We start from the raw sequence: 144,179 nt of genomic DNA on the forward strand, positions 1-144,179 counted from the left end.
GAACTTTAATTGTATTCCCTTGTTCTCCAGGTGGGCTCCTGATTGACCAAACTTGAACTGTATTCCCTTGTTCTCGAGGTGGGTGCCAAAACTTGAACTGTATTCCCTTGTTCTCCATGTGGGAACCTGATTACTAAAACCTTAATAATTGTACTCCCTTATTCTCCAGGTGGGCACCGAATTGCCAATACTTAAACTATAGTCCCTTGTTCTCCAGGTGGGCGTCTAATTGCCAATAATTGAATTGTATTCCCTTGTTCTCCAAGTGGGCGTCTGATTGCCAAAAACTTGATCTGTATTCCCTTGTTCTCCAGGTGGGCACCTGATTGCCAAAACTTGAATCGTATTCCCTCGCTCTCTAGGTGGGTGTCTGATTGCCAAAACATGAACTGTATTCCCTTGTTCTCCAGGTAAGCGCCTGATTGTCAAAATTTGAATTGTATTCCCTTGTTCTCCAAGTGTGTGAGTGATTACAAAAACTTGAATTGTATCCCCTTGTTCTCTAGGTGGGCACCTAATTGCCCAAACTTGAACTATATTCCTTTGTTCTCTAGGTGGGAGCCTGATTGTCAAAACTTGAATTGTATTCCCTTGTTCTCCAGGTGGGCACCTGATTGCCAAAACTTGAATTGTATTCCCTTAATCTCCAAGTGAACACCTAATTGCTAAAACTTGAACTGTATTCCCCTTTTCTCCAGGTGGGTGCCTTATTGCCAAAGCTTGAACTGTATTCCCTTGTTCTCTAGGTAAGCGCCTAATTGCCAAAGCTTGAACTATATTCCCTTGATCTCTAGGTGGGCGCCTGATTGCCAAAACTTGAACTGTGTTCCCTTGCTCTCCAGGTGGGTGCCTGATTGCCAAAACTTGAATTGTATTCCCTTGTTCATCTGGTGAGCGCCTGATTGCCAAAAACTTGAACTGTATTCCCTTGTTCTCCAGTGGGTGCCTGATTTCCAAAACATGAACTGTATTCCCTTGTTCTCCAGGTGGTCGCCTGATTGCCAAAACATGAATTGTAGTTCCTAGTTCTGTAGATGGGTGCCTAATTACTAGAACTTGAATTGTATTCCACTGTTCTCCAGGTGGGTGCCTGATTGCCAAAACATGAATTATATTCCCTTATTCTCCAGGTGGGCGCCTAATTGCCTAAACTTGAAGTGTATTCCCTCGTTCACCAGGTGGGAGCCTGAATGCCAAAACTTGAATTGTATTCCCTTGTTCTCCAGGTGGGCGCTTGATTTCCAAAAACTTGAACTGTGTTCCCTTATTCTCTAGGTGGGCACCTGATTGCCTGAACTTGAACTGTATTCCCTCGTTCTCCAGGTGGGCACCTAATTACCTAAACATAAAGTGTATTCCATCATTCACCCGGTGGGCGCCTGATTGCCAAAACATGAATTGTATTCCGTTGTTCTCCAAGTGGGCGCCTGATTGCCAAAGCTTGAACTTTATTCTCTTATTCTCCAGGTGGGTGCCTGATTGCCAAAACTTGAATTGTCTTCCCTTGTTCTCCAGTTGGGCGCCTGATTGCTAAAACTTGAACTGTATTCCCTTGTTCTCCAGGTGGGAGCCTGATAACCAAAACATGAACTGTATTCCCTTGTTCTCCAGGTGGATGCCCGATTACCAAAACATGAATTGTAGTCCCTTGTTCTCCAGGTAGGTGCCTAATTACCAGAACTTGAACTGTATTCCCTTGTTCTCCATGTGGGCGCCTGATTCCCAAAAACTTGAACTGTATTCCCTTATTCTCCAGGTGGGCACTTGATTGCCAGAACTTGAACTGTATTCTCTTATTCTCTATGTGGGTTCCTGATTGCCAAAATATGAACTGTATTCCCTTGTTCTCCAGGTGGGTGCCTGATTGCTAAAACTTGAACTGCATTCCCTTATTCTCCACGTGGGCGCCTGATTGCCTTCCCTTGTTCTCTAGGTGGGCGCCTGATTGCCAAAACTTGAATTGTATTCCTTTGTTCTCCAAGTGGGCGCCTGGTTCCCTAAACTTGAAGTGTATTCCGTTGTTCTCCAAATGAGCGCCTAATTACCAAAAACTTGAACTGTATTCCCTTATTCTCCAGGTGGGAGCCTGATTGCCAAAACTTGAATTGTATTACCTTGTTCTCCAAGTGGGCGCCTGATTGCCAAAACATGAATTGTATTCCCTTGTTCTCCAGGTGGGCGCCTGATTGCCAAAAACTTGAACTAAATTCCCTTGTTCTCCAGGTGAGCACCTGATTGCCAGAACGTGAACTGTATTCCCTTGTTCTCTAGGTGGGTGCCTTATTACCAAACATGAATTGTATTCCCTTATTCTCCAGGTGGGCACCTAATTGCCAAAACTTGAACTGTATTTCACTTGTTCTCCAGGTGGGCGCCTGATTGCCGAAACTTGAATTGTATTTCCTTGTTCTCCAGGTGGGTGCCTGATTACCAGAACTTTAATTGTATTCCCTTGTTCTCCAGGTGGGCTCCTGATTGACCAAACTTGAACTGTATTCCCTTGTTCTCGAGGTGGGTGCCAAAACTTGAACTGTATTCCCTTGTTCTCCATGTGGGAACCTGATTACTAAAACCTTAATAATTGTACTCCCTTATTCTCCAGGTGGGCACCGAATTGCCAATACTTAAACTATAGTCCCTTGTTCTCCAGGTAGGCGTCTAATTGCCAATAATTGAATTGTATTCCCTTGTTCTCCAAGTGGGCGTCTGATTGCCAAAAACTTGATCTGTATTCCCTTGTTCTCCAGGTGGGCACCTGATTGCCAAAACTTGAATCGTATTCCCTCGCTCTCTAGGTGGGTGTCTGATTGCCAAAACATGAACTGTATTCCCTTGTTCTCCAGGTAAGCGCCTGATTGTCAAAATTTGAATTGTATTCCCTTGTTCTCCAAGTGTGTGAGTGATTACAAAAACTTGAATTGTATCCCCTTGTTCTCTAGGTGGGCACCTAATTGCCCAAACTTGAACTATATTCCTTTGTTCTCTAGGTGGGAGCCTGATTGTCAAAACTTGAATTGTATTCCCTTGTTCTCCAGGTGGGCACCTGATTGCCAAAACTTGAATTGTATTCCCTTAATCTCCAAGTGAACACCTAATTGCTAAAACTTGAACTGTATTCCCCTTTTCTCCAGGTGGGTGCCTTATTGCCAAAGCTTGAACTGTATTCCCTTGTTCTCTAGGTAAGCGCCTAATTGCCAAAGCTTGAACTATATTCCCTTGATCTCTAGGTGGGCGCCTGATTGCCAAAACTTGAACTGTGTTCCCTTGCTCTCCAGGTGGGTGCCTGATTGCCAAAACTTGAATTGTATTCCCTTGTTCATCTGGTGAGCGCCTGATTGCCAAAAACTTGAACTGTATTCCCTTGTTCTCCAGTGGGTGCCTGATTTCCAAAACATGAACTGTATTCCCTTGTTCTCCAGGTGGTCGCCTGATTGCCAAAACATGAATTGTAGTTCCTAGTTCTGTAGATGGGTGCCTAATTACTAGAACTTGAATTGTATTCCACTGTTCTCCAGGTGGGTGCCTGATTGCCAAAACATGAATTATATTCCCTTATTCTCCAGGTGGGCGCCTAATTGCCTAAACTTGAAGTGTATTCCCTCGTTCACCAGGTGGGAGCCTGAATGCCAAAACTTGAATTGTATTCCCTTGTTCTCCAGGTGGGCGCTTGATTGCCAAAAACTTGAACTGTGTTCCCTTATTCTCTAGGTGGGCACCTGATTGCCTGAACTTGAACTGTATTCCCTCGTTCTCTAGGTGGGCGCCTAATTACCTAAACATAAAGTGTATTCCATCATTCACCCGGTGGGCGCCTGATTGCCAAAATATGAATTGTATTCCGTTGTTCTCCAAGTGGGCGCCTGATTGCCAAAGCTTGAACTTTATTCTCTTATTCTTCAGGTGGGTGCCTGATTGCCAAAACTTGAATTGTCTTCCCTTGTTCTCCAGTTGGGCGCCTGATTGCTAAAACTTGAACTGTATTCCCTTGTTCTCCAGGTGGGAGCCTGATAACCAAAACATGAACTGTATTCCCTTGTTCTCCAGGTGGATGCCCGATTACCAAAACATGAATTGTAGTCCCTTGTTCTCCAGGTAGGTGCCTAATTACCAGAACTTGAACTGTATTCCCTTGTTCTCCATGTGGGCGCCTGATTTCCAAAAACTTGAACTGTATTCCCTTATTCTCCAGGTGGGCACTTGATTGTCAGAACTTGAACTGTATTCTCTTATTCTCTATGTGGGTTCCTGATTGCCAAAACATGAACTGTATTCCCTTGTTCTCCAGGTGGGTGCCTGATTGCCAAAACTTGAACTGCATTCCCTTGTTCTCCAGGTGGGCGCCTGATTGCCAAAACTTGAACTGTATTCCGTTGTTCTCTAAGTGGATGCCTGATTACCAAAACATCAATTGTAGTCGCGTGTTCTCCATATGTCATGTATCACCACACTCAAAATGGTGCTAATATTAACAGTAACTTGATGAAATAGGTATGTCAACAATTTAAGATTACGCATCGCAATTCCACCCCATATCGCCCCAAGCCGAATGGAGCAGTTGAGGCAGCCAACAAGAACATAAAGAAGATACTTCAGAAAATGGTGGAAGGTTCCAGGCAATGACATGAAAAGTTACCATTCGCATTGTTGGGTTATCGCACTAATGTTCGCACTTCAGTGGGTGCAACTCCTTACTTGTTGGTATATGGCACTGAAGTAGTGATACCTACGGAAGTTGAAATCTCGTCACTTCGGATTGTTGCTGAGGCCGAGATTGAGGATGATGAGTGGGTCAAAACCCGTTTGGAGCAGTTAAGTTTGATCGATGAGAAGAGATTGGCAGCAGTGTGTCATGGGCAGTTATATCAAAAGAGAGTGGCAAGAGCGTACAACAAAAAGGTTTGTCCCCAAAAGTTTGAAGTGGGTCAGCAAGTATTAAAGCGCATCCTTCCACACCAGGCCGAAGCGAAGGGCAAGTTCACCCCAAATTGGCAAGGGTCGTTCATTGTAACAAGAGTGTTGTCCAATGGTGCTTTGTATCTAACAGATATCGAAGGCAAATGTGTAGACAAGGCTATCAATTCTGATGCAGTCAAGAGATATTATGTATGATTTCTTTGGTTCAATTGTTGATTGTTTGTACTTGGCATTGTTTCAAAGATTGGAATGACAAAGGCAATTTGTTCTGCTATCTAAACACTCCACCCTTTATTTCCACTTTTGAGCCTTATTTATTTTATTTCATACCCCTCTTTTGGAATCAATAACGAAAAAGAGAGAAAAGAAAGAAAAGAAAAAGAAAAAAAAAGAAGCGAAAAGAGAAAGTACAAGAAAATAAAAAAATTTAGGTGTGAACTACGTTTGACCTGATTCCTGTTAAGGATACATAGGCAGCCTCACGGCTCGGTCATATCATATCAAAATAAAAATCAAAAATCCCAAGCAAGAAACTGGGGTAGAAGTTGTGATTGTGGTAAGAGATCAGATTCCAAAAGTTATAATTTTGACCCATTTAAGTTGCTTTGAGTCTTTTTGATACCCTTTTCTTTCCAAACATATCCAAAGAACCCACATTACCGTCCAAAGAAAGACCTCCCGATCAGTCTTCGAGAGATGTCAAGTCAAGCAAGTAAAGAGGATTCATATCAGGGGCAACACTCCGGTTTAAGCAAGAGTAATAAAAAAATGTGGGCCTTGTAATCTCATACTCTCACGAGTCTATACATAAAAAGAACACTATAATCGGAGTTCAATTGACCCCTCATATACCTATTTTAAAGACTTAATCTCAAGCCCTAATTACCCAGTTTGCTCTAATATTTCCCTAATGTTTCACCACTAATTAGACCTTTAATCACATATAAACTAGTTATGAAGTGAAAAATGTTACCTCCAAGTGATTCCCCTTTGGTTTCCTTAAAAATCTCCCTCAAAAGCTTCAATCCCGTTCAAAAATGGTGGAAAATGAAGAAGGGTCGCGGATTGGTTATTTAATATTGCCCAAGTATTCCTTCTTCGTGAATGTGGCCACTACCTCGCATCCATGAAGCACAAAATCACCAACCAATTTAAATCCTCTTTTGCGAACATGAACACCTCATCGCGAACGCGATGCTCATACTCTCCAAGCCTTCGCGAGCGCGATTCCACCTACTCAAACGCAAAGCACAAAGCTGCTGGGATCCCAGCTGCCCCAAATACTCTACGCGAATCTGAGATCGCGTTCGCGATGCACACTATGCCATACCCTTCGTGAACGCGGGAGCAGCGTCGCGAGTACTAAGGGCAAATTCTCTGCAACACAGAACTGAAGAATTCTGCAACTTTCAAAACAAGAATTTGGTCCGTTTAACCACTCGAAACTCATCCAAGGCTCTCGGGACCTCAACCAAACATGCCAACAAATCGCATAACATTATTCAAACTTGTTCCAACCATCGGAACACTCGGAACTACATCCAAATACCAATTTTTATATCATATTGAAGCCTAAGAATTCCAAAAACTCTCAAATTACGCTTTCGATCAAAAAGTCTATCAAACCTCGTCTGAATGACCTGAAATTTTGCACATATGTCACATCCAACACTATGAAGCTACTCCAACTTCTGGAATTCCATTCTGACCCTAAGATCAAAATCTCACTATCGAGCCGGAAATTTAAAAAATTCAAATTTCGTCATTTCAAGCCAAAATTATCTACGGACCTCCAAAACACAATTCGAACATGCCCATAAGCCCAAAATCACTAACGTAGCTAACGCAACCAACAGAATCCCATTCCAAGGCCGTCTTCACACTACTCCAACTACGGTCCAATTTTTAAAACTTTAACTCTCATTTAGGGACTAAGTGTCCCAAAACTTTCCGAAACTCAAAACAAAACATTCCGGCAAATAAAAGTAGCAGAAATAAACATGGGGAAAGCAGTTAATAGGGGATCGGGGCGTTAATTCTTAAAATGACCGGCCAGGTTGTTACATCCTCCCACATATAAACATTCGTTCGTCCTCGAACGAGCATAGAGACATACCTGAAGCAGTGAATAGATGAGGGTAACGGCTGTGCATATCTTTCTCGGTCTCCCAGGTCGCCTCCTCGACTAGTTGACCACGCCACTAAACCTTCACCGATGCAATGTTCTTTGACCTTAGCTTTTGAACATGCTTGTCCAATATTGCCACTGGCTCCTCAACATAAGATAGATCTTTGTCCAATTGAACTGGACTGAAATCTAACACGTGCGACGGATCACCGTGATACCTCCGGATCATCGAAACATGAAATACCGGATGAACTCCTACCAAGCTGGGAGGTAAGGCAAGATCATAAGCAACCTCCCCAACCCGCCTCAATATCTCAAAAGGTACAATAAACCTCGGACTCAACTTCCCCTTCTTCCCAAATCTCATAACGCCCTTCATAGGCAAAACTCGAAGGAGAACCCGCTCTCTAACAATATACGAAACATCACAAACCTGTCGGTCCGTGTAACTCTTCTGTCTGGACTGGGCTGTACAGAGTCTACCTTGTATCACCTTAACCTTCTCCAAAGCATCCGGAACCAAGTCGGTGCCCAGTAATCTAGCCTCACCCAGCTTAAACCAACCCGCTGGGGATCTACACTGCCTACTACATAAAACCTCATACGGTGCCATCTGAATGCTAGACTGATCGTTGTTGTTGTAGGCAAACTCCGCCAATGGAAAGAACTGATCACAAGACGCTCCAGTCTCAATTACACACGCATGGAGCATATCCTCAAGAATCTAAATAGTGCACTTGGATTGTCCATCCATCTGAGGGTGAAATGTTGTACTCAACTCTACCCGATTACACAACTCATGCTGAACGGCCCTCCAGAACCGTGATGTGAATTGAGTATCCCTATATGAAATGATAGAAACTAGGATACTGTGCAGATGAACAATCTCCCGGATATAAATCTCTGCCAATCACTCTGAAGAATAAGTAGTATACATAGGAATGAAGTGAGTGGACTTGGTCAGTCGATCCACAATCACCCAAATAGCATCGAAATTTCTCAAAGTCCATGGGAGCCCAATTACAAAGTTCATAATGATCCGTTCCCACTTCCACTCCGGAATCTCCATCTACTGAAGCAACCCACCCAGTCTCTTGTGCTCATACTTCACCTGCTGATATTTGATACACCGAGCTACAAATCCAACTATATCTTTCTTCATTCGCCTCCAACAATAGTGCTATCTCAATTCCTGATACATCTTCGCGGCACCCGAATGAATGGAATACCGCGAACTATAGGCCTCCTCTAGAATCAACTCCCAAAGTCCATTAACATTGGGTATACAAATACGACCTTGCATCCTCAATATGCCATCATCACCAATAGTAACATCTCTGGCATTACCATGCTGAACCTTGTCCTCGTGACAAGCAAATGAGGGTCATCATACTGATGCTCCCTGATACAATAAAATAAGGAGTACCGAGAAACCACGTAAGCTAGAACCCGACTGGGCTCCAAAAGATCCAATCTCACAAATTGGCTAGCTATAGTCCTTCAGCAACTCTAACCACCTTTTCTGGCACAAATTAAGGTCCTTTAGCTTGAACAGGTGCTGTAAGCTCCGATGATCAGTATAAATAACACAATGCACACCGTACAAATAATAACGCCAGATCTTTAAGGCGTGAACAATGGAAGCTAACTCAATGTCATGAACAAGATAATTCTTTTCGTGTACCTTCAATTATCTAGACGCATAGGAAATAACACTACTGTCCTGCATCAATACCGCTCCAAGGCCAATCCTCGAGGCATCACAATAGACGGTATAAGGCCTCGAACCTGTAGGTAATATAAAAATTGGGTCTATAGTCAAAGCTATCTTGAGCTTCTGAAAGCTTGCCTCACAATCTTCCATCCACTGTAACGGAGCACCCTTCAGGGTCAGCCTGATCATAGGGGCTACAATCGATGAAAACCCCGCCAGAAAACGACGGTAATAACCCGCCAAGCCAAGAAAACTGCAGATCTCAATAGCTGAGGATGGTTTGGGCCAATTCTGCACTGCCTCTACTTTCTTCGGATCCACCTGAATACCCTCACTCGATACCACGTGGCCTAAGAATTCCACGGAATCTAACCAAAACTCACATTTTGAGAACTTTGCATAAAACTTCTTTTCCCTCAGGGTCTGGAACATTGTCCTCAGGTGCTGCTCATGATCTTCCTAACTCTGAGAATACACCAGAATATCATCAATAAAGGCAATGACGAACGAGTCAAGATATAGTTGGAACACACTATGAATCAAATGTATAAAGGCTGCTAGGGCATTGGTCACAAATGACATAACAAGGAACTCTTAATGACCATACCGAGTCCTGAAAGCAGTCTTCGGGATATCTGGCTTCCGAATCTTCAACTGATGGTAACCTGAGTGCAAGTCAATCTTAGAAAACACTAGCGTGCCCTGAAGTTGGTCAAACAGATCATCAATACGAGGCAAAGGATAACAGTTCTTCACTGCAACTTTGTTCAACTGGCGATAATCAATACATATATGCATAGAACCATCCCTTTTTCTTAACAAAAAGGACAGGAGCACCCCAAGGTGATGCATTGGGCCTAATAAAACCCTTATCAAGCAATTCTTGTAACTGATCCTTCAACTCAAAAGGAGCCATACAATACGGAGGAATAGAAATGGGCTGAGCGCTTGGCAAAAGATCAATGCCAAAATCAATATCTCTATTGGGCGACATGCCCAGAAGATCAGCTGGGAACACATCAGGAGAATCCTGTACTACTGGGACTGAATCAACTATAGGGGTATGAATACCGACATCTCTTACATAAGATAGATACACGTCACACCCCTTCTCAACCATTCGTTGAGCTTTAAGGAATGAAATAACTCTACTGGGAGTATGATATAAAGTACCCCTCCACTCAACACGCGGTACACCTGGCTTAGATAGTGTCACGGTTTTGGCGTGACAATCAAAGATAGCATAATGGGGAGACAACCAGTCCATGCCCAAGATAATATCAAAATCTACCATGCTGATTAACAATAAATTAGCTCTGGTCTCAAAACCATGAAGAGCAACCAAACACGACCGATAAACGCACCCCACAACTAGGAAATCTCCTACAAGAGTAGAAACATAAACAGGGGAACTCAAAGAATCCCGAGATACATCCAAATGCGGAGAAAAATTAGAAGACACATAAGAATAAGTGGAGCCTAGATCGAATAGAACCGATGTATCTCTGTGACAAACCAGTATAATTCCTGTGATGATAGAATCGGAGGCAACAGCCTCGGTACGGAAAGGAAGGGCATAGTATCTGGCCTAGCCTCCCCCTCTAGGGCGACCTCTACCTCCCCGACCTTTACTTCTAGCTGGCTGAGCAGGTCGGGTAGAAACTGGATCTGTAACCATAGCTTAAGAGCTCTTCGGGGCACGCTATGGCTGAGAAGTCTGTGTAGGTGCACCCCTACAAAGTCTCAGGAAATCCCTCACCATATGGCATGTATCACCACACTCAAAACAAGCTCTGGGAGGATGTGGTGGCTATTACTAGCTCGGGCCAGATCTGCAGGACAGACCACTGAAAGTACCCCGCGCAGGAGGCGCACTAGATACTGGAGATGCATAATAAGGCTCTTGAGGCCTAGGAGAGCTAGAATACCACTAGCTGGTGGAAGAGTTGAATGAACAGGGTGACTCATATAACCCCTATCATGATGACCTACGGTTGGGCACCAACACCAAAATAATAGGCCGACTCTCGAGACCTCTTGGCCTCCCTCTCCTTTCTCTCCCTAGCATGTTTACCCTCAATCCTCCTACCAATGCTCACCACCTATAGATAAGAAATATCCATCTCCAACTCACGAGCCATGCAAGAGCTGATGCTGGGAATAAGCCCCTCAATAAATTGGCGAACCCTCTCACGAACAGTAGAAACCAAGGCTGGGGTATGTCTAGCCAAGCTGGTGTAACGGACAGCATACTCCGAGATAGTTATAGTACCCTAGTGCAAATTCTCAATCTCTGCGTGCCATGCGTCCTTAAGGCTTTAAGGAACAAACTCTCTCAGGAACATATATGAAAACTGGGTCCAAGTCAGTAAAGCAGCCTCGTCCGAATTGTCTAACTCATAGGTGCGCCACCATTCATAGTCAGCCCCTCGAAGCTAGAAGGCAGTGAAAGAAACCCCACTTGATCCTGATATACCCATAGTGCGGAGGATACGGTGACACTCCTCCAGAAATCCCAAGGATTCTTTTGATGCTAACCCATTGAATACAGGAGGATGATACATCTTGAACATCTCAAGTCTCCGCTGATTATCCTCTGAAGCCGCTGCTCTATCCTCGTGCTGACCTGGGGCTACAGGCTGTACAGGAATAATCTCTAGGACCTGATCAACATGCACTCGCTGCTCAAGAGTGCGGGCGGCGGGAGTCTATGCTTCTCTCCAGGCTTGAGATGTGGCTGCAGCTAGGGGAAGCAACCCTGCCTGAGCCAAAGTGGTGTACATGCTCATGAATTGCGCTAGAGTCTCCTGAAGAGCTAGAATAGTAGTAGTAGTAGGCGTATCAGGTGCTTGGACTACGGCTGGAACTGTTGGTGGTACCTCGGTGGCATCTCGCGTGGGTGCTTTGGCTGCACTGCCTACGCATCCTCTACCTCTACCTCGGCCCCGGCCTCTGACGGCTGTAGTATGGGGCGTGGGTGCCTGATCATCTCGGGTAGCACGTGTCCTTACCATCTATGAGAGAATAGAAGATAGAAGTTTATAATTGTGATATCAAAATCTAGCACGACAAGGAAATCAAATTAAGTGGAATTTTTTTAACAGTTACATAGCCTCTTGTAGATAAGTACAGACGTCTCTGTACCTTTCAACGAGACTCTAATAAATTGGCTTATGATTCATGACTCCTATGAACCTAGAACTCTGATACCAACTTGTCACGACCCCGGTTTGCCCTCCGGGAACCATCGTGACGGCACCTAGTTCCTATGACTAGGTAAGCCTAACAATGCAGAATATAAACAACAATTATGGAAGAAATAATTTAAATAAACTGAAATAATGAAATAAACCAGTGTTTAAAATGCCACTCGGCATACACAATAATAACTCTCGAAGCTAATAATACTTCCCAAAATCCGGAATCTCATGATCACAAGCCTTTGAATGTCTACAAGCATCTGACTCTATGTCTAACAAAGGAATGAAAGTATAGAAGAGCTAATACAAAAGGGAGAGTAGAATGGGACTCTTTGGTCTGCGGACGCGGTAGATATACCTCGGAGTCTCTACAAGAGCATCGTCTCAAGCGTGATAAGTCTTAGTGGAAGTACCTAGATCCGCACATGAAAATCATGTGCAGAAAAGGCATGAGTGCACTGGTCGTAGCCAACCCTGCACCACTACAAAGTAGCGTGAGTGGTCGAAGCAACTTTTTCCCGAAGAGGTGGGGATCAATTTCCATAGGGAGATAGAAATGGGAATCGGGTTTCTATCTAAATTAGAGATGCGTAATTGCTCTTAATTGCACTTCTAATCATATTTGGTTTTTTGATTTTACTTATAATTTTCTGCTAATAAGATGGTAAATTTAGCTAAGAGTGAAATGCTTGAAGGTTGTCTAAATAGTTAAGAAGGCACTAGGGAAGTGACTTTCTCCTAGGTGGATACTTGACGGGTTCTCGAGTCTAAGGCTAGGTTGTCATGTTGGGTATTACGATATAACTAATGCACTAAACTTCTCGCTCTATACCTGTCGGTTGTTTGAGTGATTTTGCCCTAATTGACTTTCTCAAGACCAATAGGGTATGATAATTTGTGCAAGCAATTTAGGTTCAAGTCGGGTATTACTATCTCTAGATTTAACCCTTTAATTTGGGCTATCAATCTCTTGAATACGTCCCAATTCCTTGTTGGACTAATTTTTTTAGACTCAAGTACTCTTTCTCAAAAAGAACCCATGTCAAATAGGCACAAATTAGTGTTTGCAACCACTAATTCAACATTGAAACCATAAATTAGTCCAAATATCAAACACCCATAGACATTCAAGCCTTAAAACACAAGACCCATCAAATACCCACAATAGGGTTGAGCGACAACCATAGCTAATGGATCCATCTACTCATGATAATATAAAAAAACTGATAAATAGATCAAGAAAAACCCATAATATTTAATTACAAGCTAATGTTTGAAGATTCAATAATAAAACTACTCTAAAATTACTCAAAATGGGTAAGAAACACTGTTCACGAGCGCAACTGGAAGTTAAAATACAACTGATGACCTAAAAATAGGAAAAGAAACTATTTACACTAGGCCGAATTTTCGGGACAAAATATCCCTACGGGGATTTTGCGGTCCGCACAAAATCGAGTGCGGTCGCGGTGAGCCTTTTGGCTTCAACTATCTGCTCTCTAAACTTGGCCACCGCTGGCCGTACAAAATGCACCACGACCGCGGTGGCTTCTATTTCAGTCCACACAAAAAGGACCGCGGATCGCATTGGCAGTGATTCCCCAATTGGCAACTCTCTCAACTCCGTCTTTGCGGACCGCACAATATCAAGTGCGGCCGCGGTGAGTCCATTGCGGTCCGCACAAATTGCTTTGCGGCCGCAATGCTTGAGTCTCCAAAATAGCACCTCTCTAAACCTCCTCACCGATGACCGCACTAAATGGAGTGCGGGCTCAGTGTACCTGTTGTACTGTGCCTGGACTTGCTCTTGGTATTTGTGCATGTTTTACTCCTTTTTGAGCTAGTTTTGACTAATTGTCACCTTTTTCACCAAACCCAGCAAACAAGTACAACATGTAAGCCTTTGGGACTATTTTGTACACATTTCTAATCAAAACTCAAGTAAGAAGGAGTGTAAAATGAACCATAATCCCTAGTTATCATACATCACAGCGGTACTCAGTAAGTGCTAAGCCTATCCTCGGTCGGGTAATGACGAGAAAGGTCAGGTCCCTAATAAGGTTAAATAAAATATAAGGATCAATAGTGTAGAACAAAACTGTATAAGTAAGTACAACAGTAAAAGTAACACTGGATATAAAAGACAGCAACAACTCTTACAGAGGCAAAGTAAACACAGAAATAAATATAGCTCAGCACGAGATAACAACCGGGGATATCCTAGGATACCGTCCTGTAGTCCCAAATGTAAATATCTAGTGGATCACTCTGGATACTGTCCAGTAGTCCAACTCATAGTGCGAGGAGATCTCGCGGAACACCGATATGTAGTCCCAAATGTAAATACTCAGTATAGGGGAAATCTACCGGGTGCAGTCCCATAGTTCCAATGTAAATTTGCAGGTGGATCTCCCGAAATACCATTCCGTAGTCCCAAAGTAAACATACAGGGAGATCTACCGGGATAACGTCCCGTAGTCCGAAAATAAACACACAACAACAACAAGAAAAATACACAGTGCAATTAAAGTTCAATATCAAGGTAAAACAGGTATTTGTAACCTAGCATGCTGGACGTAATCCAAAAAGGCAGTTTGAGCAACTAAGACAATTAAGTCAATTAGACATGCGTTTTTAAGCTAACAACAGGCTTAAATTGCAAGTAGTATAAACAGTAAAGAAACGTACTAGTAATTACTTAATGATTTTTTTTCAACAATTAGCACAAGTATGCACTCGTCACCTCACGTACAAGGTATTTCAATTAACAATAATACCAAAATCCTAAGGGGAAGGTCCCCCACACAAGGTTAGGCAAGCCACTTACCTTGAATCGGCTCGAAAATCAACCCGAAACCGCATTCTTGCCAAGAGTACTCGACTCCAAATGGCCCAAATTTATTTAATTCAATTGCATAATGTAAATAACACTTCAAGTAACTGATTCTACAAATAAATTATAATCTAATACGCGAAATTAGGTAAAATGACCAAAATGCCCCATGGGCCCACATCTCAGAATCGGGTAAAATTTACATTTTAAGAATCCTCATACTCTCACGAGTCTATACATAACAAGAACACTATAATCAGAGTTCAATTGATCCCTAAAATACCCATTTTAAAGTCTCTTAATCTCAAGCCCTAATTACCCATTTTGCACTGATTTTTCCCTAATGTTTCACCACTAATTAGACCTTTAATCACATATAAGCGAGTTATAAAGTCAAAATGTTACCTCCAAGTGATTCTCCTTTGGTTTCCTCAAAAATCTCCCTTAAAAGCTTCAATCCCGTTCAAAAATGATGGAAAAATGAAGAAGGGTCACAGATTGGCTATTTAAATACTGCCTAGTTATTCCTTCTACGCGAACACGGCCACTACCTCACATTCATGAAGCACAAAATAGCCAACCAATTCAACTCCTCTTTCGTGAACGCGAACACCTCCTCGCGAACGCGATGCTCAAACTCTCCAAGCCTTCGCGAGCGCGACTCCACCTACACAAACGCTAACCACAAAGCTTTTGGGATCCCAGCTGCCCCAAATACTCTACGCGAACGCCAAACCTAACTCGCGTTCGCGATACACACTATGCCATACCCTTCACAAATGCTTGAGCAGCGTTGCGAATGCTAAGGGCAAATTCTCTGCAACACAGAACTGAAGAATTCTGCAACTTTCAAAACAAGAATTTGGTCTATTTAACCACCCAAAACTCATCCGAGGCCCTCGGGACCTCAACCAAACATGCAAAAAAATCCCATAACATCATTCAAACTTGTTCCAACCATCGGAACACTCAGAACTACATCAAAATACCAATTTTTACATCGGATTCAAGCCTAAGAATACCAAAAACTCTCAAATTACGCTTTCGATCGAAAAGTCTATCAAATCTCGTCTGAATGACCTGAAATTTTGCACACATGTCACATCTAACACTACGGAGCTACTCAAACTTCCGGAATTCCATTATGTCCCTCAGATCAAAATCTCACAATCGAACCGGAAATTTCAAAAATTCAACTATCGGCATTTCAAGCCTAAATTAGCTATGGACCTCCAAAACACAATCAGAACATGCCCCTAAGCCCAAAATCACCAACGGAGTTAACGGAACCAATGGAATCCTATTCCATGGCCGTCTTCACAGTGCTCCATGTATGGTGCAATTTCTAAAACATTAACTCTCATTTAGGGACTAAGTGTCCCAAAACTCTCCGAAACTCAAAACCAAACATCCTGGAAAATCAAAATAGCAGAAATAAACACGGGGAAAGCAGTTAACAAGGGATTGGGGAGTTAATTCCTAAAATGACCGGCCAGGTTGTTACATCCTCCCATACATAAACATTTGTTCGTCCTCGAACGAGTATAGAAACATACCTGAAGTAGTGAAAAGATGAGGGTAAGGCTGCGCATATCTTTCTCGGTCTCCCAGGTCGCCTCCTCGACTGGCTGACCCCGCCACTGAACCTTCACCGATGCAATGTTCTTTGACCTTAACTTTCAAACATGCTTGTCCAATATCGCCACTGGCTACTCAACATAAGATAGATCTTTGTCCAACTGAACTGAACTGAAATCTAACACGTGCGACGGATCACTGTGATACCTCCGGAGCATCGAAACATGAAATACCAGATGAACTCCTGCCAAGATGGGAGGTAAGGCAAGATCATAAGAAACCTCCCCAACCAGCCTCAATATCTCAAAAGCGTCAATAAACCTCGGACTCAACTTCCCCTTCTTCCCAAATCTCATAACGTCCTTTATAAACGAAACCCGAAGTAGAACCCACTCTCTAACCATATACGAAACATCACAAACCTTCCGGTCCGCGTAACTCTTCTGTCTGGGCTGGGCTGTATGAAGTCTATCCTGAATCAACTTAACCTTATCCAAAGCATCCGGAACCAAGTCGCTGCCCAATAATCTAGCCTCACCCGGCTCAAACCAACCCACTGGGGATCTACACCGCCTACCATATAAAATCTCATACGGTGCCATCTTAATGCTAGACTGATAGTTGTTGTTGTAGGCAAACTCCGCCAATGGAAAGAACTGATCACAAGACCCTCCAATCTCAATCACACACGCACGGAGCATATCCTTAAGAACATGAATAGTGCGCTTGGACTATTTGTCCGTATGAGGGTGAAATATTGTACTCAACTCTACCCGAGTACCCAACTCATACTAAACGGCCCTCCAGAACTGTGATGTGAACTGAGTTCCCCTATTTCAAATGATAGAAACTAGGTTACCGTACAGACGAACAATCGCCCGAATATAAATCTCTGCCAACCGCTCCGAAGAATAAGTAGTATACACAAGAATGAAGTGAGCGGACTTGGTCAGTTGATCCATAATCACCCAAATAGCATCGAACTTTCTCGAAGTATGTGGGAGCCCAACTACAAATTCCATGGTGATCCGCTCCCACTTCCACTCTGGAATCTCTATCTGTTGAAGCAACCCACCCGGTCTTTGTTCATTCGCCTCCAACATTACTGCTATCTCAAATCCTGATACATCTTCGTGGCACCCAGATGAATAGAATACCGCGAACTGTGGGCCTCCTCTAGAATCAACTTGCGAAGCCCATCAACATTAGGTACACAAATACGACCCTGCATCCTCAATACCCTATCATCACCAATAGTCACATCTCTGGCATTACCATGCTGAACCTTGTCCTTGAGGACAAGCAAATGAGGGTCATCATACCGACGCTCCTTGATACGATCATATAAGGAAGACCGAGAAACCACATAAGCTAGAACCCGACTGGGCTCCGAAAGATCCAATCCCACAAACTGGCTAGCTAAGGTCTGAAAATCCATCGCCATAGGCCTCTCCGATACTCGTAAATAAGCCAATATCCCCAAACTCTCTGCTCGGCATCTCAAAGCATCGGCTACCACATTGCCTTGCCCGGGAGATACAAAATAGTGATATCATAGTCCTTCAGCAACTCTAACCACCTTTTCTGACACAAATTAAGGTCCTTTTTATTGAACAAGTGCTATAAGATCTGATGATCAGTATAAATCACATAATGCACACCGTATAAATAATGATGCCAGATCTTTAATGCTTGAACAATGGAAGCTAATTCAATGTCATGGACATGATAATTCTTCTCGTATACCTTCAACTGTCTGGACGCGTAGGTAATCACACTACTGTCCTGCATCAATACCGCTCCAAGGCCAATCCTCCAGGAATCATAATAGATGGTATAAGGCCTCGAACCTGTAGGCAATATTAAAACTAGGCGTGTGATCTTAAGTACCCCTCCACTCAACACGCGGTACACCTGGCACAGCCAGTGTCACGGTTTTGGCATGACAATCAAGGATAGCATAACGGGGAGACAACCATTCCAAGCCTATGATAATATCAAAATCTTACCATGCTAATTAACAATAAATTAGCTCTGGTCTCGAAACCACTAAGAGCAACCAAACACAACCGATAAATGCGGTCCACAACAAGAAAATCTCCTACAGGAGTAGAAACATAAATAAGGGAACTCAAAGAATCTCGAGATACATCCAAATACAGAGCAAAATAAGAAGACACATAAGAATAAGTGGATCCTAGATCAAATAAAACTGATGTATCTCTGTGACAAACCAGTATAATACTTGTGATGACAGAATCAGAGGCAACATCGTCGGTACGGAAAGGAAGGGCATAGTATCTGGCCTAGCCTCCCCCTCTAGGGCGACCCCTACCTCCCCAACCTTTAACTCTAGCTGGCTGAGCAGGTTAGGTAGAAACTGGATCTGTAACCTTAGCTTGAGAGCTATGCGGGGCACGCTATGGCTGTTAATTCTGTGTAGGTGTACCCCTTCAAAGTCTGGGGAAATCCCTCACCATGTGGCATGTATCAGCACACTCAAAACAAGATCTGGGAGGACGTGGTGGTTGTGACTGGCTCGGGCCAGATTTGTTGGACAGACCAGTAAAAGCACCCTGCGCAGGAGGCGCACTAGATACTAGAGGTGCATAATAAGGCTCCCGAGGCCTAGGAGGAGTTGGAATACCACTAGCTGGTGGAAGAGGTGAATGAACAGGGCGACTCATATAACCCCTATCATGACAAACTGCAAATGGTCACGAGCACCAAAATAATGGCCCGACTCTCAAGACCTCTTGGCCTCCCTCTCCTCTCTCTCCCTAGCGTGTATACCCTCAATCCTCCTAGAAATGCTCACAACCTACTGATAAGAAATATCCATCTCCAACTCACGAGCCATGCTAGAGCTGATGCTGGGAATAAGCTCCTCAATAAAATGGCGAACCCTCTCGCGAACAGTAGAAACCAAGGCTGGGGCATGTCTAGTCAAGCTGGTGTAACGGACAACATACTCTGAGATAGTCATAGTACCCAGGTTAAAATGCTCAATCTCTACATGCCATGCGTCCCTAAGGCTTTGAGGAACAAACTCTCTCAGGAACATATCTGGAAACTGGGTCCAAGTCAGTGAATCAGTCGTGTCCGAACTGTCTAACTCATAGGTGCGCCACCACTCATAGTCAGCCCCTCAAAGCTAGAAGGCAGTGAAAAGAAACCCCACTTGATCCTGATATACCCATAGGCCGGAGGATACTGTGACACTCCTCCAGAAATCCCAAGGAATCTTCTGATGCTAACCCACTGAATACAGGAGGATGATACATCTTGAACCTCTCAAGTCTCTGCTACTCATCCTCTGAAGTCGCTGCCCTGTCCTAGTGCTGACCTGGGGCTACAGGCTGTATAGGAATAATCTCTGGGACCTGATCAACATGCACTCACTGCTCAAGAGTGCGGGCGGCGGGAGTCTGTGCTCCTCCCCCGGCTTGAGATGTGGCTGCAGTAAGGGGAAGTAACCCTGTTTGAGCCAAAGTGGTGTACATGCTCATGAACTGCGCTAGCATCTCCTGAAGAGATGGAATAGTAGTAGCAGTAGGCGTATCAAGTGCTTGGACTCCAGCTGGAACTGTTGGTAGTACCTCGGTGGCATCTCGCGTGGGTTCTCTGGCTACACTGCCTGCGGATCCTCGACCTCTAGCCCGGCCCCGGCCTCTGACAGCTGCAGTAGGGGGCTCGGGTGCCTGATCATCTCGGGTAGCACGTGTCCTCACCATCTGTGAGAGAATAGAAGAAATAAGTTTAGAAATGTGATATCAAAATCTTGCACGATAAGGAAATCAAATTAAGTGGAATTTTACTAACAGTTACATAGCCTCTCGTAGATAAGTACAGACGTCTCCGTACCGATCAGCGAGACTCTAATAAATCGGCTTATGATTCATGACTCCTATGAACCTAGAACTCTGATACCAACTTGTCACGACCCCGGTTCACCCTTCGTGAACCGTTGTGATGGCACCTAGTCTCTACGACTAGGTAACCCTAACAATGCGGAATATAAACAACAATTATGGAAGAAATAATTTAAAAAAACCGAAATAATGAAATAAAATAGTGTTTAAAATGTCGCTCGGCATACACAATAATAACTCTCGATGTTATTAATATTTCCCAAAACCCGGAATCTCATAATCACAAGCCTTTGAATGCCTACAAGCAACTAACTCTAGAATGTCTAACAAAGGAATGAAAGTAAAGAAGCGCTAATACAAAAGGGAGAGTAGAAAGAGTCTCTTTGGTCTGCGGACGTGGAATATATACCTCGGAGTCTCTACAAGCGCATTGTCTCAAGCGTGATAAGTATGAGTGGAAGTACCTGGATCTGCACATGAAAATCATGGGCAGAAAGTGCATGAGTACACTGATCGGAGCCAACCCTGCACCACTACAAAGTAGCGTGAGTGGTCAAAGCAAATTTTTCCCAAAGAGGTGGGGATCAATTTCCACAGGGAGATAGAAATGGGAATCGGGTTTCTATCTAAATTAGAGATGCGTAATTGCTCTTAATTGCACTTCAAATCATATTTGGTTTTTTGATTTTACTTATAATTTTATGCTAATAAGATGCTAAATTAAGCTAAGAGTGAAATGCTTGAAGGTTGTCTAAATAGTTAAGAAGGCACTAGGGAAGTGACTTTCTCTTAGGTGGATACTTGATTGGTTCTCGAGTCTAAGGCTAGGTTGTCTTGTTGGGTATTATGATATAACTAATGCACTAAACTTCTCGCTCTATACCTCTCGGTAGTTTGAGTGATTTTGCCCTAATTGACGTTCTCAAGACCAATTGGGTATGATAATTTGTGCAATCAATTTAGGTTAAAGTCGGGTATTACTATCTCAATATTTAACCCTTTAATGGGCTATCAATCTCTTAAATACGCCCTAATTCCTTGTTGGACTAATTTGTTTAGACTCAAGTTCTCTTTCTCAAGAAGAACCCAAGTCAAATAGGCACAAATTAGTGTTTGCAACCACTAATTCAACATTGAATCCTTAAATTAGTCCAAATATCAAACACCCATAGACATTCAAGCATTAAAACACAAGACCATCAAATACCCACAATAAGGTTGAGAGACAACGGTAGCTAATGGGTCTAACTACTCATGATAATATAAGAAAACTGATAAATAGATGAAGAAAAACCCATAATATTTAATTACAAGCTAATACTTGAAGATTCAATGATAAAACTACTCTAAAATTACTCAAAATGGGTAAGAAACATTGTTCACGAGCGCAACTGGAAGTTAAAATACAACTGATGACCTAAAAATGGGAAAAGAAACTATTTATACTAGGCCAAATATTCTACAAAAAATATCCCTGCGGTGGTAGTGCGGTCCGCACAAAATTGAGTGCGGTCGTGGTGAGGCTTTTGGCTTAAAAAATTTGCTCTCTGAACTTGGCCACCACTGGCTTCTATTGTGGTCCGCACAAAAAGGACCGTGAACCGCATTGGCAGTGATTCCCCAAATTGGCAACTCTCTAAACTTCGTCTTTGCGGACCGCACAATATCAAGTGCGGCCGCGGTGAGTCCATTGCGGTCCGCACAAATTGCTTTGCGGTCGCAATGCTTGAGTCTCCGAAATAGCACTTCTCTGAACCTCCTTACCACGGACCGCACTAAATGGAGTGCGGATGCAGTGTACCTGTTGTACTGTGCCTGGACTTGTTCTTGGTACTTCTGCATGTTTTACTCCTTTTTGAGCTAGTTTTGACTAATTGCCACCTTTTTGACCAAACCCTGCAAACAAGTATGACATGTAAGCCTTTGAAACTATTTTGTACACATTTCTAGTTAAAACTCAACTAAGAAGGAGTGTAAAATGAACCATAATCCCTAGTTATCATACACCACAGCGGTACTCAGTAAGTGCCAAGCCTAACCTCGGTCGGGTAGTAACGAGGAAGATCAGGGCCCTAATAAGGTTAAATAAAATATAAGGTTCAATAGTGTAGAATAAAATAGTATAAGTAAGTACAACACTAAAAGTAACACAGGATATAAAAGACAGCAACAACACTTACAGAGGCAAAGTAAACACATAAAGAAATATAGCTCAACACAAGATAACAACCGGGGATCTCCCAGGATACCGTCCTATAGTCCCCAAATGTAAATATCTAGTGGATCACCCTGGATACCATCCCGTAGTCCAACTCATAGTGCGAGGGGATCTCCCGGAATACCGATATGTAGTACCAAATGTAAATACTCAGTATAAGGGGAATCTACCAGGTGCAGTCCCATAGTACCAATGTAAATGTGCAGGTGGATCTCCCGAAATACCGTTCCGTAGTCCCAAAGTAAACATACAAGGGGATCTCCGGGGATAACGTCCCGTAGTTCGAAAATAAACACACAACAACAACAAGAAGAATATACAGTGCAATTCAAGTTCCATATCAAGGTAAAACATGTTTTTCTAGACATGCTGCACGTAATACAAAAAGGCAGTTTGAGCAAGCAAGACAATTAAGTCAATTAGACATGCTTTCTTAAGCTAACAACAGGCTTAAAATGCAAGTTGTATAAACAGGAAAGAAACGTATTAGTAATTACTTATTGAAAACTGAATTTTTCAACGATTAGCACAAGTACGCACTCGTCACCACACATACAAGGCATTTCAATTATCAATAATACCAAATCTTAAGGGGAAGGTTACCCACACAAGGTTAGACAAGCCACTTATCTTGAACCAGCTCAAAAATCAACCAGAACCCACGTTCTTGCCACGAGTACTCGACTTCAAATGGCCCAAATCTATTCAATTCAATTGCATAATGTAAATAACACTTCAAGTAACTTATTCTAAAAATAAATTCTAAGCTAATACATGAAATTAGGTAAAATGACCAAAACGTCCCTCGAGCCCACATCTCGTAATCGGGTAAAATTTAAATTTTCAGAATCCTCATACTCTCACAAGTCTATACATACAAGAACACTGAAATCGAAGTTCAATTGACCCATCAAATACCCATTTTATGGTCTCTTAATCTCACGCCCTAATTACCCATTTTGCACTGATGTTTCTCTAATTTTTCACCACTAATTAGACATTTAATCACATATAAACGAGTTATGAAGTCAAAAATGTTACCTCCAAGAGATTCCCTTTTGGTTTCCTCAAAAATCTCCCTCAAAAGCTTCAATCCCGTTCAAAAATGGTGAAAAATGAAGAAGGGTCGCGGATTGGCTATTTAAATAATGCCTAGTTATTCGTTCTTCGCGAATGCGGCCACTACCTCGCGTTCGCGAAACACAAAATCACCGACCAATTCAACTCCTCTTTCACTGATGCAAACACCTCATCGCGAACGCGATCCTCAAAATCTCCAAGCCTTCGCGAATGCGACTCCACCTACGCGAACGCGAAGCACAAAGCTCCATCCTGACGAGCTGTTGACCCTGATAACCCGAGGAACTGCCTGTGGAAACTTGGGAAGATGAAGAAATGTAAGAAATCTTTGCTGCCAACGCACTGAATGATGACTGACATGAACGAGCACTGTATTACCCATGGCTAGTTGATGCACCACGATGAACTAGACGACACTTCTGAGCGGGGTTATAAGGGTGACCTCTACTGTGATGTGACTGTCCATCAGATGAGGCACTACTGAAAATACCTAAATTGCGAGGCCTCTTGGCCTCTCTCTCCTCATGCTCCTGACTATAAACTTTCTCTATATATCTAGCAATATCAACCACCTCATCAAACCTCACACCCGACGCAATCTCCCTAGTGTTGATGAAACGTAGTCCATAGTTGAGGCCATCAATGAACCTCCTAATCCTCTCCCTCTCAGTGGGAACCAACTGTTGATACCCAATTTTTCCCTCATATATTTTAAATATACATATACATCTTCAATGTAGTACACATACATTCTTATTTGTTTTACTAACATGCCCAAGTGTTTTATTATTTTCCTATAATTTTAAAGGTTTTAAATCAATTTATTTCTGCATTTTTATTATACAAATATCCAATAATCATCTCTCATATTAATTTAGGATGATTTAATCATCTAAATTTATCATTTATGCCCATATAGTGCTCAAATATTTTAATTGCATTTTTACAATTATATTTTACATTTTTAAGGCTAGAATTGCACATTTTGCAATATTAGCCCACATATATATGCATATTATATTAACTATATAGAAAATGACTTTTTATATTTTTATAATGCAAATAATTATTTTAAATCATTTTCACGCACAAATGACATTTTTTATTATTTATTAAATATTTTTATAAATTATTTTACTGATTTTATTGGGTATTTAAATCTAGCCCCTTTATTATTAATTTCGAACCTAACCCAATTATCTACACCAGCCCAATACACAATTACCCCTACCCAATTAAACCACCCGACCCAGAAACCCCTTAAATTAGGACCGTTGATCTTTAAGATCAACGGTCCACATCACCCCAACCCTTTTAAATTAACCTAACACATCTAAACCTTAATCATTTCACCCCAACCACCGTCATTGAATCCTCTTATCTCCTCACCCTTTACCCTCTCAAACCCTAGCGCCGTCACCCTTAACTCCTTTCGATTCCAGCCAGATATGGAATCAATTGAGAATTTTCTTACCTTATTGATCCTTTCTTGTTTTTGGTTGCTCGTTTATGGCATAACATAATTGTTTGCCTAACATGGCAAGCCGATTTTCCATATTCCGGACCAAATCTGGTTCGAACCTTCATTATTTTTTATCTACGTTCATTCTTCGTCTTTTGGTGTGAATCTTTGAAATTTGGTTTGATTTTTCATTTACCTAAAGCTAGGGTTCGAATCTTTTCAAAATTTGTTATAGTTCCTCTATTTATTTTCCTTTAATGTTTTCGTATATCTATTTTGTGCATCTTTATTATAGCTTTGCTTTGGTTATTTACGTTGATTTTTACTTATCCTAAAATTAAGCTTAAATCCTTCCATATCTAAAATGATTTTTTATTCTTTTGTATTTTTGCTTTAATTTTCCAATATATCTACCTCCATGTTTGTAATTTCTTTACTATTTCTGACCGATTCTATTTACCTTAAAATTTAGGGTTTCTTGTTTTTAAAAAAAAACGAACTAAATCTATGTCAATCTTTAGTATTTCCATCTCTATGCATCCTTATTATAGTTTTCCTTTTGGTTATTTACGCTAATTTTACTTACACTAAAATCTAAGGTTTTTGATTCTTCAAAATTGAATCAAAATATGGTTCAAACCTTAATTATTTCCGTCTATATATCTTCGTGCATTTTTTTATTAAAGCTCTTTTGTATTTCTGCCTATTTTACTTACATTAAATTTAAGGTTGTCATTATTTGCTATTTTTTCTCTAATGTTTTTGTCTATCTACTTCTATGCACCTTTAACTCTTGCCATTAAGTGTTGGCTAATTTTACTTACCCCAAAATTAGGGTTTTGAAAATCTTTATTGAGATTTCAGTCTTTCCTTTCTTGTATGATACTGATTTTGTTCGATTTACCTGTTCTCTTTATTTCTTTACCTTATTTGATCTGGTACTTGACTATTGATTGATTTTGTATCTTAATCTAAATAGTACTTGCCTGCTTTTATGCTATTATGTTCTGCTAATTGATTGAAGCCGACCTTGAATTGATTTTACTTCTATTTTTTATTCCTTATTTGTCTATGATTGACCTATTACCTTATTTTTTTGTTTCATTGAGTACTATTTAAACGCCTTCCTCACTCCCTCTAGAGAGGACTCAAACTCTCTGATTCTCACTAAAAGCTTAAGCTCTCTCTTGCTCTCTCTCTCTCTTGTTCTAATTTCTATGCTAAGTATCTCTTGATTTTGGTCGGCTGAAAGCCAATTCCAAAGTTATTCTGGAACCTCATTGTTGTGGTATACTTACTTGCTTTCTCACTTAACTGGTATACCCCAACCTTTGCAATTTCATTCTCAATGCCTTACTTAACTAGCATGTTTGAATTCTCAGCACGATTCTGTCCTTCACATGATAATATGATCTCATTTAGTAACATTGTTCACTTAAGACTAAGTTATTGTAAATAATATGAATCCTCTTCATGATTTAGCCTAAATTTTAACTTGTTTCACGTATTACTTGTTAATCTTCTACCTGTTCTGAATTTTTCACTATAAATATGAAATCAATTAGCTTGTTACTTAACTCACATGTCTTGTGTGTTTAACTCAAATATTTCTCCCTAATTGATGTTGTGATTAAACCATGATTGTTTTGAATACAAGCATGAGCATTAGCTTAATCAGATTTCACCCTATTTGAACTATATGCTAAACATGAACCTTGTTTGTTTCCTGGAGGAGTTCTGCCTGCAACTCTGTGTTCTAAAGATTCCTTCTTCTGAAATTAAACTGTTTTAAAACGTGCCATTTATTCCTTTTATGTACTAGTTTTGAAAAAACCCTTTTCTTAGTCATTTAGGTTCTCAATCACCCCAATGTGAGCATTGCATAGGGTCCTTGAGACTTCTTTGAACTCTGACATATTGGGGATGGTTTTCTAATCTTTTATGAACTTCGTTTTGAATGTGGTTCTGGTGTTAGCATTGCCCTGGGTCCCTGAGGCCCTTGGGAACTTTGACACACTTGAAGCCTAGTTTAATGTATCATGGATGACTCATTTCTATGCTCCAAAACTGTTATGTTGGAAGGTCTGGTTCCCAAGTTTAGTTGGGCCTATGAAGGCTCCCTATAGTGTAATTGTTACAATAATATAATTCATTCGATATTATGGGCTGTAATAATCTCTGTAATAACAGATTTGGGGTTAATTAGTAAAAGATGGGGGATTCTTTCTTATATTTTTTTTAAAACTGGGTAGAAATCCTACCTATAGGATTTAATTATGGTGATTGAATTATGTGAATACTATACTGTGTTTAGAGATCCTGCCTATAGGTCCTTTCATGATCATTTTAATTCTGTGTTGCATATTTGCATGCTAGAAACCCTGCTTATAGGACTTTACATGTGACGACCCGGTCAGTCGTCTCATGAGTTACCGCTTCGTATCCCCCATTTTAGCTTCTTTATGTTTCGTTATCCGTTTTTTGTAGTATCGGGTTGGTCGGATTGAGTCCGGAATGAATTTGGTGAAGTTTGAGATACTTAGTCTCTTTTAAGAAGGCTTAAGTTGAAAAGGTCAATCAGATGTTGACTTATGTGTTAAAAGGCTTGGAAGTGAGTTCCGATGGTTTGGTTAGCTTCGGGAGGTGATTTCTGGTTTAGGAGCAAGATCGAAATGGGTTTTGGAGTTGTAGAGAAGATTTAGGCTTAAATTGGCGAAGTTGATATTTGGGCGATTTCCGGTTGATAGGTGAGATTTTGATAGAGGGGTCAAAATGGAATTCCGAGAATGACTGTAGCTTGGTTGTGTCATTTGGGATGTGTGTGGAAAATTTCATGTCATTCGGACGAGATTTGATAGACGTTTTGATCGAAAGCATAATTTAAAAGTTCTTGGAGTTCTTAGGCTTGAATCCTATGTTAAATTGGTGATTTGATGTTGTTTTGAGCGTTCCGAAGTATTGAACAAGTTTGAACGATGTCATGGGATGTGTTGGTACAATTGGCTTGAAGTTCTGGGGGTTCTAGGTAGGTTCCGGAATGTTTTAGCCCGAAAATCATAGCTGTAGCAGGTCCAGAAGGGTCGCAGGCCTCGGAACCCACTAGCTCGGTCCGCACAAAATGATGTGCGGCCGCGGTAGGTGCTGTGCGGACCGTACAAAATGCAGTGCAGACGCGGTGGGGAACATTTCATTGGTCCTACTTCGGAAGCTCATATCTTTTGATCTACAAAGAATTTTGAGACGATTCAAAAATGAAAGTTGTAGATCTTCGTATCTAGTTTTCAAAAATGTAACGATATCGCAATTTAGACATCTGTAGCAAAAGGTATGGCCATAATACTAAAGCCTGTCACTGCAGATGAAAAGATGTTCGGCCACAGTCATTTTTGTGCGGTCCGCAGAGGTGGAAATCTGTGGGGTACTCTATAAATAGGAGGTTTTGGATTTTATTTAATATTTTGACCTAGAGAGCTCGAATCTTGACAATGTTTCGAAGGTTTTTCAAGAAATTCATCGGGATAAGTGATTCTAACTCAGATTTGGCTAGAATACATGAATCTATCATTGAATTCATCATTTAATTTGTGATTTGGGATGGAATTTGGGAAGAAAAGTTGTGGAATCTTCCAAAGATATAAATTGATGATTTGAATAACCAAATGGTACCAGAATTGGATAATTTTGGTATGGTTAGACTCGTGAGGGTATGAGGATTCTGAAAATGTAAATTTTAACCGATTCCAAGATGTGGGCTCGAGGCTCAGGTTTGATAATTTTGGGAATCGTGCCCTTGTTTGATTGTTTTCGCTTGGGCTTTGTTCCCTTGGCATATTGTGACGTATTCGTTCTGATTTTGGGTAGATTCAACGCGCGTGGAGGCCGATTCGAGGGGCAAAGGCATCGCGAGTTAGAGATTTACCCGGTTTGAGGTGAGTAATGATTGTAAATGATGTTCTAAGGGTTTGAAACCCCGGATTTGCATATCGTAGTGCTATATTGAGGCGAGACACACGCTTGATGATGAGCGTGGTGTCGTGCACTATTAGGGATTGTGACTTGGTCTGTCCCGATTGATGATTTTACCGCGTATTTGACTGAAACTTATTTGCTATCATCATGATTTGGGGTGATTGCCATATTTGTGCTTTGTGCCAATTATTTGAACCCTTCGGGAATTTTTATTACTATTTACTCACTGTTTTTGTCTTATTACTTGAACTCAGTCATATTATTTTCTACTGTTTGACTACTCAACCATTTTTACTCAGTTTTGAGACTTAAATGATATTTTTAAATGATGATTTGGGCTGAGAAATACTGTTTTACTATTGCCCGAGGGGCTTGTAATGATTTTTGGACAGAGTAAGGCCGAGGGCCTAGTTGTGAGGATACATTGATACTGATATGAGGCCGAGGGCCTGAGATACATAAGTATGCCACGAGGTGGTTTGATTGATATGAAGCCGAGGGCCTAGATTTGATGCCATGAGATGGCTTGATATTGTTCTTGGGCCGTAAGGGGCCCCTTCCGGAGTTTGTACACCCCCAATGAGAGCGGGTACCCATTGCGATGTGAATTGAGCCCGAGGGGCTAATATTGTTCTGAGATTGAGCCCGAGGGGCTGGTACTGTTCTGTGATGTTGCCCGAGGGGCGGATTCATTGATACTGTGCCCGGGGGGTGAACTTCTATTTGTTTACTTACCTGTCAATTACTGTTTTACTTGTTGAAAAGGGATTTTACTTGACTCTTTACTGTTTTACTATTTAAGTGATTTTTTTTACTGCTTCAGTATAGAATGCCTTGTGTTTTACGTGTTTTCTTACTTTCATTCGTTATTTACATTTGTTACTCACTGAGTTGGAGTACTCACTTTACTCCCTACACCCTGTGTGCAGATTCAGGCATAGCTGGCACCACTCCTGAGTGCTGATTCTTCCAGTTCCAAGCGGTTTTCGGAGACTTCGAGTAGTTGTTGACGTCCGCAGCCCCGTGTCTCTACTTCTCTATTATTTCTGTTTCCTTTCAAACACTTGTAGTAGTTTATGACTTTAGCAGACTAGTATTATAGTATAGAGATGCTCGTGACTTGTGACACCCCGGTTAGGGCTGTGTCGGGTTGGACTTTCCGCATTGTTATCGATATTTCCGCTACTTAGTATTGTTTAAATCATATTTAGACTATTTTCATGTTGATTAACTACTTTAAAAGGTGAGTTGGGTTGAACTGGCTGGCCTTGTCTTCACGAGAGGCGCCATCATGACCGGGTTTGGGGTTAGGGTCGTGACATTACATTTAATTCTGCACATTAGAAATCATGTTCATAGTATCTACACATGTCTTCAACAAAATGTGCATTAGTGATCATTCCTATAGGACCTTGTTTGTTTGAGTCAGTTATCCTTCTTAGCAATTTGTTTAATTTTTGTCTAGACGCAGTTAATAGATATCATGTCTATAGTATGTAACTCCATTCAAACCTAGAAATCATGCCTATATGGGGTTTAAATCAATAGATATCATGCCTATACGACCAAATATCAACTTCAAATTTAGAAATCATGCCTATAAGGTTTAAATTAATTCAGCAATTAGAAAGCATGCCTATAGGATTTGAAAAGGAATAAAACTTGTCTTTATAAGTTAAATAGGTCTGTAATTAATAAGCTTGTAGAAATCATGTCTATAGGATTCTGTTAATCGATTCTGAATTCAATTGCTATTGTAAATCACTTAGGTAATATATCTGTAGGACTTACTAATGATTCTGGGTTTAAAACAATGACATATTACTGCCTGAAGTTCCTATATTCATAATGAATAAAATCAGTAAGAAAAAAAATATGTCTCAATATTAGCCTTAATAAAAATGCCTTTACACCTTGTTTTTCTCATATAGATATCCTGCCTATAGGATTCCAAAGTTAACGAAGGTTGCTGATACAATTGCGTACTTTTGTTGCCCATGTGTGGAGGTTAATATGAGCCCATACTTATTCTTTATCGGATAGTCCTATTTATTTTTTGTTTGTCGCCTAGATTTCATATATTTTAAGCAACGTAGATTAGTCTGTACTATCCAAATAGAGGTCCTAATACCTCCGGGGCCATAGGAAACGGACGGGTAGTGCACGTATAAGGTACGGTTTAGAATCAACTAGTGTGCTTTAGGTAAAAACTTGAAGATAGTAATTGGGTAGTAAGGATATGATAGCCCGTGCGCTAATGCTATAAGTAACACCCCGACTTGAGGGAGTTACAATGTATTACATGGAATGATCCTATAGGCTAAAAAACTTAGGACCACTCCATATTCTCCTGTTTAAAATAAATTGAATATTGTATTTATCCAAATTGTTTTCTTCTCCTTTAGACTAATTTGCTTAATTTATGTTCGGCGGGACCTACCATTGTGGACCTCAAGGGGTGCCTAACACCTTCCCCTCAAGGTAATTTCGAGCCCTTACCCAATCTCTGGTGATGTAAACTGGTTATATGAGTTATCCCCTCTAAGTCCCTAACATACATTAATCCGTTAGGTGACGACTATTTCAATTCCAATTCCTTACCCTTTCTCAAAAGAGTTGTCCCAGAAATGTCGAAACCCAATTTCGAGAGAAAAGGGGGGAGCGATAGCATGGCGACTCTGCTAGGTATCTTTAGGCTCTTACCATAACGAACTTGTTTTTGAATTAGTCTTTAAGAATGTCGTTGTTATTCCGTTAATACTTGCACAACCCTTCTCCTTCCCACTCTATGTGAATTTATTTGCCTATCTTCATTCATGTATGGTTTCTCTTCCCTATTTTATCACTTTTTACTATGGAAAACTAACTTATCTCCTTGTTTTTCTTTCTTAAATGTCTTTACAATCATTAAATACCAAATTTTATCATTATTCATCATGCAAATACGTGGAAACATGTTATTTTCTTTTGCATAACTTCATGCTCAACATCATGTTCCACTCGTGTGTACTAATATTATAGTGGCACTTGATGAGTGTCCGTGATCTTCCTAATATCACCCTTTAAATTTGGAAAGGCTTATTGCGGTAAAACTAGTCGATCAATGGTGCAGTCGACGATTCCGTGTCTTTCCCTCTCAAGTTGTCCACTTGAGGGTACCAGTCTAGACTTCTATAAAACCTTACTCTGATAATAATTGTATATGCATCAGGATCAAACCTAACCTGGGTTAATATGCTGTCCGCATAATTACCCTCTAATAAAGACTTGTCCAAAGTCCATCGGGATTTCCATAATTCCAACGGGCGCAACCACGATATGTGCATTATTTGGAGAGATAAATGTTGACATGCTAATCGTTAATGTGTAAGTAGTCGAACCCAGAGGGGACAAGGGTCTAACTCTATTTATTTTTGCAGAAAATGAGGCACGATGTTCCCAGGTTCGGCATGGTCCGAAGTATACCACCATTGTCGTTAGATTGGTGGGAAAACCTTTCGCCAAGCGATAAAAATCATGTGAAAAGGGTTATTGGAAATTTACCTTCCATATTGGACATCCAACTAAACAACATACTGATCGAGGCTACTACTATGTTCTGGGATAGAGAAAGAGCTGTATTCTTTTTTGGCAACATATAAATGACTCCTCTTTTGGAGGAAATAGGAGGATTCACTGGATTACCATGGGATAGTCTCGGCTTACTAGTACCGGAAACCGCAATACCAGAGGGTTTCAGAAGATGATGGGTCTGGGAAAGAATGATGACTTGGAGTTCCTGAAAAAATCCTACATACCGTTTGACTTCCTCTATGAATGATATGGACACAGCAAATCTTATCGTATCTTTCATGATGAATTCTCCATCACTTCCCTGTGTTGTACCCACCGTAGGGTTTTTGTATTCATCATTTGCTTTCTGGGTATAATGGTGTTTCCAAGCCAAGGGGAAAAATTTCACGCTAGGTTGGCCATGGTAACCAAAGCTTTAATGGAGGGAATCGAGGGATAAACCTATTCCATTTTTCTGATGATTGTAGCAGACATATACCGGGCTCTGGATCGTTGCAAGAAAAGGTTCAAACATTTTGAGGGTTGCAACTTGCTACTGCAAATTTTGTTGTTAGAACATCTTCAGAGGGGTCAATATTGCCAAGAGTTTCCACGGAGACCATGGAACGATCACATAGCTTTCCAACACCCCAGAAGAATGACCTTTATCTCATACAAATTTGCACAACCGGAGAACGCTACAGAATGGGCACAACTTTTCAGCAATTTGACCGAGGACCAGGTTCACTGGATGTTCGAGTGGTTCCCTACTAATGAATTCATCATCAAGTTCAGGGATGTTCCGCACTTGGTGTTGATTGGGTTAAGAAGAATACATCCCTATGTTCCTATGAGGGTCATGAGACAAGCTGGTAGAAAACAAGTCATACCACGAGTCTCTAATATGTGTCATTACAGAGTAGATTTTCAGGATGACGCCATTCCATACAATTGTGAGGCCGAGCACACGTGGAATTTGAAGATTATCGTGGAAAAGGATTCCACCGAGCCAGATCGATATCACGCCGGTTATGTGTACTTCTACCCATCATGGTTAGAAGATAACATAGTAGGAATAGTCGAGCCAAGGATTGGTCAAGGAAACAGAGTCATAGATGAGGTCGCTGAAGCACAAATGAAGTATGAGAGGCCACGCAAAAGAGTCCTTGAGTCCGACGCCAGGCATTTGGAACAACATAAGTTAAACATGGAGGCAATTAGCGAGTGGAAGGAAATGGCTACAAAATCGACAGAAAGGTTGGAATATTTGGAGCAGGGTCTAATGGAACTGGAAGGGAAGATGAGGAAAAGGGTCGTAGATTGTTAGAATGCATAGGGCAATGAGGGAGGACGCCTTGCGAAGCCATACCTACTGCTGGAGATGCACGACCTGTGGAATTTGATTGATGGAGCCAAGAGGGTCAAATATGGGGAAGGTCCTTCTAGGACCAAGTAGATCAGGTTTATCTGTTTTGAATCATTTTGGAATTTGAATGTAATAAGCAAGATGCCATTAGTAACTCATTTATTTATCGTTGTTTGTAGGTTTTTCATATTTATTACATTAATGAAATAAGGCATTTATTAGCATTAAATCTCTCAAAATCTACTTGTCGCTAGGCCTACCTCAAGCACAACCAGGTTCCCCAAATTAGGACACAAATTTATATTCCCTCAATATGCTTTTCAGAATCCTTACTGACTTGTTTACATTTTGCTTATTCCCATCCCATAAGGTTGGTTCGCACATACTGGCATCGTCAGCATATCACACCAGATCTAGAGGCCCTCTTGCTCCTCATTCTCCAAGTAATCCGAAAAGCAAGGGAAAGGCTAATATGGATGATATGAGTGGTATCCGAAAAGAAAATGTTGAGCACGTGGAAAATGTTGAAACTTCGGACGGTCGAAGTACTCCGGCCCAGAATGACTTGATCGTATGATTGGAACAGAAAATACTAGAATTACATGGGGAATTGGAGAAGGTCCGCAACTTGGCAAACCTCTCCCTCAGCCTAAACGTCTCAGACATTAACCAGTAAAATGCTCAAAACCCAACAACCCCTCAAAACACACCAAACCAACGTCCACAAATTCCTCCCGCACCCCATCAAAACACAACACAACCCCAAAATCATAATCCTCCACCAATACCCATTCCTCCTCAATACCAACATCCGCCTACTCAATACCCACAAACCACTTACCATACTCCTCAGAATATCCCACAACCTATCCCTGATCCACAAAATTCAACTAATACCACTACACTCCAACCCCTAGAACCCACTAAAACAATCCCATATACGTGGAAACCCTACCTCGCTATACTCAGCCAATCTCATACACTCTAGAATATGCCAAGAAAGAGTTGCTCATTATGAACATGGCTGAAGAGCTGAAGAAGCTTACAAGCCGAGTCCAGGGTGTTGAAGGAGGAAAAGAAATTAAAGGTCTGAATGATGAGGATCTGTGCATTCAGCCAGACGTGAAACTGCCATAGTGTTACAAACCTCCTAAGTTCGAGATGTTTGATATAACAGGTGACCCGAGGGTACATTTGAGAACATACTGTGATATGCTTATGGGAGGTGGGAAAGATGAAAGGATTCACATGAAGCTACTCATGAGGAGTCTCGCTGGAAACGCCCTATCTTGGTACATATGTCAAAATCCTAAGAAATAGGTCAATTGGGTAAGCATGGCATCGAAATTCATGGATCGATTCAGGTTTAACATAGAGAATGCATATGATGTCTTCTACATACAAAATTTCAAGAAGAAACCAACAGAGACTTTTCACGAGTATGCTACTTGATGGAGGTCAGAAGTTGTAAAAGTCAGGCCGGCACTAAAGGAAGAGAAGATGAACAAATTTTTCACCAGGGCCCAGGATCCACAATACTATGAAAGGTTGATGGTCATCAGAAATCACAAATTCTCTAATATCATCAAACTTGGGGAAATGATTGAAGAAGGAATAAAGAGTGGGATGGTGACCAATTTTGAGGCATTGCAGGCTATGAAAAAACCATTACAGTCAGGGGGTGTATCGAAGAAGAAAGAAGTACGGACAGTGATGGTGGCCCAAGGCTCAAAATCTCCACTCACATACCAAACACCTCCACCCACATACCAACTTTAACCTCCCAAATATTCCCAACCTACTACTGCCTATCACACTTATAATACCCAGCCAACCTATTACCATTCATCTCCAACCCGTCAAAACTATCAAAAACCCAGGCCCAATTTTAATAGCAGGCCGCCCAAACAATACACCCCTATTGCTAAACCCATTGACCAGCTATATGAAAGGTTGAATGTTGCCGGATATGTCACTCCCATTCATGTTGTTGCCATGGGAAACCCCTCCTAGTGGGTCAACCCAAACAAAACATGTGTGTACCATTCTGGCATGAAAGGGCATACTATTGATGAATGCCGCACTCTTAAAGACAAGATTCAAACCCTGATTGATACAAAAGTTATACAAGCAAAGGAAGTTTCTACCAAACAACATGTCATTGAAACTGGTCCAGATGATCTCTTAAAAAACAGGCAAGATAATACTCTATCGTTGATCATCTGAACAAGACCCCCGCCCAAATATGCATCATGTCGCTGCTGCAAAATTCTGAGGCGCATATGAATGCTCTGATGAAGGTGTTGAATGAAGCTTATGTGCCCAACAACATCACCAGTGGAGAGATGGTCAATATAGTAGGGCAAATACTGGAAAGTCACAAGATCACCTTCCACAAAGATGAACTACCACCTGAAGGATTAAGTCACAACATGGCACTACACATTACCGCACTGTTTGAGGACAAATTCATCGCCAGAGTCTTAATAGATTAGTGTTCAAGCCTCAATATTTGTCCATTGACTACTCTGAAAACGTTGGGCACAAATTTCCATGAGATACGAGCAGGGAGTATGAATGTGAGGCATTTGACGGGTCTCAAAGGGACACAATTGGGGAAATTAATCTTTGTTTGCAAATGGACTTGACTTGGTTCGATGTTGAGTTTCAAGTATTAGGTTTATTTGCTACGTACAATCTTCTACTAGGACGACCTTGGATACATGCCGCTGGAGCTTTGGCTTATGCATTACACCAGGCCGTGAAGTTTGAATGGAACCATTAGGAGGTAATCATTCATGGAGATGGGATTAATCCCATTTACACTAGTCAAACTGTCCCGGTTATCGAGAATAGAAGAAAGCTGGGAGGAGAAACTTATCATCGCATTGATCATGTAAATGTAATTGAGAAAGATAAGAGGTGGAGTAGCAAAATAGAAAGTATACTGGCATGGTCAGGATATGAACCCAGCAAAGGGCTTGGGAAGAAACTCCAGGGCATCACCAAACCGATATAGTTGAAACGTCATGGCACAACTTTCGGGCTCGAATATCAGTATACATGGAAAGAATATGATGATTGGTCGCCTCCATGGCGTGGTCCCTATTACCCTCTCGAGCAGCCGATACCGCATCTGAGTTAGACCTTTCACCAGACCGACACAATATGGGGATCTGTGGAGGAGGAAACTTTGGCTGGGCTAAAGAACTTGTTTCTAGAAGACAAGGATATGGATTGTAATGTGATAGTTGAGGAGGAGGAGGAGGAAGAAGGCCTTACCATTTAGACCATAGAGAAGGAAGCTGTTATGAAGAATGGGATTGTCGCACCATCCCGGGCCCGTCGAGTTCTTGAGTAGTCTGGTAATTAGCCTGACCTATTTTTAATAGCTATTTTAGGCATTTAAGATATTTCTAGTATTTTGTTTTAAAGACGCATTTTGTTATGAAATAATTGCAAGAGTCATCGAGCCGCCTGTTTTGGATGTTTTCAAAATTTAATTAATGCATTGTTATTATTATTTATTATTATCTTTTATCTTTTTTCCTTTACATCATTACTATTTCTTACATTGATGAAACAACGACTGTGACATGTAATGAGGCAACACAACATAAGGATAGTGACTCAGAAGAAGAGTATCGAATATCTGAGGAAGTTATCAGAGAAGTTGAGAATTTTGAGAACAAACCTAAGTCCAACCTGGACGAAACCAAGGCAATCAATTTAGGAGATGCTGAAATCGTCAAAGAGACTCGCATAAGCATTCACCTATCACCGTCAGAAAAGGAAGAATACACTTGTTTCCTGAAAGAATATGAGGATGTTTTCGCATGGTCATATGATGACACGACTGGCCTGAGCACAACCATAGTGGCTCATAAGTTGCCTACCAATCCAATGTGTCCGCCGGTAAAGCAGAAACTTAGAAAGTTCAAATTATACATGAGCCTAAAAATCAAGGAAGAAGTCACTAAGCAGGTGAATGCCAAAGTTCTTGGGGTAGTGGAGTACCCAACCATGTTAGCCAACATTATACTGGTTCTAAAGAAAGATGGGAAAGTAAGGGTGTGTGTTGACTATCGGGATTTAAACAGAGCAAGCCCCAATGACGATTTCCCACTGCCAAATATACACATTCTAATTGACAATTGCGCTAAGCATGAACTCCAATCCTTTGTAGATTGCTTCGTGGGTTATCATCAGATTTGGATGGATGAAGAAGACGCAGAGAAAAATGCCTTCATTACACCGTGGTGAGTGTACTGCTACAAAATGATGCCATTTGGTCTAAAGAATGCTAGGGCTACCGATATAAGAGCCATGATGACCATTTTCAATGATATGATACACACGGAGATAGTGGTATATGTTGACGACGTCATCATCGAATCCAAGAGGGCTACAAATCACATAACAGACTTGAGGAATTCTTTTGACAGGCTACGAAGGTACAATTTAAAACTGAACCCCGCAAAATGTGCATTCGGGGTTCCTGCAGGAAAATTGTTGGGATTCATCGTCAGTCATCGAGGAATCGAGTTGGACCCGTCAAAAGTTAAAGTTATCCAAGAGTTACCACCACCAAAGAGAAAAAGGATGTGATGAGCTTCCTGGGACGCCTCTACTACATCAGCCGCTTTATAGCGCAATCTACAGTAATATGTGAACCCATCATCAAAATGTTGAGGAAGGTGCTGAAACTAGTTGGACTAAAGATTGTCAAAGAGTTTTTGACAAAATAATGGAATACCTGTCCACGCCACCAGTCCTAGTCCCGCCAGAACTCGAGAGACCTTTGCTACTCTATTTGTCTATACTAGATGGGGCTTTCGGCTGTGTTTTGGGATAACATAACGAGACAGGAAGAAAGGAGCAAGACATATATTACTTAAGTAAGAAGTTCACACCTCACGAAGCACAGTACTCTCTGCTAGAACGCACTTGCTGCACTTTGACATGGACAACTCAGAAATTGAGGCATTACTTCTGTGCCTATACCATATACCTCATATCAAGAATGGATCCTCTAAAGTATATCTTTTAGAAGCCTATGCCTACTGGGATGTTATCCAAATGGAACATGTCGTTAAGTTAGTTTGATATCATCTATGTAACTCATAAGGTAGTCAAAGAACAAGCATTGGAAGACCATCTCGTTTAAAATCCAGTGGAAGGAGAATACGAACAACTAAAAATGTATTTTCCTAACGAAGAAGTGTCGTTCGTAGGAGAGGACATTGCTGAAGCCTATGACAGTTGGAGAATGTTCTTCGACGAAGCTCCAAACTTCAAAGGAATGGGTATTGGAGCAGTTTTGGTGTTAGAGATAGGTCAACATTATCTGGTATCCGCAAAGCATAGGTTTCCATGCACCAACAATATGGTAGAATATGAGGCTTGCATCATGGGACTCAATTTAGCCATCGATATGAATATACAATAGTTTCTGGTAATTGGTGATTCAGATCTTCTAATACATCAGGTTCAAGGAGAATGGGCTATGAAAAATACCAAGATACTACCATACCTGTATTGTGTGCAAGAACTGATGAAGAGGTTCACAAATATAGAATTCAAATATGTTCCTAGAATTCAAAATGAATTTGCAGATGCACTGGCTACCTTGTCATCAATGATACCAAATCCAGACAAGAACTTCATCGATCCCATTCTAGTGAGGATCCATAATCAGCCGGCGTACTATGCTCATGTTGAAGAAAGCCTTGGTTCCACGACATCAAAGAGTACTTGGCAAAAGGAGAATACTCGGAGCATGCAAACCATACTCAGAAATGCACACTTCGGAGGTTGTCTAATCATTTCTTCTAAAGCGGAGGATTCCTATATAGAATAACTCCTGATCTGGAACTGTTAAGGTGTGTTGATAGCTTCCAAATTGCTTGAGGAGTTACATGCCGGAATCTGCGGCCCACATATGAACAACTTTGTCTTGTCCAAGAAGATACTCAGGGCCGGATACTTTTGGACGACCATGAAGACAGACTGCATACGGTATGTTCAAAAATGCTACCAATGCCAGATACATGCAGACATGATACGAGTACCGCCAAACGAGCTTAATGCAACAAGCTCATCTTGGCCTTTTGCTGCATTGGGAATGGATGTCATCAGCCCAATCGAGCCCACCGCTTCTAACGGGCACTGGTTCATTTTAGTGTCCATCGACTATTTCACTAAATGGGTTGAAGTCGCATCTTTAAAGCTGTGACCAAGAAGGTCTGCATAAATTTTGTCAGAGATCGTATTGTTTGTCGATTCGGGGTTCCCTAGTCCATCATCAGTGATAATGCTGCCAATCTCCACAATGATCTGATGAAAGCTATGTGTGAAACATTCAATATCAAGCACAAAAATTCCACAACATACATGCCTCAAATGAACGGAGCCGTGGAAGCTGCCAACAAGTACATCAAGAAGATACTAAGGAAAAGGGTAGAAAATCACAAGCATTGGCACGAGAAGTTACCATTTGCCTTATTGGGATACCGTACCACAATATGCACATCAACCGGGGCAACTCCCTATTTGCGGGTTTATAGTACCGAAGCTTCATTCCTGTCGAGGTAAAAATTCTTTCTTTAAGGATCATACAAGAAGCCGAACTCAATGATGCAGAATGGTAAGGAGCCGATATGAGCAACTAGCCCTCATAGACAGAAAGAGGATGAATGTAGTATGTCACGGTCAACTTTATTAGAATAGAATGCCCAAAGCTTTAAACAAAAGGGTCAAACTAAGACAGTTCACACTGGGGCATCTGGTGCTGAAGCAGATCTTTCCACATCAAGATGAAGCCAAAGGGAAATTTTCACCCAACTGGCAAGGTCCCTACATAGTTCACAAAGTACTAACAGGAGGGGCACTCATACTTGCAGAGATGGATGGAGATGTCTGGCCAAAACCTATCAATTCAGACGCAATCAAGAGATACTATATTTAATTTGTTCACATTTCTTCATCTGATGTAACTAAACTATGCTTGACATGATTCTCGTTTAAGAGGGGATACATAGGTAGCCCTGTGAGTTCAGTCACATCTTAATAAAATCTTCATTTCCCCCAAAACTAGAAACTGGGGCAGAATTTTGAGGAAGACACTCAAAATTCCAGAGCAAGTCCAGTCGACGTCATCATATGCAAGACAGTCAGAAATTGGTTAAGTAACTGGGGAAAATTTTGAGAAGGATTCTCAAAATTCCAGAGCAGATCCAACAAATTTCACTACATGAAGAACGGCCAAATGAACACTTATTAAATTGGGGAAGAATTTTGAGGACCCTCAAAATTCTAACGCAAAGAAAGTTTCATGTCTCTAAAAGTGTCACATTCGTTAGATTATCTAATTTACTTGATACTATACACCAATATATTTTCAAAAATGATTCTATTTCTTCAATAAGTGCATATTTTTCAAAAACTTTGTTTATGTGACAGGCAGGTGTTACCCAGGGTAACTCGAACAGGGCCTCCAGGCAAAGTAAAGCAAAGCAAGCAGTCAAAAGGCACGAACCAACCTCCCTTGCAAAACATACGATTTTCTTTGAATTCAGGAATAAGAAATAAACACAAGTACGTGCACCTTAAATCATTACTTCATAACAACCGAACCGCCAAGCACAAATATATCTCCAATTAAGCAATATTCTACTCCTATTTGTCATTTGTCCATTGCATAAGGCTAAGTGTTTCCTTCTCACTGCATGAGACTAAGACCTATCTCGAATTTTGCATTAGGCTAAGCCCTGCCTCCCTATTTGCATAAGGCTAAGTATTGCCTTCTCTTTGAATGAGACTAAGCCCTGTCTCAAATTTTGCATGAGGCTAAGCCCTGCCTCCCTATGTGCATAATACTAAGTATTGCCTTCTATTTGGATGAGACTAAGCCCTGTCTCAAATTTTGCATGAGGCTAAGCTCTGCCTCCATATTTATATAAGGCTAAGCAGTTCCTTCTCTCTGCATGAGACTAAGCCCTGTCTCAAATTTTGCATGAGGCTAAGCCCTAGGCTAGGCATTTCCTTATGTCTGCATGAGACTAAGCCTTGTCTCATAGTTTGCATGAGGCTAAGCCCTGCCTCCCTATTTGCATAAGGCTAAGTGTTGCCTTCTCTTTGCATGAGACTAAGCACTGACTCAATTTTGCATGAGGCTAAGCCCTGCCACCCTATTTGCATAAGGCTAAGTATTGCCTTCTCTTTGCATGAGACTAACCCCTATCTCAAATTTTGGATGAGGCTTAGCCCTGCCTCCTTATTTGGATAAGGCTAAGTATTGCCTTCTCTTTGGATGAGACTAAGCCCTATCTCAAATTTTGCATGAGGCTAAGCCCTGCCTCCATATTTGCATAAGGCTAAGCATTGCCTTCTTTCTGCATGAGACTAAGCCGTGTCTCAAATTTTTCATGAGGCTAAGCCCTGCCTCCATATTTGCGTAAGGCTAAGTGTTGCCTTCTCTCTACGTGAGACTAATCCCTGTCTCAAATTTTGCATGAGGCTAAGCCCTGCCTCCATATTTGCGTATGGCTAAGCATTGCCTTCTCTCTGCATAAGACTAAGCCTATCACGGCCCGGTTCACCCTCCGTGAACCATCGTGATGGCACCTAGTTTGTACGACTAGGTAAGCCTAAAATGCGGAGAATAAAACAAATTTGCGGAAGAAAAGAGAAACAATTTATAATAGAAATAGAGTAATAAAATAGCGTTAAAAGTACCACTCGGCATACACAATATTTAAATCTCAAAACTAATAGATATGCCCAAAACCCAGAAATCCATGAATTACAAGCTAAGGATACTATATAGTGTTATAACTCCTGAATAGTCTAAAACAAGGTAAATACAAAATGGCTGTAACTACAAGGGAGAATGGAGAGAGACTCCTCGGTCTGCTGATGCGGCAGATATACCTCGAAGTCTCCGAAGGGTCACCTCACCTCAAGGACGGTAAGTCTGAGTCAAAGTACCTGGATCTACACGTGAAAAACATGCGCAAAAAGGGCATGAGTACACCACAGCGGTACTCAGTAAGTACCAAGCCTAATCTCGGTCGGGTAGTGACGAGGAAAGTCAGGGCCCTACTGAGGTTAGATAAATATAGAGATGATAGAATAAGATAAACAACACAATTGATAATCTATAGTAAGAATTCAATACGGGATAATAAGAAATACAATAACTGAAACAGAGATAAAGACAAAATACAAGGAAATACCACTCATAACAAGGATGACAACCGAGGATTTATCAGTATCCTCAATCTATGCCAGGGATCTCTTGGTATCCCGAGGATCTCTTGGTATCCTCAATGTATACAATGGATCTCTTGGTATCCTCAATATATATATACTACGCATCTCTTTGTATCACGAAAATCTTTTGGTATCCTCAATATACGTGCTAGGGATCTCTTGGTATCCCGCACCTTAGTTCAAATCATAAATACATACAGGGGATCTACCGGGATGTCGTCCCATAGTCCCAAAGTAAGACACACAGCAGCAACACAAGAATACTCAATTAAGCTCAATTTCGTACCAAGTAAACATGTAATTCTAATCTAACATGCTTCACATAATTTAAGCAAATAAACAGTTAAGTCAATTAGACATGCTTTTTCTAAGCTAACAACAGGTTTAAATTGCAAGTAAAATCAAACATGAAAAGGAACACAATTGAAATTACTTAAAGAAAATCAGATTTTCAACAATTAGCTCAAGTACGCACTTGTCACCTCACATACAAGGCATTTCAAATATCAAATATACCAAATCCTAAGGGGAAGGTCCTCCACAAAAGGATAGACAAGCCACTTACCTCGAACTGACTCAATAATCATCCCGAAACCATGCTCTTGCCATGAGTACTCGACTCCAAATGACCCAAATCTATTCAATTCAATTGCATGATATAAATAAGACGTCAAGTAACTGATTCTAAAAAGAAATTCTTGGCTAATACGCGAAATTAGGTAAAATAACCAAAATGCTCCTCGGGCCCATGTCTCGGAATCAAGTAAAATCTATATTTTAAGAATACCCATACTCTCACGAGTTCATGCATACAAAATGTTTCCAAATCTAAGGTCAAATTCCCAATCAAAAGTCGGATTCTAGGTCTAAGAACTTTCTTCCAACTTTCCCCAATTATCATCTCCAATCCGAATTTAAATGATGAAGCTAACTATAGATTGATGGAAAATAACTAGAAAGGGTTAAAGAATTCTTACCCAATAATCTCCTCTTCAATTTGCTCCCAAAATCGCCCCCTCCCGAGCTCCAAATCGAATTTCCAACTTTTGAAATTAAGCCCTCGAAATTTCATATTTTTGTCATAGCTATTACCGCATTTGTGGTCCCGCTTTTGTGGACCAATGGTCGCACCTGCGATTTCCGCTTCTGCGGAAGACCCTCCGCATCTGCGTTCTCGCGGTGCAATACCCGTCACGCACTTGCGGCTCATGCTGGACATCCCTAATTCCGCTTCTGCGATCTCTCCGCCGCTTTTGCGGCTCCGCACCTACGGAACCCAACCGCAGGTGCATTTATGACAGATATCAGCAGCTTTAGCTGCTACAAACCACTTCCAATTCTTCTGACAACCATCTGAAATCATTCCGAGGTCACCGGGACCTCAACCAAAAGCACCAACAAGTCTAATACCACTGTTCAAACTTATATCAATCCTTAAAACACCTAAAACAACATCGAAACGATCAATCAACCACGGATTCAAGCATAGAAATCCCAAAACTCTAAAAATACGCTTTCGATCAAAAAGTCTATGAAACCTCGTTCGAATGATCCGAAATTTTGCACAGACATCACATTCAACACTAGAGAGATACTCCAACCTCCGAAATTCCATTCCAACCCTCGGATCAAAATCTCACTATCAAACCGGAAACTTCAAAATTCGACATTTCGGCATTTCAAGCCTAAATTAGTTACGGACCTCCAAAACACAATCCGGACATGCCCCAAAACTTTAGGGACTATGTTTCCCAAAACATTCCGTAACTCAAAAGTGAGCATCCCGGCAAATCAAAATAGCAGAAATGAACATTGGGAAAGCAGTTAATAGGGGATCGGGGCGTAAATTCTTAAGACGACCGGCTGGGTCGTCATATCCTCATACACTTAAACATTCATTCATCCTCGAACAAGCATAAAGACATACCTGAAGTAGTTAAAAGATTAGGGTAATGGTTGCGCTTATCCTGATCGGTCTCCCAGGTCGCAAACTTGACCAGCTGGCCCCATTACAGAACCTTCACTAATGTAATGTTCTTTGACCTCAGCTTTCTAACATGCCTGTCTAATATTGCCACTGGCTCCTCAACATACGATAGATCCTTGTCCAACTGGATTGAATTGAAATCCAACACGTGCGAAAGATCACTGTGATACCTCGGGAGCATCGAAGCATAAAATACTGGATGAACTCCTGCCAAGCCGGGAGGTAAGGCAAGCTCATAAGCAACCTCCCCAACACACCTCAATATCTCAAAACGACCAATGAACCTCGAACTCAACTTTCCCTTATTCCTAAATTTCATAACGCCCTTCATAGGCGAAACCCGAAGCAGAACCCGCTCTCCAACCATATAGGAAACATCAGAACCTTCCGGTCTACGTAGCTCTTTTGTCTGGACTGAGCTGTATGGAGTCTATCCTGAATCACCTTGACCTTCTCTAAGGCATCCTGAACCAACTCTATGCCCAATAATCCATCCTCACTCAGCTCAAACCACCCCACTGGGGATCTACACCGCCTACCATATAAAGCCTCGTATAGTGCCGTCTGAATGCTGGATTGATAGTTGTTGTTGTAGGCAAACTCCACCAATGGCAAGAACTGATCCCAAGACCCTCCAAACTCAATCACACATGCACGGAACATATCCTCAAAAATCTAAATAGTGTGCTCGAACTGTCCATCCGGCTTAGGGTGAAATGTTGTACTCAACTCCACCCGAGTACCCAACTCATGCTGAACGGCTCTCCAGAACAGTGATGTGAACTGAGTACCTCTATCTAAAATGATGGAAACCGGAATACCATGCAGACGAACAATCTCCCGGATATCAGACCTCCCCCAACCGCTCCGAGGAATAAGTAGTACACACAAGAATAAAGTGAGCGGACTTGGTCAGCCGATCCACAATCACCCAAATAGCATCAAACTTTCTCAAAGTCTATGAGATACCAACAACAAAGTCCATGGTTATCCGCTCCTACTTCCACTCCGAAATCTTTATCTACTGAAGGAACCCACCCGGCCTCTGGTGCTCATACTTCACCTGCTGATAGTTAAGGCACCGAGCTATAAATCCAACTATATCTTTCTTCATCCGCCTCCACCAGTAGTATTGCCTCTAATCCTAATACATCTTTGCGACACCCGAATGAATGGAATACTGAGAGCTATGGGCCTCCTCTAGAATCAACTCCCGAAGCCTATCAACATTGGGTACACAAATCCGACCCTGCATCCTCAATACACCATCATCACCAATAGTCACGTCTCTGACATCACTGTGCAGAACTTTGTCCTTGAGGACAAGCAAATGAGGGTCATCATATTGACGCTCCCTGACACGATCAAATAAGGAAGACAGAGAAACCACGCAAGCTAGAACCTGACTGGGCTCCGAAAGATCCAATCTCACAAATTGGTTGGCTAAGGCCTGAACATCCATCGCCATAGGCCTCTCTGATGCTGGTAAATTAGCCAAACTCCCCAAACTCTCTGCCCGGCGACTCAGTGCATCGGCCACCACATTGGCCTTGCCCGGGTGATAAAAAATAGTGATATCATAATCCTTCAGCAACTCTATCCATCTCCTCTGGTGTAAATTTAGATCCTTTTGCTTGAACTGGTGCTGCAAGCTCTGATAGTTAGTATAAATCTCACAAGTAACCCCGTATAAATAATGGTGCCAGATTTTCAGGGCGTGTCCAATGGAAGCTAACTCAAGGTCATGGACAGGGTAATTTTTCTCATGTACCTTCAACTGTTTGGACACGTAAGAAATCACCCTACTGTCCTGCATCAACACCGCTCCGATGTCAATCCTCGAGGCATCATAATAAACTGTATAAGACCCCGAACCTGTAGGCAGTATCAAAATTGGGGTTGTAGTCAATAGCTGTCTTGAGCTTCTGAAAGCTCGCCTCCCACTCCTCCGTCCACTGGAACGGTGCACCCTTCTGGTTCAACATGGTCATAGGGGCTACAATCGATGAAAACCCCTACACAAAACAACGGTAGTAACCTGCCAAGCAAAGGAAACTACGGATCTCTGTAGCTGAGAATGGTCTGGGCCAACTTTGTACGTCCTCTATTTTCTTCGGATACACCTGAATACCCTCACTCGATACCACATGGCCTAAGAATGCCACGGAGTCTAACCAAAACTCACATTTCGAAAACATAGCGTATAACTTCTTCTTCTCTCAGGGTTTGAAGCACAGTCCTCAAGTGTTGCGCGTGATCTTCCCGACTCCTGTAATACACCAAAATATCATCAATAAAGACAATGACGAATGAGTCAAGATACGGCCGGAACACACTGTGCATCAGATGCATAAAGGCTACTGGGGCATTGGTCAGCCCAAATGACATGACAAGGAACTCGTAATGACTATACCGAGTCCTGAAAGTAGTCTTCGGGATATCTGGCTCCTGAATCTTCAACTGATGGCAACCTGAACAAAAGTCAATCTTAGAAAACACCTGTGCCCCTGAAGCTGGTCAAACAGACCATCAATACGAGGAAAAGGATAACAGTTCTTCACTATAACCTTGTTCAGCTGGCGACAATCAATTCACATACAGATAAAACCATCTTTTTTCTTCACAAACAAGACATGAGCACCCCAATGTGATACACTGGCGAATAAAACCTTTATTGAGCAATTCCTATAACTGATCCTTCAACTCCTTCAACTCAGGAGGAGCCATAAGATATGGAGGAATAGAAATGGGCTGAGTGCCCGACAACAGATCAATGCCAAAATCAATATCTCTATCAAATAAAATGCCTTGAAGATCAGCTAGAAACACATCGAGAAAATCTCGTACTACTGGAACTGAATCAACCGAAGGGATATAAATACTGATATCTCTCACATAGGCTAAATACGAGTCACACCCCTTCTCAACCATACGCTGAGCTTTAAGAAAAGAAATAACTCTACTGGGAGTGTGATCTAAAGTACCCCTCCACTCAACACACGGTACACCTAGCATAGCTGGCGTCACGGTTTTGGCGTGACAATCAAGAATAACATAATGGGGCGACAACTAGTCCATGCCCAAGGTAATATCAAAATCTACCATGTTGAACAACAATAAATCGCTCTGGTCTCAAAACCACTAAGAACAACCAAACACGACCGATAAACGTGGTCCACAACAAGAGAATCTCCCACAGGAATAGAAGCATAAATAGGGGAATTCAAAGAATCCCGAGGTACACCCAAATGCGGAGCAAAATAAGAAGAAACATAAGAGTAAATGGAGCCTGGATCGAATAGAACTGATGCATCTTTGTGACAACCCAGTATAATACATGTGATGATATAATCGGAAGCAACAACCTCGGTACAGGAAGGAATGGCATAGTATCTGGCCTGGCCTCAGCCTCTAGGGAAAACTCTACCTCCCCACCCTCCACCTCTAGCTGGCTGAGAAGGGGGTAGCAACTGGAGCTATAAACATAGCCTGAGAACTCTGTGGGGCACGCTCTGGCTGAGAAGTCTGTGGAGGTGCACTCCTCCCAATCCTAGGCAATCCCTCACCACATGGAGTGTGTCTCCATACTCAAAATAAGCTCTGGGAAGACGTGGTGGTTGTGACTAGCTCGGGCCAGGTCTGCTGGACTGACCTTTGATAGCACCCCGTACAGGAGGCGCACTAGAAACCGGAGGTGCATAATAAGGCTCTTGAGGCCTAGAAGGAGCTGGAATACCACTTGCTACTGGAAGAGATGAATGAACACGACGACTTATATAACCCCTACCATGACGACCCACTGCTGGGGCACGGGCACCAGAGAAATTGCCCAACTCTCGAAACCTCTTGGCCTTCCTCTCCTCACTCTACCTAACATGCACACCTTGAATCCTCCTAGAAATGATCACCACCTGCTGATAAGAAATTTCTATCAATAACTTACGAGCCATGCTAGACCAGATGCTGGGAATAAGCCTCTCACTAAACCTACGAACCCTTTCGTGAACAGTAGAAACAAAGGCTGGGGCATGTCTAGCCAAGCTAGTGTAATGGACAGCATACTCTAAGAGAGTTATATGGCTCAAATGCTCAAACTCTGCGTGCCATGCGTCCCTGAGGCTCAGAGGAACATACTCTCTCTGGAACAGATCTGAAAATTGAGTCCAAGTCAGTGAAGCAGCCTTATCCGGACTGTCTAACTCATAGGTGTGCCACCACTAATAGGCGGCCCCTCGAAGCTGGAAAGTAGTGAAGGAAATCCCGCTAGATCCGGATATACCCATGGTACGGAGAATGTAGTAACACTCATCTAGAAATCCTAGAGCATCATCCGATGCTAGACCATTGAATACAGGAGGCTTGTAGTTCTTGAGCCTCTCAAGCCTCAGTTGCTCATCCTCGGAAGCCGCTACCCTATCCTCGGGCTGATCTCGGACTGCAGGCTATACGGGAATAATCTCAAGGACCTGCTCAAAATGCACTCGCTGCTCAGGAGTGCGGCAGCTGGAGTCTATGCTCCTCCCTCGGTCTGAGATGTAGCTGCAGCAAAGGGAAGCAACCCTGCCATAGCCAAAGTGGTGCACATGCTCATGAACTATGCCAGAGTCTCCTGAAGTGCTGGAGTAGTAGTAGCAGTAGGCGTATCAGGTGCTTGGACTTCGGCTGGAACTACTAGTGGTACCTCGGTGGCAACTCGCGTAGGTGCTCTGGCTGCACCACGTGTGCTTCCTCGGCCTCTACCCCGACCCCGACCCCGGCCTTTGACGGCTGCAAAACGGGGCACGGGTGCCTGATCATCTCAGGTAGCGCGTGTCCTTACCATCTGTGAGAGAATAGAAGACAGAAGTTTAGAATTGTGATGTCAAAATCTCACACGACAAGGAAATCAAATGAAGTGGAATCTTCCTAACAGTTACATAGTCTCTCGTAAATAAGTACAGACGTCTCCGTACCGATCAGTGAGACTCTAATAAACCGGCTTGTGATCCCTGACTCCTATGAACCTAGAGTGCTGATACCAACTTGTCGCGGCCCGGTTCGCCCTCCATGAACTATCATGACGGCAGTCTCTATGACTAGGTAAGCCTAAAATAAAAAAAATAAATCAAACTTGCGGAAGAAAAGAAAAACAATTTAATACAGAAATAGAGTAATAAAACAACATTTAAAAGTGCCGCTCGACATACAGAATATTTAACTCTCAAAACTAATACATATGCCCAAAACCCGGAAACCATGAATCACAAGCTAAGGATACTACATAGTTCTCTAACTCCAGAATAGTCTAACACAAGGTAAATACAGAAGGGCTATAACTACAAAGGAGAATGGAGATAGACTTCTCTGTCTGCGGATGCGGCATATATACTTTGAAGTCTCCGAAGGGTCGCCTCGCCTCAAGGATGGTAAGGTTGAGTCGAAGTACCTGGATCTGCACATGAAAAACATGCGTAGAAAGGGCATAAGTACACCACAGCAGTACTCAGTAAGCGCCAAGACTAACCTCGGTCGGGTAGTGATGAGGGAAGTTAGGGCCCTACTTAGGTTAGATAAATATAGTGATGACAGAATAAGATAAATAGTACAATTGAGAATCTATAGTAAGAATTTAATATAGGATAATAAAGAATACAATAACTGAAACAGAGACAAAGACAAAATACAAGGAAATACCACTCATAACAAGGATGATAACTGGGGATCTCTCAGTATCCTCAATCTTTGCCGGGGATCTCTTGGTATCCTCAATGTATACAAGGGATCTCTTGGTATCCCGAGGATCTCTTGGTATCTTCAATATATATATATATAGTAGGCATCTCTTGGTATCCCGAGGATCTCTTGGTATCTTCAATATACGTATCAGGGATCTCTTGGTATCCCGCACCTCAGTTCAAATCATAAATACGTATAGGGGATCTCCGGGGATACCGTCCCGTAGTCCCAAATTAAAACACACAACAACAACACAAGAACACTCAATTATGCATAATTTCATACCAAGTAAACAGGTAATTCTAATCTAACATGCTTCACATAATTCAATTAAGGCAGTTTAAGCAACTAAACAGTTAAGTCAATGAGACATGCTTTTTATAAGATAACAGTAGATATAAATTGCAAGTAAAATGAAACAGGAAAAGGAACACAATTGAAATTACTTAAAGAAAATCTGATTCTCAACAATTAGCTCAAGTACGCACTTGTCACCTCACGTACAAGGCATTTCAAATATCAAATATACCAAATCCTAAGGAGAAGGTCCCGAACACAAGGATAGACAAGTCACTTACCTCGAACTGACTCAATAATCATCCCGAAACCATGCTCTTGCCATGAGTACTCGACTCCAAATGGCCCAAATCTATTAAATTCAATTGCATGATATAAATAAGACTTCAAGTAACTGATTTTACAAAGAAATTCTAAGCTAATACGCGAAATTAGGTAAAATAACCAAAATGCCCTCGGGCCCATATCTCGGAATCAAGTAAAATCTATATTTTCAGAATCCCCATACTCTCACGAGTTCATGCATACAAAATTTTTCCAAATCTAAGGTCAAATTCCCAATCAAAAGTGGGATTCTAAGTCTAAGAACTTTCTTCCAACTTTCCCCAATTTTCATCTCCAATCTAAATTTAAATGATGAAACTAACTATAGATTGATGGAAAATAACTAGAAAGGGTTAAAGAATTGTTACCCAATAATATCCTCTTCAATTTGCTCCCAAAATCGCCCCCTCCCGAGCTACAAATTGAATTTCCAACTTTTGAAATTAAGCCCTCGAAATTTCATATTTCTGCATAGCTATTACCGCATCTGTGGTCCCGCTTTTGCGGACCAATGGTCGCACCTGCGATTTCCGCTTTTGCGGAAGGCCCTCCGCATTTGCGTTCTCGCGGTGCAATACCCTTTACGCACCTGCGGCTCATGCTGGACATCCCTAATTCCGCTTCTGCGATCTCTCCGTTGCTTTTGCGGCTCCGCACCTACGGAACCCAACCGCAGGTGCGGTTATGACAGATATCAGCAGCTTTAGCTGCTACAAACCACTTCCAATTCTTCCGACAACCATCTGAAATCATAGGTCCCCGGGACCTCAACCAAAAGCACCAACAAGCCTAATACCACTGTCCAAACTTATGTCAATCCTTAAAACACCTAAAACAACATCGAAACGATCAATCAACCACGGATTCAAGCATAGAAATCCCAAAACTCTAAAAATACACTTTCGATCAAAAAGTCTATGAAACCTCGTTCGAATGACCCGAAATTTTGTACACACATTACATTCAACACTACGGAGCTACTCCAACCTCCGAAATTCCATTCCGACCCTTGGATCAAAATCTCACTATCGAACCGGAAACATCAAAATTCGACCTTTCGGCATTTCAAGCCTAAATTAGTTACGGACCTCCAAAACACAATCCGGACATGCCCCAAAACTTTAGGGACTATGTTTCCCAAAACTTTCCGAAACTCAAAAGTGAACATCCCGGCAAATCAAAATAGCAGAAATGAACATGGGGAAAGCAGTTAATAGGGGATCGGGGCGTAAATTCTTAAGACGACCGGCTGGATCGTCATATCCTCCTACACTTAAACATGCTTTCATCCTCGAACAAGCATAGAGACATACCTAAAGTAGTTAAAAGATTAGGGTAATGGTTGCGCATATCCTGCTCGGTCTCCCAGGTCGCAAACTCGACCAGCTGGCCCCGCTACTAAACCTTCACTAATGTAATGTTCTTTGACCTCATCTTTCTAACCTGCCTGTCTAATATTGACACTGGCTCCTCAACATAGGATAGATCCTCGTCCAACTAGATTGAATCGAAATCCAACACGTGTGACAGATCATTATGATACCTCCGGAGCATCGAAGCATAAAATACTGGATGAACTCTTGCCAAGCCAGGAGGTAAGGCAAGCTCATAAGCAACCTCGCCAACACGCCTCATTATCTCAAAAGGGCCAATGAACCTCGAACTCAACTTTCCCTTCTTCCCAAATCTCATAACGCCCTTCATAGACGAAACCCGAAGTAGAACCCGCTCTCCAACTATATAGGAAACATTAGAACCTTCTGGTCTGCGTAGATCTTCTGTCTGGACTGGGCTGTACGGAGTCTATCCTGAATCACCTTGACCTTCTCTAAGGCATCCTGAACCAACTCTATGACCAATTATCCAGCCTCACTCGGCTCAAACCACCCCACTGGGGATCTACACCCCCTACCATATAAAGCCTCGTATAGTGCCATCTAAATGCTGGACTGATAGTTGTTGTTGTAGGCAAACTCCGCCAATGGCAAGAACTGATCCCAAGACCCTCCAAACTCAATCACACATGCACGGAGCATATCCTCAAGAATCTAAATAGTGTGCTCGGACTGTCCGTCCGGCTTAGGGTGAAATGTTGTACTCAACTCCACCCGAGTACCCAACTCATGCTGAACGGCTCTCCAGAACAGTGATGTGAACTGAGTACCTCTATCTGAAATGATGGAAACCGGAATACCATGCAGACGAACAATCTCCCGGATATCAGACCTCCCTCAACCGCTCCAAGGAATAAGTAGTACACACAAGAATAAAGTGATCGGACTTGGTCAGTCAATCCACAATCACCCAAATAGCATCAAACTTTCTCAAAGTCTGTGAGAGCCCAACTACAAAGTCCATGGTTATCTGCTCCTACTTCCACTCCGAAATCTCTATCTACTGAAGGAACCCACCCGGCCTCTGGTGCTCATACTTCACCTGTTGATAGTTAAGGCACCGAGCTATAAATCCAACTATATCTTTCTTCATCCGCCTCCACCAGCAGTATTGCCTCAAATCCTAATACATCTTTGCGGCACCCGAGTGAATGGAATACTGAGAGCTAGGGGCCTCCTCCAGAATCAACTCCCGAAGCCCATCAACATTGGTTACACAAATCCGACCCTACATCCTCAATACACCATCATCACCAATAGTCACGTCTCTGACATCACCGTGCAGAACCTTGTCCTTGAGGACAAGCAAATGAGGGTCATCATATTGATGCTCCCTGACACGATCAAATAAGGAAGACAGAGAAACCACGCAAGGTAGAACCTGACTGGGCTCCGAAAGATACAATCTCACAAACTGGCTGGCTAAGGCCTGAACATCCATTGCCATAGGCCTCTCTGATGCTGGTAAATAAGCCAAACTCCCCAAACTCTCTGCCCGGTGACTCAGTGCATCGGCCACCACATTTGCCTTGCCCGGGTGATAAAAAATAGTGATATCATAACCCTTCAGCAACTCTATCCATCTCCTCTGGTGTAAATTTAGATCCTTTTGCTTGAAATGGTTCTGCAAGCTCTGATGGTTAGTATAAATCTCACAAGTAACCCCGTATAAATAATGGTGCCAGATCTTCAGGGCGTGAACAATGGCAGCTAACTCAAGGTCATGGACGGGGTAATTTTTCTCATTTACCTTGAATTGTTCGGACGCGTAAGAAATCACCCTACCGTCCTGCATCAACACCGCTCTGATGTCAATCCTCGAGGCATCAGAATAAACTGTATAAGACCCCGAACCTGTAGGCAGTATCAAAATTGGTGTTGTAGTCAATAGCTGTCTTGAGCTTCTGAAAGCTCGCCTCCCACTCCTCCGTCCACTGGAACGGAGCACCCTTCTGGGTCAACTTAGTCATAGAGGCTACAATCGATGAAAACCCATCCACAAAACAACGGTAGTAACCTGCCAAGCCAAGGAAACTGCGGATCTCTGTAGCAGAGAATGGTCTGGGCCAACTCTGTACGTCCTCTATTTTCTTCGGATACACCTGAATACCCTCACTCGATACCACATGGCCTAAGAATGCCACAGAGTCTAACCAAAACTCACATATCGAAATCTTAGCGTATAACTTCTTCTCTCTCAGGGTCTGAATCACCGTCCTCAAGTGTTGCGCATGATCTTCCCGACTCCTGGAATACACCAAAATATCATCAATAAAGACAATGACGAATGAGTCAAGATACGGCCGGAACACACTGTGCATCAGATGCATAAAGGCTACTGGGGCATTGGTCAGCCCAAATGACATGACAAGGAACTCGTAATGACTATACCGAGTCCTGAAAGCAGTCTTTGGGATATCTGGCTCCTGAATCTTCAACTGATGGTAACCTGAACAAAAGTCAATCTTAGAAAACACCTGTGCCCCCTAAAGCTAGTCAAACAGATCATTAATACGAGGAAAAGGATAACGGTTCTTCACAATAACCTTGTTCAGCTGGCGACAATCAATACATATACGGATAAAACCATCTTTTTTTCTTCACAAACAAGACATACACTGGGCTAAATAAAACCTTTATTGAGCAATTCCTATAACTGATCCTTCAACTCTTTCAACTCAGGAGGAGACATACGATATGGAGGAATAGAAATGGGCTGAGTGCCCGGCAACAGATCAATGCCAAAATCAATATCTCTATCAGGTGGCATGCCTAGAAGATCAGCTGGAAACACATCGAGAAAATCTCGTACTACTGGAACTGAATCAACTGAAGGGATATAAATACTGACATCTCTCACATAGGCTAAATAGGATCCACACCCCTTCTCAACCATACGTTGAGCTTTAAGAAAAGAAATAACTCTACTGGGAGTGTGATCTAAAGTACCCCTCCACTCAACACACGGTACACCTAGCATAGCCTGTGTCACGTTTTTGGCGTGACAATCAAGAATAGCATAATGGGGCGACAACTAGTCCATGTCCAAGGTAATATCAAAATCTACCATGTTGAGCAACAATAAATCGCTCTGGTCTCAAAAACACTAAGAACAACCAAACACGACCGATAAACGTGGTCTACAACAAGAGAATCTCCCACAAGAATAGAAGCATAAATAGAGGAATTCAAAGAATCCCGAGGTACACCCAAATGTTGAGCAAAATAAGAAGAAACATAAGAGTAAGTGGAGCATGGATAGAATAGAACCTATGCATCTTTGTGACAACCCAGTATAATACATGTGATGATAGAATCAGAAGCAACAACCTCGGTACAGGCAGGAATGGCATAGTATCTGGCCTGGCCTCCGCCTCTAGGGAAAACTCTACCTCCCCACCCTCCACCTCTAGCTGGCTGAGCAGGGGGTAACAATTGGAGCTGGACCATAGCCTGAGAACTCTGTGGGGCACGTTGTGGCTGAGAAGTCTGTGGAGGTGCACTCCTACCAATCCTAGGAAATCCCTCACCACATGGCGTGTGTCTCCATACTCAAAACAAGCTCTGGGAAGACGTGGTGGTTGTGACTAGCTCGGGCTAGGTCTGCTGGAGACCTCTGATAGCACCCCACGCAGGAGGCGCGCTAGAAACCGGAGGTGCATAATAAGGCTCTTGAGGCCTAGAAGGAGCTGGAATACCACTTGCTACTGGAAGAGATGAATGAACACGACGACTTATTTAACCCCTACCATGACGACCCGCTGCTGGGGCACGGGCACCAGAGAAATTGCCCAACTCTCGAGACCTCTTGGCCTTCCTCTCCTCTCTCTCCCTAACATGCACACCCTGAATCCTCCTAGCAATGATCACCACCTGCTGATAAGAAATGTCTATCTCTAAATCACGCGCCATGCTAAACCTGATGCTGGGAATAAGCCCCTCACTAAACCTGTGAACCCTCTCGTGAACAGTAGAAACCAAGGCTGGGGCATGTCTATCCAAACTAGTGTAACGGACAGCATACTATAAGAGAGTTATATGGCTCAAATGCTCAAACTCTGCGTGCCATGCGTCCTTGAGGCTCAAAGGAACATACTCTCTCTGGAACAGATCTAAAAATTGAGTCCAAGTCAGTGAAGCAGCCTTATCCGGACTGTCTAACTCATAGGTGTGCCACCACTCATAGGCGGCCCCCCGAAGCTGGAAAGTAGTGAAGGAAACCCCGCTCGATCCGGATATAACCATGGTACAGAGAATGCAGTAACACTCATCTAGAAATCCTAGAGCATCATCCGATGCTAGACCATTGAATACAGGAGGCTTGTAGTTCTTGAGCCTTTCAAGCCTTAGTTGCTCATCCTCGGAAGTCGCTGCCCTATCCTCGGGCTGATCTCGGACTGTAGGCTGTACGGGAATAATCTCAGGGACCTGCTCAAAATGCACTCGCTGCTCAGGAGTGCGGGCAGCAGGAGTCTATGCTCCTCCCCCGGCATGAGATGTAGCTGCAGCAAGGGGAAGCAACCCTGCCATAGCCAAAGTGGTGTACATGCTCATGAACTATGCCAGAGTCTCCTGAAGTGCTGGAGTAGTAGTAGCAATAGGCGTATAAGGTGCTTGGACTTCGGCTGGAACTACTAGTGGTACCTCGACGGCAGCTCGCGTAGGTGCTTTGGCTGCACCACGTGTGCATCCTCGGCCTCTACCCCGACCCCGACCCTGGCCTTTGACGGCTGCAATAGGGGGCACGGGTGCCTGATCATCTCAGGTAGTGCGTGTCCTTACCATCTGTTAGAGAATAGAAGACAGAAGTTTAGAATTGTGATGTCAAAATCTCACACGACAAGGAAATCAAATGAAGTGGAATCTTCCTAACAGTTACATAGCCTCTTATAGATAAGTACAAACATCTCCGTATCGATCAGTGACACTCTAATAAACTGGCTTGTGATCCCTGACTCCTATGAACCTAGAGTGCTGATACCAACTTGTCGCGGCCCGGTTCACCCTCCATGAACCATCATGACGGCAGTCTCTATAACTAGGTAAGCCTAAAATACAAAAAATAAACCAAACTTGCAGAAGAAAAGAAAAATAATTTAAAACAGAAATAGAGTAATAAAACAGCATTTAAAAGTGCCGCTCGACATACAGAATATTTAACTCTCAAAACTAATACATATGCCCAAAACCCGGAAACCATGAATCACAAGCTAAGGATACTACATAGTGCTCTAACTCCAGAATAGTCTAAAACAAGGTAAATACAGAAGGGCTATAACTACAAAGGAGAATGGAGATAGACTCCTCTGTCTGCGGATGCAGCAAATATACTTTGAATTCTCCGAAGGGTCGCCTCGCCTCAAGGATGGTAAGTTTGAGTCGAAGTACCTGGATCTGCACATGAAAAACATGCGCAGAAAAGGCATAAGTACACCACAGCAGTACTCAGTAAGCGCCAAGCCTAACCTCGGTCGGGTAGTGACGAGGAAAGTCAGGGCCCTACTGAGGTTAGATAAATATAGAGATGACAGAATAAGATAAACAGTACAATTGAGAATCTATAGTAAGAATTTAATATAGGATAATAAAGAATACAATAACTGAAACAGAGATAAAGACAAAATACAAGGAAATACCACTCATAACAAGGATGATAACTGGGGATCTCTCAGTATCCTCAATCTTTGTCGGGGATCTCTTGGTATCCTCAATGTATACAAGGGATCTCTTGGTATCCCGAGGATCTCTTGGTATCCTCAATATATATATATATATATATACTAGGCATCTCTTGGTATCCCGAGGATCTCTTGGTATCTTCAATATACGTACCAGGGATCTCTTGGTATCCCGCACCTCAATTCATATCATAAATACATACAAGGGATCCCCGGGGATACCGTCCCGTTGTCCCAAATTAAAACACACAACAACAACACAAGAACACTCAGTTATGCATAATTTCATACCAAGTAAACATGCAATTCTAATCTAACATGCTTCACATAATTCAATTAAGGCAGTTTAAGCAACTAAACAGTTAAGTCAATTAGACATGCTTTTTCTAAGATAACGGTAGGTATAAATTGCAAGTAAAATGAAACAGGAAAAGGAAAACAATTGAAATTACTTAAAGAAAATGGGATTTTCAACAATTAGCTCAAGTACGTACTCGTCACCTCACGTACAAGGCATTTCAAATATCAAATATACCAAATCCTAAGGGGGAGGTCCCCTACACATGGTTAGACAAGCCACTTACCTCGAACTGGCTCAATAATCAACCTGAAACTGCGCTCTTGCCATGAGTACTCGACTCCAAATAGCCCAATCTATTCAATTCAATTGCATGATATAAATAATATTTCAAGTAACTGATTCTACAAAGAAATTCTAAGCTAGTACGCAAAATAAGGTAAAATGACCAATATGACACTCGGGCCCATGTCTCGGAATCGGTTAAAATCTATATTTTCAGAATCATCATACTTTCACGAATTCATGAATACCAAAACTATCCAAATCTAAGGACAAATTCCCAATCAAAAGTCAAATTCTAGGTCTAAGAACTTTCTTCCATTTTTCCCCAATTCTAATCTCCAATCCGAATTTAAATGATGAAACTAACTATAGATTGATGGAATATAACTAGAAAGGGTTAAAGAATTGTTACCCAATAATCTCCTCTTCAATTTCCTCCCAAAATAACCCCCTCTCGAGCTCCAAAATGAATTTCTAACTTTCGAAATTAAACCCTCGAAATTTCATTTTCACGACCCTGGTTCTCCCTCCATGAACCATCGTGATGGCACCTAGTTCTCTACGACTAGGTAAGCCTAAATTGTGGAAGATAAACTAAAGTGCGGAATATAAATAATTAAAACAGAATGAAGAGTGATAAAACAATGTTTAAAGTGCCGCTTGGTACACAATATTTAACTCTCAAACCAATGCATACTTCCAAGACCCAGAAACCCATGAATCACAAGCTAAAGATCACTACACAGTCCTCTAACTCCAGAATATCTAACAAGGAAAAGAAATACAGAAGGGCAAATGTTTAAAAGCTAGAATAGAAAGGGACTCCTCGGTCTGCGGACGCGGAAGATGTACCCCAATGTCTCTAGAGCAGTCGCTTCGCCTCACGGGTGATAGGACTGAGTCGCAGTACCTGGACCTGCATATGAAAAACATGCACAAAAAGGGCATGCATACACTATAGCGGTACTCAGTAAGTGCCAAGCCTAACCTCGGTCGGGTATTGACGAGGAAGGTCAGGGCCCTACTAAGATAAAATAAAGAATATAAGACATGACATCATAAGATAAGCAGTATAGTTGAAAACTAACGATAAGAAATTAATACATGAAAACAATTAATTCAATAACTGAAATAGAGGAAAAAACAATCACAAGGAAATAACCGGGGATCTCTAAGTATCCCGAGGATCTCTTAGTACCCTCAATATATATTCCAGGGATCTCTTGGTATCCCGATGATATTTCGGTATCCTCAATATGTGCTAGGGATCTCTTGGTATCCTCAATATATACTAGGGATCTCTTAGTATCCCAAGAATCTATTGGTATCCTCAATATACGTAACAGGGATCTCTTGGTATCCCACACCTCAATTCAAATCATAAATAGGTACAAAGGATCTCCCGGGATGCCGTCCCATAGTCCCAAGGTAAAACGCACAGCAACAACACAAGAATACTTAATTAAGCACAATTTCGTACCAATTAAACAGGTAATTCCAATCTAACATGCTTCACATAATTCAATTAAGGCAGTTTAAACAACTAAATAGTTAAGTCAATTAGACATGCTTTTTCTAAGCTAACAGTAGGTTTAAATTGCAAGTAAAATGAAACAAGAAAAAGGAACACACTTGAACTTACTAAAAGAAAACCGGATTTTCAACAATTAGCTCAGGTACGCACTTGTCACCTCACGTAAAAGGCATTTCAAATACCATATATACCAAATCCTAAGGGGAAGGTCCCTTACACATGGTTAGACAAGCCACTTACCTCGAACCAGCTCAATAATCAACCTGAAACCACGCTCTTGCCACAAGTACTCGACTCGAAATGGCCCAAATCTATTCAATTCAATTGCATGATGTAAATAACACTTCAAGTAACTGATTCTACCAAGAAATTCTAAGCTAATACGCAAAATTAGGTAAAATGACCAAAATGCCCCTCGGTCCCACATCTCAGAATCGGGCAAAATCTATATTTTCAAAATCGTCATACTCTCACGAGTTCTTGCATACAAAATTATCCAAATCTAAGGTCAAATTCTCAATCAAAAGTTGAATTCTATGTCTAAGAGCTTTCTTCCAACTTTTCCCCAATTCTCATCTCCAATCCGAATTTAAATGATTAAACTAACTATAGATTGATGGAATATAAATAGAAAGGGTTAAATAATTGTTACATAACAATCTCTTCTTCAATTTCCTTCCAAAATTGCCCCTCCCAAGCTCCAAATCAAATTTTCAGCTTTTGAAACTAAACCCTCAAAATTTCATTGTCACGACCCCAGTTCACCCTCCGTGAACCATCGTGACGGCACCTAGTCCTCTACGACTAGGTAAGCCTAAATTGCGGAAGATAAACTAAAGTGCGGAATAAAAATAAATTAAAACAGAATGAAGAATGATAAAACAGTGTTTAAAAGTGCCGTTCGACATACACAATATTTAACTCTCAAACCAATACATACTTCCAAGACCTGGAAACCCAGGAATCACAAGCTAAGGATCACTACATAGTCCTCTAACTCCAGAATATCTAACAAGGAAAAGAAATATAGAAGGGAAAATGTTTAAAAGCGAGAATAGAAAAGGACTCCTCGGTCTGCGGACGCGGCAGATATACCTCGAAGTCTCTAGAGCAGTCGCCTCGCCTCATGGGTGATAGGACTGAGTCGCAGTACCTGGATTTGCACTCGAAAAATATGCGCAGAAAGGGCATGTGTACACCACAACGGTATTCAGTAAGTGCCAACCTAACATCGGTCAGGTAGTGACAAGGAAGGTCAGGGCGCTACTGAGATAAAATAAAGAATAAAAGACATGACAGCCTAAGATAAGAAGTACAGTTGAAAACTAACGATAAGAATTTAATACAGGAAAATAAGGAATTCAATAACTGAAACAGAGGCAAAAACAATTACAAGGAAATAACTGGGGATCTCTCAGTATCCCGAGTATCTTTTAGTACCCTCAATATATTCCAGGGATCTCTTGGTATCCCGAGGATCTCTCGATAACCTCAATATACACTAGGGATCTATTTGGTATACTCGATATGTGCTAGGGATCCCTTGCTATCCCGAGGATCTCTTGGTATCCTCAATATATGTGCCAAGTATTTCTCGGTATCACGCGCCTCAGTTCAAATCGTAAATACGTACAGGAGATCTCCCTTGATGCCATCCCGTAGTCCCAAAGCAAAACACACAGCAACAACACAAGAATACTCAATTAAGCTCAATTTCATATCAAGTAAATAGATAATTCTAATCTAACATGCTTCATATAATTCAATTAAGGAAGTTTAAGCAACTAAACAGTTAAGTTAATTAGACATGCTTTTTCTAAGCTAACAACAGTTTTAAATTGCATGTAAAATGAAACAGGAAAAGGAACATAATTGAAATTACTTAAAGAAAATCGGATTTTCAATAATTAGCTCAAGTACGCACTCGTCACCTCACGTACAAGTCAAATATACCAAATCCTAATGGGAAGGTCCCCTACACATGGTTAGACAAGCCACTTGCCTCGAACTGGCTTAATAATCAACCTGAAACCACGCTCTTGCCACGAGTACTTGACTCCAAATGGACCAAATTTATTCAATTCAATTGCATGATGTAAATAACACTTCAAGTAACTGATTCTACAAAGAAATTCTAAGCTAATACGCGAAATTATGTAAAATGACAAAAATGCCCTTGGGCCCACGTCTCGGAATCAGGTAAAATCTGTATTTTCAAAATCCTCATACTCTCACGAGTTCATGCATACCAAAATTATCTCAATCTAAGGTCAAATTCCCAATCAAAAGTTTAATTCTAGGTCTAAGAACTTTCTTCCAACTTTTCCTCAATTCTCATCTCCAACCTGAATTTAAATGATGAAACTAACTATAGATTGATCAAATATAACTAGAAAGGGTTAAAGAGTTGTTACCCAATAATCTCGTCTTCAATTTACTCCCAAAATCGCCCCCTCCCGAGCTCCAAATCGAATTTCCAACTTTTGAAACTATACCCTTGAAATTTCATTGACACGACCCCGGTTCTCCCTCCATGAACCATCGTGACGGCACCAAGTCCTCTACGACTAGGTAAGGCTAAATTGCGGAAGATAAACTAAAGTGTGGAATATAAACAAATTAATACAGAATGAAGAGTAATAAAACAGTGTTTAAAAGTGCCAGTTGGAATACACAATATTTAACTCTCAAACCAATACATACTTCCATGACCCAGAAACCCATGAATCACAAGCTAAGGATCACTACACAGTCCTCTAACTCTAGAATATCTAACAAGGAAAATAAAAATAGAAGGGCAAATGTTGAAAAGCTTGAATAGAAAGGGACTCCTCGGTCTGCGGATGCGACAGACGTACCTCGAAGTCTCTAGAGCAGTCGCCTCGCCTCACGGGTGATAGTACTGAGTCGTAGTACCTGGATTTGCACAGAAAGGGAATGAGTACACCACAGCGGTACTTAATAAGTGCCAAGCCTAACCTCGGTCAGGTAGTGACGATGAAGGTAAGGGCCTCATTGAGATAAAATAAAGAATGTAAGACACATCATCATAAGATAAGCAGTACAATTGAAAATTAACGATAAGAATTTAATACAGGAAAACAAGGAATTCAATAACTGAAATAGAGGCAAAAACAATCACAAGGAAATAATCAGGGATCTCTCAGTATCCCAAGGATCTCTTAGTACACTCAATATATGCCAGGGATCTCTTCGTATCTCGAGGATCTCTCGGTATCCTCAATATATGCTAGGGATCTTTTGGTATCCCGAGGATCTCTTGGTATTCTCAATATAAGTGCTAGGGATCTCTTGGTATCCCGAGGATCTCTTGGTATCCTCAATATACGTGCCAGGGATACCTCGGTATCCCACACCTCAGTTCAAATTATAAATACGTACAGGGGATCTCCCGCGATGTCGTCCCGTAATCCCAAAGCAAAACACACAGCAGCAACACAAGAGTACTCAATTAAGCTTAATTTCGTATCGAGTAAACAGGTAATTCTAATCTAACATACTTCACATAATTCAATTAAGGCAGTTTAAGCAACTAAATAGTTAAGTCAATTAGACATGTTTTTTCTAAGCTAACAAAAGGTTTAAATTTCAAGTAAAATGTGTAAGCACGTGATTTTTGCCCTATATGAGAAATACTCCCAAAAAATGCAAAATAAAATGATTTTCCTTGGTGTGCAATTTTGAGTATTTCTGTGATATTTTTGGATAATTATTTGTATTTGTTTGTGTTTGCTTATTTGTTAAATTAATAAAAAATACAAAAAATATGTCGCATTTTGCATGTAGGATTTAATTCTATAATTGTTAGTAATTAAGTTTTTTTACAAAAAATGAAAATTACAAAAATAGGCATCTTTTGCATTTTTAGCATTTAATGTCCAAATATACAATTTTAGGCTTAATTATTACTTAATTGTGCGTTAATTGTTACTGGGAGTTAATTTGCGCTTTTATAACTTAATTTAGTTCTAAATAATAATTTAAGTATTTTCATAATTTAGTTTTAGAAAATAAAAGAAGAAAAGAGAACAAAAATACAAAGAAAAATCGGATTGGGCCACTTCTTCAATTTTCAAACCATAGGCCCAAATAATTGCCCAATCTTTCCCATGACCCAGTCCACTTCAGACCAACACCCCTCTTCATTCAAAACACAAAAAAGAAAAACAAAAGAGAAAAAAAACCCTAAAAACCCTAAAAGATGGTCCGCCCCCACACCCATTTTGGCTCCTTCTTCTCCAAAATCTCAAAGACCCCATCCATGGCTACCCTCGTTACTTCCCTTCCACCTCACGACCAGCTTCTTCTCCTTCACACCACTGCTGCTCTTTCTGCTTCACCATCCATCGCGACTTCATCTTCGTCGTTCGACGTCAAGCTCGAGTTCGAGCTCGACGTCCATGGCTGCCCTCACCCTCGTCGTCAACCACCATCCATGCCATAACAGTCGACGACCAGTGATGGCCCAGACAGTCCGCCATGGACGCTGTCACTACCCCGACGTCGTCACTGCTCAAACGACCCTCCACAGCTGCTCCCGCAAACACCATTGTTTCAGCAGCTGCTGCTTCGTCTTCCCGTTCCAAACGTGTTGCGGGCTGATGCTGTGGAGTTCTTCGCCGTTGGTTGCTGCCGCGCTGCTGCTTGCACTTCATCTTCTTCAAAGCTTGAGCTCGCCATGGCCGAGTTGTTCCGTAGCTGTCTCTTCTGCTTTCAGCTGCAGGCGAACCCGACGCACCCCCCCAGCTGCTTCCGTTTCATCACTTCTGCCGCATCAGCTGTTGTTGTGGCTTCGGCGTCAACTTCTTAGGTTCGGGTTCGTCGTCGTTTGGTTGAGATTTGGTCGAGGGTCGCCGAAACAGTTCGTATGTATGATTGTTCGATTCGGTTAGTAGATTTTTGAGTTTTATTTTGTCCGTATTTTGTTTTGATATTTTCGAATCTAAAATCGGCAAATGTTTGTTTTGTTCATGTCTATGGTTAGATATTTGATCTTTTGTTTTGTTCATGTTCATGTGTTTTTGTTGAATTAATTTTCAGATTTCAAATGGAAGTTAATTAGTTATTTTTCATGTTTATTTCATGTTTGTATTGTTGTTTAAGTGAATATTTGTTAGTTTAATGTTTGTTAGATTCAAATTGAAATTTAATTGGTTATTTCTTCAATTTGTTTCATGTTGTTATGTATTTTCCAGAAATTATTAATGTTGTTTGAGTCATGTGAATCCGTCATGTTGTTGCTAAAAATAGATTTAATTCATGTTCATCTTTGTTTGAAGTTCATGTTTAAATCCAGTGATTTAATGTGAGTTTATGTTTGTTTTTGATTGGTTTGATTTAGTTTGAATCATGTATTTTGTTGTTTGTATTGTTGTATCCTTGCTAAATTAACCAGGATTGGTTCCCAATATGGTTAATTTGGTTCCATTAATTTGGAGTTGTGTTGTTCATCATGTTCATATAATTGTTGTTGAAGATTGTTGAGAAATTGGTCATCTTGACTATATTTTGGTCAAGTTATGATTTAATTGATTGTTTAGAGCTGATGGGGGTAATTTGGTAAATTTCATTGCATTCGGGGGTAGATTTGTAATTGCAATAAGGTCGGAGGGGTAATTTGGTAATTGAACATTATTTTGATTCTTTATGTTAAGCATGGGGGACAAAATATAATGGGGTGGGTTTTTTGATGTACTTGTTTAATATAATGGGGGACAAGACAAAACATAATGGGGAGGAATCTTGTACTTGTTTAATGTAGGCATGGGGGACATATTGTAATGGGTTGGTAATGTGGTATTTATTTAATGTAGGCATGGGGAACAAAATTTAAAATAAAAAAGACATTTAATAGTGGGCCAAAGCATGCCATTGGGGGAATAATTTTGGGGTTGGGAATGGAAGACTTGTCTTGCTATATATAGAGTCATTCTTGACTTGAAATGGGAGAGGATTTTGGGGAGAGTTTTTAGGACTTGAACATTAAGGAAGACTTAGAGATTATTGGGAGAATATTTTTGAGAGTAATACATTCTGGAAAATTTCAAGAGTGTTAGAGAGTAAAAGAGAAAGACAACTTGAACTTCTACTTGAATAAATTCCGTTTGTCTTTTCTCGAGTGTTATTGACAATCAGTAAGCTACTGCATCTTGTATCCGTCTCTCTTCTGCTTTGACTACAATTGCACTTTGGTATTGCTGAGTTTTCAATCTGTTACTGGGTTATTCTACTGGTTGTTACTGGTTTGCGGTGTTGCTGAACCTGCTGTTGCTGTAGTATTATTGCTGCTGACTCCTACTTCTTTTGTTCCTTGTACTGTTGTTTCCAGGTACACATTTGTACAATCTCGGCTTGAAGAAAATGAAATATTAATCAGGCTTTGTTCCTGTTGAATTCCTCCTGTTTAGATTTGTGGTTGAATATAATTTTTCTTTCTTCGTATAAAGATGTAGTTGAATGATTAATGAATAATGAGGTTGCATATGTATACTTTCTTCATCTAATAATGTTAGTTTAAATTACGGAGAATAATTAATCTGTTTTGATATTATGGTCAATCTCATGTTCTAGTATTATTGAATAACAGAATATAAAATGAAAGCAGTTTTTCTTTGTACAAACTCGATCGCAATTTTCCATTCGCATTAGCCGTAAACTAATAACTAATAAGTTACGTTTTTCAGCATGTAAATAATTAAGAGATTTTCTTTTATTTTAGAGACGAACTTAATAGAAAATATAGTCATTGTAGGTTTATCCTTTAAAAATAAAAATGAGACGAGCCTCGCCAAATAAAACGTATAGATTGCGGGGCCCTCACAAAATGTATGGTTTAATTAGAATTCGGAAGGACCGTTTAGCGAATTTCACGGTCTTCCCAAAATAATAACGCGATAGTCTCTTTAGGCGCGTGTTTAATATTTTACTTTCTTAAGCCTGGGTGTGCATTTCATGTGACCCGTATCCAAATCCCAAAACATCAAATAAAACGTGTTCCGGATTGTGGGTGCATTTCATGTGACGCAGTCCAAAGACGTGTTTTAAGCGATGTTCACATTTCTTTTAAAAACAATAATAATAAAGCGGTTAAAAGATAAAATTTGCACATAAGTTCATATTTGTATAAAATCAGATAATCAAGCCGAATATAACAGTTGAGCGACCGTGCTAGAACCACGGAACTCGGGAATGCCTAACACCTTCTCCCGGGTTAACAGAATTCCTTATCCGGATTTCTGGTACGCAGACTGTAATATGGAGTCATTCTTTTCCTCGATTCGGGATTAAAATTGGTGACTTGGGACACCCTAAATCTCCCAAGTGGCGACTCTGAAATAAATAAACCAATCCCGTTTCGATTGTCCTTTAATTGAAAAAACTCCCTTGTACCCTCTCGGGTACGGAAAAAGGAGGTGTGACAAAATGAAACCGGAAAAGGAACACAATTGAAATTACTTAAAGAAAACCAGATTTTCAACAATTAGCTCAAGTATGCACTCGTTACCTCACGTACAAGGCATTAAAAATATCAAATATACCGAATCCTAAGGGAAAGGTCCCCCACACAAGGTTAGACAAGCCACTTACCTCGAACCAGCTCAAAATCAACCCGAAACCATGCTCTTGCCATGATTACTCGTCTCCAAATTACCCAAATCTATTCAATTCAATTGCATAATGTAAATAACATTTCAAGTAATTGATTCTACAAAGAAATTCAAAGCTAATACGCAAAATTAGGTAAAATGACCAAAACGCCCCTCGGGCCCACGTCTCGGAAATGGGAAAAATTTATACTTTCAGAATCCCCACACTCTCACGAGTTCATGCATACTAAAATTATCCAAATCTAAGGTCAAATTCCATATCAAAAGTCAAATTCTAGGTCTAAGAACTTTTTTCCAACTTTTCCCCAATTTTTATCTCCAATCCGAAATTAAATGATGAATTCATGTTTAGATTAATGGGTTACAAGCAAAAAGGAGATAAGAATCATTACCCAATCCATATCTCTGAAAATCCCTCAAAACCTCGCTCAAATCTGTGCTCCCAAGCTTTAGTTTTCACAGAAATGGCTAAACACTCAACCTTGAAATTTTATATTTGCCGAGGTAAATCCTTCTTTGCGAACACGGAAGGACCCTCGCATTCACGAAGCACAACTTCGCTTGGCCCAGATTTCCTTCATCACAAACGCGATGCCCCTATCACGAACGCGGTAGTAAACATCTCCCTCCGACACGAACGCGGGACCCTCTTCGCAAACACGTAGGCATACGACCTCTCAGCTTCGCGAACGCGGGACCATCATCGCGAGTGCCAAGCGTTAAGCTTCCACCAGCCCCAGCTCCTCTTCACGAACTCGAGACCCAACTTGAGAAAGTGAAGAAGGAAACCAGAGCTGGAGACCTGCTGCATTTTCTGCAATCCTCTAAGTTCAAAAAATGACCCGTTGAGCATCCGAAACACACCCGAGGCCCCCAGGACCTCAACCAAACCTGCCAACTAATCTTAAAATATTATTCAAACTTGTTCCAACCTTCGGAATGCTCTAAACAACATCAAAACACCTATTTTCATCGGATTCAAGCCTATGAATTCCAAAAAATCTAAAAATACACTTTCGATCAAAAAGTCTATCAAACCTCGTTCGAATGACCTGAAATTCCGCACACACGTTGCATTAAACACTACGGAGCTACCCCAACTTCCGGAATTCCATTCCGTCCCTCGGATCAAAATCTTACTATCAAATCAGAAACTTCAAAAATTCAACTTTCCGCATTTCAAGCCTAAATTAGTTACGGACCTCCAAAACAGAATCCGAACATGCCCCTAAGCCCGAAATCACCCAACGGAGCTAACGGAACCATCAGATTTCCATTCCGAGGCCTTCTTCACACTGTTTCGACTACGGTCAACTTTCCAATACTTAAGCTCTCATTTAGGGACAAGGTGTCCCAAAACTCTCCAAAACTCAAAATAGAATATCCCGGCAAATCAAAATAGCAGAAATAAACTCGGGTAAAGCAGTTAATAGGGGATCGGGGCGTAAATTCTTAAGATGACCAGCCAGGTCGTCACATTCATATTTCTGCCCAGCTATTACCGTATCTGCGATCAAGGGACCTCATCTCCACTTTTGCAGACCAATGGTCGCGCCTGCGACCTTTCACTTAAGACCAGTTTATGCATCTGTGGTAAACCCTCCGCACCTGCGGTCTTGCAGGTGCGATACCCTTCACGCACCTGCGGCTCCTACTAGACCTCCCCAATTCTGCTTCTGCGATCTCTCCGCCGCTTCTGTGACTCCGCACCTGCGGAACCCAACCACAGGTGCTGTTATGACAGATATCAGCAACTTCAGCTGCTACAAACCACTTCCAATTCTTCCGACAAATATCTGAAATCATCCCGAGGTCCGCGAGACCTTAACCAAAAACACCAACAAGTCTAATACCACTGTCCAAACTTATACCAACCCTTAAAACACCTAAAACAATATCGAAACGACGAATCAACCAAGGATTCAACCCTAAAAATCCCAAAACTCTAAAAATACGCTTTCGATCAAAAAGTTTATTAAACCTCGTCCGAATGACCCAAAATTTTGCACACACGTCACATTCAACCATATGAAGCTACTCTATCTTCTGGAATTCCATTTTGACCGTCGGATCAAAATCTCACTATTGAACCAAAATTTTCAAAATTCGACCTTTTGCCATTTTAAGCGTAAATTAGTTACGGACCTCCAAAACATAATCTGGACATGCCCATAATCCCGAAATCACCAAACGAAGCTAACAGAACCATCGGATTTCCATTCTGAGGCCGTCTTCACACTGTTCCGACTAAAATCAATTTTCCAACACTTAAGCTCTCATTTAGGGACTAAGTGTCCCAAAACTTTCTGAAACTAAAAACCAAACATCCTGGTAACTCAAAATAGCATAAATGAACACGAGGAAAGCAGTTAATAGGGGATCGAGGTGTAAATTCCTAAGACGATCGGCCGGGTCGTCACAAAACCCTGTCTCAATTCATGCATGAGGCTAAGCCCTACCTCCCTATTCGCGTATCGCTAAGCATTGTCTTCTCTTTGCATGAGACTAAGCCCTGTCTCAAACCTTGCATAAGTCTAAGCCTTGTCTCCATATTTACATAAGGTTAAGCATTGCCTTCTCATGAGACTAAGCTTTGTCTCCCTCTGCATAAATGTTGCTCTATTCTAAACATTGTACTATCTTCTTCTATCGGGGCTATGCTCTACCCCAAAACTCTGCACAAGGCTAAGCTCTGCCTTGTTGTTACCTTTGGTAACATGTCTCTACACTTTACGGGCTGATGTATAGCTGACTTGTCCAAAGGCATCATAGTACGAAGGCATCATCCTCATAGCCTAAAGGCACCATGCCATGGCCTGAGGATCTCTCAATACTGCACATCATTATTTAAAGGCGTCATGGTTCAGAGGCACCACTTTCATGGCCCGAGAACATTATTTCATGGATTGCGAATCCCTTATATCATGCTTCATGGCCTGGGACGTCATGGTCTAAGTACGCCAGCTTCACTATCCGAAGACAACCTTCAAGGTCTAAAGGGAATTTGCATCATGTTTAAATTTTTGCAGTAATCTATACTTGCATGCATCGTGTTTTATGTTTTGTAGGAAATCCAAGAGGTTACCGTTCTTCAAACGGGAGCAACCTTCACTTTGATTTTCGCTCATACCATTTACACCCTACCATTATTTCAAACGTAACCGATTCCCATAAATTACTCGCCTTCAATCTATGACTGTTCACATACCTGCACTGTGATACACCCGTTATGCTTCAGATTTATATTCATAACTCCGTATACACCCATCCGATACTATCCTTCCCAAAAGGAACCCCTTCCAAAACATACGATCATTCCTATAACAATTCCATCAGTTTCATTTATCGTTGGGTCCAGAACTACACACGGCCTGATTCCTATAAAACTAGGGATATTTAGGCAGCTCAGTGATCAGGGTGCGGCTTATATTTTTCAAAACACTCCATTCAGTGAAAATCGATCATCATTTCTTTTCCCGGCAACTCTTTCATCATTCCCGAAAAAAAGGGGGCAGCTGTTGAGAACCAATTTTCCCTCATATATTTTAAATATGGATATAAATCTTCAAAGTAGTGCACACACATTATTATTAGATTTACAAACAAGCCCAGGTGTTTTTATAATTTTCCTATATTTTTAAAGGTTTTAAATCAATTTATTTATGTATTTTTATTATACAAATATCCAATTATTATCCCTCATATTATATTAGGATTATTTAATCATCTAAATTTATCATTTATGCCCATATCGTTCTCAAATATTTTAATTGTATTTTTTATAATTACATTTTGCATTTTAAGGCTAGAATTGCACATTTTGCAATAATAGCCCATATATATGTATAATTATATTATTTATACAGAAAATGAGTTCTTATAATTTTATAATGCTAAATAATTATTTTAAATCATTTTCACGTACAAATGACATTTTTTATTAATTATTAATCATTTTATAAATTATTTTACTGATTTAATTGTGTATTTAAAATCTAACCCCTTTCTTATTAATTTCGGACCTAGCCCAGTAATATATACAAGCCTAATACCCAATTACCCCTACCCAATTAAACCACCAGACCTAGAAACCCCTTAAATCAGAACCGTTGATCTATAAGATCAACGGTCCACATCACCCCAACCCTTTTTAATTAACCTAACCTGTCTAAACCCTAATCATTTCACCCCACCCGCCGTCATTGAATCCTCTCATCTCCTCACCCTTCATCCTCTCAAACCCTATCGATGTCACCCTTAACCCTTTTCGATTCAGCCATATATGGAATCAACCGGGGATTTTCTTACCTTATTTATCCTTTCTCATTGTTGGTTACTCGTTTATGGCATAAGGTAATTGTTTACCTAACATGGCAAGCCGATTTTCCATATTCCGAACCAAATCTTGTTCGAAACTTCATTCTTTTTTATCTATGTTCATTCTTCGTCTTTTGGTGTGAATCTTTGAAATTTGTTTTGATTTTTCATTTACCCTAAAGCTAGGGTTCAAATCTTTTCAAAATCTATTATAGTTCCTCTATTTATTTTCCTTTAATGTTTCTATATATCTATTCATTGCATCTTTATTATAGTTTTCCTTTGGTTATTTAGGCTGAGTTTTGCTTACCCTAAAATTAGGGTTTAGATCTTTCCAGATCTAAAATAATTTTTTATTCTTTTGTATTTTTCCTGTAATGTTACAGTATATCTACCTCTGTGTTTGTAATTTCTTTACTATTTTGACCGACCCTATTTACCTTAAAATTTAGGGTTTCTGATTTTTCAAAAAATGAACTAAATCTATGTCAATCTTTAGTATTTCCATCTCTGTGCATCCTTATTATAGTTTTCCTTTTGGTTATCTATGCTGATTTTACTTACCCTAAAATCTAGGGTTTTTAATTCTTCAAAATCGAACAAAATATGGTTAAAACCTTAATTATTTCCATCTATATGTCTTCGTGCATTTTTTTATTAAAGCTCTTTTGTATTTCTTCCTAGTTTACTTACATTAAATTTAAGGTTGTCATTATGTGGTATTTTTCCTCTAATGTTTTTGTCTATCTGCTTCTTTTATCTATTGCCGTTAAGTGTTAACTGATTTTACTTACCCCAAAATAAGGGTTTTGGAAATCTTTCCTGATATTTCAGTCTTTCCTTTCTTGTATGATACTAACTTTGTTCGATTTAATTGTTCTCATTATTTCTTTACCTTATTTGGTCAGGTACTTCACTATTGATTGATTTTGTAACTTAATCTAAATAGTACTTGCTTGATTTTATGCTATTATGTTCTGTTAATTGATTGAAGCCAACCTTTAATTGATTCTACTTATATTTCTATTCCTTATTTGTCTATGATTGACCTATTACCTTGTTTGTCTATTTTATTAAGTACTATTTAAACCACTTCCTCACTCCCTCTAGAGAGGACTCAAACTCTTTGGTTCTCACTAAAAGCTCAACCTCTCTCTTGCTCTCTCTCTTGTTCTGATTTCTCTACTAAATATCTCCTGATTTTGGCCGGCTGAAAGCAGAGGCCAAAATTATTCGGGAACCTCATTGCTGTGGTATACTTACTTGCTTTCTTACTTAACTGGTATGCCCCAACCTTTGCAATTGCATTCTCTATGCCTTTCTTAACTAGCCTGTTTCAATTCTCAGCATGATTCAGTCCTTCATATGATTATATGATCTCATTTAGTAACATTGTTCACTTAAGACTAAGTTATTATAAATAATATGAATCCTCTTAATGATTTAGCCTAAGGTTTAGCTTATTTAATGTATTACTTGTTAATCCTCTACTTGTTCTGAACTTTGCAATATAAACATGAAATCAATTAGCTTGTTACTTAACTCACATGTTTTGTGTGTTTAACTCAAATATTTTTCCCTAATTGCTGCTTTGATTAAACCATGACTGTTTTGCATACTGGCATGAGTATTAGCTTAATCAGATTTCAACCTGTTTGAACTATATGCTGAACATGAACCTTGTTTGTTTTCTGGAGCAGTTTTGCCTGCAACTATATGTTCGGAACTTTCCTTCTTCTGAAATTGAACTGTTCCAAAACCTGCCCTTTATTCGTTTTATGTACTGATTTGAAAATAACCCTATTGTCACGCCCAAAAATCGTGGAACGTGACTGGCGCTCATCCGAGTAAACCCGAATGAGCAAGCCTGTTAGATTTCATTCTACCCAAGCTAGTTCATGAAAAAGGAGGGAATGTTATCCTATCTTATGAAAACACTAAGAAATCTTCCATTAACAACTTTCATTTCATTTCCGTTAATGACTTCATTCATAGTTTACAAAAATATTACAAGTTTAATGAAAAATATGCTTATCAAGTACCAAATTTTCTAGTCTGGACTCCCAACATCAACCATCACCCACAAACAGTCTACGGAGCCTCTAAATACAATAGAAGAGTAATTGAAAAATATCGGCAACAAGGCTCCGGCTATACCTAAAAACGTGATGAGAAAATGAATAAAAGATACATGACATGACCCCGGGATGGAGTGGGGCTCACCAAGACTACTGGGAAGAGAGTACAGCTATCACTGGTGTCACACCTCCTTTTTCCTACCCTGAGAAGGGTATATGAGAGTTTTTCCAATTTAAGTGACAATCGAAATGAAATTATTTATAATAAATTCAGAGTCACCACTTGGGATAAATTATGGTGTCCCAAGTCACCGGTTTAAAATCCCAAATCAAGGAAGTTTGACTCTATTATCGGTCCACGAACACAAAAATCCAGGTAAGAAATTCTGTTAATCCGGGAGAAGGTGTTAGGCACTCCCAAGTTCCATGGTTCTAGCACGGTCGCTTTGATTATACTTGGCTTACTAAATTGTCTAATTACTTATTTTTAAACCTATGTACATCTACCCCCTTAACTGCTTTTATTGCTCAATTACTATTAATTATGGAATTATCTTTAAAAAACGAGTCACGCGTACGTGTACTCATTTCATTTGGAGCGTCACAAATCGTGTCACGCGTACGTATTCACAATTAATCACGCCTTATTATTATTAAGAAGGCTTGGCCAAAGTTGCGCGAACGCATACATTGGTTTGGTTTTTAGAAATCATAATTCTGTCATGCGAATGTGTACACAATCACGATGATAGATTAAGTCGCGCCTAAAACAAGCTACGAATATTCAAAAATGATTTTCCTTAACTAATTCGAGATTGTTTTAAAGTCATGAATTATGGAGGGAGTTATTTTGGAAGTCAAGAAAAATGGCAATTGAAGGTATTGACAAGTTATCCTCATTTAGAGATATTTACAAATTACTACTCTATTCTTGAAATTATGAGATAATTATCGATTAAGAAAGAGTAGGCTAACTATTAATCTATTGACTAAAATAATAGAGGCCTGGCAGATTAAACTTGTTCAGCCCAAGTGCTTTCGAGACCAAGCAAATATTATTGAGGTAAAAATCTTGTTTTAAGACTTGTACCAGCAACTTAAACGGTCCAACTTCAAAATTAAGCCACACAACCCATTTTGATTTTGCAAGATCCAACACTGACATACGAGCATAACGTTAATTATTCTCATTCCCTAATTCTAAACCAAATTCAATTACAATAAATTAAATTCAGTCAACTAGTCTAGCATGTATCCCAACAAACGAATAGAATCTGAAAGTCCTAATTGTTACTACTAAATTGTAACTTTAAAGCTAACAAACCAAAACTGAAAATCAGTATAGGATCACAAGAAATCTAAAACTAAGGATGATTCACCGCATAAACAAAAAAATAATGAAAAAGTATAAAGGTCAGCACATTAAACCAAAACAAATATACGCACGAACTAAGAATTTAGTGTATAAGTTGACCTTGAGTAAGCAATTTCAAATTTGTTATTATACGAAGAACCTTGTACAAATGAATTCAACATCGGCAATTCCGCTTGAAATTGGACTAGAAAGAAAAATCTACGATTGTCTTTTAAACCGGAACCTCGAAGAAGACCTCACCGGAAAAACTCGAAACTCGTTGGTAAAGTTAAAAAAATAAAAACAAGACGGATTTGAAATTCCGGCGATAATCAGTAAATCGCACACACGCCGCTGTTCTCTTTCTAATTGAGAGGGACGATAATGAGGTCTCTTAGGGGTCAACTGCTCGTTCAAAACAGAAGGAGGAGTAGCAGCTGAAATTATTCTTTCGGTCGTCTCTCTCGTAATCTATGTGTGCGTGTGTCTCTTTTCCAAAATCAAAGAGTCATGAAAGCTTCCTTTTTTCCTTTTTGCCGTTCTTTCTTTTTTGTATGTTTTTTCCTCTTTTATTTTTCTATGAGTATGTGTGGTTTTTTTAATAGGGGTAAGAATTAGGTTAGGTCAAATGGGGAATGGGGTATGGGTCAATGTTTTGGGCTTGAAGGGATTTAGGTCATGAATTTGGGCTAATTAACTTTAGGGTAGGAAGACTAAATCAATTTTTTTTTTTTCATTTTTCTTTTCCTTTGATTTTAAAAATGAATTAAAAATAACTTTATAAAGATACTAGTATATTTAAGATAATAAAAATGTTTAGAGAAGACATATAATTACCATATTAATGAAATTTAAACTACTCAATATATACTAAAATTTAAAATATTTTTTGAACTTTTCTTCTTATTATTTTTTGAAAATAAAATGCCAAGACTATTTTTGTATTTTTTCAAAAATAAAACTAACTAGACAAAGTATCAACTAGCTAGAATAAAGGAAACTATTTTTGTAGTGTCTTTTTTTAGATAAAATAAAGTAAAGAGAGTGATACTAAACCTAAACTGAATATTTACGCTAAAATATGAAAAATCTTGGGGAGGTTCAAAAATCACATGTCTACAGCTGCTCCTCTTTGACTGGAAACGCGAAGAGTTTTTAGACAAAGAATGACTAGACAAGTTATTTGATCCGGCCCTTATTTAGGGAGACCAAAAACTACGACAAAGGAAGAGAATGTAACCGAGCCCTGCTATTTGAGCTGCCTACATATCCTTGGCTATAAAGTAATCAAGCCACGTGTAGTTCAGAAGTGAATAAGGTGATGGAGTATGCAGATGTGGAGAGCCGATTGAGTTGCTGCCGTGGTTCCGGTCCGCGGTCCCGTTATTACATCAAAATCAAAAATGAAAAAGACTAACTAAGCCTATCAGCTACGAGTTACAAGATTCATATCTACGAGTCTTCTGAAGCTTGATATTGAGTCTTGGTTGGTTCTTCATGCGGACTTTGATCTGAATCTTGATGCTTGTTAGCTGCAGGTATTGGTTCAATCTTCTTCAGCTTTTTCAAATCAAGACGGGACATGCAGAGCTTGTGACCTTAGCCATGTCTTGAGCAGCTCACATCTTTCATTAACTTCTGCATTTGTATTCACTTCTTGTCTTTCCTTTATTTTTTTTCTTTTTATTTTGGATTGTGACTCACTTCTGTTGATCATCTCGGACTGCTGGCTCGCTTTCTTGACGCGAGCTTCTTTTGTTGCTGACCTGAATTGCATTCTGAATTTAATTCTCTTATTTTCCAGGCGGGTGCCTGATTGCTGAATTTGAACCGTCTTCTCTTGTTACTTGACACTATTTTCCCTTGCACCTTGAACAATTTTCCCTTGAAACTTGAATTGTCTTCATTCCAAACTATTTTCCCTTGAAACTTGAGTTGTCTTCCTTCGAAACCACTTTCCCTTAAAACTTGAGTTGTCTTCCTTCGAAACTGCTTTCCCTTGAAACTTGAGTTGTCTTCCCTTGTTCTCCAGGTGGGCTCCTGATTGCTGAACTTGACCTGTCTTCCTTCGAAACTTGAACTGTTTTCCCTTGTTCTCCAGGTGGGTGCCTGATTGCTGAAACTTTCTATGTTCCCTTATTTTCCATGTGGGTGCCTGTAATCAAAACCAACAAAACAAACGAAATTTTCTGCCCCAGTTTGCACTAGGAAGATTTGTGAGTTGTTAGCAATATTGTAAACCACTTATATTATTGATGCACTAATGAGTAAACTAAAGACTAGATTATGATGTATGTCTCCTAAATGTGATTGAGCTTGCGAAAAACAATAAACTAAGTTTGACTAAAGTAAAGACTGACCCTATTCTCCAGGCGGGGCCCCTGTTTCAAGAAAACTAAATATTGATAACTCAAGAAAGCTAAAAATTGACCCTTTTTTTCAAATCTTGACTTCCCTTTTTTTCCAAAATATCCTAGGAGAAAATTCGTCAGACTAGGTTTTCTATCATAGGAGAAAGATTCATCAGACTAAGACATTAATCCTAGGAGAAAAATCGTCAGACTACGTCCTTTTTTCTTTTTTTTTTGTTTTGGTATCTTAGGAGAAAGATTCACCGACTAAGACGTTTATCCTAGGAGAAAATTCATCAGACTAGGTTTTCTATCTTAGGAGAAAAATTCATCAGACTAAGATTTTGATCCTAGGAGAAAATTCATCAGACTAAGATTTTATCCTAGGAGAAAAATCATCAGACTAGGTTTTCTATCTTAGGAGAAAAATTCATCAGACTAAGACGTTTATCCTAGGAGAAAGTTCATCAGACTAGGTCTTCTATCTTAGGAGAAAGATTCATCAGACTAAGATTTCGATCCTAGGAGAAAATTCATCAGACTAGGTCTTCTTTTTTGTTATCTTAGGAGAAAGATTCATCAGACTAAGATTTGTATTGGGAGGAAAATCCATCAGACTAGGAATTTTTATCCTAGGAGGAAAATTTAAAGATCAATGGCAAGATTTTATGCACATAGCAAGACAAATAAAGGCAAAGATTTGAGAAAATTCCCTTTGTAGTCTCTTCTCTTCTCTTTCCTTTTTTTATATTTTTTTTTTCTTCTTTTTTTTTAAACCATTTTCCTTGCACTGCTTTGTTCCTGTTTCACGTAAAGAAAAAATTGTCTGTTTTGAAAATGGTGGTCAGTTTGTGGCCTTAAGTCTTGGGAAGCTTGGCTTTTGCTCGAGTCGGTCTTAAGAGACTTTTGCTCTGCATTAACCCTGATTATTTCACACCCAGTACCATTTGTATTTGTGGCTCAATCAGCCTTATCCCAACTAGAGATCTTTTCTTAGGTGAAATTTTCTGATATCTTGAAACGACTTCCTATTTTTGAGCAATTTGTCCGTCAGAGAGAATCACGAGGTGTCTTTGCTTGTGCCAAGTAGGCTGACGAGAGTCTTTTGGGGGGTGCCTTTGCATGAATCCTCAAGGCATGTTAACAGTAACAACCGAGTGTGCTGGCCAAATTTACTTTGTGCAATTGAAAAACTGGTAGCAGATTTTGAAATATTTTCTTGCTTGTTTTGACAAGGACTGACTCAGAGGGATGGACACAATGCTATAAAGAAAAAATATTAACAATAAATGCCCCCTGTCGGAAGGATAGAAGGAAGAGTTTTTTTTTTCAATAACTAGCCATAATGGTCATGACATGCATTTTGGACTCAACGGCCTGATCTATAAAACTAATCCAATCTTCCCTTTTGCCATTCTTATGAGCTTTGAAGTCGGTCTTGTTCGTGCCAATTCTTTGCATCAACTTCGCGAGTCACTTTCGACTAATGGTGCCCCAGGGGTTTTCACCAACAAGTCTCTCTCATTTATTCATCTCTACTTACCGTTGTCTTACAATGCCCGTGAAGGTTTTCACTAATAAGACTCTCTCATTTTTCTTTTCTTTTTCTTTCCCTTTTTGTGAGAAACTCGATAGTGTTCTACGTCATGTGACAACCGTTGCTCATTGCATGCTTCTATTGGCATTCTTGAAGACATATCAGGAGGTCTTTATTTGGAAGGATTTTGGATAGGGTTGGAAATAAAGGATGTTAAGAAGTCACAAAATAAACTCAAAGTAAAGGGGGTTGTGAACTTACAACTCTTGGAATCGACTCTTTCAAAAATGAAATAAGATCTCTACCCCAGTTTCAGATGCTGGGGATTTTTGGATTTTTCTATTTTTTCTATTTTTTTTCCTTTTTCTTCAAAATTCTTATTTGGTCGGACCGAACCGTGAGGCTGCCTATGTATCTTTATTTTAAAGGAATCAGGTCTACCGTAGTTCAAACATCTGACCTAAATTATTTTTCATCCTTCTTTTTATTTTTCTTTTTCTTTTTTTCCTTTTTTCTCTTTTTTTTGTCCCAGCTTCTATTTTTGAGGGTATGGACCTTCGACAGTTCTTTTCTTCTTTTTTTTTGAACATTCTAAGAATTGCCCTAGTTTGTACTCTTGGGACATGGGTTTTTTTTCTCTTTTTTTTGACTATAAACTTGATTCCAAAAGAGGGTAGTCAAAGAAAATAACACAGGCTCAAAAGGGGTAGCGAAGGATATAAAGTGTTTGGATAGCAGAAAAAGGGCCTCCTAGCCTCGAGAATGCCAATCATGTTATCTTTTCGCGATCCCAGCATTGCTGAACATGTCTGTCTTCTTGGTGTGTCGTGGTCACAAGTCACTTTCCGTCCCTTAATGTCGAAATTTCTAACAAACTTCAATTAATTAAACATCCTCAAGCCCGATATTCACAATGATTTGAAGGTGACTTTTATTCGACCTTAATTCCAAATTATTTCAGCTCTTTATTCATCCTCAAAAATGCCTTTTCCTCAGTTGTCCAATTCAAACTTAAATCAATTTTCTAAGATCTGGCAAAAAATTCCGCATGCATGTCATATCATTAAGACTAGCGGGAAAAGAACTAAGCATGGAATGATACAAAGGCAAACTGTATTTCATTGAGTAAACAACAAAACAAACAACCTAAAATCCGAGTTACAACCCTAAATAACCCGGCTAATGAAAATAGCAACAGAACTGAAAGACAAGACTCACACAAACAGAATAGAGGGATAGAAGGGTTTGACTCAATAAAACAAATAAGATCTGGATCACAACCCTGAAATAACCCAGATAATAGAAAAAACATCAAAACAAACTACCAAGATTCCTTCCTAGTGAGGAGGGAATAACTTTTCAATTTCTAAGCTTGACATTTAGCCACAAATTTGCTCATCAGGATCAGCAGAGCCTTCTCCAATTTCAAAATCATTAACTTCAGTTAGCAAATTCCCAAGAGAATTCTCATACTCTCTATCACCACGCATCATTCCCACAAAGTGTGCATCATCATGTGCAGGTAAAGGATTCTGCACGATATTCTGGGTGTCACTATCTTGGATCACAATCAGGTTTTCTTGGATCATCCTTTCAATTTCTCTTTTCAAATCCCGATAGCTTTCAACATTGTACCCCTGGGCATTGGAATGGTATTCACACCTTTTAGAAGGGTCAAAGCTTCTTGCACGTGGGTCCACATGATTTGGAGGAATGGGTGCAATCATGTCATGATGCTTTAACTTCTCAAACAAGCTTGCATAGGACTCTCCTATTGGTGTAAAATTATCTTTCAGCCTTTGTTCCCTTCTATAAGCCTGGCTTGGATGTGGGTTATAGGGCAGTTGAAAATTATGTGGAGGCTGGTGGAGATTTTGCGGTGCTGGTGCTCGCCTTCTGGGGTGTCTTGGTAGTCGGGAAACATACTGTGGTGCAGCAACAAAGTATTGAGGGTTCTGAAGTGGATAATAGTATTTAGGGTAATCATGGGAAACCTTATGAGGTTGCTCATACCTTTGAGATGCTCTCCTAGGACCTCTTCTCGACCCTGATGTCATCATGATTTCTTCATCTTTCTCATTCGTGCCACTGAAATTATCAGATTCAACCTGGACAACCTGAGTTGCGGCTTTAAGAACTGCTTGACTTATAATTTTTCCCATCTTAAGACCATTCTCTATCATTTCTCCCATTCTGATTGCTTCCGAGAAGGATTTGCCCACTGCGGACATCATGTTTTGAAAATAATCTGGCTCTTGAGCATGAAAGAAGACAGTGATTAGCTCGTGGTCATCCATGGGTGGCTTAACTCTAGCTGCTTGCTCTCTCCATTTAATGGCATATTCCCTGAAACTTTCAGTCGGTTTCTTCTTCAGGCTTAAAAAGGAAATGCGATCTGGGGCAATGTCGATGTTGTATTGGAACTGTTTGACAAAGGCCTGTGCCATGTCATCCCAGACATACCAGTGAGACGTGTCTTGATCCATAAACCATTCAGAGGCTACTCCCGTAAGGCTTTCCCCAAAATAAGACATCAACAATTCTTCATTTCTTCCCGCACCTCTCAGTTGATTGCAATACCTTTTCAGGTGGGCTATGGGATCTCCATGTCCATCATACTTTTCAAATTTGGGAGTCTTGAAACCGGGCGACAAGTAGACATCGGGGAACATACATAGATCTTTTAAGGCAACACTATTTTGACCTACCAAACCTTGCATGTTTTTCAACCGTTGTTCTGAGCTTTTCACTCTTTGGGTCATTTCTTCCTGTACCATCTTTCTGGCAGGCTTCTCAATGTTTGCAGGAAGATCAAACTAGTACAAGTGGTACTCAGGAAAGTGGTATTGCTCTTGCTGTGTAGCATATTGTGACTCATGACGAGGCTGTCCTTGACCAATGGCCCGTGCTTGACACATTTCGGTCATTTATTGTTTCAGCATTCTATTTTTCTCAAACACAGTAGACTCTTATTGAACCCTCTGACCCTGAGTCTCTTGAGCACTTGTAACAACTTCGATGTCAGTTATCATTTTTCCTTGGATCTTGTTTTTCCAGCTTACCACAAACCGACCACCTCAACTTTCTTCACAATTCAAAACAAAACATGTTAGAATGGACTCAGTCGGTCCTTATTATTATCAATATTTTTTCATTTCTTCATTTTTTTCACCTTCTTTTGTTTCTTTTTTTTCTCTTTCAAAATTATTTGATCGAACCTGATGTGGGTTGCCTACGTATCATGTGGGAACATGAATCAGATCTTGTGTAATTCGGGAAGATCAAGAATAAAGTAAATAAACTAACCTTTTTTTTTGGATTTTGGACTTTTTCAGAAGAAAGACTTAAAAAGAAGAAGCAAAATATTTTTGGATTTTGTTTTTTTTCTGTATTATTTTTTTTAAGAAGAAAGAACATATTTTTTTGGGTATTTTATTTAGAATTTATGCAAGAAATGCTCCTAAAGAAAAAGGAAATATTTTTTCAATGTTGAATTTTCTTTTCAAATTTTGAAAGAAGAATGACAAATATTTTTGGATTTTGAGAAGAAATTAAAAGAAAATATTTTTGTATATTTTGTTTAAAAACAATTAGGGTCTAAAAGAAAGGCTTTCTAAAGAAGCAAGTAATGGAAAATATTTTGGATATTTGAAAATTGGGGTCTAAAAAATAAAGACTTTTCTAGAGAGGAAGTAAAGGAAAATATTTTTGGGTTTTTGAAAATTATGGGCCGGAACCGATGAGGTTTGCCTACGTATCTCACATCCGGTGAGAATAAGACCCGCATAGTTCGCCTACGTATCTCACATCCAGGCTTTATTTCTTCCCTATATCACTCTTGGTTTTTCTCTTTGCTTTATTTTCCCTAGCCGGCCAGCATGCAAGCCAAAACTAATAAATGTTCACATAGCACATAAAATGCATCAGGATGGTCTGTTATTTCGAGCACACCTGTCCTAGACAGACCCAACCCCTGTGTTGAGTCCCCTAATCAAATGCACATGATGCAAACAAACGTTCCTACTAGGGATCCGTCATGAAGCTGTGTTTTTCTAGGTTTAACTCCTGGGGTTTTGGTCTAGACTTGGGTTACCTGAGCGGACAACTGGGCCGAGGAGGGGGCGACGTACTGGGAGCGCTGAAGTCTACCCGACCTTGTCGCTTGCCCAGCTTCGTTCTATTTGGTATAATTTCTACAGAAAAAGTGGGCCACGCGAACGTGTTCACCATTTCTAGAATACTAAGAGGGGTGCCACAAGAAGACAGTTATATACAATTCAAACAATATCAAAGCGGTAAATGACAATTAGCACATTAAGTCCGCAAAATACAATAATATCAACAATAAAGCCAAATAAAAATCGCATTAATAAGCTCGAATTCTTGAACCCTGAACCGGAAGTTCTGGGTTCTTATCCCCAACAGAGTCGCCAGAGCTGTCACACCTCCTTTTTCATACCCCGAGAGGGGTATAAGGGAGTTTTTTCAATTTAAGTGACAATCAAAACGAGATTATTTATATTAAATTTAGAGTCGCCACTTAGGATAATTTATGGTGTCCCAAGTCACCAGTTTAAAATCCCGGATCGAGGAAGTTTGACTTTATTATCGGTCCGCGAACACAAAAATCTGGGTAAGGAATTCTGTTAACCCGGGAGAAGGTGTTAGGCACTCCCGAGTTCCGTGGTTCTAGCATGGTCGCTTTGATTATACTTGGCTTACTAAATTGTCTAATCACTTTTTTCAAACCTATGCGCATCTACCCCCTTAACCGCTTTTATTTGCTCAGTTACTATTAATTATGGAATTATCTTTAAAAAATAACGAGTCACGCGTATGTCTACTCATTTCATTTGGCGCATCAAAAATTGTGTCACGCGTACGTATCCACAATTAATCACGACTTATTATCATTAAGAAGGTTTGGCCAAAGTTGCGCGAACGCATACTTTGGTTAGGTTTTTAGAAATAATAATTATGTCACGCGAACGTGTACACAATCACGATGATAGACTAAGTCGCGCCTAAAACAAGCTACGAATATTCAAAAATGATTTTCCTTAACTAATTCGAGATTGTTGTAAAGTCATGAATTATGGAGGGAGTTATTTTGGAAGTCAAGAAAAATGGCAATTGAAGGTATTGACTAGTTATCCTCATTTAGAGATATTTACAAATTACTACTCTATTCTTGAAATTATGAGATAATTATCGATTATGGAAGAGTGGTCTAACTATTAATCTATTGACTAAAATCAATGAGGCCTGGCAGATTAAACTTGTTCGGCCCAAGTGCTTTCGTGATCAAGCAAATATTCTTGAGGTAAAAATCTGGTTTTAAGACTTGTACCAACAACTTAAACGGTCCAACTTCAAATTAAGCCACACAACCCATTTTGATTTTGCAAGATCCAACACTGACATACGAGCATAACGTTAATTCTTCTCATTCCCTAATTCTAAACCAAATTCAATTACAATAAATTAAATTCAGTCAACTAGTCTAGCATGTAGCTCAACAAACAAATAGAATCTAAAAGTCCTAATTGTTACTACTAAATTGTAACTGTAAAGCTAACAAACCAAAACTGAAAAACAGTATAGGATCACAAGAAATCTAAAACTAAGGATGATTCACCGCATAAATATAAAAACAATGAACAAGTATAAAGGTCAGCACATTAAACCAAAACAAATATACGCATGAATTAAGAATTTAGAGTAGAAGTTGACCTTGAGTGAAGCAATTTCAGATTTGTAATTATACGAAGAACCTTGTACAAATGAATTCAACATCAGCGATTCCGCTTGAAATTGGACTAGAAAGAAAAATCTACGATTGTCTTTTAAACAGGAACCTCGAACAAGACATCGCCGGACAAACTCGAAACTCGCCGGAAAAGTTAAAAAAATTAAAACAAGAGGGATCTGAAATTCCGGCGAGAATTAGTAAATCTCACACATGCCGCGTTCTCTTTCTAATTGAGAGGGATGATGATGAGGTCTCTTAGGGGTCGGTTGCTCGTCCAAAACAGAAGGAGGAGTAGCGGCTGAAATTATTCTTTCGGTCGTCTCTCTCATAATCTATGTGTGCGTGTGTCTCTTTTCCAATATCAAAGAGTCATGAAAGCTTCCTTTTTTAATTTTTTCCGTTCTTTCTTCTTTTGTATGTTTTTTCCTCTTTTTTTTGTTCTATTAGTATGTGTGTTTTTTTTTACAGGGGTAGAAATTAGGTTAGGTCAAATGGAGAATGGGGTATGGGCTCAATGTTTTGGACTTGATGGGATTTAGGTCATGAATTTGGGCTAATTAACTTTGGGGTAGGAAGACTAAATCAAAATCTTTTTTTTTTCATTTTTATTTTCCTTTGATTTTAAAAATGAATTAAAAATAACTTTATAAAGATACTAGTATATTTAAGATAATAAAAATATTTAGAGAAGACATATAATTACCATATTAATGATATTTAAACTACTCAATATATACTAAAATGTAAAATATTTTTTCAACTTTTCTTCTTATTTTTTTTTTTGAAAATAAAATGCCAAGACTATTTTTGTATTTTTTCAAAACTAAAACTAACTAGACAAAATATCAACTAGCTAGAATAAAGGAAAATATTTTTGTAGTTTTTTTTAGATAAAATAAAGTAAAGAGAGCGATACTAAACTTAAACTGAATATTTACGCTAAAATATGAAAAATCTGGGGGAGGGTCAAAAATCACATGTCTACAACTGGCTGATGTCGCCCGTTGTGGAACCACCTGTATCATTAAACGATACAGGACCCCGGCAAAAGGGACGTTAGTACCGTCGAATAGCACTAGTATGTGAGGCTAAAAGTCCTCTTTCAGAAAAAGAATAACCATACAAGTAAAGAAACCACAAAGTAGTAAGTCAGAATCAACAATACACTAGCATCCAATTTGAAACATGTAAGTCTTCTAGTTTACGAAAATAATTATATAATTTTTTTTTTGGTTGGGAGATCATTAGTACCGATATGTGTTTTACCACCATCTTTGTTAGCACGTAGTCTAATTACGACCCGATCGGCTAGGTCGTCCCTTTGGAGACATGTACCACAATCACAATTTCCAGTTTTTGATTTCCAGCACTATACCACCATGTGTGCGGCATGGCGTCCGATCACGGCCCGATTGGCTAGGCTGCCTTACCAAATATGCCATGTGGGTTGGCGTTACCAATTTACAAATATAACCAGGTTCATCCTAATTAAGGGGAATAACCACGATTCACCCCCACACCAGCATGTGTAGTTGGAGGTGTGAGCCTTATGACCCACCCTTCCTCGGTTTTGCTAATGATACTCCCAAAAATATTTTTTGATTTGATTTAATATTGCACACAATTGTAGTATAAATATAAGTATACAAATATATCATAAACACAACCATGCTTACCTCAATACCTCTAACATTTTATAGTTTTATTAATGTTCTCAATCTCTCTCGATAACAGTATCTCTTTGGCCCTTTGGGTCTTTCACAAGATTCATCTTTTCATGGCATGAAGGTCGCATTTAGTTCTCCACATTTTCCATCTCCTTTAATTCCAAGGATCACCTCAATTATCCTTGAATTACCATTTTTCCATCGTAAAAAATGCACAATTTCAACATCGGATAGTGTAAGGACTAAAATTATATTGAATGTATTTATAAGGAAAAGCATTATCTAAAACAACCACTTATGGGCATAGTTCAGGTACAACGCCTTTAGGCCATTCTATTTTTGAAGTTAGTTCATAAGAGTTGAGTCGAGGCTTATTTCATAATTTGTCTCACATTTTCTCATTCGCTTCATTTCCAAACATCTTTATAGTTTATCAACAAGTGGACATTTAATCAAGGCATTTAGTACACATAAGAGCAACTAGGAGCATTAAACAGATCGAATTCTTCTCATCTAATTAGTATACTAACCTTCATTTAAAATGTGACTCAAGGCTATACCCTTTTGGTAGACAAACCACACTTAAACTTACAAAAATAATATGGAATTCACTTCCGAGAGAGAAAGTTTAGCCTACATACCTCGATTGAGCTTTCCTTAAGTCCTACTATACTCCAAGACTCTTAGCAACGTCAATCTCTTTTAGGAAGAAGACCTAGGTGCCTTTCTAGACAAATCTTCAAGGTTTAAGCAAGATCTTAGGAGAAATATTGATGCAGAACCCCCTTCTCCCTCTAGGACCCTCTCTCTCTCTCTCTCTAAATGTATCTGAAATAGGACTAAAATGAAGGGTAGCATATAATATATCGACATGGGGTTGGGTCAGAAAATTAGAAATTTGGAGCCCCGGAATAGATCTGTGATCGCATATACGATCGCATAATTGACATCCGGCCAGCAAAAGGGAAATGGACTGCGAAATGGCTCCCAAAACATAAACAAACTTCCAGGGTATACGACAAGAATGCGGTCCACATACCAATTCTCCAGTCGTATAATGTACTACAGAACTGTCTCTCGCAAAATTCCAAGGAGATTATGCGATGACTATACGGCCCGCATATTGATTATACGATCACATAATTGGCCGCATAGTTGACCATAAAATTAGCCAACATATTGTCTCACTCTGCAGCAGATATTGTGGCAGATCTTGGGTTTTGAGCAAAAAGTTTCACGGGGCCTTACACCTACTCTTAGTCATTTATGTTCTCAACCACCCCAGTATGAGCACTGCCTAGGGTCCTTGAGACTTATTTGAACTCTCACATATTGGGGCTGTTTTTCTCACGTAGATACCCTGCCTATAGTATTCCAAAGTTAACGAATGTTGCTGATTCAGTTGTGTGTTTGTTGCCTATGTGTGGAGGTTAATATGAGCCCATACTTGTTCTTTATCTGAAATTCCTATTTGTTTTTTGTTTGTCACCTAGATTTCACATTTTTAAGTAACGTAGATTGGTCTAGAACTATCCCAAATAGAGGTCCTAATACATACGACGCCATAGGAAAGGGATGGGTATTGCACGCATAAGGTTCGGTTTAGAATCAACTAGTGTGCTTTAGATAACAACTTGAAGATAGTAATTGGGCAGTAAGGAGATAATAGCCCATGCGCTAATGCTATGAGTAACACCCCGACTTGAGGGAGTTACAAAGTATTGCATGGAATGATCCTATAAGCTAAAAATATTAGGACCACCCCCTAACCTCCTGTTTAAAATAAATTGAATATTGTATTTGTCCAAATTGTTTTCTTCCCCTTTAAACTAATTTTCTTAATTTAAGTTCGGCCAGGACCCACTGTTGTGGACTTTGAGGGGTGCCTAATACCTTACCCTCAATGTAATTTCGAGCCCTTATCCGATATCTGGTGATGTAAACCAGTTATGTGAGTTCTCTGCTCTAGGTGCCCTAACGCACCTTAATCTGTTAGATGACGACTCTTTCAATTCTAATTCCCTAACCTCTCTCAAAAAGTTTGTCCCAGAAATGTCGAAACCCGATTTCGAGAGAAAAGGGGGGCATGACACCAACCATACCACATGACGAGCTAGCATTGAAAACCTCATCTCATACTGGGTCACTAACATACCCTCCTGGCGTAGCTGCTCAAACTGCCTAAGAAACTCCTCCCAACAAACAAGCTTCTCTAAGAAGAGAACTGAGAACTCATGCCACGTAAGTGGTGCAATGGTGGATGGCCTGCTCAACTCTTAGGCCTTCCACTATATGTAGTTTGCCCCCATCAACAAAAAAGTAGTAAATGATACTCCACTTGTCTCCAAAATACATGTCGTGCGAAGGATCCACTAGCACCTATTATAGAATCCTAAGCACCCTCTAACTCAGCCCCATTGAACTCTGGAGGCTTAAGCCTCTCAAATTGCTCTAGTCTCTTCTGCTCCTCATCACTCATAGGTGGGAAAACTTGGGCCCGAGCAAATGCAACTAGCTGGGCTAGTAGTACCCCCAGTGCCTGAAGTCCCTGAGCCACCTGCTTTGGAGTACGATCGCTGGGCGTCTGTGCACCTCCCTCGGCCTAAGAAGTGGCTGGTACAGCCAGAACTGAGAATGCCTGAGCCAGACTCATGTATATCATCAATATCTAATCCAAACATCCTACAGGTCTGGAATCATAGTGGGCACAGTTGATGCCTGAGCTGGTCCCACCGGCTCAACCACATCTAGTATCTGCTCCTCAACTAGAGCAACTGGTGGCTCCCAAGTGCTGCTTTAGCTTTTATATGAGCTGCACCTCGGTCTCTAATGCACCCTCTCCCTCTCGCAGCCCTAGATAGAGGTATTGTTGGCCGTCTGCCTAATCCAGTTGCACGCGTCCTCACTATCTATGTGAGAATAGAATAATAGAAGTATAGTTTCTAAAGTCAACAAATTCTCATGACAAAAGTACAAGAAAGTAAAGTTTCCTAATGATTTTGGTAGCCTCTCGAAGTTAAGTACATGTGTCTCTGTACCGATCCACAAGACTTTACTAAACCTGCTCATTACTCGTGAGACCTAAGTAACCTAGTGCTTTGATACCAACTTGTCACGACCCAAAATACCAACCCGTTGTGATGGCACCTAACACACATTCTAGGCGAGCTGAAAATCACATAACAACTAAACAATTGAATGGAACATGATGAATAACTCAACAATGGAAAAGTCTAACAAATATACGATAGAAATAACATAAACTCTACTACAAGTACCCCAAAATCTAGTGTCAACGAGTACATGAGCTACTAAGTATAAACATAAAACTGTCTGAATAATAGAACATTACTTAATAAAAATGAAAAGAAGGAGAGTCAAGGTCTACAACGTCATAGCAGCTAGCTCAAGGTCTCCGAGTAGGTACTAGCACCAATCTAACTATCGTCACATCCAGAAGTACTTGGATCCATACACGAAGTGTAGAGTGTAGAGTGTAATATGAGTACAACTGACCCAAATTAGTCAATAAGTATCGAAGCTAACCTTGATGAGTTAAAAGAAGCACGAATTATAAATGATGCTAGCTATCACTTGTACAATTTTATCTTTTTAACAAGTACAGAGTAGTAATGAAATCAAGTCATAAAGTACAAGAAGAAACATCTGTGTGTAAGTATATAATTTCTCAAATACTCTGCTTAGTCAATATTCAGTTTATAGAGGTGATATGCTGTCAAATCGGGTAAATAGTCACAAAAACTGCAAGTAAGGATGAAATGCAAATTCCAAACTAAACACTGCTAGATTTCCTCAATATCCATGTGTACACCATCAAGAGAGAAACATGAGTAGGTGACCCATAAGGGGATGGATCCATATTCACATGCAAGCAAGGCCAATTCAACTTGCTACCAGCCCGATGTGGTCATATGCTCAATATCATAATCCTCCCGGCGTGGCCATAGAAACAACAACACAATTTGCTCGTGGGGTCAGATGCATAACAACATAATCCGCTTGGGGTGGTCATCAGCATAACAAAACAATCCGCCCGGCATGGTTACAAGCATAACTATACAATCCACCCAGTGTGGTCACAATCACCTAGTCCAATCATATCACATAAGAGCAAATAACAAGAATACATGTACGTGATGAATAATTAACAAATCTCATGCTCCTGGATTGGTAAAATGACATGCTAAGTATAGGCATGTGAAAAGCGTACTATCATAGCCCGAATTGGCAAATCTCATCACAAAATAGCATTTATCAAGTTTATTTAGGGATTAAACCTCTACGTAACCTCTAACATGGATCGGATAGTTCACAAAAATGATACAAATGCTAGAAACATCATAGCTTAAAGCTTAACAGTCAAATATAGCTAGGCATATCCTAGCTTAAAAAAACTGAGCATAGATAAATACGCTCGGTGTTAGCACATGGGCTCAAACCCCACACATGTGCGCACCTAATAGTATTTAACTGTCATAATTATTCAAGCAACTAGTGCCTCAACCAAGTTTAGATAAGGTACTTACCTCAACCAACACAAATCACTCCATTTGTAAGGGTTCTTACCGCGCGTATCAATCTCTAGAAGGCTTGAATCTAGCCAAAATAACGTAATACTATCAGTAAAAGCCATCAGAAGTGATTCCATAAGATATAGGTAAGGTCTTTAACTCAAATAAAAATGTTAACCCAAAAAGTCAACTCCAACCTTGCTCCTCGGAACGTGGCAAACTTCTCAAATTCCGAACACCCATTAAATAACCAATCCAACCATACCAAAATCATCAAATTCTAACCTCAAATTGACCCTCAAATCCTCAAATCTCACTCTCCAATAATATAGTTCAAAATCCCAAAAGTCTAACGTAAATTCATGAGAAATGGGTGTAATAATCAATGGGTATTTAATAATCACACATATTCAATCTAGATGAAAACCTCTCTAAATATCGCCCTAGTCCCCACTCCAAAATTCCCAAAATGAAAGAAAACTCAAACCCTTGACATTTATCCTTTTACCCAGTGATCCTGCTTATGCGGGCCACAACCGCAGTAAAATATGCACACTTGCGCAAACCACTTAAGTTCCGCCCCTCCGCTTCTGCGGAAAGTCTCTTGCATCTGCGTATGCACGCTTGTGAAGAAAATCCAGCACCTATGATCATTGCGATTCCCTTCAACACAAAAGCGACCTCACTTCTGTGGGATAAACCTTGCATCTGCGATCTAACTGCACCCATCTACTTCTGCATCTGCGCTCATATGGCCACACCTGCGGTGCTACATCTACGATCCAACTGCACCCATCTTCCTTCACATCTGCCTAGGTGCAAACGCACCAAAACTGAAGTATACCAGAAATTCCTTAATCCCACAATTAAATTCGAATCTGAGGCCCCTGGACCTCGACCAAACATAACTACATGTCCTAAATCACATTCGAAAATTAGTCTAAGCCTCAAATCTCATCAAATAATGTCAAAAACATGAGTCACACCCCAATTCAAGCCTACTGAAACTAGTGAATTCCAACTTCTAAAATCGATGATGAAACGTATAAAACCAATTCCAATTGACCTCAAATATTGCACATGCCATAAATGACAAAACATACCTACTCAAACACTTGGAACCAAAATCTAATCCCTTTCAAACCTTCAACTTTCCAACTTTTGCCAATTCAAGCTAAAATGACCTACTGACTTCCAAATTAATATCCGGACACACTCCTAAGTCCAAAATCACCATATTGAGTTATCGAAATCATCAAAAATCTATTACAGAGTTGTTTACACATAAGTCAACATCCGGTCAACTCTTTCAACTTAAGCTTCCAATCTTGGGACTAAGTGTCCTAATTCATTTCGAAACATTTCTGAAACCAAACCAACCACTCAAGTAAGTCACATAACCACAAATAAACATATAATAAGCAATAAATGGGGGAACGGGGCTACAATACTCAAAACGACCGGTCAGATCATTACATGATGAATGAAGTCAATTCTTGAAACTCAAATGTCACACTAGAGTTACATGTAAGTTTCACATTTTTGAAACATTTGACACCTTGTTTTGAATGCATGAGTATTGTGGGTAATTGTAGGTCCCAATTGAGCATAAATTACTTATAAGTGACTCTATGAAATGAAATTTCACCAAGGAAAGGAGGGAACTAATCTAATTGCTTGAGGACAAGCAAAGACTTATGTTTGGGGAACTGATAAGTGTGGATTTTAATCCTTATTAATACCTTCTTGCTTTAGTTCTTAGTCTGAAAGTATTAATTATTGACCTCTAATCTAATGAAAATGTGTGAATTGTAGGTGTACCGTAAAATGCGAGCTTAACAAGAAATCTAACTCAAAGAGGAGACATTCCAGCTCAGAACAATCATGAGGAGAAGTGGAAAGAACAGTGTGGTCCGTATAATTTTATCTGCGGCTGCAAAAGGCAAACTGAAGCTTCAAGGGTATCACGCCGGAGTGTGGTCTGTAAGCCAAAAAAAGTGCAGTCGCACTTGTGGTCACACTTTTTAGGGCAACTTTTATACTGTAGCATTAACTAGTAGTTATATTTAGCCATTTTAAGAAATTTGGAGCAACAAGCTTGAATGATCCTCAAAGTGCGGTCTGCAGCCAAATTGTGTGGCCGCTGAAGCTTATGCACTACACATAGAATCCCTCCAACTAAAAAGCACTCACAAGAGCATCAAACTGAAGTGCAGACCACAGTTGTAATTATGCAACCATAGAACTCTCAGAAGTGTATTTTTGTCAAAAAAATTTAGAGCACTACAAATAGATGAGGAATACTTTTTATGGAAACTTGTGTAGTGTGGCAACAACTATCGGTTATATTTAACCATTTTGGGTAACTTGGAGTAACAATTAGAGAAGAGCCATTAATTTTCCACTTTAATTCTAGTTTTATGTCTTCAATTACTTCTTCTCTTTGATCTTCTATGTTAATTACTACGTGTAGCTAGATTTTGTCTAGGTTGTAATCCAACCCTAGCATGTAAAACTTGTGGGTGTTTAATATTAGTGCTTGCTACTGATTGTGTGAATGCTATTTAGCCTTGTTTATGCTTTATACTTATAATTAATGGTTTCAAAGTTTGATCCATTGCAATGTCACTTAATTCTTACTTGAGAATGAGGGATATATTCTAGAAAAGACATGCGTAACAAGAAATTGAACAAGTCGAAGTTTTGATTAGTTTGATTAGAGGATTTGAACTAGATATAGGGATAATCCAACTTGGACTCATATTCAATTATTTAGATTTCTACCCATTTGGTCTTAAGCAAGCCAATTTGGGTATATCACTCTTTAACCGAGAAGTATTGAGTGGGTACTTGAGCATTGAGAGTCATAACAAAACCCCGATCTACTAAGAAAGTATAGATTTACTCTACCCATTAGGTTTACACCTAGGTGAAGGTCACATTCCTAGGCTTTTCCCTATTTGATAAAAACATATAATACGTTTCAAACATTACATGCTCATTAGTTAGTTACATCTCTTAAAAGTTAATTTAGATATCAGTTACCCACTTTTGTTTGAAAGCTAATTTAGGTTATTTCGAGTTCTTTTCTTGAGTGTTTACCTTAATACAACTTTAAACTCCCTTTGAATTCGACCCCAACTCGCGTGGGGTATTATTATTTTATTGGCTATTTCATACTCCTTGATTGGGTATGAATTGGAAGTGATAAGAGCGCCCTATCTTCCACAAATCAAAACGGTTGGTTATTGAAATTTTCAATTGCAAATTGCTTTGTGTAATGCCTACTATTGTTGGAAACTTGACAATTTACAGGTTTGCAAATCAAAATCCAAAACAAGTTATTGCTAAAACTTACTATTGGATCTGGAATTCTAATTTTTTTTCTACTCTATTTATGGGTATGGATCTCACAAATCTCCCCCTCCAAATCTATTCACCTGAAGGAGGTAACACTGGACTTCTAACTTGAGTGCATGCCGACAAGTTCTTTGCACAACCTGAACTTTTCTATTGGTACCACCTTGGTCATCATATCTGCAGGATTCTCACCTATGGAAATCTTCAGGACTTGCAAAGATTTACTCTCCACTTTTCTCGAATCTATTGATATCTTATGTCAATGTGTTTGGTTCGTGCATGGTACATGAAGTTCTTTGTCAAGTTGATTGCACATTTACTATCACAATAGACATCATACTCCTTCAGATGCAAGGTGGGCTCTTGAAGGAACCAGTTCAACTATATCATCCCTTACTAGCTTTAGTAGTGGCAATGTACTCCGCTTCAGTTGTAGAGAATGCGTCAGACTTCTACAACCTCAACTGTCATGATATAGCTCCCCCTAAAAATGTAAACAAATATCCAGTAGTGTATTTTTTGTTATCCATGTCACCTACCGTATCAACATCTATATAGCCCTTCAAGATTGGTTATGATCCTCCAAAACACAAACAATCTTCCGTGGTACTTCTCAGGTACTTGAGTATCCATCCCAGTGTTCTTTTTCAGGATTTTTAAGAAATCTACTTACAACACCAACTGTATAAGCAATACAGGTCTGGTGGATACCACTGCATACGCCAGGCTTCTGATTACTGAAGAATAAAGAACAATGGTCGTGCTCTTTTTTTCCTATATTATTGTAGGACACATATTCATGCTTAACTTCGGATGACTAGCAAGAGGTATGCCTACTAGCTTAGTACTTTTCATGTTGAAGCGTTCCAGTGCACATTCAATACACTTCTCTTGAGACAACCACAACTTTTTACTTGTTCGCTCTCAAACAATCTTCATTCCCAGAATTTATTGTGCTAGGCCCAAATTTTTCATATCAAATGACTGGGACAAATCTTCCTTCAAGTTTGCAGTAAACTCCTTATTTTGTCCTACAATTAATATGTCATCCACATACAACAACAAAATAATAAAATTATTGTCAGAAAACCTTTTAAAGTATACACATGGATAAGAAAATGTTCTTTATGTAAGTTTGAATTTTCATGAAAGACTCAAACTTCTTGTACCACTGCCTTGGTGCATGATTCAACCCATAAAGACTTATTCAAATTGTAAAGTTGTCACGACCCCAATTTCCCAACCTCGGGGGTCGTGATGGCGCCTACTAATGGGAGCTAGGCAAGCCAGACCTTAACTACTAGCTACGCTTCCATATTGTTTCATTTTAACAAACAAAAGGCGATAACATGATAACAACGGAATTTTAAATAATTTAGCGGAAGTCAACAATTAAATATATTGAGTCTACGTCTATTACAACTTTTAAAACCTCAAATGCCCAAAACCTGGTGTCACAGTGTCATAGACTATCTAAGATCTCTACATAAAAGGTCTAAAGAAATAACAGTATGATATTTCCAAATAAGAGAGAATGAAACAGGAAGTAGAGATAGAGGGAGACGCTAGGGCATGCGGTCGCCTGCAGTCTACCTTGGGTCTCCGGGTGCACTGAAGAAAGCACTCAAACTACTGTCCGAAAGTTGCTCCTAGATCTACACACAGTGGAGAGTGTAGTATCAACACAACTAACCCCATGTGCTGGTAAGTGTCTAGCCTAACCTCGGCGAAGTAGTGACGAGTCTAGGACTAGACTACCAAATAAACCTGTGCAGTTCAAATGTATATACAACGGAAAAGAAATTAGGAAAATAATCAGTCAATGTGGGAGGGGAAAACATGTTGTGGGGAGATAACAGTTCCGAATAGAAAGCATCAAGTATGGAAAGAAACCACATAACTCGAATGTCAACAAAGAATCAGAAATCAACAATTTGCACGACATCACCTTTCGTGCTATTACTCTTATCCTCTCCAAAGCAATTTTATAATAAAAGTGTGCACGGCATCACCCTTCGTGCTTTTACTTTCATCCTCACCAAATCAATCGTATAATAAAGATGTTCACGACACCACCCTTCGTGCTTTTACACTCTTCCCTCACAATTTCAAACAATGCACGACATCACCCTTCGTGCTTTAACACTCTTCCCTCACAATAGCAAATAATGCACGGCATCACCCTTCGTGCTTTAACACTCTTCCTCACCCAAACAACAATCACAAGCAAAGAAGCAAGGGAATAAACAAAATAGTAATAGAGATCCCGACAAGGGAACAACAATTAAACAATTAAATCCCGGCAAGGGAACAACATCAATAATCTCAACATTCCGGCAAGGGAGATAATCAACAAAGCAACAATATCCCGGCAAGGGGACAATTTAATAACTTTTTCTCTTTCTTTCACTTTTATTTCATAACTCACTTTACCACTTGAGCCAATGCTCCAAAGGGTTCGATCATCTCATATATTTTCACAATTCATAATATAACTTGAGCCAATGCTCCTCGATATTCAAAGGTTACAATTCCTTCCACAAACTTTCTACAACACTTAGAAATTATCACCAAGTCATGAAAGATGCAACGAAATCAGGATCTTCAAAATTTAAAGACTCACGGTCATGTTAGACACAAAGGTATAGATACTCGTCACCATGCCTATACATCGTACTCAACAATTATCACATAGCAAATAAGACTCAACTCCTAATCCATCAAGCTAAGGTTAGACCAAACACTTACCTCGATGCCTCGAACACAACTCAAGTTTCAATTATAGCTTTACCCCTCGATTCCTCCGCCAATTCGCTCGTATCTAGCCATAAGTTACTTAGTTACATCAATAAATGCTAGATGAATCAATTTGAATGCATGAAAATGAGTTTTTCCAAAGTTTTACGTAAAAAGTCAAAATCACCCCCGGGCCGACGTGGTCAAAACCTGAGGTTCGAACCAAAACCCGATTACACATTTCCCCATGAGCTCAAATATGTAATTTGTTTTGAAGTCGGACCTCAAATCGAGGTCCAAATCCCCAATTTTTAAAAAACCTAGGTTCTACCCAAAACACCCAATTCCCCCATGAAAATAATTGATTTGAAGTTGAAATCATGTTAAAAGATGTTAATGATTGAAGAAAACTAGTTAAAAATAATTTACAATTGATTTGGAGAAGAAAAGTTGTTTGAAAAATCGCCTCTTATATTTTTGGGGATTTTGAAAAATGCAAAATAACTGAAAATCTCGTCTATTTATACACCTCTCAGACCCCCTATGCGGACCGCACAAAGTGGATTGCGGCTGCACAGGCCTTCCTGAGGTGTTGCGGTCCAATGCCCTGTGCGGACCGTACGAAATTGACTGCGGCCGCACAGGCCTTCACGAGGTACTGTGATCCAGTGCCCTGTGCGGACCGCACGAAATGGAATGCGGCCGCACAGGCCTCCACTGCTCACCGCCCAAAACCGAGCGCGGACCACACTGGCCCCCTTCAGCGGTCGCACACGTTTTTGTGCGGACCGCTCTGGAGGGTTCAGAGACCTGCAACTTCTGGTTTTAAGTCTAAAACATCCCGAACCTACCCAAAACTCACCCGAGCCCTCAGAACTCCAAACCAAGTGTGCATACTAACTCTAAAACATCATATAGATCTACTCGTGTAATCAATTCATCAAAATAACATCATGAACATCAAATTAATTCTCGAAATCAATGAAATTTTCTCAAAACTTCTTTAAACAAAAATTTTGCGATTTAAGTCTGAGTCACGTCACATGACATATGTTCTTCACCAAATTCCAAAGAAAAGTCTTGAATCATATATAAGACCTGTATTGGACACCGAAACAAAAATACGGGCCCGATACCATCATGTTCTAATCGAATTTCATTTCAAATTTTTTTAAACAATTCCAAAAAATAATTTCCTTTAAAAAATTTATTTCTCGGGCTTGGCACCTCGGAATTCGATTTCGGGCATATGTCCAAGTCCCATATTTTCCTACGGACCCTCCGGGACCATCAAATCACAGGTCCGGGTCCGTTTACCCAAAACATTGACCGAAGTCAAATTAGCTCATTTTGTAATCAAAACTTATTGTTTTTCACAGATTATCATATTTAAGCTTTCCGGCTACGTGCCCGGATTGCGCATGCAAATCGAGGTGATTCTAAATGAGGTTTTCAAGGTCTCAGAATACGGAAATTTCATTTTAAAACAAGTGATGACCTTTTGGGTCGTCACATTCTCCACCTCTAAAACAATTGTTCGTCCTCGAACGGACAAAAGAAGGAAGTACCTGAGTCGGGGAAAAGATGGGGATAACGGCTCCGCATATCGGACTCGGACACCCAGGTCAATGCCTCAGGAGGCTGACCTTTCCACCGAACACGAATAGAAGGAAAACACTTCGACCTCAACTGATGAACCTGCCGGTTTAGAATAGCTACCGGCTCCTCCTCATAAGACATGTCCTTGTCCAACTGGACAGTGCTGAAATCTAACACGTGGGATGGAATGCCATTATATTTCCAGAGCATGGACACATAAAACACTGGATGCACGGCTGATAAGCGCGACGGCAATGCAAGTCTATAAGCCACGTCTCCCACTCGATCAAGAATCTCAAACAGACTGTTGAACCTAGGGCTAAGCTGTTACAACCCATATCCACATGTGTTAGTTCATGCCATATATTAGTTAACATAAATCCAAGAAGGAATTATCTTTTAGATGATAAGAAGTCAATCTTATTGGTCTTAAGTGATACAAGAGTGTATAAGGGTGATTAACAAGTATTAGAAGTTAAATGAATCAAGGATGTTGTAACTTGTATTTTCAAGTAATCTAGAGGTGCTTAATACACTCAAGAGTTCATTTATTAAGGTATTTTAATCATATAATATATGTATCATAAGTCTTGAAGTCAAACGAGTTATGAAACAAAAGTCGACAAAAGTTGTCGCAACTTAGGTTCATAATTTAACTTAAACATTAGGTCAAATGTTTCTAACCTTTTCTCTTTTTTTAAAAGGAATTACGGGGTGATATACCAACCAAATTAAATATCTATGAGTCTAGTTTCCAACGCATTAAACCGTTCATCGATACGATCTTGGAGTAGAGAAATATTCGTGTTTTCGCGAGACTGCGCCAAGCACCTCTCTATGGGGCCCACTAAGGCAGTTTAAGATATTTGGACCTATATAGGATGCCTCCAACCCGTTTTAAGTCATTTCGTCTCACTATTTTCAGACCTTAGAACCCTAGGAACATCCTCTCAAGGTTCTCTCAAGATTCAAGACCCATAAAAGGGGCAAACAACACAAATCAAGTGTCGGGAATTCCGTGGCGCTAGTAAGTCTCTTGTTCTTCTTATTGTTGCTCATTTTTGTGTCGTTCCAGCTCATGTGGGAGGTTGTTCTAAAGGGTTTATGTTTTGTAAATACTCCCTCATGTTCTTAATATCAATCCTAGGTGATTTCAAGCCTTCTAAAGTGATTCTAGTGCCGAAAAACACTAATTGATCACTAGTTTCGCTTTTTGTTGTTGTGGCAGCATTGGAGGGATATTTCATGGAAATTTAAGGTCAAATTGGAGTTGTTATTTCTGTATAAAGGTAAGCAACCTCTTACTCTATATGTATTTAAGATTATCCAAGTTGCGGCTAAGCCGTTGAAGCTAGAACTTGTGAAATATATATCGAAAGGCTTGGTAGTAATGTTATTGTTTTGTGGATTGTTTTGCGTTGTTGTTGGGCTGCGTATTTTACTACTGTTTTGTGGAGTTTTGGAGGATGAAGGGTGTGTAGAAACACCATATATATGTAGGGTTATGGGATGATAGTTATTCATAACATTTCCAGGTTGTTTGACACGACTACGGTGGTCGTCGTATGTATGGAGTGATTAGGCTGTGTGTGGACTATTTTGGGAGGCTCAATATGTTTATTATTGATGTTGTTTGGGCTGTTTGGTGACTGTTTTGAATGGTGTGAGGTCATATATATAGGGGAGGTGCTGTCCGTTTCATCGTAAAATAGGTTGTGGTCGATACATAATAGTTATGACGCTTAAATGATAACGATAGTATCGTTTCTCTTATTGTAGACTAAGGAGTTTTGACAATTGCATAGCTTGAGATTGGGGCAGTATATACAAGGTATGTGAGGCTATCCCTTTCCTTCTTTTGCACGACTCCGATTGTACATAATGTAATGAACGAGCTTCCAAGATACTCTACTCTTAGAAGCTAGCAGTACTTACATTGTTTTCCCTCTTATGGAACGATTGATGTTAATGTTGCTTCTCTTATTCTTATGTTATCAATGTTGTTGGTACTTCCTGATTCTTATAAGGTTCATAGTGAAGAGTTAGTCCTAATAACGTGTACAGAGGATACCGACCTTATGTCACTCCGAAAGGTTTAGAATGTGATTCCATGAGTCGAGCATGCATTATATATATGTATCTATTTTACTCTACCGAGCCACGCTATAGTTGGCCGGGTACGGCACCTATTGTGCAACCACTGATCAGTTGGGTTTTACCGAGCTCCACGTGGCCGGGTACGATTCTACCGAGCCTATTATGGCCGGGTACGATATGATGATGATGATGCCCACAGAGGCGAATGCTTTAAAGGTTTATGTATTTATACATATGTATCATGCATTTCATGTAAGTAGCCCTCAGAGGTACTAAGATGTTACAGGTTGTATATTCTCTATCCTTGCTTACATTACTGATCGTATTTATGGTTCCTTGCCTTACATACTCAGTACTTTATTCGTACTGACGTCCTTTTATTTGTGGACGCTGCATGTCGTGCTGCAGGTCCTGATAGACAGGCAAGTGCAGTAGGCTGTCCAGTTCAGCGGTGATTGGCGAGATCCCTTCTCCGGACTTGCCTTGGTCTTGGTATGCATTTTTGTTATAGACATTATGGGTATGTCGGGGCCCTGTTCCGGCTATGTTGCAGCACTTATGTTCCTTTAGAGGCTCATAGACAGGTGTCGACTCATGTATAGTTTGGTATGCCTTGTCGGCTAGTTTTTGTTGTATAGTCTTTCATAGTAGCGTGGTAGCTCATACCTTATATGTAGTTTCTTGATTGTCTGGTCATCCCCTGCTATGTATGTTCATGCCGTCATATTTTATTGTTGGTTGTCCATGATCCAGGTCTACCATTTATATTGATCTTGTCAGCCCTAAAAGATAATAATGAAGGTTAGATGAAATGAACGTTGGTGCTCGGCAAGTGTGGTCGGGTGCTAGTCATGGCCCTCCAGTTTGGGTCGTGACATAAGCTTGCCCTTCTTCCCAAATCTCATCACGCCCTTCATAGGCGACACTAGGAGCAATACCCTCTCTCCAACCATAAAAGCCACATCTTAAACCTTGCGGTCTGCATAACTCTTTTGCCTGGACTGAGCTGTACGAATCCTATCCTGAATAATCCTGACCTTGTCCAAAGCGTACTGAACCAGATCTGTACCCAACAATCGAGCCTCTCCCGGCTCAAACCATCAAACCGGAGATTGACACCCCTACCATATAAAGCCTTATAAGGAGCAATCTAGATACTCGACTGGTAACTGTTGTTGTAAGCAAACTCTGCTAAAGGCAAAAACTGATCCTACGAGCCTCCAAAGTCAATGACACAAGATCGGAGCATATCCTCCAAAATCTGAATAGTCCGCTCGAACTGCCAGTCCGTCTGAGGATGAAATGCTGTACTCAACTCAACCTGGGTGCCCAACTCTTGACTGCTCTCCAGAAATGCGAGTTAAACTGCGTACCTCGGTTCGAAATGATAGATACAGGCATACCATGAAGACGAACAATCTCCCGGATATAGATCTCAACTAACCTCTCGGATGAATATGAGACTGCCACAGGAATGAAATGTGCTAACTTGGTCAGCCTATCAATAATGACCCATACTGCGTCGAATTTCCTCTGAGTCTGCGGGAGTCCAACAACGAAATCCATAGTGATCCGCTCCCATTTCCACTCGGGAGGCTCAATCCTCTAAAATAAACCACCAGGCCTCTGATGCTCGTACTTAACCTGCTGACAATTCAAACACCAATCTACATATGCAACGATATCCTTCTTCATTCTCCGCCACCAATAATGTTGCCGCAAATCCTGATACATCTTCGAGACACCTGAATGAATAGAGTACTGGGAGCTATGGGCTTCCTCTAAAATCAACTCTCGGAGACCATCCATATTAGGCACACAAACTCGACCCTGCAATATCAAAACTCCATCATCATCTAAGGTAACCTGCTTGGCACCTCCGCGTTGCACCGTGTCTCTAAGGACACACAAATAGGGATCATCATACTGCTGACCACGGATACGCTCCAATAAAAAAGAACGAGCGATCGTGCAGGCCAATACACGACTAGGCTCAGAAATATCCAACCTCATAAACTGATTGGCCAAAGCCTGAATGTCCAAAGCAAGCGGTCTTTCACTGACCGGAATATAAGCAAGACTGCCCATACTGGCTGACTTCCTACTCAACGCATCAGCCACCACATTGGCCTTGCCCGGATGATACAAGATAGTGATATCATAATCTTTAAAGAACTCCAACCACCTCTTCAGTCTCAAATTCAACTCTTTTTGCTTGAACAAATACTGAAGACTCTTGTGATCCGTGAACACCTCACATGCCACGCCATACAGATAATGCCTCCAAATCTTCAATGCGTGAACAATTGTCGCCAACTCCAAGTCATGAATCAGATAGTTCTTCTCATGAAGCTTCAATTGTCGCGGAGCATAGGCAATGACCTTTTCATCCTGCATCAACACTGCACCAAGCCCAATACGAGATGCATCACAATAGACTGTATAAGGCCCTGAACCTATGGGCAAAACCAACATTGGTGCCGTAGTTAGAGCTGTCTTGAGCTTCTGAAAGCTCGCTTCACACTCGTCTGACCATCTGAATTGGGCACCCTTCTGGGTCAACCTGGTCTGCGATAGATAAAAACCCCTCCACGAACCGACAATAGTATCCTTCCAATCCCAAGAAACTCCGAATCTCTGTAGCTAATGCTAGTCTAGGCCAGTTCTTGACTGCCTCAATCTTCTTCGGATCAACCTGAATACCCTCTACTGATACAACATGACCCAGAAATGCAACTGAACTCAACCAGAACTCACACTTCGAGAACTTAGCATATAACTGACTATCCCTCAAGGTCTGAAGAACCACTCTAAGATTCTGCTCGTGCTCCTTCCAGCTACGGGAATATATCAAAATATCATCAATGAAGACTATCACAAATGAGTCCAAATAAGGCCTGAACACTCGGTTCATCAAATCCATAAAAGCTTCTAGGGCATTGGTCAACCCAAATGACATGACCAGGAACTCATAATACCCGTACCGAGTGCAGAAAGCTGTCTTAGGGACATCGGATTCCCTAATCCTCAACTGATGGTAGCCAAAGCTCAAATCAGTCTTTGAAAACACCTTCGCACCCTGAAGTTGATCAAGCAAATCATCGATCCTCGGCAATGGATACTTATTCTTGATTGTAACCTTGTTCAACTGCCGGTAATCAATACACATTCTCATCGATCCATCCTTTTTCTTAACAAACAACATCGGCGCACCCTAAGGCGAAACACTGGGTCTAATGAAACCCTTCTCAAGAAAGTCTTCCAACTGTTCCTTCAACTCCTTCAACTCCGGCGGGGCCATACGATACGGCGAGATTGAAATGGGCTAAGTACCCAGAGTCAAATCAATGCAAAAGTCAATATCCCTATCGGGTGGCATACTCGGTAGGTCCGAAGGGAAAATATCAGGAAACTCTCGAACAATGGGCACATAATCAATATAAGGGACCTCAGCACTAGAATCACAAACATATGCCAAATAGGCCAAACACCCCTTCTCGACCATACACCGAGCCTTCACATACGAGATAACACTGCGGGTAAAATGACCAGAAGTTCCTCTCCACTCTAAACGGGATAAATTTGGTAAGGCTAAGGTCACCGTCTTGGCATGATAGTCCAAGATAGCGTGGTATGGTGATAACCAGTTCATCCCCAATATAACATCGAAATCGACCATGTCTAGAAGCAATAAATCCACAGAGTCTCAATACCCTCAATCACCACAATACAAGAACGATGGGCTCGATATACCACAATAGAATCACCCACCGGTGTAGACACATAAATAGAAATACTCAATGAATCACTAGGCATGACCAGATACGGTGCAAAATAAGATGACACATACGAGTAGGTATACCCTGGATCAAATAACACTGAAGCATCTCTATCACAAACTAGAATAGTACATGTAATGACTGCATCTGAAACCTCAGCCTCGGGCCTGGCTTGAAGGGCGTAACATCGGGGCTGGGCCCTACCACCTTGAACTATATCTCTGAGATGGCCTTCAGCTGGCTGGCCTCCACTTCTGGCGGCGTGAGCTCCACCTCTAGTACCTCTACCTCAACCTCTAGTACCTCTACCTCAACCTCTAGCACCTATACCCCCACCTCTAACTGCCTGGGCGGGCTATGGAACACCTAGTGCCTGTACCATAGCACGAGGACCCTAATGCTGATAGTTACTAGGTGCTCGAGGGCAAAACCTGGCAATGTGACCCGGATCACCACACGTGTAACAAGCCCTCCGCTGCTAAGACTGATGGCTCTGACGACCTGAAAGACCACCCTGAAAACTCTGAAGTGGCAGTACACTAATAAGAGAAGGTGGTGCACTATAGGACTGCTAATCGGGATACTGCATCTGGGGACCATGCCCACCTAGAGTACCGTGAGAAACTTGGAGTGCTGACTGAAAGGACCTAAGAGGTACCACAGAATCGCCTTGAATGATGAGGCCTCATGTCTGACCCATGACCGCCTCCCTATAACAGAACCATCTCAACTCTACGAGCCATATTGGCCGCCTCCTGAAATGTAATCTCACTCCCAGTCTCTATAGCCATCCGAAGACGAAAAGGTTGAATAAGACCGTCAATAAACCTCCTCACCCTCTCTCTCTCTCGGCGGGGAGTATGATGAGAGCATGGCGAGCTAAGTCGATGAACCTGGTCTCATACTAGGTAACAGTCATGGAACCTTGGTAGAGGTGCTCAAACTGCCTCTGATAGGCCTCTCTTTGAGTAACGGGGAGAAACTTCTCCAGGAATATCACTATAAACTGCTCTCAATTCAAGGCAGATGATCCGGCTGGTCTCGCTAAGCAATAATCCCTCCACCAAGTCTTGGCGGATCCAGACAAGCGAAATGTAGCAAAATCGACCCCATTGGTCTCAATAATGCCCATGTTCCTAAGAACCTCGTGGCAGCTGTCTAGATAATTCTGGGGATCCTCAGTAGATGCACCACTGAAAGTTGAAGTAAAGAGCTTGGTGAACCTATCTAGTCTACACAAAGCATCGGCGGACATAGCTGCTCCATCAACGGTCTGAGCTACCACACTCGATCATACTGCTCCAACTGGCTAAACTGCTGGAGTCTAAATCTGAGGAGCTACCTGCTCTAGAGTGCGAGTAGAAGGAGTCTGGGCCCCTCCTCCAGCCTGAGAGACGACTGGTGCTACAGGAAGCAAGCCCGCAAGGCTGACACTCTCCATGAGGCCCACTAATCAGACCAGAGTATCCGAAAGAAATGGGGTAGCAATAAACCCCTCTGGGACCTGAGTTGGGCCCACCGAAACTGCTGGAGTCGGAACCTCCTCATCAAAATCAACCTGAGGCTCTGTCACTGGTGTTGCTGCTCGGGGCTGAGATTTGCCCCTACCTCGGCCTCTAGCACAGCCTCGGCTGCGCCCTCTTCCCTTCATGGGAGTGGCTGCTGGGGGCTCGAGCTGCTTAGCGGAGGATGAGTAAGCACGTGTTCTCGCTATCTACGAAAGAACAAAGTAGAAGTTCGATTAGTATTGAGAAACAAAATCGCACGACAAGAAAGAACAAATGTGAAGTTTTTCCTAACTCTGTAGCCTCTGGAGGATGAATAGAGACGTCACAGTACCTATCCCTCAGACTCTACTAAGCATGTCTATGAACTGTGAGACCTATTTAACCTAGAGCACTGATACCAACTTGTCACGTCCCAGATTTCCCAACCTCGGGGGTCGTGATGGAGCCTACTAATGGGAGCTAGGCAAGCCAAGCATTAACTACTAGCTACGCTTCCATATTATTTCATTTTAATAGACACAAGGTGATAACATGATAACAACGGAACTTTAAATAATTTAGCGGAAGTCAACAATTAAATTTATTAAGTCTACTTCTATTACAACTTTTAAAACCTCAAATGCCCAAAACTTGGTGTCACAGTGTCACAGACTATCTAAGATCTCTACATACAAGGTCTGAAGAAACAACAGTACGCTGTTTCCGAATAAGAGAGAATGAAACAGGAAGTAGAGATAGAGGGAGACGCCAGGGCCTGCGAACGCCTGCAGTCTACGTTGGGTCTCTAAGTGGACTTAAGAAAGCACTCTAACTACTGTCCGAAAGCTGCTCCTGGATCTGCACACAGTGCAGAGTGTATTATCAGCACATCTCCCTTCGTGCTTTTACTCTCATCCTCTCCAAAGCAATTTTATAATAAAAGTGTGCATGATATTACCCTTCGTGCTTTTACTTTCGTCCTCACCAAATCAATCATATAATAAAGATGTGACAGCACCACTCTTCGTGCTATTACACTCTTCCCTCACAATAGCAAATAATGCACGACATCACCCTTCGTGCTTTAACACTGTTCCCGCATAATAGAAAATAATGCACAACATCACCCTCTGTGCTTTAACACTATTCCTCACCCAAACAACAATCACAAGCAAATAAACATAATAGTAATAGAGATCTCGGCAAGGTAAGAACAGTTAAACAATTAAATCTTGGCAAGGGAACAACATCAATAATCTCAATATTCCGGCAAGGGAGATAATCAACAAAGCAATAATATCTCGGCAAGGGGACAATTTAATAACGTTTTCTCTTTCTTTCACTTTTATTTCATAACGCACTTTACCACTTGAGCCAATGCTCCAAAGGGTTCAATCATCTCATATATTTTCACAATTTATAATATAACTTGAGTCAATGCTCCTCAATGTTCAAAGGTTACAATTCCTTCCACAAACTTTCCACGACACTTAGAAATCATCACCAACGCATAAAAGATACAACGAAATCAAGATCTTCAATATTTAAAGACTCACGGTCATGTTAGACACCAACATATAGACACCTGTCACCATGCCTATACGTTGTACTCAACAATTATCACGTAGACAATAAGACTCAACTCCTAATCCCTCAAGCTAAGGTTAGACCAAACACTTCTTACGATGCCTCGAACACAACTCAAGTTTCAATTATAGCTTTACCCCTCGATTCCTCCGCCAATTCGCTCGTATCTAGCCACAAGTTACTTAATTACATCAATAAATGCTAGATGCATCAATTTGAATGCATGAAACTGAGTTTTTCCAAAGTTTTACCTAAAAAGATAATAGCGTCCCCCCGGACGAACGTGGTCAAAACCTGAGGTTCGAACCAAAACTCGATTACCCATTCCCCCATGAGGTCAAATATGTAATTTGTTTTAAAATCGAACCTCAAATCGAGGTCCAAATCCCCAATTTTTGAAAAACCTAGGTTCTACCCAAAACACCCAATTCCCCCATGAAAATAATTGATTTGAAGTTGAAATAATGTTAAAAGATGTTAATGATTGAATAAAACTAGTTAAAAATGACTTACAATTGATTTGGAGAAGAAATGTTGTTTCAAAAATTGGCCTTTATATTTTTGGGGTTTTTGAAAAATGCAAAATAACTGAAATTCTCGTCTATTTATACCCCTTTTAGACCCCCTGTGCGGACCGCATAGAATGGACTGCGGCCGCACAGGCCTTCCTGAGGTATTGTGGTCCAGTGCCATGTGCAGACCGCATGAAATGGACTGCGGCCGCACAGGCCTTCCTGAGGTACTGCGGTCTAGTGCCCTGTGCGGACCGCACAAAATGGACTGCGGCCGCACAGGCCTCCACCGCGCACCTCCTGAAACCAACTACGGACTGCACTGGCCCCCTTCCGCGGTCACACACATTTTTGTGCGGACCACACTGGCGAGTTCATAGACCTGCAACTTCTGGTTTTAAGTCTAGAACATCCCGAACCTACCCGAAACTCACCCGAGCCCTCGGAACTCCAAACCAAATGTGCATACTAACTCAAAAACATCATATAGACCTACACATGTAATCAAATCATCAAAATAACATCATGAACATCAAATTAAGTCTTGAAATCAATGAAATTTTCTCAAAACTTCTTTAAACATAAATTTTATTATTTAAGTCCGAATCACATCACATGACATCCGTTCATCACCAAATTCCACAGAAATGTCTTAAATCATATATAAGACCTGTATCGGGCACCGGAACCAAAATACGGGCCCGATACCATCATGTTGTAATCAAATTTCATTTTAAACTTCTTTAAAAAATTCCAGAAAACAATTTCCTTTAAAAAATTAATTTTTTGAGCTTGGCACCTCGGAATTCGATTGCGGGCATACGCCCAAGTCCCATATTTTACTAAGGACCCTACGACACCGTCAAATCACGGGTCCAGTTCCGTTTACCCAAAACGTTGACCGAAGTCAAATTAGCTCATTTTATAATCAAAACTTATCGTTTTTCACAGATTATCATATTTAAGCTTTCCAGCTACGCACCCGGACTGCGTAAGCAAATCGACGTGATTCTAAATGAGGTTTTCAAAGCCTCAGAACACAGAAATTTCGTTTTAAAATAAGTGATGACCTTTTGGGTCATCACAAAACTGTGTGTTTCATTTTAGATATTTCAAATCCTTCTGGTTGCTCCATATAAATCTCCTCTTCCAAATATCTGTGAAGAAACTCAGTTTTCACATCCAACTGCTCCACTTCAAGATCAAGGCTAGTTGCTAAGCACAGAATCATTTGAATAGAAGTGATTTTGACAACAGGTAAGAAAAGTTCGTCAAATCAATACCTTTATTCTGTTAGAATCCTTTTACTACCAATCGAGCTTTATATGTGATCAGTTTGCCATTTCTATCTTTCTTGAATTTAAATACCCATTTGCAATCGAGTGGTCTTTTACCCTTCGAAAGTTCAGCCAGCTTGTATGTGCCATTTTTTATGTAGATTCCATCTCTTCTTGCAAAGCTTTCATCCACTAGTTCTTTTCTGGATATGACAACATCGCCTTAAGATTTTCTGGCTTACCCCAATCACTAATAAGGACATAGTCTATGAAAGGTACCTGCATGACTCTACTCTTGGCCTCTCTGATCTCCTTAGAGGTTAAGATTGTTCTTCTCCATGAGTAGGGTACTCCACTTGCTCGACATCAACACTAAGTTGCTCCCTTTGCTCAATAACCTCATCGGGTTTTTCCCTCTGCTCTCAACCACATCGGTCCTGTTTTATACACTTGGGGGATTATTACAAGTAGAAGGAATGGTAATAAGGTCAGGGATTATAACATTCTTGGACTTCTATGACTGGTCATCCATAGTCTTAGCTTCACTTTCTCATAAGATTACAGTTCTACTTTTGATGATCTTATTCTTCAAGGGATCCCATAATCTGTACTCGAATTCTTCACTTCCATATGCGATGAATATGCAAGGAACAAATTTATCATCTAGCTTTGTTCTCTGCTCCTTTGGTACATGTGAGAAAGCTCTACAACTAAATACTTACATATGTGAGTAGGACACCTCTTTGTTGGTCCAAACTCTCTCTGGGATGTCAAACTCCAATAGAACTGAGGGACTTCTATTAATCAGGTAACAAGTTGTCTGAACTGCTTCAACAAAATGACATAGGCAGTATAGCCATTCTGAGCATGTTTCTAACCTTTTCAACAATGGTGTGGTTCATCCTCTCAACTACCCCAACGTTTTCTAGGGTTCGAGGAACTGTGTTTTCATATGTCTTATCCTATGGCTCGAACAATACCCTTCAGATTCCCATGAAGTGTTCTTACCTCCATTGTCAGTTCGGAGATGCTTTAGCTTTTGGCCTGTCTCCTTTTCCACCTAATTATGAAACTTCTGAAAAACATTAAAGATCTAATATTTGGTTTTCAAGATATAAACCCACAATTTTCGTGAAGCATCACCCATAAAAGTAACAAATTATTTGTTACCATACATCCTTCTATTTCTATTGGACCACAAACATCAAAATGTAACAAATCAACTTTATTCAATTTCCTTTCAGACAAATTGTTCGATGAGACTCTATGTTGCTTACCAAATAAACAGTAGTCAAAAGTTTTTACCATCGTACCTTTGGCAAAAGAGATGAGTGATTTTCTGGCAAGAATCTGCAATCCCTTCTCACTCATATGGCCCATTTGTTTGCCACAAATTTGCAGAAATCTCATCTTGTGCAACATTTAACTCACCTCAGCATATATCAACATTTGTCCTCTACAACGTGCCACATGTAACTCTCTTTGCAATCACCAATAATCCCTTGGCGAGTCTCTACTTTTCATTTGAAAAATAGTTCTTGTATCCATCTCGGACTTAATTCCCGAGATCTTAGGTACATGCTGCACGCTTTGCAGAATCAATGTGCACCCGAGATTTGACTAGTGAGTAACTTGTGCTACCCATTGTCACAGTGCCGAAATCACCTAATAGATATATGCAAAGATGATCTCTTACTAGTTTGACATGGTAAGATGCAACTGTGTCAACTTACCATTCAAACTCTAGACCTGCTAAGGGCATGCATTCCTCTTCTTTAATTATGAAGAGAACAACACAATCATTATAGTTTATCGTGGCAATGTGTTGTTATCATTCTTGCTACTTTCACCTTTTTCCTTTCTTGGATTTGGGCAATTTCTTTTGAAGTGACCTAGTTGATCACTATTGTAGCACTTTTTGGCTCTTCATTTGGATCGATTCTTGGACATTCCACAAGCTCCAAATCTACCATAATTGCTCGACCCCTTTGGTGAATCCGGCCTCTACCTTCCTTGGTGAGAGCATGTCCTTGATTTTCAGGTTTCTTTCTCATCTTCTAATCGAGTAGAAGAACATATGTGACATCGTTCAACTCAATAGTGGTCTTACCGTGCATGATGGTTGTTGCAAAATCATTGTACGAAGATGGCAACAAATTCAAGAGCAAGATGGCTTTATCTTCTTTCCCAATCTTTACTTCATGGTTGGTGAGCTATATGATTAGTCTGTAAAACACATTTAAATGATAAAAAAATTCATACCTCCGTCCATGTGCAAGGCGTACAACTTCTTCTTTAAGTACAATTTATTTGTTAGCATTTTGGACATGTACATGATTTCCAACCTTGTTTAAATACCTCATGAAATATCTTCACCAATGATGTTATTTCCCACATTATCTGATAAGTGCAGCCTGATTGCACTAGTAGCCTTTTTATCCAAGTCAGACCCATCCTCTTATCTCATGGTATTGAGCTTCTGCATTAGCATCTAGTACTTAAGTAATCCCTGTTTAATGAATACAACCTCATCCTTCTTTGCCATGTTGAGAAACCACTATCGTTGTTAAAACTTTCTACCTCGTAATTTACTTTTTATTTTCTTGTGCACCGTGATCAGTATTTTTATGAATGATCAAAACTTGGGCCCTGATACCATTTGTTGGAAAGAAATCCCTCCCACATAAATAATATTCACGGTAATTATTGAAATAATTATGTCGTACCGAGATATGATAATCAACAAGAATAAAAAGGGCAACAACAGCACCAAAATTTTCACATGTAAAACCATTCTAAATAAAGGAAAAAAACCACAGACCCAAGATGAGCAAAGTAATCAACTATAATAAGAAATACTCCAGGGGTCACTCTACACTCAAAAGAAATAACTTTCTTTTGAGATTATCACCTCACTATAATTGTAACTATCCAATAGGTCGTTTTGAATGGAAGACTGTATTTCTACGTTCTGAGACCTCTCATAGTTTCATTTGATGTTATATAACTTGCGTGCATGGTCCGTGTAATTTTTCAAATAACTTTTATGTGAAATTTGTAAAAAAATATGATATTCGACTTAACATGTGGCTAGAGTTGACCACGATCAATATTTTTGGTAAACGACCATCTTCGATGTTTTGACAATTCCAATAGAATTTTATGATATTTTTGGACTTGTACGTATGTTTGGTTGGGGTATCAAGTTACCCAAGGGCATTTCGGCGCATTATGTAATAGTTGGCAAGAATTGAGTTTCAAAGTTGAAATATTGAGTTTTGATGATTGCTTCTTTATAATTAATGATTCATGGTAGCGAGCAAACTTGTATAATGTTATTATACTTATGTACATATTTGAATTGGAGCCCGAGGGGCTCAGGTGGTTTCGGATTAGTTTCGGTTAATATTGGAACTGCTAAAGCATAGCAGTTGTTGCTGTGAACTTGCAGGTCTCACAATTGTAAAAGACTGATCGCAGTTGTGAGCCCCACATTTGCGATAATAGGATCGCAAATGCAAACATGGACTGGGGCTGTGTCTTCGCATTTGCAATGAATATTTGCTTTTGTGAACTCTTCTCTGATCGTTATTGCGGCCTTTATGTCGCATTTGCAGCCCTGTGTTAGGTAGAGCAGCTTTGCATTTGTGAACCTTGGCTCGTATTTGTGAGTGGGGTGTCCTTTGTAAATGCGAAGTTAATGTCGCATTTGTACTACTATATGGTTGTGCCAGTTATCTCATTTTTGACATTTGTAGCTAGGTAAAAGTGGAGAAATTCGGGACATAGATCATTTTACATAACTTTTAAACCCTAAACTCTTTAGAGTCGATTTTCAAAGACGATTTTTCCACAAAATTCATTGGTAAGTTTCACTCGTTTTCAATCAAATTTAATTACTTTTCCATGAATTTTAACATCAAATCTATGAATTTCAAGGTAGAAACTATGGGTTTTGGGTAAAATTTAGATATTTAATACTCATAACCAGGCTAGGGGTGAATGGTAATCAGGATTTGACCCGAATCTCGAATTTTGACTATGCGAGCCCGTCGTTGACTATTTCAAATATGATCAAAATTGAACCTTTTTATTCGTGGGTAGTTTCTAAAGTTTTATTTGAATTTTTTGAATGATAATTGTCTATATTAGGTTGGTTTGGAGGCTTGTTTGAAAGGAAAACACGTGGTTGATTGTTGATTTTATTGCGGGAGGAGGTAAGTGTCGTGGTTAACCTTCATTTAAGGGAATTAAGGTAAAATATAGACTATTTTGCTATGTGAACTACGTGTTGGGGCCGACCTATGTGCTAGGTAACGAGTGTACATGCGTTGGCCATGGGATAAGCATGCGAGTGGAATTTTCCTTACCTGTACCATGTTAGTTCATTTACAATGCCTTCCATTCTTTAGAAGGATCATTTATTATTTGATTATACATTTTTGTGTTTATTGCTTATGTTAAAATTGTTGTTATATTGGAAGTTGAGTTCACAAAAGTTGCTGATCATTTGTTTGTACCAAACGTTGAAATATTCTCATATTATGAGTTGTATTCTAACACTACCGTTGAAGTTGAAATTTGCTTCCCACCTTGCTTGATATTCGTATTTTTGTTATTGCTTAGTGAGGAAGAGTGAAGAGCACAAAAGGTGTTGTCGTGCAAAATTTGCATATTGATATCATTGATTGGGTGAGTGGGAAGATAAAAGCACGAAAGGTGATGCCATGCACATGCGAATTTATCATGAGAGGTTAAAGCATGAAAGGTGATGTCGTGCATATGCATTTTTATTATTATCATGTGAGGATGAAGATAAAAGCACAAAGGGTGATGTCGTGCACTTGCATTTATCTGATATAGCGAGGATGAGAGTAAAATCACGAAAGGTGATGCCGTGCGGGTTTGTTGAATTCGTTTTTTACTTGATATTTTGTGATGTGAATTTTGACTTGGTGGTTTAGTTAACCATTTTTGAAAGGGGTTTACTATTTATTTACTGTATCCTTCTATTGTCCCCTACACTTGCCCCTATCCCGTATTTTTGTTTGAATCTTTACTTATTATTCTTTTTTATATATATATATATATATATATATATACATACACACACACACACAATTATATAATTTTATTGTAGGTGTGTTGTCTTACCCATGTCACCACCTTGTCGAGGTTAGACTCGACATATACGAAGTACATTGGGTTGGTAGTACTCATACTACACTTTTGCAATTCTTGTTTAGATCCTAACATCGGTACCAGCAGAGTCCCGAGAGGTGCTTAGTAGATACTGCCTTGATGATTCACGGTAGAGCTATATCTCGCCTACAGGCCTTAAGTCATTATCTTACCTCTATTGTACTGTTTCCACTTTATTTAGATAATGTTGCATTTCTTTCATAACCTTGTATTTAGTTGGATGTAGAAGCTCATGTACTTGTGACAACACATCTTGGGGTGGTCTACGTTAGTTATTGGTTTTAGACCTTTTATTATGTTATCACAGAGCTATTTTTGCATTATGTTACAGATCAGTTGTCAGCTATTTTTTGCTTTCCTTTTTGTATTATTTGTTGTGTTGGGTTGCCTCGCAAGTGATATTAGGTGTCATCACAAACTTTATTGGTTTGTAATTTGGGTCGTTACAAGTTGGTATCAAAGCACTAGATTCCTAGGTCTCACGAGTGTTGAGAAAGCTTAGTAGAGTCTTAAGGACCAGAACAAATACATTTGTACTTATCTTATAGAGGCTTTAAGGCTTTAGAAAATTTCACCTTCTTTCTTTATCTATCACGTGACTTTATTCTATTATTGAGTTTGAATCATTTTATTCTTATTCTCTCATAGATGGTGAGGACACATACTGCATTAGTAGTTGATCAGGAGCCAGAGCCCAAGACTGCAGCCACTACTAGGGCTAGGGTCCGCGGAAAAAATAGAGGTAGAGCTCATCCTAGACCACGCACAACAACACCTATTGTAGAGCCTCAGATGGAGCAAGATTATGAGATCTCTATTTCGACTAATACTGTTGCACCAGCTCAGGTCTTAGAGGGGTTCATTACTATCACAGTGCTTCAGGATGCCCTAGTATGCCTAGTAGGTGTTATGGAGAGTCTGGCGTAGGCCGATGTGTTTCTTGTGGCCCTAGCCATCTCTCAGGCCAGGGGACGGTCTCTGACTCCTGCTACTCATACTCCAGAGTAAATGGCTTACATTATCTAACCCCAATAGTTCTACCAGTTAGGGAAGCTCAACATTTTATTGCTACACAATTTGGGAAGGGACCCACGATATCAGCCGAGGGGACGAAGAGGTTGGACAGTTCACCAACTATTTTCCCCTCATTTTGGTGGTACACCTTCTAAGAACTCCCAAATTTTATAGGCCGTTTGCGCAACATGGGTATAGTGGAGTCCAACAGAGATGACTTCTTCAAAGTATTTTAGATGCATGGCTCTGCCAAGAGGCGGTGGCAGGAGTATGTGCGGGGCAGATCAGCAGGTTCACATTCTCTCACTTGGGCTTAATTCTCACAACTATTCTTGGAGAAGATTATCCCCTTCACTCTGAGGGAGGACTTCCGCAGTTAGTTTGAGCACCTAAAAAAGGGTAGCATGAGCTCTATTGAGTACGAGATCAAATTCGAAGATTAATCACATCATGCAGCCATCTTAATCCCTAGTGAGAGGGAGAGGGTGCAAAAATTTATAGATGGCCTTACTTAAGGCATCAGGCTGTAGATGGCTAGAGAGACCGAGGATGATATTTCTTTCATTGAATTGTGGAGATCGCTAGGCAGATCGAGAAGATTCGTGGCAAGGGTAAAGAGGCGGCATCTGAGAAGAGGCCTCGTCATTTTGGTGGTTTTAGTGGTGCCTAATCTGGAGGCAAGGGTTCATTTGGTAGAGGCCATCCTACTAGGCTGGTCCAGTCAACACTTTGGGTATCATATGGGGCTTCAGGCACTCGTGGTTCTTATGGGTCTCATCCTGAGTGGCTAATATTCAGTTCACCTTCAGCTCCCAATAGTGCACCACTAATTGAAAGCTATCACAGTGGTCATTCACACCATCAGGGTCAGTTCCAAGGTCAACAGTCACGTCAGCCGAGGGCTTATTATACTTGCAATCACACAAGAAGACTCCCTGCTTTAGCCATGCTCTAAGTCTCATTTTCGATCCATTAACCATCCGGAATCAACGCAAGCCCCCCGTACCATAACAAAACACACTAACAAGTCCTAAAATACGATACGATCTTGGACGAGTCCTCAAATCACATTAAAAATATAAAAACACAAATCGCACCCTAATTCAGGCCTATTGAATCTAAGAAAATTGTAACTTCTACAAACGATGCTGAAACCTATTAAATCATGTCCAATTTGTTGCACCCCATATTTTTGTACGCGAAAGTACGTCGTAAGTCAATTGATGCAACCTCAGAAATAATATTATATTTGGAAGCATATAAAGTACATTACTAATTTTCCTTGGAGTTTACTAATATTTAAGATCATGAATAACGAGTACCAAGGGGCTGGAAAGCTTAGAAACTAAATCAATTGAAGAGAATAAGTTTCATCGAAAGTTGACAAGTTAGGAATATTATAACATTACTTTTGGGGTGAGACTAGGGTGCTCAAAATTATAAGGAGTTATGTTATGAGTTTTTTTTGTCTTATGATTGTCTAGTGTGTTATGTTTTGAAGTCAAGTGAGTTGTGGAACAAAAGTTGGTAAAGATCATCACAAGTTACATTCATAAATATGCTGAAATTGAGGTTAAGTGTAGCTGAGATTATATCCAAATATACTTAGAATTAGGGGATGATCTACCTAAAAATTTGAATATCTACGCATCTATTTTCTGGCGCATTAAACCGTTCATCGATACGACATAGGAGTAGAGAGATATTTGCAGTTTCGCGAGACTGCATAGAGTGCATATGTGACAAGTAGGTGTGTCACTAAAGCTTTTTGAGAAATATATTTCGTGTGTTGTATAAGGTCTTTTTGGGACATATTATATACCAAATTAAAGGTATTGGAATATAGTTTCTAAAGCTTTTAACCATTTATTCATAAGACATCCGGATAAAAAGATATAACCGTCTAAAGAAGAGCCAATAATAGGGTGCCAAGCTAGCACCTCTTTGATGTTTCAAAAATGGATATATATAGTCCTTATATCGTCTATTTCTTCCCTTTTCCACATACCACGACCAGAATAAGACCCATAAACTTATCCTCAAGCTCTCCACAAGGGTTTCCAAGAATATTAACATCCTGGGTATGAAATCAAGAAGCGATAACACTAGAATGATCCCTACAACGTAAGTATCGCTATATTGCCTCTCTTTTTCTTTGTAGTTTGAGTTTTGGAAGGTAATTCTTAGTTAATAAAACGTATAATTTCTGTATTTAGGCTTTAAATTTCAAGGAAGGTTGATAAATTCATTTCCTAATAGTTAGAACTCACGGGACGGTGATTGGAAGCCATGAGTTGAAGTTATTCGACCTGTAGTGGGCTGTTTTGTGTTTCTTTTGGGCTGTATATTTTGCTGATTTTTTATGGAGTTTTGGAGGATTAAAGGTGTGGAGAAACACCACAAAATGATGGAATGGTAGGCTGGTCATTCGTCGTTACATTTTTAGGTTGTTTGACACTTCTTTTGTTGTCGTTTTATGTATGAAGTGATTGGGTGTGTGGGCTATTTTGTGATATATTGTGATGGTGATAAGGTTGGAAAATGATGCATACATGTTGTTATTGTTTTGTTCTTGGTGTTTCTAGTATATGGTATTAGAGGAGGGCCTTGTTACATGGGAGATGCTACCCAAATTTTTGTAAACGCGCTGCTAGTTTACGTTGCAAAATTAGTCTTTACTCAACACTAACTTTGAATCTCCTTATGATGTGGTAGATTGAATTGAGTTGTTTGAAAAATCTCTTGGAATGTATTAAGGACTCAACATAGTTAAGGTATGTTAAGGCTAAACCTTTCTTTCATTTTGGCATGATCCAGTAATTACATGTATTTGATAATGAGACACAAAGAGAAGTTCATATTCCTGAATTTATGTACATTTTCGTAGTCTCACAAGTTACAGTATTCTCCCTTACAAGACTTCATATTCAGATTAGTTTTGTCTTTTGTTAGCCAAGAGAGCAGAGAGTCTATATATATACAGTATTACACTATTTTCACTACCATCGAGATATAATCGATGGACAGGCCCCTATTGGGCAACCTCTGATCAGATGGTGAGTTATATACTGAGCCTACTGTGGCCGAGCACCTTATGAGCGAACCTAGAATGACTGAGATATAGAACCTAGTATGGCTGAGCACCTATAAGCGAGCCTACTACGGCAGAGCAGTTACATATACCGAACTTTATAAGGCCGGACATCTATTTTACTTACTATATTGAGAGAGTTGAGTCAGTATCAGCAGGTAAGCATATCCTCAGATTATCTTTGACTCCTAGTTACTTTCAGTTATTATATTATCAGTTCAGTTCTAGCTTTCAGTTATTATGTTGCCTTATATATTCGATACATTATTTTGTACTAACATCCCTTTTGTTAGGGACGCTACATTTCATGCCTATAGGTCCTCATTGACAGTTGGATAGACCTTTCAGCAAACAGAGTCAAACAGTAGCTTGGTTGGTAAGCTCCACTTCCTTGGAGTTACCAGGTCTAGACCTTGGAGTCAATTTAATATATACAAGTTTGATGGGTAGGTCTAGGCCCTGTCCCTAGCATGGTACAATTCTGTTATCTCTAGAGGCTTGTAGACGAGTCTTGTATATTTTGTATATCATTAGATGTTCATGGCCGCTTCATCGGCCTGCATAGTTATATATATATATATATATATATATATATATATATATATATATATATCAGCTTTTGGATATGTTTACCACAAAGAAGAGAGAGGTGTTATTTTCAGACGATTCAGAATATAACCTCGTCGGCCTAAGTTGAGGGTTACCTCTCTAGAGTTCATAGTTACGAAGTGGTACGCTCGGGCCAAGTATGGCACCGGGTGTCGGCCACACCTCTTTATGTTTGGGGCATGACACAATTGACCTAAAATTTTGCACACAAGTAACAAATTACACCACATACCTACTCCTTGTCCCGGAACCCTATTCCGAGCTCGATAACAACAAATTCAACTCTCGGTCAAACATTTAAATTTTCAACTTTCACAATTTCAAGTTTAGTTCCACTAAAGACCTCCAAATCACAATTCAGACACACTCCTTATAAGTCCAAAATCATCTAACGGATCTAGCGGAACCATTAAAACTCCATTTCGGAGTCGTTTACCCATAAGTCAACATCCGGTCAATCTTTCCAACTTGAGCTTCCAGCCTTTGAACTAAGTGTCTCAATTCATTTTGAAACCTCTCCGGACCCAAACCAACTACCCCGTCAAGTCACATAACAACTATAAAGCATAAAATAAGTAGTAAATGGGGGAACATGGCTACAACTATCGAAACAACCGGCCAGATCGTTACATCGCATGCCTTGGAGTCACCCTCTATCTACCTTTAAATTTTCCTTCTTCTAGTAGCATAGTTGTATAAGGATTACCATGATACCGTTGTAGAGCTTGTGAATCGATATCCTCAAATTTTGGGGATATTATATATGTTGAGCAACGAAGTTTATTTTATATAGATGTTGATTATTGAAGAGTTTATTTGTTATTTCAGTTATATTCCGTATGATTGTTAGGCTTACCTAGTCTTAGAGACTAGGTATCATCACGATATCCTACGGAGGGAAATTGGGGTTGTGATAGTAACACAATAATAAATATATTATTTGTATATCACAATGTAAAACATAATAATATTAATGTGTATATCAATAAGTATATCAAAATATTATTTTTCTTCTTTGTATAGCACATTTCATATTGAAAACTCAAGTTTCAAGAGGACTTCACATGTGTATCCTTCACTATATCTCGTGTATATACCCATTTACATAAGTGGTAGCTCGTGTATATTATTTTTATCTTTATTTATCCATGAAAATTTGCATTATATACACGATATACAATGTGATATACACAAACATCCATAAAAAAAGTGTGTGATATATGTTTACCGTGAAAATGGTAATAACAATAATATTTTTTGATGGGACTATAAAAATACGTGATGTATTTTTATGCTAGTTTTATAAGCAGTTGATGCTAAGTATACGATATTTAGAGGCGAAATAGAATTAAGAAGAGAGCTACAATCAAACCGATAGGCCAGTTATTCGGGGCTTCGAGCTTGTCGATCCGGAGCCTCGAGGTCACTTCCGGGGCTCGGACTCGAGCTATTGTAGGTGATCGGATTGGGGATAACAATTATGAAATGAATAAAGAAGTCTCTTTATGGCCAATGATAAGCAATAAATGATGAACGAATAAGGAGATAATAAATGAGAGCGATAATATCAAGAGAGTATATGAGAGAGCAAAGAGAGTGTTTTTCTATATGTCTTTTGGAGTAGCTGGAGCAACAGAGTTTACAAGAATGGTAGGAATACCCCTTATATAGGAGGGGGATCTTAACATAGTACAAAATACATTAACTACTCGGATACGGGGATGGGACAGCTAAATACGATGTCCTGGCGCCCTACATTGGGTTTAGAATAGCCCGCTAGGCTCTGTCAGTCTTAGCCAAGTATCTTGGGAACTTCCTTCTTTTGTAATATAGCCGGTTGTCTGTACTACCCCGAGATCGGGCCCCAACAACCCTTGGAAGTAAGCCCTGACCTCAGTCTCGAACCTCAAGAAGCACGTTCACAGGGCACCATAATTACGATGAAATTGGTCACCCCCGATTTTACCGTACACAGATAGTCTCTGCATTTCTTAGAGTGAAGGTGAAAAGAAACGACCTTGAATTTCTTCTCCCTTCGATTCCCTTGTAACGACGTAAGGCACAAGGTTCCAAGACACGATGCACATGCAGCCCCTGAAGATTTTCGCATTGACTATGGCAGTTGGATGTCTCTTGGCCTTCTTCAATGTCCACGCTTGGTTTCTATAAATACTCTCCTTCTTATTTTCTACAACTCATTGTATTCCAAAACCTCATAAAAGGTTCGTTCTTCCTGTGCTTTTGCTTTTTCTTAGGAACGCAACTCTCTTTCTTCTTCCGAAAATTTGTAGAAGTGGCGAAAACTTTCGCTTCTGCCTCTCAGGAGGCTGTGTCATCGTCCTGTTTGCTCCTATCTCAAGGTAAAATGATGATGCCTCCTCGTGCGGAGGAATGTGTTCCAGTGTCTTTTGCGATGTCTTCGGATTTCAGGGTCGAGAGACCTTCTTCGAAGTCGAGGCGTATCGAGCCCGTGACTTGGTATATTAGCTCGATAACAAACATTGGAAGAGTGAAAGCTGATAGTCGCTGGGGGGACGTGGTGCTTCTGGAGATCCCTTCTCCGAAGGAGGATATAACGATACACAAAATAGGTTTCCTCAGTGTGTATACCTATCTGTTTACTCTAGGGCTGGTGGGGCCATCTTCGCCCCTAATCGACCCCGTGATTCTCGACTTCTGTCAACGCTACCAAGTGACCCTTGGCCAGATCCATCCTTCATTCTGGCACGTTATTTACATGATCAGGTACTACGCGAACATGATAGGGGAGATGCCCTTTATCTTGACCATCTGATCAGGATATACAACCCCGTCTCTTACGTGGGGGTTTAGTCAAACTCTGCTACCGATCCCCGAGGTCCCTCTTTGCCTGTGCTAGGGAGCTCAGAAAGGGGGGATGGATAAGCCAATTTGTCCGAGTTAGGACTTCCTACCTGATCCCGGCAGAAAAGATACCATTCCCCGAGAGGTGGAACGTGGAGCGTAAGTAGACATTCTACCTTGCCTTCCCTCGTTTCTTTCCAGCTATGTTCTTCCAAGTACTTAACATGTGATATTTTTGTTACTGCAGCTGCAGCAATTTACCCCGGCACGGTTTCAAACCTCCAGGATTGGGTAGGTCATCTGTACTCGATTTGCCTATATGCTGAGTGAGTGTGGTGTGATTTATCCCAGTCCCGGTGGGAAGCCAAGGATCATGGTGAGCCTATACTCTTGCCTTAGTCATCCCTTTCGGCTTAAATCACTACTGGTGGCGCTCCCATTCCTTGCGCTTACCTCTTGCCTTTGTGTAGGTTTGGGGGAAGTGCCCTTGATGAAGGGAGCTATACCTGGTGGGGAAGGCGCTTTGGAGCCCGATGAAGGGAAGAAAAGACAAGGGGATCCGTTGGACGGATCATCCAAATCTAAGAGGATGAAAGCGGAAGAGATTAAGGTCGAATCGGCAGATCTAACCCCGAAAATGGCGGGACAGCCTCGAGTTGAGGGTGAGGAGGAAAACAGCTTTTCGATGACGCCCGAGGGAGGGACATACCTGACCGATCCTAGGGCCGTAGAAATGAAGGCTTCCAAGCCGGAGATTGATGTCGTTCCGGCCCCACTTTGTGGCAGAGAGAAAATTGAGGGAGTATTGGGTTCTACCCCCGAGCTGGTCAGTGGTCAGAGTTCTCCTCAATCTGAGGTGCCTTATGTCACACCTACTTTTTCACACCTCCGACAGTATAAGGGAGTTTTTCCGATTTAAGTGAAAATCGAAATAGATTATTTTATTTAAAATTCAGAGTCACCACTTGGGATAATTTATGGTATCCAAAGTCACAGGTTTAAATCCTGAATTAAGGAAAGATTGACTCTATTTCACAGTACGCGAACACAAAAATTTGGATAAAGAATTTTGTTAACCTAGGGGAAGGTGTTAGGCATTCCGAGGTTCTGTGGTTCTAGCATAATTGCTTAACTATTAACAATTGGCTTAATTATCTGATTAATTACACATTTTAAACATACGTGCATTTTTAACTTTCTATCCGCTTTGTAATCATTTTAGGAAAATTCATTATTTTTTTAAAACTCCTCGTACCACGCTACATGAAATGCACCCACAGTTCACGACACATTTATTTTATTTAACATTATTGGAAATTGGAGTCGGGTCATATGAAATGTACAACCGGATTTATAAAATGTTTATTATTATTATTCAAAATTATGGCAGGGTCACATGAAATGCACACCCGAGCCCCTTTAATCTAATTTGACGCAGTTCAGTTGATGAATAGAAACCCAATTTGTATATTGTGACAAAATCATGTTCAGCTATAACGAATTCGAGAAAACATAAGAGCAGATAACTAAATAAGCAAATTAAAAACTATGAAAAACAACTACACAAACAATGGAATCATATCACCAAAACAAACATTTAACATTAAGCTTGAATAAAACGGAGAGAGGATGATAGAATTGGACCTCAATATAGCCGGAAAATTGGTTGTTTCATTGTTTAACACTCAAAAATGTGTCGAACCGCGGACGGAACCCAAATTAGCACCGAAAACTCAACCAAACACGGATTCAAACCCATATTTTAATCATTGTTCATGCTGGAATCGAGCAACCGAAATAGTCTTTCAGCCTTCTCAGTTTTCACGTTTTGAAATTGGAGTTTATTTCAATCTCAAATACAAAATAATTCAAACCGACTCCATCTTTGAAATCGAAAGCAACAGAAAAGACCAAAGTGTTTTTGTTTTTTTTGATTGAGAAATCTAATAGAACTGATTTTTATATCTAAATTAGGATACTAAATCGGAAAGAACAAATAAGAATCGAAACAAAACTATTCCCCACGATTTCGTTCACTCTCTGTCACCTCTATTTTTTTCTTTGTTGTTTTGCAGCTCTTTTATTATTCTCTCCTTATTGTGCGTGAGTGGGTGTGCGTCGTTTATGGCATCTTCCGGCGGACTGTTGAGAACGAGAAGAAGCAAAAGTAGCGATGGGTGAAGGGAGGTGGGCCGTCCGGCGTGAGGGGTGGTCTGTTGCTTGTTTTAGGGGTGAGGGGTTTTTGGTTGAGAAGATGGAAGAAGAGAGTAGAGGTCGTTGGTGGCTTAAAGGTGGTTGAGGTTGATGCTTAGGGTGTGTTGGTTGAAGATCGACTAAAGGTTGAAGATGAAGGGTAGGCCATTTTTTGGGTCTCTCTATTCAAACGCTGAAGAAGAAGATGTAATGCTTGGGGGGGGGGGCGAAGAAGACGATCTTCAGGGGGGGGGTCCTCTGATGTGTTTAGCCGTTGTAGCTTTTTGTCCCTAGGTCTATTTTTGTGTATTTTTTTAGTCTTAGGTCTAGGGGGTCTATTTATGCTTAGGGATATTTAAGGCTAAAAAGAAAGATCTCATGGGTCTAATGGGTTTTGGGCTTTAAAATTGAAATTGGGTTGGGTCCATGTCTTACTGTGTCTTAATTTTGGGCTAAGAAGATTAAAATATAAAAATATAAAACTTACTCTTAGTTAATTAGTACACACTACTGAAACAAAACTAGATATTAAAAGTGAAACTATTTTTTTGTATTTTCAAGATTATGTAAAGATAAAAATAAGGTACTATTTTTATATTTTTTTAATTTTATGAAAGATACATAAAATAAAATATTTTTTTGTAATTTTTATTTTTGTGATGAAATACAGTAAAAGAGTCAAAATTAGTAGAAATAGTAATATTAGGACTAAACTAAATATTTCTATACTAAAATATAAAAAATCTTGGGGATGGTCAAAAATCACATGTCTATAGCTGCCCCTCTTTGAATGGACACACGAGTTTTCAGGCAAAGAACGACTAGACAGAATTTTTGACCTGACCCTTAATAAGGGAGAGCAAAAACTAAGAGGAAGGAGAATGTGATCGTGCCCTGGTATCTGACCTGCCTACATATCCTTGGCTATAAAGAAATCAGGGCACGTGTAGTTCATAAGTAGGAACAATGATGGAGTATACTGATGTGGAGAGCCTGTCGAGGTGCCGTTCCGGTGAGGTTCCGGTCCGCAATCATGTTATTACATCAAAATCAAAAATGAAAAAGACTAACTAAGTCTATCAACTATGACATACAAGATTCCTATCTACAAGCTTGATCTTGAGTTTTGAATGGTTCTTCATGCAGACATTAGATTTGAACCTTGACGCTTGCTAGCTGCAGGTGCTAGTTCATTCTTCTTCGGATCAAGACTGGACATGCAATGCTCGTAATTTCAGTCATGTCTTTAGTAGTTCACATCTTTCTCTATTTCTGCATTTTGGATTAACTTCTTTCTTTGTATTATTTTTTTATTATGGATTGTGACTAACTTCTGCTGATCATCTCGGACTGTTGACTCGCATTCTTGCCACGAGCTTCTGCTACTTCTAACTTGAATTGAATTTTGAAATGACTTCCCTTATTTTCTAGGTGGGTGGATGATTCCAACAACATGAACGGAATTCCCTTGTTCTCCAGGTGGGCGCCTAATTGCCAAAACTTGAACTGTATTCCCTTGTTTTCCAAGTGGGCGTCTGATTACCCAAACTTGAACTATATTCCCTTGTTCTCTAGGTGGGCGCCAGATTGCCAAAACATGAACTTTATTCCCTTGTTCTCCAGGTGGGCACCTGATTGCTAAAACCTAAATTGTATTCCCTTGTTCTCGAGGTGGGCGCCTGAGTGCCAAAACATAAACTGTATTCCCTTGTTCTCGAGGTGGGCACCTGATTGCCAAAACATAAATTGTATTCCCTTGTTCTCCATGTGGGTGCCAGATTGCCAAAACCTAAATTGTATTCCCTTGTTCCCCAAGTGGGCGCCTGATTGCTAAAACTTGAACTGTATTATTGTTCTCCGGGTGGGTGCCTGATTGCAAAAACATAAATTGTATTCCCTTGTTCTCCAGGTGGGTGCCTACTTACCAAAACTTGAACTGTATTCCCTTGTTCTCCAGGTGGGCGCATGATTTCCTTCCCTTGTTCTCCAGGTGGGCACCTGATTTCCAAAACTTGACCTATTTTCCTTGGTTCTCTAGGTGGGCGCCTGATTGCCTAAACTTTAAGTGTATTCCATTGTTCTCCAAGTGAGCGCCTAATTGCCAAAAACTTGAACTATATTCCCTTGTTCTCTAGGTGGCCACCTGATTGCCAAAAATATGAACTGTATTCCCTTGTTCTCCAGGCGGGCGCCTGATTGTCAAAACTTGAACTGTATTCCCTTGTTCTTCAAGTGGGCGCCTAAGTTCAAAAACATGAACTGTAGTCCCTTGTTCTCTAGGTGGGCGCCTGATTTCCAAAAACTTGAACTGTATTCCCTTGCTCTCCAGGTGTGCTCGTGATTGCCAAAAACTTGAACTATATTCCCTTGTTCTCCAGGTGGGCAACTGATTGCCAGAACTTGAACTGTATTCCCTTTTTCTCTAAGTGGGTGCCTGATTGCCAAAACATGAACAGTATTCCCTTGTTCTCTAGGTGGGCACAAAATTTCCAAAACTTGAATTGTATTCTCTTGTTCTCCAGGTGGGCGCCTGATTGCCGAAACTTGAATTATATTCCCTTGTTCTCCAGGTGGGTGCCTAATTACAAAAACTTGAATTGTATTCCCTTGTTCTCCAGGTGGGCGCCTGATTGAATAAACTTGAAATGTATTCCCTTTTTCTCCAGGTGGGTGCCAAACTTGAACTATATTCCCTTGTTCTCCAGGTGGGCTCCTAATTACTAAAACCTTAAATGTATTCCCTTATTCTCCAGGTGGGCGCCTAATTGTCAAAACGTAAACTATATTCCCTTAATCTCCAGGAGGGCGCCTGAATGCCAAAACTTGACTTTTATTCCCTTGTTCTCCATGTGGGCGACTGATTGCAAAACTTGAACTATATTCCCTTGTTCTCCAGGTGGGCACCTGATTGCCAAAACTTGAACTGTATTCCATTGTTCTCTAGGTGGGTGGCTGATTGCCAAAACATGAACTGTATTCCCTTGTTCTCTAGGTGGGCGCCTAATTGCCAAAACATGAACTGTATTCCCTTGTTCTCCAGGTAAGCGCCTTATTGCCAAAACATGACTTGTATTCCCTTGTTCTCCAAGTGGGTGCCTGATTACCAAAACTTGTATTGTTTTCCCTTATTCTCCAGGTGGGAGCCTAAATGCCCAAACTTCAACTACATTCCCTTGTTCTCTAGGTGGGCGCTTGATTGACAAAACTTGAACTGTATTCCCTTGTTCTCCTGGTGGGCGCCTGATTGACAAAACTTGAACTGTATTCCCTTGTTCTCGAGGTGGGCGCCTGAGTTCCAAAACCTAAATTGTATTACCTTGTTCTCGAGCTGTGCGCCTGAGTGCCAAAACATAAATTGAATTCCTTTGTTCTCCAAGTGGGCGCTTGATTGCTAAATCTAAAACTGTAATCCCTTGTTCTCCAGGTGGGAGTCTGATTGCCAAAACATGAACTATATTCCCTTGTTCTCCAGGTGGGAGCCTGATTGCCAAAACTTGAACTGTATTGCTTTGTTCTCCTAGTGGGAACCTAGTTACCAAAACATGAACTGTATTCCCTTATTATCCTGGTGGGCGCCTGATTTCCAAAACATGAACTGTATTCCCTTGTTCTCTTGGTGGGTGCCTGATTGCCAAAACTTGAACTGTATTTTGTTCTCCAAGTGGCCACCTGATTGCCAAAACTTGAACTGTATTCCCTTATTCACCTGGTGAGCGCCTGATTGCCAAAAACTTGAACTGTATTCCCTTGTTATCCAGGTGGGCACCTGATTACCAGAACTTGAACTGTATTCCTTTGTTCTTCAGGTGGGTGCCTGATTGCCAAAACATGAACTGTATTCCCTTGTTTTCCAGGAGGGAGCCTAATTACCAAAACATGAACTGTATTCCCTTGTTCTCTAGGTAGGCGCCTGATTGCCAAAACATGAACTGTATTCCCTTGTTCTCCAGGTGGGCGCCTAATTACCAGAACTTGAACTATATTCCCTTGTTCTATAGGTAGCCGCCTGATTGCCAAAACTTGAACTATTTTCCTTTGTTCTACAGGTGGGCACCTGATTGCCTAAACTTGAAGTGTATTCCGTTGTTCTCCAAGTGAGCGCCTAATTGCCAAAAACTTGAACAGTATTCCCTTATTCTCTAAGTGGGCACCTGATTGCCAAAAACTTGAAATATATTCCCTGGTTCTTCAGGTGGGCGCCTAATTACCAGAACATGAATTGTATTCCCTTGTTCTCTAGGTAGGTGCCTGATTGCCAAAATTTGAACTATTTTCTTTTGTACTCCAGGTGGGCGCCTGATTGCCTAAACTTAAAGTGTATTCCGTTGTTCTCCAAGTGAGCGCCTAATTGCTAAAAACTTGAACAGTATTCCCTTGTTCTCTAGATGGGCACCTGATTGCCAAAAACTTGAACTGTATTCCCTTGTTCTCCAGGTGGGCGCCTGATTGCCAAAACATGAACTGTATTCCCTTGTTCTCCAAGTGGGCCCTAATTTCCAAAACATGAACTGTAGTCCCTTGTTCTCCAAGTGGGCGCCTAATTTCCAAAAACTTGAATTGTATTCCCTTGTTCTCCAGGTGTGCTCGTGATTGGCAAAAACTTGAACTGTATTCCCTTGTTCTCCAGGTGGGCAACTAATTACCAGAACTTGAACTGTATTCCCTTTTTCTCTAGGTGGGTGCCTGATTACAAAATCATGAACTGTATTCCCTTGTTCTCTAGGTGGGCACCTAATTGCCAAAACTTGAACTGTATTCTCTAGTTCTCCAGGTGAGCGCCTGATTGCCGAAACTTGAATTGTATTCCCTTGTTCTCCAGGTGGGTGCCTTATTACCTAAACTTGAATTGTATTCCCTTGTTCTCCAGGTGGGCGCCTAATTGAATAAACTTGAACTGTATTCCCTTGTTCTCCAGGTGGGTGCCAAACTTGAACTGTATTCCCTTGTTCTCCAGGTGGGCTCCTGATTACTAAAACCTTAAATGTATTCCCTTATTCTCCAGGTGGGTGCCTAATTGTCAAAACTTAAACTAGATTCCCTTGTTCTCCAGGCGGGCGCCTGATTGCCAAAACTTGACTTTTATTCCCTTGTTCTCCAGGTGGGCGCCTGATTGCAAAACTTGAATTATATTCCATTGTTCTCCAGGTGGGCCCCTGATTGCCAAAACTTGAACTGTATTCCATTGTTCTCTAGGTGGGTGCCTGATTGCCAAAACATGAACTGTATTCCCTTGTTCTCCAGGTGGGCGCCTAATTGCCCAAACATGAACTGTATTCCCTTGTTCTCCAGGTAAGCGCCTGATTGCCAAAACATGAATTGTATTCCCTTGTTCTCCAAGTGGGTGTGTGATTACCAAAACATGAATTGTTTTCCCTTGCTCTCCAAGTGGACGCCTAATTGCCCAAACTTCAACTACATTCCCTTGTTCTCTAGGTGGGAGATTGATTGCCAAAACTTGAACTGTATTCCCTTATTCTCCAGGTGGGCACCTGATTGACAAAACTTGAACTGTATTCCCTTGTTCTCGAGGTGGGCGCCTGTATTCCAAAACCTAAATTGTATTCCCTTGTTCTCGAGGTGGGTGCCTGAGTGCCAAAACTTAAACTGTATTCCTTTGTTCTCCAGGTGGGCGCCTGATTGCCAAATCTAAAACTGTAATCCCTAGTTCTCCAGGTCGGCGCCTGATTGCCAAAACTTGAACTGTATTCCCTTGTTCTCTAAGTAAGTGCCTAATTGCCAAAACTTGAATTGTATTCCCTTGTTCTCCAAGTGGGTGCATGATTACCAAACTTCAATTGTATTCCCTTGTTCTCCAGGTGGGAGCCTAATTGCCCAAATTTGAACTATATTCCCTTGTTCTCTTGGTGGGCGCCTGATTGCCCAAACATGAATTGTATTCCCTTGTTCTCCAGGTGGGCGCCTGATTGCCAAACTTGAACTGTATTCCCTTGTTCTACAGGTGGGCGCCTGATTGCCAAAACTTGAACTGTATTCCCTTGTTCTATAGGTAAGCGCCTTATTGCCAAAACTTGAATTGTATTCCCTTGTTCTCCAGGTGGGCGCCTGGTTGCCAAAACTTGAACTATTTTCCTTTGTTCTCCAGGTGGGCGCCCGATTACCTAAACTTGAAATGTATTCCGTTGTTCTCCAGGTGGGCAACTAATAACTAAAACATGAACTGTATTCCCTTGTTCTCTAGGTAGGCGCCTGATTGCCAAAACATAAACTATATTCCCTTGTTCTCCAGGTGGGCGCCTAGTTACCAGAACTTGAACTATATTCCCTTGTTCTCCAGGTGAGTGCCTGATTGCCAAAACATGAACTGTATTTCCTTGTTCTCCAGGTGGGCGCTTGATTGCCAAAACTTGAACTGTATTCCCTTGTTCTCCAGGTGGGCGCCGGAGTGCCAAAATTTAAATTGTATTCCCTTGTTCTCCTGGTGGGCGCCTGATTGCCAAAGCTTGAACTATATTCCCTTGTTCTCCAGTTGGGTGCCTGATTGCCAAAACTTGAAATGTAGTCCCTTGTTCTCTAGGTGGGTGGTTGATTGCCAAAAACTTGAGCTGTATTATCTTCTTCTCCAGGTGTACCCCTGATTGCCAAAAGCTTGAACTGTATTCCCTTGTTCTCCAGGTGGGCACCTGATTGACAAAACTTGAACTGTATTCCCTTGTTCTCCAGGTGGGCACCTGATTGCCAAAACTTGAACTGTATTCCCTTGTTCTCGAGGTGGGCGCCGGAGTGCCAAAATTTAAATTGTATTCCCTTGTTCTCCTGGTGGGCGCCTGATTGCCAAAGCTTGAACTATATTCCCTTGTTCTCCAGTTGGGTGCCTGATTGCCAAAACTTGAAATGTAGTCCCTTGTTCTCTAGGTGGGCGGCTGATTGCCAAAAACTTGAGCTGTATTATCTTGTTCTCCAGGTGTACCCCTGATTGCCAAAAGCTTGAACTGTATTCCCTTGTTCTCCAGGTGGGCACCTTATTGCCAGAACTTGAATTGTATTCCCTTGTTCTCTAGGTGGGCGCTTGATTTCCAAAACATGAACTATATTCCCTTGTTCACCCGGTGTGCCCCTGATTTCCAAAACTTGAACTATATTCCCTTGTTCTCCAGGTGGGCACCTGATTGCCAAAACTTGAACTGTATTCCCTTGTTCTCCAGGTGGGCACCTGATTGACAAAACTTGAATTGTATTCCCTTGTTCTCGACGTGGGCGCCTGAGTTCCAAAACCTAAATTGTATTCCCTTGTTCTCGAGGTGGGTGCCTGAGTGCCAAAACTTAAACTGTATTCCTTTGTTCTCCAGGTGGGCGCCTGATTGCCAAATCTAAAATTGTAATCCCTAGTTCTCCAGGTCGGTGCCTGATTGCTAAAACTTGAACTGTATTCCCTTGTTCTCCAAGTAAGTGCCTAATTGCCAAAACTTGAATTGTATTCCCTTGTTCTCCAAGTGGGTGCCTGATTACCAAACTTCAATTGTATTCCCTTGTTCTCCAGGTGGGAGCCTAATTGCCCAAATTTGAACTATATTCCCTTGTTCTCTTGGTGGGCGCCTGATTGCCCAAACATGAATTGTATTCCCTTGTTCTCCAGGTGGGCGCCTAATTGCCAAACTTGAACTGTATTCCCTTGTTCTACAGGTGGGCGCCTGATTGCCAAAACTTGAACTGTATTCCCTTGTTCTATAGGTAAGCGCCTTATTGCCAAAACTTGAATTGTATTCCCTTGTTCTCCAGGTGGGCGCCTGGTTGCCAAAACTTGAACTATTTTCCTTTGTTCTCCAGGTGGGCGCCCGATTGCCTAAACTTGAAATGTATTCCGTTGTTCTCCAGGTGGGAAACTAATAACTAAAACATGAACTGTATTCCCTTGTTCTCTAGGTAGGCGCCTGATTGCCAAAACATAAACTATATTCGCTTGTTCTCCAGGTGGGCGCCTAGTTACCAGAACTTGAACTATATTCCCTTGTTCTCCAGGTGAGTGCCTGATTGCCAAAACATGAACTGTATTTCCTTGTTCTCCAGGTGGGCGCTTGATTGCCAAAACTTGAACTGTATTCCCTTGTTCTCGAGGTGGGCGCCTAATTGCCAAACTTGAACTGTATTCCCTTGTTCTACAGGTGGGCGCCTGATTGCCAAAACTTGAACTGTATTCCCTTGTTCTATAGGTAAGCGCCTTATTGCCAAAACTTGAATTGTATTCCCTTGTTCTCCAGGTGGGCGCCTGGTTGCCAAAACTTGAACTATTTTCCTTTGTTCTCCAGGTGGGCGCCCGATTGCCTAAACTTGAAATGTATTCCGTTGTTCTCCAGGTGGCCAACTAATAACTAAAACATGAACTGTATTCCCTTGTTCTCTAGGTAGGCGCCTGATTGCCAAAACATAAACTATATTCGCTTGTTCTCCAGGTGGGCGCCTAGTTACCAGAACTTGAACTATATTCCCTTGTTCTCCAGGTGAGTGCCTGATTGCCAAAACATGAACTGTATTTCCTTGTTCTCCAGGTGGGCGCTTGATTGCCAAAACTTGAACTGTATTCCCTTGTTCTCGAGGTGGGCGCCGGAGTGCCAAAATTTAAATTGTATTCCCTTGTTCTCCTGGTGGGCGCCTGATTGCCAAAGCTTGAACTATATTCCCTTGTTCTCCAGTTGGGTGCCTGATTGCCAAAACTTGAAATGTAGTCCCTTGTTCTCTAGGTGGGCAGCTGATTGCCAAAAACTTGAGCTGTATTATCTTGTTCTCCAGGTGTACCCCTGATTGCCAAAAGCTTGAACTGTATTCCCTTGTTCTCCAGGTGGGCACCTTATTGCCAGAACTTGAATTGTATTCCCTTGTTCTCTAGGTGGGCGCTTGATTTCCAAAACATGAACTATATTCCCTTGTTCACCCGGTGTGCCCCTGATTTCCAAAACTTGAACTATATTCCCTTGTTCTCCAGGTGGGCACCTGATTGCCAAAACTTGAACTGTATTCCCTTGTTCTCGAGGTGGGCGCCTGAGTTCCAAAACCTAAATTGTATTCCCTTGTTCTCGAGGTGGGTGCCTGAGTGCCAAAACTTAAACTGTATTCCTTTGTTCTCCAGGTGGGCGCCTGATTGCCAAATCTAAAACTGTAATCCCTAGTTCTCCAGGTCGGTGCCTGATTGCCAAAACTTGAACTGTATTCCCTTGTTCTCCAAGTAAGTGCCTAATTGCCAAAACTTGAATTGTATTCCCTTGTTCTCCAAGTGGGTGCCTGATTACCAAACTTCAATTGTATTCCCTTGTTCTCCAGGTGGGAGCCTAATTGCCCAAATTTGAACTATATTCCCTTGTTCTCTTGGTGGGCGCCTGATTGCCCAAACATGAATTGTATTCCCTTGTTCTCCAGGTGGGCGCCTGATTGCCAAACTTGAACTGTATTCCCTTGTTCTACAGGTGGGCGCCTGATTGCCAAAACTTGAACTGTATTCCCTTGTTCTATAGGTAAGCGCCTTATTGCCAAAACTTGAATTGTATTCCCTTGTTCTCCAGGTGGGCGCCTGGTTGCCAAAACTTGAACTATTTTCCTTTGTTCTCCAGGTGGGCGCCCGATTGCCTAAACTTGAAATGTATTCCGTTGTTCTCCAGGTGGGCAACTAATAACTAAAACATGAACTGTATTCCCTTGTTCTCTAGGTAGGCGCCTGATTTCCAAAACATAAACTATATTTGCTTGTTCTCCAGGTGGGCGCCTAGTTACCAGAACTTGAACTATATTCCCTTGTTCTCCAGGTGAGTGCCTGATTGCCAAAACATGAACTGTATTTCCTTGTTCTCCAGGTGGGCGCTTGATTGCCAAAACTTGAACTGTATTCCCTTGTTCTCCAGGTGGGCGCCGGAGTGCCAAAATTTAAATTGTATTCCCTTGTTCTCCTGGTGGGCGCCTGATTGCCAAAGCTTGAACTATATTCCCTTGTTCTCCAGTTGGGTGCCTGATTGCCAAAACTTGAAATGTAGTCCCTTGTTCTCTAGGTGGGCGGCTGATTGCCAAAAACTTGAGCTGTATTATCTTGTTCTCCAGGTGTACCCCTGATTGCCAAAAGCTTGAACTATATTCCCTTGTTCTCCAGGTGGGCACCTTATTGCCAGAACTTGAATTGTATTCCCTTGTTCTCTAGGTGGGCGCTTGATTTCCAAAACATGAACTATATTCCCTTGTTCACCTGGTGTGCCCCTGATTTCCAAAACTTGAACTATATTCCCTTGTTCTCCAGGTGGGCGCCTGAGTGCCAAAACATGAATTGTATTCCCTTGTTCTCCAGGTGGGCACCTGATTCCCAAAACTTGAACTGTATTCCCTTGTTCACCTTGTGGGCACCTAATTACCAAAATTTGAACTATATTCCCTTGTTCTCCAAGTGGGCGTCTGATTGCCGAAACTTCAATTGTATTACCTTATTCTCCAAGTAATCAACTGATTTCCAAAACAAGAATTGTATTCCCTTGTTCTCCAGGTGGGCACCTAATTACCAAAACATGAACTGTATTCCCTTGTTCTCTAGGTAGGTGCCTGATTGCCAAAATAAGAACTGTATTCCCTTGTTCTCCAGGTAGGCGCCTAATTACTAGAAGTTGAACTATATTACCTTGTTCTCCAGGTGAGTGCCTGATTTCCAAAACATGAAATGTATTCCCTTGTTCTCCAGGTGGGACTTTGATTGCCAAATCATGAACTGTATTCCCTTTTTCTCCAGGTGGGCGCCTGATTGCCTAAACTTGAAATGTATTCTGTTGTTCTCCAGGTGGGCAACTAATTGCCAAAACTTGAACTATATTCCCTTGTTATCCAGGTGGGTGCTTGATTGCCAGAACTTGAAATGTAGTCCCTTGTTCTCTAGGTGGGCGCCTGATTTCCAAAACATGAACTACATTCCATTGTTCACCTGGTGGGCACCTAATTGCCAAAACTTGAACTATATTCCCTTGTTCTCCAAGTGGGCGCCTGATTGCCGAAACTTCAATTGTATTACCTTATTCTCCAAGTAAGCGCCTGATTGCCAAAGCAAGAATTGTATTCCCTTGTTCTCCAAGTGGGTGCCTGATTACCAATATTTAAATTGTATTCCCTTGTTCTCCAGGTGGGAGCCTAATTGCCCAAATTTGAACTATATTTCCTTGTTCTCTTGGTGGGAACCTGATTGCCCAAACTTGAATTGTATTCCCTTGTTCTCCAGGTGGGCGCCTGATTGCCAAACTTGAACTGTATTCCCTTGTTCTCTATGTGGGCGCCTGATTGCCAAAACTTGAATTGTATTCCCTTGTTCTACAGGTAAGCGCCTGATTGCCAACTCTTGAATTGTATTCCCTTGTTCTCCGGGTGGTCGCCTGATTGCCAAAACATGAACTATTTTCCTTTGTTCTCCAGGTGGGCACCCGATTGCCAAAACTTGAACTGTATTCCCTTGTTCTCCAGGTGGGCGCCTAATTTTCAAAACTTGAACTGTATTCCTTTGTTTTCCAGGTGGGCGTCTGATTGCCAAAACTTGAACTGTATTCCCCTGATTGGCAAAATATGAACTGTATTCCCTTGTTCTCCAGGTAGGCGCCTGATTGCCAAAACTTGAACTGTATTCCTTTGTTCTCCAGGTGGGCGCCTGATTGCCAAAACTTGAACTGTATTTAATTGTTCTCCAGGTGGGCACCTAGTTACCAAAACTTGAACTGTATTCCCTTGTTCTCCAGGTGGGCGCCCGATTGCCAAAACTTGAACTATATTCCCTTGTTCTCCATGTGGGCACCTAATTATTAAAACCTAAACTGTACGCCCTTGTTCTCCAGGTGGGCGCCTGAGTGCCAAAACTTAAACTATATTCCCTTGTTCTCCATGTGGGAGCATGATTGCCAAAACTTGAACTGTATTCCCTTGTTCTCCAGGTGGGCGCCGGAGTGCCAAAACTTAAATTGTATTCCCTTGTTCTCCTGGTGGGCGCCTGATTGCCAAAACTTGAATTATATTCCCTTGTTCTCCAGGTGGGTGCTTGATTGCCAAAACATGAACTGTAGTCCCTTGTTCTCCAGGTGGGCGCCTGATTGCAAAAAACTTGAGCTGTAATACCTTGTTCACCAGGTGTGCCCCTGATTTCCAAAAACTTGAACTGTATTCCCTTGTTCTCCAGTTGGGCACCTGATTGCCAGAACTTGAATTGTATTCCCTTGTTCTCTAGGTAGGCGCCTGATTTCCAAAACATGAACTATATTCAATTGTTCACCTGGTGGGCACCTAATTACCAAAACTTGAACTATATTCCCTTGTTCTCCAAGTGGGCGCCTGATTAGCGAAACTTCAATTGTATTACCTTATTCTCCAAGTAAGCGCCTGATTGCCAAAACAAGAATTGTATTCCCTTGTTCTCCAGGTGGGCGCTTAATTACCAAAACATGAACTGTATTCCCTTGTTCTCTAGGTAGGCGCCTGATTGCCAAAATAAGAACTGTATTCCCTTGTTCTCCAGGTGGGCGCCTAATTACTAGAAGATGAACTATATTACCTTGTTCTCCAGGTGAGTGCCTGATTGCCAAAACATGAAATGTATTCCCTTGTTCTCCAGGTGGGACTTTGATTGCCAAATCATGAACTGTATTCCCTTTTTCTCCAGGTGGGCGCCTGATTGCCTAAACTTGAAATGTATTCTGTTGTTCTCCAGGTGGGCAACTAATTGCCAAAACTTGAACTATATTCCCTTGTTATCCAGGTGGGTGCTTGATTGCCAGAACTTGAAATGTAGTCCCTTGTTCTCTAGGTGGGCGCCTGATTTCCAAAACATGAACTACATTCCATTGTTCACCTGGTGGGCACCTAATTGCCAAAATTTGAACTATATTCCCTTGTTCTCCAAGTGGGCGTCTGATTGCCGAAACTTCAATTGTATTACCTTATTCTCCAAGTAAGCGCCTGATTGCCAAAGGATGAATTGTATTCCCTTTTTCTCAAAGTGGGTGCCTGATTACCAATATTTAAATTGTATTCCCTTGTTATCCAGGTGGGAGCCTAATTGCCCAAATTTGAACTATATTTCCTTGTTCTCTTGGTGGGAACCTGATTGCCCAAACTTGAATTGTATTCCCTTGTTCTCCAGGTGGGCGCCTAATTGCCAAACTTGAATTGTATTCCCTTGTTCTCTATGTGGGCGCCTGATTGCCAAAACTTGAATTGTATTCCCTTGTTCTACAGGTAAGCGTCTGATTGCCAACACTTGAATTGTATTCCCTTGATCTCCGGGTGGGCGCCTGATTGCCAAAACATGAACTATTTTCCTTTGTTCTCCAGGTGGGCACCCGATTGCCAAAACTTGAACTGTATTCCCTTGTTCTCCAGGTAGGAGCCTAATTGCCCAAATTTGAACTATATTCCCTTGTTCTCTTGCTGGGCGCCTGATTGCCCAAACTTTAATTGTATTCTCTTGTTCTCCAGGTGGGCGTCTGATTGCCAAACTTGAACTGTATTCCCTTGTTCTCCAGGTTGGCGCCTGATTGCCAAAACTTGAACTGTATTCCCTTGTTCTATGGGTAAGCGCCTGATTGCCAAAACTTGAATTGTATTCCCTTGTTCTACAGGTGGGCGCCTGATTGCCAAAGCTTGAACTATATTCCATTGTTCTCCAAGTGGGCGCCTGATTGCCGAAACTTCAATTGTATTACCTTATTCTCCAAGTAAGCGCCTGATTGCCAAAACTTGAACTGTATTCCCTTATTCACCAGGTGAGAGCCTCATTGCCAAAAACTTGAACTGTATTCCCTTGTTCTCCAGGTGGGAACCTGATTACCAGAACTTGAACTATATTCCTTTGTTTTTAAGGTGGGTGCCTGATTGCCAAAACATGAATTGTATTCCCTTGTTCTCCAGGTGGGCGCCTAATTACCAAAACATGAACTGTATTCCCTTGTTCTCTAGGTAGGCGCCTGATTGCCAAAATAAGAACTGTATTCCCTTGTTCTCCAGGTGGGAGCCTAATTACTAGAAGTTGAACTATATTACCTTGTTCTCCAGGTGAGTGCCTGATTGCCATAACATGAACTGTATTTCCTTGTTCTCCAGGTGGGACTTTGATTGCCAAATCATGAACTGTATTCCCTTTTTTCTCCAAGTGGGCGCCTAATTGCCTAAACTTGAAATGTATTCTGTTGTTCTCCATGTGGTCAACTAATTGCCAACACTTGAACTATATTCCCTTGTTATCCAGGTGGGTGCTTGATTGCCAGAACTTGAAATGTAGTCCCTTGTTCTCTAGGTGGGCGCCTGATTTCCAAAACATGAACTACATTCCATTGTTCACCTGGTGGGCACCTAATTGCCAAAACTTGAAATATATTCTCTTGTTCTCCAAGTGGGCGCCTGATTGTCGAAACTTCAATTGTATTACCTTATTCTCCAAGTAAGCGTCTGATTGCCAAAGCATGAATTGTATTCCCTTGTTCTCCAAGTGGGTGCCTGATTACCAATATTTAAATTGTATTCCCTTGTTCTCCAGGTGGGAGCCTAATTGCCCAAATTTGAACTATATTTCCTTGTTATCTTGGTGGGAACCTGATTGCCCAAACTTGAATTGTATTCCCTTGTTCTCCAGGTGGGCGCCTGATTGCCAAACTTGAACTGTATTCTCTTGTTCTCTATGTGGGCGCCTGATTGCCAAAACTTGAATTGTATTCCCTTGTTGTACAGGTAAGCGCCTGATTGCCAACACTTGAATTGTATTCCCTTGTTCTCCGGGTGGGCGCCTGATTGCCAAAACATAAACTATTTTCCTTTGTTCTCCAGGTGGGCACCCGATTGCCAAAACTTGAACTGTATTCCCTTGTTCTCCAGGTGGGCGCCTAATTGTCAAAATTTGAATTGTATTCCTTTGTTCTCCAGGTGGGCGCCTGATTGCCAAAACTTTAATTGTATTCCCCTGATTGCCAAAATATGAATTGTATTCCCTTGTTCTCCAGGTAGGCACCTGATTGCCACAACTTGAACTATATTCCTTTGTTCTCCAGGTGGGCGCCTGATTGCCAATACTTGAACTGTATTTCCTTGTTCTCCAGGTGGGCACCTAGTTACCAAAACTTGAACTGTATTTCCTTGTTCTCTAGGTGGGCGCCTGATTGCCAAAATTTGAACTGTAGTCCCTTGTTCTCCATGTGGGCACCTAATTATTAAAACCTAAATTGTACTCCCTTGTTCTCCAGGTGGGCGCCTGAGTGCCAAAACTTAAACTGTATTCCCTTATTCACCAGGTGAGAGCCTCATTGCCAAAAACTTGAACTGTATTCCCTTGTTCTCCAGGTGGGAACCTGATTACCAGAACTTGAACTGTATTCCTTTGTTCTTAAGGTGGGTGCCTAATTGCCAAAACATGAATTGTATTCCCTTGTTCTCCAGGTGGGCGCCTAATTACCAAAACATGAACTGTATTCCCTTGTTCTCTAGGTAGGCGCCTGATTGCCAAAATAAGAACTGTATTCCCTTGTTCTCCAGGTGGGCGCCTAATTACTAGAAGTTGAACTATATTACCTTGTTCTCCAGGTGAGTGCCTGATTGCCTAAACATGAACTGTATTCCCTTGTTCTCCAGGTGGGACTTTGATTGCCAAATCATGAACTGTATTCCCTTTTTCTCCAGGTGGGCGCCTGATTGCCTAAACTTGAAATGTATTCTGTTGTTCTCCAGGTGGGCAACTAATTGCCAAAACTTAAACTATATTCCCTTGTTATCTAGGTGGGTGCTTGATTGCCAGAACTTGAAATGTAGTCCCTTGTTCTCTAGGTGGGCGCCTGATTTCCAAAACATGAACTACATTCCATTGTTCACCTGGTGGGCACCTAATTGACAAAACTTGAACTATATTCCCTTGTTCTCCAAGTGGGCGCCTGATTTCCGAAACTTCAATTGTATTACCTTATTCTCCAAGTAAGCACCTGATTGCCAAAGCAAGAATTGTATTCCCTTGTTCTCCAGGTGGGTGCCTGATTACCAATATTTAAATTGTATTCCCTTGTTCTCAAGGTGGGAGCCTAATTGCACAAATTTGAACTATATTTCCTTGTTCTCTTGGTGGGAACCTGATTGCCCAAACTTGAATTGTATTCCCTTGTTCTCCAGGTGGGCGCCTGATTGCCAAACTTGAATTGTATTCCCTTATTCTCTGTGTGGGCGCCTGATTGCCAAAACTTGAATTGTATTCCCTTGTTCTACAGGTAAGCGCCTGATTGCCAACACTTGAATTGTATTCCCTTGTTCTCCGGGTGGGCGCCTGATTGCCAAAGCATGAACTATTTTCCTTTGTTCTACATGTGGGCACCCGATTGCCAAAATTTGAACTGTATTCCCTTGTTCTCCAGGTGGGCGCCTAATTGTCAAAACTTGAACTGTATTCCTTTGTTCTCCAGGTGGGCGCCTGATTGCCAAAACTTGAACTGTATTCCCCTGATTGCCAAAATATGAATTGTATTCCCTTGTTCTCCAGGTAGGCACCTGATTGCCACAACTTGAACTATATTCCTTTGTTCTCCAGGTGGGCGCCTGATTGCCAATACTTGAACTGTATTTCCTTGTTCTCCAGGTGGGCACCTAGTTACCAAAACTTGAACTGTATTTCCTTGTTCTCTAGGTGGGCGCCTGATTGCCAAAATTTGAACTGTAGTCCCTTGTTCTCCATGTGGGCACCTAATTATTAAAACCTAAATTGTACTCCCTTGTTCTCCAGGTGGGCGCCTGAGTGCCAAAACTTAAACTATATTCCCTTGTTCTCCATGTGGGCGCCTGATTGCCAAAACTTGAACTGTGTTCCCTTGTTCTCCAGGTGGGCGCCGGAGTGCCAAAACTTAAACTGTATTCCCTTGTTCTCCTGGTGGGCGCCTGATTGCCAAAACTTGAATTTTATTCCCTTGTTCTCCAGGTGGGTGTCTGATTGCCAAAACATGAACTGTAGTCCCTTGTTCTCCAGGTGGGTGCCATATTGCCAAAACATGAACTGTATTACCTTGTTCTCCAGGTGGGCGCTTGATTGCCAAAACTTGAATTGTATTCCCTTGTTCTCCAGGTGGGCGCCGGAGTGCCAAAACTTAAATTGTATTCCATTGTTCTCCTGGTGGGCGCCTGATTGCCAAAACTTGAACTATATTCCCTTGTTCTCCAGGTGGGTGCCTGATTGCCATAAACTGAAATGTAGTCCCTTGTTCTCTAGGTGGGTGCCTGATTGCCAAAACATGAACTGTATTCCCTTGTTCTCCTGGTGGGCACCTGATTGCCAGAACTTGAATTCTATTCCCTTGTTCTCTAGGCGGGCGTTTGATTTCCAAAATATGAACTATATTCCCTTGTTCACCTGGTGGGCACCTAATTGCCAAAACTTGAACTATATTCCCTTGTTCTCCAGGTGGGCGCCTGATTGCCGAAAGTTGAACTGTATTCCCTTATTCTCCAAGTAAGCGCCTTTTTTCCAAAACATGAATTGTATTTCCTTGTTCTCCAAGTGGGTGCCTGATTACCAAAACTTGAATTGTATTCCCTTGTTCTCCAGGTGGGCGCCTAATTGCCCAAATTTGAACTATATTCCCTTGTTCTCTTGCTGGGAGCCTGATTGCCCAAACTTTAATTGTATTCTCTTGTTCTCCAGGTGGGCGCCTGATTGCCAAACTTGAACTGTATTCCCTTGTTCTCCAGGTTGGCGCCTGATTGCCAAAACTTGAACTGTATTAACTTGTTCTATGGGTAAGCGCCTGATTGCCAAAACTTGAATTGTATTCCCTTGTTCTCCAGGTGGGTGCCTGATTGCCAAAGCTTGAACTATATTCCCTTGTTCTCCAAATGGGCGCCTGATTGCCGAAACTTCAATTGTATTACCTTATTCTCCAAGTAAGCGCCTGATTGCAAAAACATGAACTGTATTCCCTTATTCACCAGGTGAGCGCCTGATTGCCAAAAACTTGAACTGTATTCCCTTGTTCTCCAAGTGGGCACCTGATTACCAGAACTTGAACTGTATTCCTTTGTTCTTCAGGTGGGTGCCTGATTGCCAAAACATGAACTGTATTCCCTTGTTCTCCAGGTGGGCGCCTAATTACCAAAACATGAACTGTATTCCCTTGTTCTCTAGGTAGGCGCCTGATTGCCAAAATAAGAACTGTATTCCCTTGTTCTCCAGGAGGGCGCCTAATTACTAAAAGTTGAACTATATTACCTTGTTCTCCAGGTGAGTGCCTGATTGCCAAAACATGAACTGTATTCCCTTGTTCTCCAGGTGGGCCTTTGATTGCCAAATCATGAACTGTATTCCCTTGTTCTCCAGGTGGGCGCCTGATTGCCTAAACTTGAAATGTATTCTGTTTTTCTCCAAGTGGGCAACTAATTGCCAAAAACTAGAACTGTATTCCCTTGTTTTCTAAGTGGGCGCCTGATTGCCAAACTTGAACTGTATTCCCTTGTTCTCCAGGTAGGCGCCTGATTGCCAAAACTTGAATTGTATTTTATTGTTCTCCAGGTGGGCAACTAATTACCAAAATATGAACTGTATTCCCTTGTTCTCTAGGTAGGTGCCTGTTTGCCGAAACATGAACTATATTCCCTTGTTCTCCAGGTGGGCGCCTAATTACCAGAACTTGAACTATATTCCCTTGTTCTCTAGGTGAGTGCCTGATTGCCAAAACATGAACTGTATTCCCTTGTTCTCCAGGTGGGCGCCTGATTGCCAAAACTTGAACTGTATTCCCTTGTTCTGCTTGTGGGCGCCGAAGTGCCAAAACTTAAATTGTATTCCCTTGTTCTGCTGGTGGGCGCCTGATTACCAAAACTTGAACTATATTCCCTTGTTCTCCAGGTGGGTACCTGATTGCCAAAACTTGAAATGTAGTCCCTTGTTCTCTAGGTGGGCGCCTGATTGCCAAAAACATGAGCTGTATTACCTTGTTCTCCAGGTGTGCCCCTGA

Source organism: Nicotiana sylvestris, chromosome 3 (assembly GCF_000393655.2).
Source record: "Nicotiana sylvestris chromosome 3, ASM39365v2, whole genome shotgun sequence".
Classification (NCBI taxonomy): Eukaryota; Viridiplantae; Streptophyta; class Magnoliopsida; order Solanales; family Solanaceae; genus Nicotiana; species Nicotiana sylvestris.